The 144,179-nt window shown below is 39.2% G+C and overlaps 1 protein-coding gene across 3 annotated transcripts; it reads left to right on the plus strand.

The window, feature by feature from the left end:
• The first annotated feature begins 39,407 nt into the window (after positions 1–39,407).
• Positions 39,408–97,034, plus strand: pcdh19 (protocadherin 19). Of its 3 annotated transcripts, none has more exons than XM_081382683.1 (5): positions 39,408–42,563; positions 45,774–46,119; positions 71,279–71,337; positions 73,871–74,043; positions 95,726–97,034. In XM_081382683.1, exons 1-5 carry the CDS (start codon positions 40,417–40,419, stop codon positions 96,283–96,285), a joined length of 3,285 nt encoding a protein of 1,094 aa, XP_081238809.1. In that variant the 5' UTR covers positions 39,408–40,416; the 3' UTR covers positions 96,286–97,034. The 3 variants fall into 3 exon arrangements, with proteins under 3 accessions (XP_081238809.1, XP_081238811.1, XP_081238810.1); XM_081382685.1 differs by having other exon boundaries at positions 45,774–45,906; XM_081382684.1 differs by having other exon boundaries at positions 45,792–46,119.
• The last annotated feature ends 47,145 nt before the right edge of the window (positions 97,035–144,179 follow it).

Genomic DNA, 144,179 nt, shown 5'->3' on the forward strand with positions numbered 1-144,179 from the left:
AACCCTGTTTCACAGCGGAGCAAGTCTCATTTAGAGCGCATTTCAATAAGCCAGCTTTAAAAAGACGTGACACCCCTGCTTTTCAATTCACATCTGTGGACAACGCTGTTTGGTATTTTGGTGTATTTCATTATCACCCTTGGAAAACAAAGGCACTATTTCAGCAAATACAAGCATTTTCACATTGAAAATTGGGAGTACATTATTGCAGAAATGTGTCAAAACCAAATATGGTTAAACTGGAACATTTACATGTTCTCATCCAGGACACAAGCAGATGGTCGATAATTTGAGTGGGTAAAAATATACTGACCCTTCGGAAAGTGTTGTACGCCTTTTCTGACCACCACTGATTCTAATGATGTTAAAATGCTGTCTAAAAGCACTGATCTTAAAGCAATTGCATATTTTGAATTATTTGATTATAGATTTATTTATGCACTATTACGTCGTAGTTTTTCTGTTCAACACATATAATTTCTGTCTGAGTCATGATGTGTTATTAAACTTTAAAGGAGACGAGAGTAACTTTTAGCACAAACACAAAACTTGACATCTAGCATCCTACGGTTTACTCCGTTGTGCCAAATCAACAGCATGCTGAGGGATTTCTGCTGCACTCTGTGTGCTGTTCCTGTGTTACTTTAATAACTCTTTCATAAATCCACAGGGTATATAGCTTTCTTTAACAGGAGTTGATCAAATAATGTCTTCCTTTGACTTTGTATCTCTGGTATGAAGCTACTTCCATGTTAACACTAACCATTGCCGCAACAAATGTGAATACTGAACAGAGCAAGATTTCAAACCAAGATGTATCATCTAGATTTGTGAGATTTACTTATTTTTCAAATTTTCAAAAATGTACTTATTTTATGATTACATTTTGTATGTTGTCAAGGGCTCAGGTATATTGACAGACTATTAATGTTGTTTATCTCAAGTGGATTTAATCTAAAATAGATGTGGAGTTGGAGTCATTGCCTAAGGGTTAACACATGTGAAAATTTTTTGAATTAAAATTCCATATGTGATTTGCTAAATAACCAAACTGCCAGTCTTGCCAACTCTCGCAAGACAAATAAGCAACCGCAGCTTCAAAAACACGCCCAGAACAAGCCCATTATTTATTATCATCAATATTATTTATCAATAAATGAGCCAGCAACATAAACTAAAAGGAAAAGCAGAAGTTATTTGACAAAAATCATCAAATTGCAACAAAGAAGGAGGGCACACATCCTCCAGTCACATTTGAGCAGAATAGGTTTGGCCGGTAATGCTTAAATACATTATAAGATATATAAAAAAATTAATTAGGTCCCTCTCCTCCCAGCACCGTCCATCATCTCCCATGTTTCCTCTCCAACTCTGTACATCTCTGTTGGTAGCATTATATGTGGAAAATGTACACGTCTATTACAAACTATCATTGCTTGCATTTACAATGTCACATTCCAGCACACTGAATGTGATTTTTCTCCACTGAGGGGGAGGAGGGTCTACACCACTTGTATTATTGCACTGATTGGCTATTAGCTGTGAGCAGAGTGTCAATCAATTTGTTGGAGAAAACAGCGACCATAAATGTAAAGAAATTAAGTTGCTTGTCAGATTTTCCTAAAAAGCGGCCATATATTTTTTTTAAGTAAGCCCAAAAAAACACAACCCGCGACTGGTGATTTTTTAATGCGACTTACCAAAAAAAGAAGCCCAAAGTCGCATATTATAAGTAGATTTGGCAACTCTGCAAGCTGTGTGTACAGAACAAGGTTAAGTACTCAAAGGAGGTGTGACAACCATAATTAGATGACTGTGGCCTTACCATCCTGGTAGAGGAAAAAGATTGGTTGCTTTCTCTTTCCAATCTATTATTTTCCTGTGACTACATTGTGACTGCAAATGGACTCGGTGAATTAGGAAGACCAGAATTAACTGCATACATACAGTATACATCAATGTTCTTCTGATCGTGCAGTGGAGACAGTAATGAGTTGTATGCCATACAGTAGGTCTATTCAAATATATATATAATGATTTCTTGATTACTGAACTCATGGGGACAAACATTAAGAGAAAATGCTTTTTAAACTTTCTCTGTAACTGACATCCTTTAGACCAGACATATAGGCTATATTGGAATGACATTTAATAAATCCACAAATAAACAATGTGCATGATATTTTCATCATTTCCAGTAAGAGGCTACCTTCTGTGTTTACCTTCTGTCATACTATTTTTATTACACCACATTCATTATTTGTTAGGTGTAAATCAGCCTCTTACGAGCGCAAGAGAAATACCAAAAAATGTTCAGCCAAATGTTATTTAAATTCAATCTTTTAAACAACCCATTGGGTCCTCTTGAGAGGGCATAAACATGTTTTCATGATTGTCATGTTTGTATTCAACAAATTCATCAGCTAAAACTATTATACTGTCTGAAAACAAGTATAAACATATTTGTCTAAACACAAGTTCCAGATGACACTAATGGTTTGCAATAACATTTGTGTCTATTTAACGTTGAGTGTCTTTGTTTGCAACATCGTATGACACATCATTTAGCCATGCTCAAGTGCAAGTCATTTCTGTCAAATGCATAAAATGATTTGTTCATAACATTGCATAACATTCCTGGTCAAAAGACCAGCATTGCTGTTTTGGATACTGGTGCACTGGAATTCAACAAGATGTGTACTATCTTAAGCATCTTCATTAGAATGACTGCTGGTCGAAGATATTTTGGCAACGATGTTTCTTCACTAGCTAGACAGTGCAAACAACTCATAATTCATACAAGATAGTGAAATTGTATGATACTGTATAACATTTTAAAGTCTTTCTTCCCTATTACAGTCATGAATTGGTGTAGGTTTGGGTTGAATGATCATATCATACTGTACAAATTATTACAAATGTACACTACTGTTCAAAAGTTTGAGATAGGTCAGTTTGTTTTTGAAAGAAGTCTCTTGTTCTCACCAATGCTGTGTTTATTTGAATTAAATACAGTAAAAAGTAATATTGTGAAATATCATCACAATTTTAAATAATCATTTTCTATTTTAACATATTTTAAAAGTATAATATAGAACTCTAGCGATTAAAAAACAAAACTATGCATTTTGCGGAAGAACATTGTTTTGGTTGTGCTTCGACTCTGCATGACTGCGGATGAATATGGTTCTTTCTCATAAGGGGATACTGTTTTCAACTAAAAATGGAAAACTTTTTATGCATTTTGGCCGCTCATTTACACAACAACAGCGTTTTGGGGGCATAAAAACACAAACTTTTGAAAACGGGTTCTCTTACGAGAGATCCTCTCGTATTGCGTAAGTAGCTTACGCATCGGGAAAGTCTTCTTTCTTCGAGATCTGAAGCCAAAAAATTATCCTTAATTTTGTATTCATTGTCAACGCAGTGCAGCAGCCGACAGACCTAGGCAGGCTGTATAAGCGTGCTCATTGGCTGCTCGGCTGCAACTGCTTAAGCCTATCGGTGAGCGCTCTGAACGCGGCAACCAATGAGGGCGCTTCGCGCCCTCCACACCCTTCTAACCGTCAGAATGGGTGTGGCCAGCGTGTATATATTCAGCGCTCACAGGCTAAAATTCTGGTTTTCGCAGTCTGAAGCGCAAAAGCTCGTGGCGCAACACGGCAGGTTACGCAATACTCGTTTCCTCTTCTAGAGAGAACCGAGGTTACATTAGTAACCGAGTACGTTCTCTTACGAGAGGTTCTCTCATATTGCGTAAGTAGCTTACGCATCGGGAACCCTTTGTCAACGCCGTGTGCGCTTCGCGCCCTCCACACCCTTCTAACCGTCAGAATGGGTGTGGCCAGCGTGTATATATTCAGCGCTCACAGGCTAAAATTCTGATTTTCTTGTCTTCAGCGAAGCACTTCGCATCGCTGGATCTGGAGAAGCCGCCGCCGTTGAAACCGGCGACCAGCAAGCCTAGGACAGCGCCTGAAGAAGCCGGCCGCCTTCGCCGCCTTCAGCCTTCCGTGCCTGCTACGCTATCCGGCGTCATATCCTTTTCACTGCTGTGTGTTCGCCTACTGCAACACACCCTCTCCTCTAAAAGAGCACGGGGCGTTTTTCTAAAAATGCCCCGTTTTTCTTGCGGCTCGTGCCACGCCCCGCTCAGCAACGGAGACAGCCATCCCATCTGCGCTCTCTGCCTGGGCCGCGATCACGCCGCCACCGCACTCTCCACGGGCGGCTGCCCCGAGTGCGAGGAACTTTCAATGTCGACCCTGCGGGCTCGGCTTGAAATTTTCGACCAACATGTCTCCCCGCCCGTCCCTGCTGGGCCGCGCAAGAAGAAGCGCCGCTCGCAGCGACCGCCGGAGACCAACCAGGCGCACAGAAGCTCGCCGGAGTCTCTCCCTCGAGCTTCTCCCTCGCCTTCCCCGCCCCCCCTCACGGACGCGCAGCCGCCGGCCCTCGCCCGCGCCTCCGCCGCTTCAGGGGATGAGGCGGATGAGTTTGGTGAACGCGCCGCGGACAGCTGTTCTCTCCTGGCCTCTGACAGCGAGGAATGGTCCACTCCCTCCTCGTCAGTCCAGGATTCAGGCCGATCTCGAGCGGGCGAGGACGCGGAACTTTTACGCCTCCTCACGCGAGCTGTCGAACAGCTGGGCCTTGACTGGTCTTCCCCGGAAGAGCCAGCCCTGAACAGACTCGACGGCTGCTTCCTTCACCAACGCCGCCGACAGCCGGCGTCCAGAAAAGCACCCTTCCTGCCTGAGCTTCACAGCGAGCTCTCTAAATCGTGGAATGCTCCATTCTCCGCGAGAGTGTCTTCACACGCCTCATCGACGCTCTCACAGGTTGACGGCGCCGCTGAGAAGGGGTATAATTCCATCCCCCCTGTGGAGGAGGCGGTCGCAGCGCACCTTTGCCCGCCCTCTCGTTGGCGCTCAAAGGCTGCCCTCCCGTCCAAAGCATGCAGGACCACTTCAGCCCTCGTCGGCCGCGCTTTCGCCGCCGCGGGGCAGGCCGCATCAGCACTCCACTCTATGGCAGTACTGCAGATCCTCCAGGCTAACCTCCTCCGTGATCTGGACGAGAAGCGCTCGGAGCCTGCTTCCCTCACGGATTTGAGGAGCGCTACGGACCTTTCCCTTGCGAATTTTGAACTACTTGGACGATTGGCTGATCCTAGCACAGTCAGAGGCCGAACTCATCGCCCACAGAACAGTGCTTTTAAGCCATCTGGACAGCCTGGGGCTTACGGTCAACTGGTCCAAGAGCTCGCTCGTGCCCAGTCAATCAACCTCTTTTCTGGGTTTGGATCTGGACACTGTAGCGATGACGGCCCGCCTGTCGACACAGCGCGCGCGCTGCATTCGACGCCTGGCCGCGTCTCTCCGGCCGGGCAGCACCGTACCTCTCAAAACATTTCAGAGGCTACTGGGTTGTATGGCCTCAGCCGCAGCAGTGCTTCGGCTGGGTCTTTTACGAATGCGCCCGCTACAACGCTGGCTGAATGCCCGAGTGCCTCACAGAGCATGGGCTTCCGGCGGTATTCGCATCAGAGTGACTCAGAGCTGCGTTTCAGCTCTGAAGCCCTGGTTAGCGGCCGACTGGTACCAGCGGGAAGTGACAATGGGAGCTATCTCACACCGCAAAATTATCTCGACGGACGCTTCCACCTCAGGCTGAGACGCTCTGTTCGAGGGCAAACCGGCTTTTGGCCTATGGTCAGACCGGGAAAAATGCCTCCACATAAACTGTTTGGAGATGATAGCGGTCGAGAACGCGCTCAGGCGCTTCCTCCCATTCATACGGGATCACCATGTGCTAGTCCGCTCGGACAACATGTCCGTGGTATCCTATGTGAACCGACAGGGCGGTGTCAGATCCAGGAATCTGTGCAGGCTGACAGAACGCCTTCTCGTGTGGGCTTACCGCTCGCTGCGCTCGCTGAGAGCCGCGCACGTACCGGGCCACCTGAATGTCGGTCCGGACAGACTGTCCAGGGACAACATTCCCCCGGGAGAATGGTCTCTGCACTCCCAGACAGTCCAGTTTCTCTGGCGCCTGTTCGGCAGAGCGGAAATCGACCTCTTTGCGTCGAAAGACAATGCTCAATGCCCGAAGTTTTATTCGAAGAGCGAGGACGCGCTGTCCCAGACATGGCCCAGCCTCCCGCTGTATGCTTTTCCTCCGATCTCCCTGTTGCCACAGGTCATTTCGAGGATCAGAGAAACGCACCACTCAGTGCTGCTTATTGCCCCGCGATGGGAAAACCAAACTTGGTACCCAGAGCTAGTGAGGCTGTCGCACTCACCCCCGTGGCCGATCCCGGTGAGAAAGGATCTCCTCTCCCAAGCCGCTGGATCGATCTGGCATCCCCATCCAGAGCGCTGGTCGCTGCATGCATGGGTGATCAACGGATACCCGTTGACCTGTCAGAAGGGGTCGTGAACACGATCACACAGTCGAGAGGGCTCTACGCGTCTAAATGGTCGGTGTTTTCTAAATGGTGCGCTACTCAAAACCTGGATCCGCGCGCATGCGGGGTCCCGCGGGTGCTCTCCTTCTTACAAGAGCTGTTGGAAAAGGGCAGATCCCCTTCCACGCTCAAAGTATATGTGGCCGCTATTACAGCGTTCGCTGAGACGACGCGCGGCCGGGCAATGGGAAGGAATGAGCTCATTATCCGCTTCCTCAGAGGAGCTAGACAGATGAATCCCCCGCGGCCCCCCTCGGTTCCCTCGTGGGATCTGTCCTTGGTCCTGGCGGCCCTAAAGGCTTTTCCCTTTGAACCGCTTGAATCCGCGGATCTAAAGTATCTGTTGCTTAAAACCGTTTTTCTGATAGCTCTGTCTTCAGTCAAACGAGTGGGTGATTTGCACGCGCTATCTGTTAGCCCTGCATGTCTCGAGTTCGGGCCGAATGACTCGAAAGTCATTCTCAGACCGAGGCACGGTTACATCCCCAAAGCGATTGGAACCCCGTTTAGGGCACAAGTTATTTCCCTCTCGGCTCTGCCAGCATCCGATAGTGGGGACAGTGATAACCTCCTATGCCCTGTCCGGGCGCTGAGAGTTTACATCACGTGCTCCGCCGCTTTCAGGCGTTCAGAGCAGCTCTTTGTTTCCTTCGGCGGACGCACCAAAGGGCTTGCCGCCTCGAAGCAGAGCTTGTCCAGGTGGATAGTGGACGCGATAGCAGCAGCTTATGCCTCCAAACACCTGCAGTGCCCTCTGGGCATCAGAGCCCATTCCACTAGAGGCATGGCCTCGTCGTGGGCCTGGTCCAGCGGAATTTCTATCCACGACATTTGTATGGCGGCGGGCTGGGCCTCCCCGTCAACATTCGTGAGGTTTTATAACCTGGAAGTTCCTGCCCTACAGGCAAAAATATTGTCAGTATAAGTGACATGTATGCTCTGCCCAGCTCCCGTGTGCAGACTACGTTCATATGCTGGCGCTATTCTGGTAACTACTCAGGGTGAAGTGTTTGACTCAGACCGGCTCATCCGTTCTGTTTCCTATTTCCCGTTACGCGCTGTTATCGGTGCTGGCCCGCGCTGCTGGCCGCCCGTATTATTCTCTGCCGCGCGGGAATTTTTCTCTTCATGTGAGACCGACCATGTCGTTTTCTCCTACCCTTATGAGTGCTTATGTACTGTATGGGCTCGCTCCGCCGGCCCTACTGTTTGTACTGTTATGTTTATAGACCGGCCGCGCCGCTCTATTTCATATGCTGCATGAAGTGCATGTACTACGCTGGCCCGTCTCTCCGACCGGCCACATTTCCCAGCAGAGTGTTTTCCCCGGTTCCCCTGGGATTCATGGGCTGGATGCTCGGCGCACACGGCGTTGACAAAGGGTTCCCGATGCGTAAGCTACTTACGCAATATGAGAGAACCTCTCGTAAGAGAACGTACTCGGTTACTAATGTAACCTCGGTTCTCTCTAGAAGAGGAAACGAGTATTGCGTAACCTGCCGTGTTGCGCCACGAGCTTTTGCGCTTCAGACTGCGAAAACCAGAATTTTAGCCTGTGAGCGCTGAATATATACACGCTGGCCACACCCATTCTGACGGTTAGAAGGGTGTGGAGGGCGCGAAGCGCCCTCATTGGTTGCCGCGTTCAGAGCGCTCACCGATAGGCTTAAGCAGTTGCAGCCGAGCAGCCAATGAGCACGCTTATACAGCCTGCCTAGGTCTGTCGGCTGCTGCACTGCGTTGACAATGAATACAAAATTAAGGATAATTTTTTGGCTTCAGATCTCGAAGAAAGAAGACTTTCCCGATGCGTAAGCTACTTACGCAATACTCGTTCCCTCTTCTAGAGAGAACCGAGGTTACATTAGTAACCGAGTACGTTTTCAAGTGCAAGTTAAAAAAAAAATATATATATATGATACTGTTATCGTCTCAGGGTAAACTACAAACTCTAATCAGTGAAAACAGTGACAGCATGCACATGCGTATTACGTGTTTAGTCTACAGGCGCGTAGTGTATCTTTACAAAGTGACATCACCAACTACTAGCCTGGCATGAATAATACAGTGTTTTAGTCATTTTCACAGATCCATGTGGATGGGGATTGTTTTGACAACATTGTCATCTGTACAAATAAATCTCGTAGTCGTGTAAATGTACCCTAAACAAGTGAGGGAGATTATTCTACTGTTCATAAAACATTCACAGATCGCTACTAGGCTTTAGATATATAACCAGTTTAGGTGGAAAGTATCTCAAGCTGACTAGCAGAAAACAAGACTGTAGCTATACCCATTAATAGACAAGGTACTTCTTTGAAAATCAATTCCAGCACAGTGCTAGGACAACAACTATGGAAGTAATATAATGACGAATGCTTTTGAAACAAAAAAGCTTGTTAATATGCATTGCATTAACCCTGCTTGCATTTTAATGCATTGTATTTTTAGGGCTTGCATTTTTATGGGCTGAAATTCAACATGGTTGTATATTTAAGCTGTGAATATTTAAATTCAAAACATTTCACACACGTTTTCATTTTTAAAAATTCAATAATCCATATTCACCTTTCAGATTTCACTTCCAAAATATTCATTCTGTTTAAAAATACAACCTATAATATTTGACAGGCAATTTTTGGTCCATTTTATTTCGCTTTACAAATTCGCTTCCACAAATTCAGTGGTTCAAATTCGACAGAAAATTCAACATTTGACATCCGGGAACAGCCAGTAGCACCTCACTGCAGTACACGAGATCCAGGGGGCAGAGTTGGATCCAGATCTAAGGGGTGGAGATTGGTAGGTTTAGGGGTGGGTTAAGGGATCAGGGGGTGGAGATGGGTAGGTTTAGGTATATGTAAGGTGGGAGAAAACAACCGAGAGAAATATATGTCTACTACTACCTCAGATTTAACGTTTTATCCGTACATCAGCATTGGGGAATAACATTATAATCTCGTTCACGGTAGAGAAAGCTGCTTACATGTGCAAAACTAACTGTTAAGACTTAAATGTAAACACAGCTTTTGTGTCTTTATCAGCTTTTCCATAGCTATACTGGCCCTGATAATCATCACAAATACTTACCGCTTGCTCCATTTCTGTAAATCCCTTTTTATGAATGAATGACTCTCTCACCCGTTGCTCTATAGTTTTCTTCATCAAGAGCCGCTTGCATCTCCTGCTGGTGATGTCGACTAACAGCTATGGAGATTATCAATCGGCAATCCACTGATATTCCTGCCGTTCCCAGATGTCAAATGTTGAATTTTGTGTCGAATTTGAACCACTGAATTTGCGGAAGTGAATTTGTAAAGCGAAATAAAATTGACCAACAGAATTAATATTTTGGAAGTGAAATCTGAAGGGTGAATATGGATTCTTGAATTTTTAAAAATGAAAACGTGTGTGAAATGTTTTGAATTTAAATATTCACAGCTTACATATACAACCATGTTGAATTTCAGCCCATAAAAATGCAAGCCCTAAAAATACAATGAATTAAAATGCAAGCAGGGTTAAAGCTCCAATATGTAATATTTTTTCACCACAAGAGGGCGCAGTTTCCAACAATAACAAAGGCGAAGCTTAATGACGCTATGAAGGAGGTGACGATGGGAGATGCCGTTTTTAATGCGTTTTCACCATCTAGCGATGTATCTATATGGAATTAATGAATCATGATCACGGATGAGGTAATTTATTCGTTTTTGTATTACCTGTATGTCTGATCGTATTATTTTATGTCATCATAATTAATGAACTGCAAGGAACGTAGTGTGACAGAACATTCAGTGACAGAATGTACAGGCATGTGGTGTAATTCATATCTATCAAAATCATCTTTTCTGTAACTATTACGTTACTTGTACGATAAAAAAAAAAAATGATTTGCTTACCTGTCTATCAATACACTCGCGAGAGCAGAGTCTCTGTCAAGTCCAAGATTGTCGCGCAGCTCTCTCCATCTCGAAAACGCCTGGCCGAAATTTATCCGGGTTTTATTCCTCCGTTTGTCACATAGTCTGCGTGTATCCGAATAAGGACGCTTTCGTTTTGTTGGCACTTCAATACTCGCCAAAGAGTAATTGTGATCCATAACAGCTATAACCATACAGTCTATGGCTATAACGCTATAACCACCACCTCCGCATTTGACCATGTGATATTCCGGTGTGGTGGAATATCACATGGTCCACACCGGAAAAAAAGGATAGTGCGGACATTGCGTCACTAAGAGGCGACATTTCTTTTCCGGGATGGACAGTTATTTAAAATCGGAATTCCTCTGAAATAAAAAATCTTTGGAGACTTTTGAGATATTGTAAGTACACAACTGGAGGAAATATATCACACTGTGCAAGTTATTTTTCAAGTTTTTTTCAAGTAGTGCAATTCAACAAGCTTTTTTGTTTCAAAAACATTTTTCATTATTTAACTTCCATAAACAACCCAAAATGAAATGACCCTTCATGGTAGATAATGATTTACAATGAACTCTGTAATAGGGCTACATGGCAATTTATGTGTTCAATAAAATAGCTTAGTCACCTGTTGAGTAATAAAACAGCCATCTTCGCTTTGGCTTTAATATTCCTCATTTTAACATTTGAAATCCCTCAGTTCTAGCTATTTCCGAAAAGCCTTGTTTCTCGCTTCTTGCTTTATTACGACCTCTGTCGCAACTTTTCTCTATTTACGAATATGAGGAGACATGCATGTGACATATCTACGTTTTTCTATGAAAAGTCTAAAATATAATCACTTAGAATAGGCTTACCATAGTGAATCAGGGTCAGACAAAAAAATCATTTTGGAAGAAGCATTGATGATGTATTGATTCATTATTTAGATTTTGTTCATTTTTAACAAAAAAGTTACATAGTGCACCTTTAAAATGTACTTTATTCTATTAAGCTGAATTTTGGCCAGCCATTCTTTCAGTCATATGATCCTTCATAAATTATTCTAATATACCGATTCTTTTTACAGGATTCTTTGATTGATAGACAGTTTAACAGCAGAATTAACCAGCCTGGGCTGCGTTTCTCAAAAGCATCGTGAGCTAATTGATCATAGAGACCATTCTGGTGGTAAAGGTTCTATAATAGGCTTACAATGCTTTTGGGAAACGCAGCCCTGGAAATTTGTGCTTATTTTTTTAGGTACTATACAAATATAACATTTGGGCTTTGTAGTACATATATGTGTAGGTGGAACAAGTGGAAAACATTAATTATGAAATAGCGAAAAGGGACGTGCTTTCCAAAAAAAAAAAAAGAAAAAAAAAAGGTCTGTGCCCTTCTTTTGAATGCTAATCAGATGTGCAAGTGTGACAGAAATGTTCAAGCCCCATGTAAAATTAGGGCAGGCTTAAATTATTCCACTTGAGCATATTTAAGAATAAAAGCTTGTATTAGCTTAGATGTGAGCTGGAAAGACATGTTTGGAAACCAGCACACCACCTGATACCTACAAAAGGGCTCCAAGCCAACACAGCTCATCCCCTCCGCATGAGGAATATAAAGACATCATTACAGAGTCAGAGAGATAGAGAGACAGATGCAGCCTTCATCCATTCCCTTTCGAATCAAAGCCAATTTCTATTCCTCCTTCACAGTGGCTTGTTGCAGAGTGGGCCATTACTCCAGGAAAAGATGTGCAACACCTCCATATCGCACTGTCACTCTCTCTCCCCGCATAAAAACTCCTAGGCCTGACAACTGCCTTTCTACTAAGTTACAACAGCGTGTTTATACAGTGTTTCGGGTTGCAGCTGTCACTTGAAATGCAATATCCAATTTGATTCAATCTATTTGAGTCCTTGACAACTGTCTGCCTTCACTTTAACTTAAAGCTCTATTTAGCTATTGATTTATCGTCCTTTTAATGGGCCCCAGTTGGGCCCTTTAGCATTGATTAATGATGCAAACACCGCAGGTGAAAATCTGAACTTTGTGCAGTGTAAAATAGGATCTTTGATGTACGCTTTGGGACAAATTAATTCTGTCAAACGAACAAAAATGTTATCTGCTGAAATATATTTTTAAGGTTGTAATTTACTCCTACGCGCACCTACAGACAGAGGGAGAAACGTGCTTGCGCCACTCCAGACAGAACGTGAGTTTGACTGATGACTATGTGTGATTCAGTGGAGGGGGGAAAAGTGACAGCAAGGCTTCGCAGTAACTGGGTAAGAAGTAACCCTGCAGATAATACATTATCAGATTCATCACAGCACTGACTGGCAGAGGAAGTCTCTCTCTTTTTCTCTCTCTCTCTAGTGGAAGATTCTGGAGGGGAAGGATGCAGTGATACAGCATTACTAAGTGAGCTCTCTGAGGCAGGCAGTGATTGGATCTTTAAGTGACTCTGTGGTTGAGAGTCTGCTCGCAGTCAAACATTCCCCGCTATCCTATTTGAAATGCCATGGAGGATATTGTGAGAGGGTGCATGTCTGCCAAGATTTGAGAGAGAAAGGTGATGATGCTTAATTATCGTTTTGTTCCCATGCAACAACGCTGACTAAAATACACACGTTTTTGCACATGCATTTACAGGCTTTTCAGCTAAACTGTGACAGTAATGCAATGCTTCATGCCGCCAAATATTCTTAAGTATTTCATGACTAATCATGAACTCCTCTTTGATCATCTGAGAGCAAAATACAACTTCCTACGTGAATTACTTTCCAGCCATGGAAATGAATCACAAGAAGGCTATATTTTGAATGAACATCATCTTGGTTTTTTAGCAGGAGGCAGTCGGCTCTGAGCTGATATTCTCGGTTTGGATTTTGATGTGGGTGAGTGTGCTTTCGAACACAGTCAGGGAGAGGAAAGGAATACTCCATTACAAAGGGGTTGATTAAGTGCCCTCTGCAGAGCGGCATAAGTGGCCTTGTGCTAATACAGATCCTAAAGCTCCATCTCTCTCCCTCCGCTACCCATTCTGTGAATGCTCCCAAAGACATTTGTCTCTACTCTAATTTTCAGAGAAATTATTTCTTTCTCTCACTCCCTCCGTCCTTTATTCGTATCTCGGGCTGTTAAGTAGTGAAGCTGCCGGAATTTAGCGAAGCCATTTTGTATTCACTCTGGCTGGCTTATGTTCAGCTGAATGCAGATCCTTGCCTTCACTTCTCAAAGTCGGATACATTCATATTCTTAATAGAAATGATTACGGATTCAGCGGGAATCAGGGCTGTTTGAATAGGCCGAGCTGTAGGCCGATTCTGCCGTCAAAGAGAACAGAGGAGATCAGGCTTCATTGTCAAGACTGACAAGATTAAGCCGTCTCAAAAAGCTGATGAAGCCCAGACTGGCTCAGCGGGCTGCAGGCTGCATGGAGAATCAAAACCGTAAACAAGAGGCTGATATTGATGAGGACCGACTGTTGTGGCGGGAAAGATGGGTTACAATTAGGGATGTCAACGATTAATCGACGATCGATTAATTGTCGATAATACATTTAATCGATAGAACTTATCGATCATCGATTAAGCAGGTCTTCATGCGCGTGCGCGGCGCGCTGCTCAACCGCGAAACATGTAAAAGCGAGCGCGCCGGAGTTATGTTTGGGACCATTTTACACCTCCATCATCAATTCATCATGTAAGTTTGCGTGTGCATTCGCAGCCTTTTGTTTTGTTCAAATGTAAGTTGTAATACTGTTTATTTTGTGTATGCCTATCTATATCTGATTTATCTCATATTGGATGGATTTGGTTAAGAACTCTGTAGTAAAGCGTCAGCTTCAGCGCGCGCAGCTCAAACGGCAGTGCACGACTAATAATGACTATTGGGACTGTAATATTACATAACATTATAAAGAGAACAATATTGTAATAAAACATTGTGAATTATTTGGGTTTAGTTGCCGTGTCGAGTTGCTCCAGGAAGAGCGCGTCCACAACATGAGTAGTTCTGAATGAATGGCACGTAACTTAGTTCAAGTTCACTTGTGCATGAATTTGCGTCATTTTGTGCAGATATAATTTGTAATATTATGTTTATTTTAAATATATCTGATTAATCTCATATAGGATGCGTTTCTTTTAGATAAATAACGTGCTAGCAAAGTGCTCCAGTTTAACGATAGCAGATTCATTCAGCGCGTGCAGTTGTTCCAGGAAGAGCGCGTCCACAACAGTCACACATTCTAGCGCATATGAGGCGGCGTTGGTGACGCGTTGTGTTAGTAGTTATATTTGATTATTAAATAATGAATTTAATTATCAATCACATCGAAACATTTTACAATCCTAGCCCTTTATTTATATTTAAAACCATTCTAATTGATTTGGTGAGGAACATTAGCATTTGCAGACCCTGTCATGCTGTTGGCCATAGCCACTGCAGTAGACGCATATCGCAGTATTAAGGCTAACGATTAATCGATTAATTCAGGGGTAGGCAACCTAAGGCACGCGTGCCAACACTGGCACGCGGAGGGTTAATCGCTGGCACGCGCGCAAATGCGAGAGAAGTGTATTGTATTTGATTAAGATAAAGTAGTCTACCTGCACACAGATCTACATTTTGATGTAATAATTCCTCATAGTAAAAAACACGGAACGCACATGTAGGAAACCTCGTGAATTACGGCCGTTTCACGCATATTTTTGTCGGCGTGCATGTTAATCAATAAGTGCATTCACGCGGGAGCAGAGCAGCGCATGAGTGCCCAACAGGAGCGTCGCGTGTGCAGCAGTGAAGCGCGGGTTTCGCCGCCGAGTCTATTTTGTCTGCGCTGCTCACGCTCAATGAAAGTGAAAGCCCACTTTTGATGGACAAAATAAATATGATTTCAAACAAAAGTGCCCAAAATGCACAGAATGTGCATGTCTAGTGTGTTTTAACATGAACTGGATTAGGTTACGTCAGAAAAGAAAATGAAGACTCAAAAATATTTATAAAAAATTTACCCATTTAAACTTGTTTTTATTATTCAGTTTGGGTAAAAGGATATGGTATTTTAATAAAAAAAAAAAATATATATATATATAGAAAATAAATATTTGTGTGTGCTGTAAAGTGTAAAATGAAATAGGAATCGGCTAAAATTGGTATCGGCAACTCAATGAAAAATCGGAAATCGGAATCGGCCTAGAAAATTGTAATCGGTGCATCTCTAGTTAGGAGTTATAAATACTATAATTTGTCTATCTAAATCTAAAACAAATTTCAAATTTTTTGTACTATATCTGTGTTAGCTATTATGAAAATGTAAAATGTGTATATATAGCCTATATATATATGTGTGTGTGTGTGTGTGTGTGTGTGTGTATATGTACATATATATATATATATATATATATATATATATATATATATATAGGCTAAAAGTGTGTTGTGGCACAGTGATGAACTCGGAAACTTAAAAATGGCACTTTATGACAAAAAGGTTGCCGACCCCTGGATTAATTGATCGTTAATTTAAACGACGATCGATCATGGGAATTTGTGAAAATTGACATCCCTAGTTACAATAAATGCGTCAAAAATAATCATTATTGCAATCATAAACATATAAGGAAGGGCTATTCATTTAGTTCCAGGAGGTCTGGTTTGTCCAGCAAAACAGCAAAAAGCTGTTTTCTATTTCATTACATTTTAAAATATATTTTATTCCAGTGATGATAAAGCTGAATTTTCAACATCATTACTCCAGCCTTCAGTGTCACATGATCCTTCAGAAATAATTATTATATGCTGATTTGGTGCTCAAGAAACATTTCTTATTACTCAATGATAAAAAAGAGGTTGTGCTGCAAAATATTTTTGGGAATCCAGCATTTTTTCAGGATTCTCTTAAATGAATGTAACGGAACTTCTATCGCCCTAATCCATCGCGCTCTTTAAGATCACTAAATTCGAGGCTTCTGGTCATTCCTAGGATATCTAAGTCCACTAAAGGAGGGAGGGCGTTTTCACATTTAGCCCCTAAACTCTGGAATGGCCTTCCTGATATTGTTGAACCTCAGACTCGCTGTGTCAGTTTAAAACTAGATTAAAGACGCATCTCTTTAGCCAAGCATTCACATAATACTTATACCTTTTATACTACAGTTCAATCGGATCGAATGCATTAATATTATGAACAGCAGCTATGCTAATTATTTCCCATCTGCTTCTCTGTTGTTATCTCGGGACGCTAGTCCCGAGGTAAATAAAGTTCGTCAGCTCCAGTTTGTATCCAGCCTCTCATGGAAACTTCAGATGCCCCAACACCCGTGAAGAGACGACTCAACGCTGGCGATATGTTATGCCCTAAATTAATACATGATTAACTAACTGTATTTTTCTATGTACATTTCTGAAATGCACTTTCTGTAAAGCTGCTTTGAAACAATATGTATTGTGAAAAGCGCTATACAAATAAATTTGAATTGAATTGAATTTAAAGGGGGGGTGAAATGCTATTTCATGCATACTGAGTTTTTTACACTGTTAAAGAGTTGGATTCCCATGCTAAACATGGACAAAGTTTCACAAATTAAATTGTACGTTTGAAGGAGTATTTCTGTGCCAAAAATTTTCCTTCCGGTTTGTCACAAGTTTCGGAAAGTTTTTTTCGAGTATGGGTCTTCGTGACGTCAGCTGGGGCGGAATTTCCTTATATGGGTCCTAAGGGCACTTCTTAGCGCGGGCGCGCGCGCACTCGTAGACCAGAGCAAGAGAGCGAAAGCAGTACGCCATCAAAGCGCTCTGCTCGGCTTTAGGGAAGTCAATGTCACCAAAGAAGTGTGTTTTTGGTTGCCAGGGCAAGACAACCCTGCACAGATTCCCAAAGAACCCAGCGTTAAGGGACCAGTGGATGGAGTTTGTTTTTCCTGAGCATCAACGGACTGTTTGTTCCCTGCATTTCGACGATGATTGTTTTACAAACAAAGCCCAGATCGACGGATTTGCAGATCGTCTAATGCTAAAGGATCGAGCAGTCGCAATGATAAAGGTTCGCGGTCATGGTTGGAACCGGGCGGTGAGTAAAACTGCTTTAAATGTCTCTGTGTTGTTAGCTCGGCGCGTTAGCACAGCTTTAGCTTCGCCCACACGGCTCGCCTCCAGAGCCGCTCGTTTTTTTCCGGAAAGACTCGGTACAGCCTATCTTTCTTTTATAAATATAATAAAACTAAAGACTTTTTGGAGATATGAAGGATGCAATACTACTCTATAGGTACTCAAGATTAACATGAGATTGAGTGAAAATGAGCATTTCACCCCCCCTTTAATGAATAGAAAGTTCAAAATATATATATATATAAAAAAAAAAACTAAATATGAATTTAGTCATTAAAAACATCATGTGGCTAGCAGGACGGGGCCAAGAGCCGTGGGAAGGGAGCGAGGCCAGTGGAGCGATTGCTTTTTTTATGTTTGTGCGGCAGTCTTCTGTGAGGGGCTGCCGCTTTACTTTCATTTTGTGTTTGTTTATTTTATAATTGAAGTTTATCTTAAACGTTCGCCAGTTCTCGCCTCCTTCTTCTCTGAAACTTTAACATTGCTACACATTACAAGCTGGCTTGTGATGAGTTATTTGAAGATAAAATTAATACAGTTCTTAGCAATCAACTCACACATGATTTTTGTAAATAAAATGTTATTTCAGTTAGACAGGGAAAATTAAGTTCCTGAGTTACCTGGCGAAAAACAGAAACACGGTGCCTATCTGCAGGTACATACTAGAGATGTGCGGTTGGCGGTTACAGCCGCGGACTCCGCGGATAAACCGCGGATCGGACGGATGACGTGATGAAAAATAATATTTTAATTAAATTCGAGCGGGTGGCGGGCGGTTGAACCAATCAAATGAAAAATATATGCAGTGCCTTGCATCGGCCAATCAGCGGATGGCGGGCGGGTGCGGTTTTGAAAATTGGTCAAAAACGTTGGTGCGGGTGGATGGCGGACGGATAATGAGTTTTGTGATGTGGTTGCGGATGAAATAACAGCCCATCCGCGCATCTCTAATGCATACTGACAGCTCTGTTGATTATAATACAGATCTAGTTTTGTAGCACCACACCAGGCTCTCAGTTGTCATCACAATTAGTGGGCCTCTTGTTTTCTGTCCACTGTATGCAATATGTTTGTTTGTAATTATATTAATTTATGAGAAATGATTCACAATCCAGAGTGAACCAATCAGTGATCTAGACTACGGTAAGCTCATTCAGATAAATTGGGTCAGTTTTTTTATGCTGGCCCAATTTACCTGAATTCACGCTATAGTCTTTGATATGTGCTAGTTAAACAAGCCCCCTTTTCCCAAATGTCATCAGGTCTCACTAATGAAACATGAGCAGAATGAATTTCTGTGTAAATTGTCCTTTAAAAAAAAAAAACCCCTCCAAATGTCAAATTGTCAGAATAAGGTCCATTATTTTTTGACCATTTTGAAATAGAAATCATTCAGAAATCTCTGAAATGAGTTGTCAATCAAGTTGGAGTACATCCTTATGTTAAATTATGAGTGAGTACATGTGCATTTAACATTCGTCTCTGCCTTAACTAGTAAATACAATATTTAAACGATAGGATAGTTTGTAAGTATATTACGATATTTGTAAGTATATTAATTTAAGAGAGCAGATATTTACCGGCTGCAGTTGTTTCAGAACCCTCACTTAATTTCAGCACAGCACTGTGAGATTTCCACCAAAAAGAAAAACTCTCATTTCAGTCCTAGAGCTTAGTTGCTCTGTTAATAGCTGTCACTTTTAAATTAATGTGGATATTAGTGCAACAGCTGTGAGGCTGCAGCAGAATGGAAGTTGGAATTACAACAGAGCCAGACAATGACCTAATAAAAACACAGCATCACCAAAAAGTCCCCAATAAAATCCCCTCCAATCCCAAAGTGTTTACATCTCCAGGCTTCAACGGTCTCCCTCCCCCTTGTGTTTGTGCGTTCTTTCGACGAAAGCCAAGCCATAGATTATGACATTAGTCGAGAATCTCTTGTGCAGTCACATATATTACGTTTCAACGATGCAGTCATGAATCTTGTTCAACATTTTCATCTCCAATGCAAATACAGCCCTGTGATCGTTCATCAGGCGAGCGTCTCCAAATGCTTACTGCTCCCGTCCGCAAGCATTAATATTTCATCTTGTGAACAAGTCTCGCTTATGAGGCAACACATTTTCATTCTGCTGGTTATCTCACACTGTGCTGGAATCAGGACAAACTCTTCCTGCGTCACATACACAGCTCTTTAAACTAGACCTGAATTGTGTTCTTTATTCATTTGGTGAGTCAAAATTTTGCAATAATCCACACTTCGTTTTTTAATGGTGGTTGGATGTCTTCACTCGGCATGTCTTCATATTCCTGCATTTAAAATGTTTCAAAAATTTTTTTTTTAATCTGATAGATAGAGACAATGTAAATGTCAAATACCCACTCTTTATTGTTGGTGTATTTTGTTATACAGCCAGGTCCAAAATTATGATACCACAATGAAAGACTACATCAAAGACTAATTTAATCCTTGAAATAAATAGAACATTTCAGAATTTTGATTTGTAAAGTTAGTCAGTCATTAACTCGAAATAAACCCCACCAGTGTGATCAGAACTCAGATCATAAATAAAGATGTGGAAATATCGATTTGAGTTCAAATATTTTATAATGCTGTCTGTATGTTATCTTAAAGCTTCCGCTAAGAGTGAAATAGTCCACTAAAATGTACAAAATGCGACAAGACAAACACTGCAACAATATTACAGTAATATTAATGCTGAAGTCCTTTGTGGTCATTGTACAGCAATCAGTAACTGAGACACGAAATGACGTTATGAATCAAGAGAATGAGTCTGCAGTTAGATATTGAGACATGAAAGTCACACTAGTTTCAATTACCCAGGTGAGCGGAATGATATAAAGTAGAGTGTTGCCATGGACGATGGCAAATTTTTAAAAAAAATATCTGACCGCTGAATGCCACAATTGACCAATCAGAATCAAGTATCAGAAATGTAACTTAAAGTTGTCACATAAAGGTCACTAACCAAATAAATAAATTTGTGACATTGATCACGTGAACTGCTGTACAAAAAGGTCAAATATTCTTGCTTCCATTGAAGCTCAAGATGCTCTTTGGGTCATTCTCAAATCATGCTGGAGAATATGATCAAAATGTTTTACACAAACCTGTGGAGTTCATGTAAGATAGCTTGAATAATTTAAATACCAAATACTTACAAATTCATATAATTTTTTTATTTCAAATTCAAAAAATATCATCTGAAGCATTCATTAGTGATTTCAGACTTTTTAAATGGCGCTCTATATTTACACTTTTTTTCCTCATGGTTGAAATATTTTATACTTAAAGGGATGTGCCCGAAGCCCAAATCTGAATTCGGAAAGAATGAATGATGCATGCTACGGAACATGCTAGGCTTGCTGCTGTAGCAGGTTACATATTAGTACACCAGATTTCACTTATGTAGTAAGGTGATGACTGACAGGATGATGTCGGAGGATTTGGTACACAACATATCCTGAGCGTCATTGAGCAAATATCTTATCTTGTAAAATGTGTGGTCAGTACCTATTGCACATTTGCATTGTGCAGTCTCGGACAAACGCCTCAGTATAATGAATGAAGTGTAATTAAATTCCTGCTCTTAATCTTGAAGTGCCAAACGCTCTTTGGAGGGTTTAGCATTGCTTGTAAAGAACCAGGAGTAATTGAATGCACCTGCATTTATTGACAGAATACACCATTACCATCTGATCATCTTAAAGTGATGGAGCTTCATCTACAATACTGCTCACAACTTCTCACAGTGTTTACATGAGTCCTGACCTGAGAGACATCTCTGTCTCTGAAGCAGGTGTTTGGTTGTTGAGTTATTTAGCGTGTTACACGCAGACACGGTTTTTGCGGGCCGTCATCGCACCGATCGGTGCGGCATTACCGGCATTGCAGTGACACAGGGTAGAAACTGCCAATGGCACACTTTGTCGAGCCCCCCTTAGGGCCCATAACTCACTTAGCAAGTTGGCTGACAATTCGCTAAGAAGCAGAGCACCGTGGAGACGGGATAGCCTGTGAATGAAAGTGAATTAAAACATCAAAAGCACACCTTATCAATGGAAATGACAGGGCATTTTGTGTGAAATCAATGTAGGCTGAATTTTCACAGCACTTGAGTGCATACAGATTAATATTACTGCTTCTTTTTTTTAATACATTGATTGCCAGCCGAAAGCCAACTGTAGAAGTACAAGCCTTACAATACATTCCTGTATATAGAGTAAAGAGAATCTGAAAATGAATGGTACTGCCTAACTCTCTTTCTAGGGAACCCAGAGTCAATGAGCTCCCTTCAGAATGCAGACACCTGGCCCAGTAATGAACCGCAGCCCAGAAGGGATGAGCTTAACTGGAGCAGAGACTTACAGTGGAGCCGAACGAGGAACTGTGTCATCCATTGTGTTACTATAGTGAGGAAGCACTGTTATATCTGTGTCTGTTTCTGTATTTCAAGTGTTGCTCAGTGGGAAGCCGTTTTCCATCACTTGATTATTCTACATCTATTCTCTGAGAGAATAATCTCTAATCAACCGGTAAAAACGGTCAGAGCGATTTTGCATTTCAGCAATGCATGAAGTTTGAGGGTCAACTAAATATTCAAATGACAAGTCTTTTAATTCACCACATCTAATCTGATAGTGGAACTTCAATTGTGATTTCACAGCACCGCTACATTACATCTCTTTGCCAGAGTCTATTAACGAAGCAGAATAAACCACATTATTTCACACATATCATGCATACGCATACGAATTTGCACAGATTTAAACTCATTACAATTCACTGGCACTTATGCATCATCTCACGTACATATTCTGTACCGTTCAACAGAGGTTTGTTTAATGTACCGGAACCTCACGTTACACTCCGGCTAATTACGGAACAGTCCAAGGTGACATAGAGGATTTGATAGGAAGGGAGGTGTCAGTCCCTCATTCTAGCGGCAATTAATTAGGATGTCACATACTACAAGTGTCCTCAGTCTCATTCCTCTTAATTGATGATTGATAAGGAATTTTGAAAGGAAGCAGATCCTATTTAATGAAGACTGGCAGCTGTTATTTCAGACCCGTAACTGATCCCCACGGCTTTCCTGAAGGTCATGCAGCTCTAATATGTGGTTATTAGGGGAGGTGTCTAAGGTCAGTGCCTCAAACCTGGTTCTTTAACTTCTGAAGAATGCCCCGCAGGGGTAAAACGACTATCACCTCTATGTAATTTCTCAAGTCTTAAGCTTTACAGCCGCTGCTATAATGACGGATATGTCAAGCAACAGGCTTTGAACTGTGGGTTAAGCCAATCTGTGCTGCAGTAGCTTGTTTGAAAGCATCTGATCCCCAGTCATGGTATAAAAAGACTAAGGTGAAGACAAAGATTAAGTGTGCAATCCAGTACCAATCAGAGTTTGGAACAATTGCTATGGAGCGCACACATGCGCAAATCAGCGTTAATTCAAAACACACACGTTTGCCCCACTGCAAATATTCCAGCAGCCAGACGTAAAACCCTACTAAACTCCTAATGACAGTCTCCAAGCAGATTAAAGCTTGCACACCCAAACGCAGCACGGTGCTGTCAGCAGACAGAGGGTGTTAATCAAGGCCAGGCTGGGGCTCGCTCTTATCAGCTTTTATTCCAGAGAGGGTGGTCGAGTCGGCATCGGCCTAAACCTTAAGCGGGATCAACTGAAGAAACAAAGAATAATAATTTGCTTGCGTTGGATTGGCTAGCTTGCAAGGGTTAAACATGAGTGGATTAGACAGCCAGCACACATCCGTTTCCATACTGTAATCCTCTTAGTGCCCACTCCTAATGTGTTTTTATATCATTCCTATCTCTCACCGAGGTGAAATATCAGATTAGTTACCCAGCTTTGAGTATATCACATTACGGTCTTATCTAACAGCGAATGCACGTGAGGGAGACGAGCGAAAAGAAAAAAGACCAACGAGACCACACCGCCTTCGAGAACTACTGCAAACGAGCCCCTCCCACTCCCATCTCCCTCTTTTTTTTTTTTTTTTTTTTACAGATGGTTATGGGAGTTAATCTCTAAAATAGGTGATTTACTTATGATCCTCAGATTTACTGGCGGATTAGGCTCCCCTGCTCCTTTGTTTACCAGCGCTGGCAAAGATCACCCCTGCCTTCAGAGAAGTGGCAGTGTGCAACAGCCATGGATTGTTTTTGTATCTGTCTGTACGTGTGTATGTGCAGACATTTCTCTGCACATACACACGTACAGTGTATATGTGCAATTTCTCTCTGATGTTCTCCATAGGCAGAGCTGTGCAGATGCAATACGGCCCTCCTCTCTTGTCCTGGGAGCCCACCCCGAGGGCAGAGAAAATCAACCAGCCTGGAATATGCGCATGCAGCAAGAGGAGATTAGTTAAAGCGTTTACTGCAGCTCAAAGCCAGATTTAAAATGTTACGGTATCTTTTTCAGTCACATCTATCACAAGCACCACCATTTCAGTAAACAATGGCGAACGATGTTGGCCTTTCGCACCCACAATTTATCTCTTGTGATAGGGAAACACTACTGTTCTGGCCTTTTTGATCAAAAAAATGAAATCTCTTTGGTCTCAGTGAGGGAGTATGACTGAAAAGAAACAGCCGCAGTTGGTGTTAAAACAAAAACCCTGGCACATGCTACTTACAATGCTAACACTAAAACGATGTGTCCCTGAGCGCTCTTGTGTGACATTTTAGCTTTGAAAAGGAACATGTATACAGCGTGCGTGAATGTGTGTGACATTCTATTGCCCTGAAATTCAAGGTTTCTAGAAACTGAATTCATCTTCTCTGCATATTTGTGCACACGCCCACACGTGCTTTCAGGAGAGGTCACCTGTTCAACAGTCGCTCCCCTTCCTACTCAAACTATAAGCTTTGAGATCTGATCCTGTTGACTCTTAAATTAATAGTTTAATGCACATATACAAAAACCTATTACTACTACTCACTACTAAAACTACTACTCACATTGTGAACCCTGATAAAAAACCCAGCACACTCTCAGAAAAAAAAGGTACAAAAGCTGTCACTAGGGTGGTACCTTTTCAAAATGTACACTTTTGGGTGCATATTGGTACCTTAACAGTACCTAATATATTTGTACCTAAAAGGAACAAAAGTTTACCTTTTGAAAAGGTACCATCCCAGTGACAGCTTTTGTAACTTTTTTCTGAGAGTTCATAAACCAGCACCATTTCATGTCATTACAGGTAGCTTTATGCTGGTTAGCTGATATAGTGCTGGTTTAGCTGGTGGACCTAAATGATTAAATGGAATGTACCCTTAACAAATGCATTTCATTATTAAAACGTTTTGAACATTCAGAGAACTTTCAGAAACATGTTCATAACCTAATGACAGTGTTATAAAAAATTTCTTAGAACATATATTTGTTAGCTGGGATGTTGGGGACCAGCAAGCCAGCAACCAGTATCCCAAGCTAGTCCCAGTGTGCAAAACATACCTTATGCTGGTGACCAGCAATGCAGGATTTTTCAGCAGAGAATGCATGTCATAAATTGACATTTTATACATGTGGACATCAAGATCTCATCACACCTGCTGTTTGAAAAATAGGCAGTTTTAACTAGCATTAATAATTGCTATAAGGAGGAGAGGGAGGCAGCGCTTAGCTTGTTTTTATTCAAAATGGGTTTTGGTGTTACTGTTTTATATTGAAAAGGCTTAAAAGGAGTTATCGGTGCCTGGGAGTTCTTAGAAAGTATTATGTAGTAGAAGATCATACCGACACAGACATCAACCTTACAAAGTGTCACTACAATAATTATAACAAATCAAGGATTCCTGGGGTGTTCTGTCTCTAGAAGGATATAAAAACAGCAGGGGAATGTCTTTGTAACCTCCAGTGATGCCGAGTTTGACAAAATATCTTGTATATTTCGAGTATATTCTAGGACGAAACAGTTGACAAAAAACACATAAAAAATGTAGAGCTGTCTTTTTTACAGCATCCATTCACAATGGGCTGTAAATAACGTTTTTATTGGGCGATGTGTTCTGAACAATTCTGTTGCTGTCAAATAAGCACGCTGTTTGAAAAGACCGACAAAATTTCTCTCCTTTTTATATTGTGTCTGTGTATGTGTGCATGTGTGTTCTGTTAGACATCTAGCTTTGGGAAAATTACAAATGAAAAAAGCAAATGTTGGGACTGAGGGACACTGAGGGAATTCTATTTGTCTGCACAGCCCACACGTTGAGACCCGAGGGTCCCGAAACCCTGTGATCCTCCCTTGTCCCTGAGGGATGAGTAAACATTGGCTGCCACTGATAGTGAAGGAATTCCCATAACCCGAGGCCATCCCATCCTCCCGTACGTGCTAATGCCTGTTACCTGCAAAGCCAGATAATGAAGCCAGCAGCCATCTTCACCACAATTACCTTGCGAGAGCCAATGTTTACGAATGCACTTCGCCCCAAAGCATATGCCTGGGTGGGGTGGACCACCACAGATAAAAAAAAAAAAAAAACAGGGATAAAAATAGACGGATCAATCTAGTAAAAGCCCACCCACAACCATACTTTGACCCATTCTCGGTGAACACACACACAATGGGACTTCCTACCCTCTTAAGGAGCAAATATATTCATGCATGCTGTATCTGCTTGCATTATCAGGTTAAGAAATAAGCTATTCTTGCTTGTATACCTCTACTACTGGTCAAAGCTCAACAAAAATCTCATCCAGAGAGTTTGCAGAGAGGAAAAGAAAGAAAAAGAGAGGGGTAGAGAGAAAATGGAAAATACGTACAAATGCCACAATCTGCTCAGAACAGACTTTTCAATACTGGATGTGCAATTAGCACACACTAAACAGCATGCGATGCCTCTCAGAAGCTATTTCCTTAATCCGTACAGCGGGGAGGAGAATGATCCTCCCAAGAAATGAAATCTCTATATCCCTGCGTTTGCAGTACAGCAGCTATCTGCAATGGAAACTGCCACCTTCTCATTGGCCCTTAAAGCACCTTAATCGTCTGAGGCATTATACGGGCTAATTTCCATATTAATTTCTTTCTTCTCTGCCGTCCCCTTTAATTCTTGCACCAATGTGAGCCTCATCCAATAGCAGAAGGGCAAATTGCATTGCAGGGTACATGTGTGGAATCTAAAAAGTCGTCCGAGACACCTCTGAGAACAATGCACACGTAAACAACAGAGAAGCCATTTATAACTCTCCTTTGGGAGAAGGGAATTGGATTGACAGTAGTCCCGACAGACAGCTACCTTTATTGATATCACCATTCAGATAGAAAAAAACTGCAATTCCCTGTCACATCGTCTGGACAGGGGAGTCTGGCGGGGCCTGGTTGGCAAAACCGTTTCAGCACACTACAGAGCTGCTTTCTGGCAATGTTTGTCTGAGCTCTCTCAAGGGTTTGTTATATCACTTGTCCAATATTCTGCAACATCAATATTTGCTGCTGTGACAGGGGTCTGCCCTGATTTTTGCATTTAATACATTTTTAATGGCCTCTTTCCTGAAATGTAGGTTTTCACTAAATTTGCCAACGTTTGCTAGCTTAGTGGCAATAAATCTTTCAAAATATGTACAAAAAGTTGTGTTTGAAGCAATAAGTAAAAAATAAACTAGATAAAACAGAACTGCATACTTCACATTGTTTATGTTTGCTGGCAGACTAACAGTCATCACAGTCTATTATTGCATTCTTATCGCAGTTTATTTTTGTGTTATGTTACGTAATATATCGGATTGTAGCTTAACCTTGTAAAGCCTGACATATGAAATAAGTCAGAAAAAACTATTAAAAAAAAGGAACAGTTTATTGTGCCTATATACAAATATATATATTTAAAAACAAACAAACATGATCTAGTGAAAAATGCCTGAATTTTCTGCCTAAAACTGAGCAGAAATATGCAATATGCAGTTTTATCTACATGGCCAAAAAGTAATATGAAATTCTGATGGTTTGTAATGTAAATCAAGACTTTATAAAAGACTACTTACATAAGATGCATACTAATATCAGTTGCCACTCCACAACTCCAAATAAAATGTATTAGTAAGATAGATTATATTTAAATGCTTATAGTTTTATAATCAAAGATCTGCGGTTTTAACATTGCGAGGCAAAATGTTTAATGCAGTAAAATGATTGAGAGATGCAAACCTTCAACCCTTTCCTCCAAACCCTGTTGTGTCATATTTGATATAGACTACAAACATTTTAACATTATTATTTAGAAAATATGATGAATCCTTTTAAAAAAAACAAAAGTTTCACAGAAAAAATATATACGTGTACCACAACCTGAAGGTGGACAGTTTTTTTTTAAATGATTGAAAGGCATTTTACTTTCTAAAAAGTATAAAATATCAGTGCAGAAGGAATGTGGTAGATTTTGTGCAACAGGTTTTTCAGTAAAACAAATTGCTCATAGAAAAATTTCTCATTGCCTAAGAAATGAATAGGCTTTAGCTGCCTAATTTTTAACTTTAGAGCGGACATGGCCATTTGTAACCTGTACATCTACTTCCAGTTATATTTAGCTGTAAAAACAACTTCTTATGGCTAAGGCTAATGAAAGTTTTGCACATTCACAGGTAATAGCTTACTTCTGTGTTGTAAAATAAGAAGGATTGGGTTAAAATGTGTCTTTACAAGATGTAATAAGATGTACGAATGTGATGCATTGCAAAATGCAACATAATCAGTCACAAAACATGACAAGTTAGAGCAGTTTCTCTCTGTTTGCGTGCTTGTAATCTCATGATGCATGCTTTTTTGTGTTGTTCCTATAAGGATTGGTCAAATAATATCCTATTAAACTTGCACAATAAGTCTCACCCCATCCCAGTTTGAAAATTATTATACATTATGAGTGGGCCAGTGTCCAATTTCAGTGTGAGCTACCTGATCGACTTCGGCTCTGGTCGAACCACAACTGGATTTTCCACTTGCAGTTGGGGGAAGAGTTTAAAATGGAGGCGTGAAGTTTGACACTTTCTTCTTCCCATAGTGACGCTCTCGCAGTGGTGTTTGTGTACTTTATCTGGATGAAGTTGATAAGATGCAACATTTGTCAAATACACAAACAGAAACACTTCATTCAATAGGCCAAATTTTTACTTACTCTCAAAAGTTGACATAACTGTTGTTGTTTTGGTCCATTCAAATAGGCTAACCAGCCCACATCTCCCACATTCTTCTGAGAACTGAGCCATATTAGCCATAGTTGGCACAGATATGCATGCTATCTGGGATACATTGGATGAATCAATTGCATAAACACAGTAAATCAAGTTTAGTTTACTAAAATAAAAAAAGATTGTTTTACAATGTTAGTCTAAATAGTAAATAATAGCCTAGTTAATATAGAACAAAAAGAAAGGTCTATATTTTTTTTAGCAGTTAATTTTTAATAAAACATGACACATTATAACATTATTACATGATTACATGAAAAGAGTTTTTACTCTTAAAAAAAATGGATTTGTGAGCATTAGTGGAACTGTCAAAATAAACATGAAACACACACCATCTTTGACATCTGTGAATCAGGCCAATCTTGATGAACAGCTGTGTCGTCATCCGAGCTTGTGCAGCCGCTCTGAAGATCCTGCATAGAACGAGCCAGCCGACTGCTATTTAATTGCTCTCGCAGTACTTTGATGATGACGTAAAATTTCTAACCAGCATGCACTGCTTCAAGTCAAACGCTGATTGATCTGTGCAGCGCCACATGAAGTCACCTGAAATGTAGTGCCACATGGTTAGGGCAAATATATTACTTAACATGAAAGAGATCGCTTGTTGCTTTACAGTGCACGACTTAAAATGCATGCAGAAACAACACAGAAAGTGCTTTCAAAAATATTCGGATGGTCTTGTTTAAGTGGGTGGTTCTTGGCCAGAATAAATTGCAAAGTAGAACATAGGCTTTAAGATGATAGTAAGACTAGGTTTATATAACATGTGCTGTATTGACCCTGGTGTAAAGAACTTATCAACATGCATTCAAAAAGATCTTTGTGTGATTAAATAGGCTGATTATATAAAACACTCAAAACTGCCACCATTCCTGAGCATAGTGTTTTAATTTAACTATTGATGAAAGCTGATTCCTCCTGACCTGTAAGTGCACATAAACACGCTTAGTTTCATTCAGAACGATGACTTGCACTCTACTCAATACATGTTTACTTTCTGTGGATTAAGCTAACAATTGACTGGAGAGACTGAAGGAGATTTGCAGTAATATGAGGGATAAAGCTGGCCCAGCTACTCAAAAATATATGTTTAGATATTAGATTAGACAGACAGATTTAGAAGGAAAATAAACAACCGCAATATGTCATTCCATGTTAAGCCCTTGTGAATAAATACACTTGATGTCACATATGTTCTCTTACCATACTGTCAAGCAGTGCCCAAGACGAATCCAAGTCTGTGCACTGTTTTCGATTATGCTTTCACCACCCACTGGCTTTCATTTACCTGAAATGATCTGATCTAAACAGAACACAAAGACACATAGGCAAAGAACACACAAAAAAGCGTCTGAAGTGGCCTAATGGCTGATAGTCTACTAATTTGTCTTGACTAGAGAACAGCTGTAAACACACACCCAGGGGGACGAGGGCTGATAAGCTCCCCATCCTGCTGATGCTATCACACAAAGGCCTGCCCCGCCCAGGGCTGCACATTTCCAGGTGTTTTAGCCTACATGTTCTGACATCAATCAGACCCTGGGCTTAAAAAAAGGAATGAAAAATAATCATAAAATCATACCATAGATAGTACAGGTAATTCAGAAGGCAACGAGAATGGACCATGCCATGCTATTGTACGTTTTAGTGGTTATGATTGTGCGAGGTGGTCTTTGCACTTGAGCTGACTGCTAAACAAAGGCCACTGATTTCTGCATATAGGGGTAATCATGACTGGAATTCCAGTCTCTCATGGTGTATTGAACACATGATTATGCACATTGTCTGGGTAGTGTGAGGTGAGGAAATGAATGCTAAACATTAGCGCTCAAATGGAAACTGTAGAAACTGGGCATTGGTGTCTATTCTGGGCTGTGTTTCCCAAAAGCATCGTATGCCTAAGTTTTGCCAAGTCAATTGCCACCAATGGTCTCTACGGTCAACTTAGGCTTAGCTTACTATGCTTTTGGGAAACGCAGCCCTGGAGAAGAACTTGCGTTTAACATCAAAATGTGATTTTCATGGCTTTTATGCTGTGTACCATTCAAAGTCGGATGGCAGATATTTCTGTGCAGAAGACTGCACTTAAATTATTTTATGGACCCTTAAAGGGATAGGTCACCCAAAAATAAAAATGATGTCATCATTTACTGACCCTTGTAATTCCAAACCAAAACCTTTTAAATTCTCATTTTCAGAACTATCCCTTTAAGATAAATCAAGTCTGCATTATTATTAAAGTATTTCAGCTCTCAAAACTCACCATCAAGAGGTATGTATTAAAAGCCATTACGGCAATTAGAGAAAAATGAGCCTTAAAGGGATTACATTTTCCATAAAGATGGTGGAACTACATGTATTAATTGCTATCTAAATGCTGAAATATTCAAACTAATCTTGCATAAATAGAGCACAGTGCTCTTAAACATGTCATAGTGAAGGCAAATGGGATGTTGGGTTACTAATTATTAGTCTCACTTGCAGCCATCATAAGTTCCACAATGAAGTGTGAATACAGCTCAATCTTGTTTGGGCCTAGAGTGGAGTAAAATCTAATTGGTTGCAGCTGTGCCGAGTGCCAGTTACAGTGATGAATCCTACGACGTGACTGGCACCACTGTGTACATTTCATCCCTTGAGTATTCCCTCTCCAGCTCTTGCTGATAGCAAGTCTTTGACATTACAAGGCCAAGCTGGCAATATTATTTCAATAATTTAAACGGACTAATTGCTCATCATTTAGAGTTAATCTAATAGCATAGTACATGTTGTCCATCTAAATACATGCAAACACATTTATGACTTTTCATTTTAAATAATCATTCGTTTTTGCACATGATTGCAATTTAACTCACTATAGAAATGAAATATCTTCAAAGTAAACCATCTTTAAAAACATGACACAATATGCTCTGTTGAAAAATGATGACTTGAAGCAAATGGTTTCTGGTATTGTGCCAGTCTTTACTCAGGCTGTGTAAACAGTTGCCAACAACAGTTAACAGCAGTTTCATTTCACACTACAAACATTTTTTTTTCTTCCTAATGAAATCTTAAATACAGCCATCCAGCCTAAAACCTCTCAGAGCCTTATAATAGCTTTTAGAGGTTCCAGTGGAAACAGTTGTTGTGTTTAAAGTAACATGTTAATATCACATATCAATTGTTAAACAGTTCTCCATCAGCCAGGCAATGGAAAAAGGAGACATGACAACGCTAAGCGGGAGAATTATTCCTGTATACTTTCTACTGTCAATAAAACATTTAAGGATGTGCTTCAAGGTCCTCATCAGCAATGCAGGGTAGCTCGGCTCAATAGACCAAATATTTTAGCATGACCTCTGCTTAGCAGTTTCTGCCAGACACAGCAAAGGGCAGAAGATGGTAATAGCGCTCAGTAATAGCTGAAAACGACACTCAGTCTCCTAACAAATACATGCATATGAAACATATTTAGATACAAACACAAACAATGTGCTAAAACTGAATCGTCTGTAACTCAAATAAAAAGACTGCCCTTTGTAACTCCATTTTAAGAAGTGACAAACAACAAGCATTTTAATATATTGAGAGCTCAATCACTGATGCAAAGGTGCCCCCCTCCAGCTTAGCAGGGGTGCTCAGATTGAGAGAGGATGTTTTAAAGCAATGTATCAAGGCACCGATAGGAAGACAAGGCTACACTGAGGATGGGCCTGTCAGTCATCTTGCTGTCTGCTTCCAGCCACGATCATAGGAGGAAATACCCTAAGATGAAGACCATAATGGAGTAGTCCACTTTGTAGCTACATCCAGCCAAAGAAAGAGCCTCCATCTCACCATAAATCATGCCCCCCCCCCCCCCTCTCTCTCTCTCTCTCTTTTCCAAAGGACACTTGTAGATTTGAGTCTCAGTGATGAGTCTTCATGCTATTCAGCAGAAGATTGGCTGCTGCACACTAAGGGTAATAAGGCAGCAACATATCAGCCTAGCTCAGATTTTTTTTTCAAAGTGAGCAGAAGGGACTGGCTACAGAAGTGTGCCATGCTTTAGCAGCAAAATATAGCATCAAATCAGTTATTCTCTATGTACTGTGGAAAGTGTTGGCTCAAGTCTGGGAACAAAAAAAAGTGTCTTAAAAAAGTTCAAAACCACTGCATGATTGAGTGGCTCCCGCTGCAGAAAGTAGCTTGGACTTCAGACTGTGTGCACCTTTGAGCTACTTTACTTAGCAATTCACACAGAGGGTTACTGAAAAAAAAAAAAAAAAGAGCAGTTAGAGGGGTACTGGGCCGAAAACACTGCAGCAACAGCGCTAAGAAAGTTGTATCTCCCTCCAAGCATACGCAGACACAAGTGGTTCTTTGCTACTGGTTTATTTGAAGACTTTTCTCCAAATCCACTGTGAAAACTAAATACAGTATAACAACATAATGCAGAAATCACATTAGCTTGACACAAAGCGAAAACATGCACAAAAGCTTGCGCAACAGATGTAATGGCATTTTACTGACACAAAATACAGAAAAATAAAACAAAATAACTCATTGGCTGCATGCTGCGAGAAAGAGAATTAGTCTTTGAATCTTCCTTATGAGCGTTCAAGTCGAGAATAAGCGTTTATCAAGGCATTATGCCCGTGCTTGCCGCTTGCTTGCAGGAACTAAAGGCCCTGATATACTCAGGTGAAGTTATTCTTTCGTTATTCGTTTAGGGGTAAAATGAAGGTCGAAATACTGGTATCAAACATATGACACCGAGAGCAATGGTTAAATGAATATCTAAATATGTGCCATAGGCTACGCTTTCATCTCAATAATAAAATAAACACAACACAACTGAGAAAACAGCAAGCATTTTAATAAAGAATTAGAAAAGCATATGATCATAGCAACGTGGCTTGCACGTGGCACTCTAATAAAGTCACACTTATTTATATTTCACTTTAAACAACAGATAGCTTAAAGGTCCCGTATTATGCCCCTTTTCACAAGATGTAAATATGAGTGTGTATGTGAAGTTTTGGATCAAAATACCCAAAAGATCATTTATTACAGCATGTTTAAATGGTCATTTTTGGGGGCTCAGAAAAACACGCTGTTTTAGTGTGTGCCCTTTAAATGCAAATAAGCTGCTGCTGGACTACACAGGGGGCGGAGCTTCATGAGCACGCGCTCAGTCTCTCAGGACAATTTCATCTCATGGAATGATGATAATATCAGAAACTCTCAGCAACGGTGTTCATTTCGAGTCCATTTTGAAAAATAACCCCTGAAATGATGACTTCTGGTGAATATTGTGGAAACTAATTGATATTTAGATAAATATATTTCACACATTAAATCATATTATAATAGGCCTACAACTTATTAGACCTATATATTTATAGCAAAGTAGGCCTAATCAATATACAAGACTGAACCACATAGATGTGAAATATAAAGTATATCAAGGTCATTTTGCCAACAATGAACCATGGGTTTGTTTAGTTTATAATACGTTTTATTTTTAACTTAAACAAATACAAAATATATCATTCAAAGCTCATCGGCTTAGACTGCATTTGAAGAAAAATAAACAACAGTTTTCTGTAGCCTTGTGCGAACTTTTGCAATAGAATTAGACTTCTAGAATGTTCTTTCCTGTGCAAAAAATAATATTTTGAATTTAATTAGACAACATTTTAAGGAAGTGTAGTGCAAATATCTTTATATAATTATACTTCCATTATAGTTAACTTTCTTTCCAGTGCAAAACAATAATACATTAAAAAAAACAGCTAATAAAGAAAATATAAAATATTGCACTCAAATACTGAATTCAAGCAACACAACACCTGTATGTATATTTTTGTGCTCTTTTCTTTTTCGCCGGCTGCTCGGAGGTAGTCATTTTTACATTTCCCGCTGTTGTCACTTGTCGTCATCGTTGCTACAATACGTGACTCAAAATGACTGAAACGACCAATTAAAAGGGCATTCTCTGATGATGTTCCAAGATGTTAAAAACGCTACGCTGATCATAGACAAACAGGGGGACAAATTAATATCTACCGCACCGTCTGGTTTTTTTTTTTTCTTCTTTTTTTCTTATCATAGCCTACAATTGTCTTCGTTCATAGTCTGATGTGTCTGTCATGGATTTGCACTGAATCGATTCTCAAAAATACGGAACAAAGTGCGTTCCGTATCAGTTCAATACGGGACAAGACTTTTATGTGTCAAATATGGGACGATTCCATATTATACGGAACGGTTGGCAACCCTATAGTTTAATTACGGTTATAACGTATTTGTCATATATACGTACAGTACAGTAAATAGAGAGAGCTATGTGGATTAATACATCCAGCCACACAACCCCTACAACGCTTGGGAGACATTCTCGTCACTGCAGCAGCTGTGAACGCAATCAGGGCGGGTCTATGTTAGAACGGCAGTGTCTGTCAACACTCTTGGGCGGGGCCTGTGCTTAGTGACGTCAGTCACTAAAACAACATCTGAAAACAGGTCGTTGGGAGACAGTGCTGATGATTTATGGGGATTAATAAAAAAGGAGTGAGTGGATTTTTATCACTATTGGCTTGTTGTGTACACACACTGCCAACACACATTTATGTCCAAACAGGATGCAAAAGTGAATTTTGCATAATACGGGACCTTTAAAATCAATCAGCTCTTCATGTCTAGTTTCGTCAGAAGTACCGTCATTTTCAACAATAAAGCAGCTCTCCAGTAGCCTGGTTAAAACCAGACCCTTCTCAGTTGAAACTGAGTATAGGGTCTGGGGAAGCTATGTATACAAATCATATCCAAGGGGCGTCACCAACTGACGTAGCTCAAATTCATCTGGGCGCAGTTGTATAGTCTTAAAACCAATTAGATCGATGAAGGGGATGACGTATGCTTCAAGTGTTGTTCTTTGCTCCGGTTTTAACGAAAACGGTAAGTTTAAATCGCTCAAAACAGACGCGATAATTTATTCGTTTATATACTGTCTATGATTTAAACGAGTGATGTTTCACGGCGGCAGCCGGCGTCACATGTTGACGCTAAAGGGTGCCCTTTGCGTCGGATATTAAAGAAATTTCAAAAGCGTCAGTATTATGACGCCCTAGGATGAGAATGCGTTGCATGTAAATCCCTCCCCAAACGTTTCTGATTGGTGCCGCGATTTCAGCGGCACAGTAATGAGTTTGAATGGGCTCTTCTCCAGACTATCCTGAAGAGAGAATTAAAATTCGCCGGAAGTAGTCTGGGTTTTCCCAGGCTAGCTCTCCAGTGTGTTCATGACATGTTTTACTCACAGACGTCTTATCGCGACCGACTCCATAGTGAACAGGCCAAATGAAAAAGAAGGCGGAGCCTATGTGCACACAGCACACCTACCTGTTACGTAGAGTTTTCCGTAAATTTCACTTTGGCAAAGCTGTTTTGAAGAGTTCAAACTCCCAAAACGAACTCCGAACAAACTTCGTTTCGGCTTGATTTTTTTCTCTCGAAATGACGTCATATCAGTTGCCTACGTTCTTCGATTTAATTTGCGCATAAACTTGAACCAAGCTTTCAAAATAAAAGTACTGCAATTTATAATTAATAAAATAATGCATAAATGCATAAATAACAAACACAACTTGAATTCTCCATTATGAAAGTGATTTTAGAAAACGTAAACAAATTATATATAAATTATATAAACAATATTCTAGCATCATTTACAAAAGCATTTTTCATACGAAAATATATTTGAACAGCCTGGTAGATAGAAAGACAGATCCCCCATTCTTCTTGCTCTTTTTCTATCCTAACCCTTACTGAAAAGGATTTGTTTTTCTATGCAGTGTTGTTATTTATTTGAGAGCCATCACGGCTTTTTGATGCAGGATCCATTTTAGGCTCTCTCCCCCCACTGGGCTAAAATCACTCTGTCTTTGATGGTCATTTCTCTTCCATTACAATGAATGGAACACAGCAAGATTAAAACCCCATACCTATGCATTACTTATTCCAGAATCAAAATCTCCACATGCTGTTGTATTATCAAAGACAATTCTAAGAATGTTGCACAACAATAATCAACAAATATCTTTATTTGAGCAAGCAATTTGTATAGCGTAACGCATTCTGTGTGTGTTGACATTGACAAACCAGCTAAATCTATTAACCTTGATGTCAAAGTGAAGGTGCATGTCAAAACACGTGAGCTTGTATTGTGTGAGGAAAGTGAGATAAACAACTTGTCAAGGCAGGAGTCCATTGCACACACACACCATTTCCTTCATAGTTTTATTGATGGAATATAGCACTGCTAAATTTTAAAAGGCTCGAGGAAAAATAACAGTCACCCTCATAATTCAATCTTTCCACACCAAGATGATAAAACTAGCTGTGAAATACACCTTCAGTATCTTGTTTTTGCTTTGGAAGCAAGGCAGGTTTCAACAGTCAGCAGAGCAACAGGTTGACAGCTGTCCCTAAAGCATTTCAAGCTGGAAACAAACTGGAATATTTAAAGATGATGACATCTGTGCTTGCTGGTTAATATGACTGTTTGAGAACTTTCATGGCTGTATGGCAAACAAAGAAGCGATGTTTCTGGTCAGTCAAGTCAAATCTTTTGGAATATACACAAGTATACCCCAGGAATATACAGATTAATTGCATCAAGTGGCAGCAAGAATGTTTCCTTCACTTACTAACTAACTAACTAACTAACTCGTTCTTTATTTCAGACCCTTAGGCCCATATCGCAAAGTAAAAGAAAAAGAAAGAAAAGAATAACATACAAACATAGACCTACATACAACAAACATTATTTAAGGACATACAAACTTGAATTCCAGTGCTTCCAGAACCAGGAGGAATAACTTGTATCACTTAATGTTGGATCATTTAAGACCATTATGACCATTTTAGGAACATCACTAGATACGAACATTTGGCTTGCACTTGTCCACCTTGAGAGTTTAAGCAAAATTCTTAATGCATTATTAAATGCCATCTGAAGCGTTTTCATTTTAACATTATATATCTACATCATAGATGTATGCGTAACTAACTAACTAACTAACTAGATACATAGATAAATAAATAAGATAAAATGCATTGTTAATGTGTAATCTTATAAGTTTAAATACTATATACTAAATCGGGGTTTTGCATAAATATAAATTTGTACATTTGTATTTGTAGTTATCCAACATTTATATCTGAGCATAACAAACATACAAACAAACAAAAAATAGTTTCTTCAAATATGAGGAGAAAGTGGTGTCTGCCGCTAGGTGTCAGCCTTGTGACTTTAAACACGATTTACCCTCAACATGCTGTCATGTGTGCACATGACTCCTGACTCTTCTTGTGCGTGTACATGAGCCAGATTGTGAGGAATTAAAAAAAGGCGCAGTATAACCTATGTAATATTGACAAGAAATAAGTAATGACAAAAATACGCGCATTTATAATAATGCAATTAATACCTAATAATAATTAATATTATTTGTCCCTTAGTCTCGCATTTCATATCATGTTACGCCCGAGCGCGCCTCTATTTCTTTCTTTCTGTCTGTGTGTGTCACAAGAGAGAGAGAGAGAGAGAGAGAGAGAGAGAGAGAGAGAGAGAGAGAGAGAGAGAGAGAGAGAGAGAGTCAGTCATTGATATGCTGTGGCCTCATCAGTGATGGGAATGAAAGGCAGCTCCCTGAAAGATTCGTAATTAGCGAAAACGCTATAATTCCAAGCCCTATAGTATTGATATTGTGCAGTGATCCCTTTCATATGCATGTATGCCATTAATATTTCTTAACACAGTTACCCCAAGTGCAACACGTGCATCTCACCTTTACTGAATCTCGTAGACAAGTGAGTAAAAAACGTAGGCATTGTCAGGCGTAGGCTAATATGACGTGGGTACTCTGCCTGATCTAAAATTAGGCAGACTATTCATATTTCTACTAATGAAGCTGATATAGCATGGGTCCTTTCTGCCAGCGGATGAAATAGATGCACACCTGCTTTAGGGCAAGAAAATACCACTATAAAATTGTTTAATTTTGAATATATTGATTAGGTAGCCTGTCAAGAGTCGTCCAGTTAGCCTACTTTCGCTTGAGATTATCGTCAACGTTTGATTTGGATAGATAGGCATAAATCGTATCGTTATTATAGGTCTAATAGCATACATTACCTTATCTACATTAGGGTAAACTTAAATGTATAGCCTACAAAACTCAGTTTAATAAAACGGAATTCGCGAAAAATATTTTTTGGGAGGAATAGCAACACGAAAAATCGGACGAATCATTAGACAAAATTTATATATAATATATACCATTTATTATTTCTTTATAAGACGTTATCTACCTCAACTAATTGCACTTTGAAAATTGCTTACGGCAATTCCTTATAAAAAGTTGCCCCTCCGGAAAATCAACAATTGTACGCTACAATTGAGACACTGTATGTCCAGACATAACTGGCACGCGTAACATAGGCTACTGTGTGTTGCATGAACTAGAGCTAGTTGGCCGAGTTCATATCTGTAGTTTTGCCCCACCCACCAGCAAATCCAGCTCTCCAGTGTAACCTCTGATTGGCTGTGGGGATTGCGGGTCCTGAGACTGAGCGCGAGACACTGAGCTGTGCATTCGACAGTATGCGCTGAAGATGAGCGCCGTGCGTTTACCTCAGTGATACACATTTAAGAACTATATCAAGAACTATTTCGTTTCATCCAGAGGCTGGATATTTCTGACCGGGCGCTTTTATCACGGCGAGACGAGCCCAGCTGCACTTACAAATGCTTGCTTTTTTCACCACTGATCTTTCCTCATTGTTTTATTCGGATTTAGTTTCATTCTTTCTGGACTAAGGCCAGCTGAAATACCTTCATACAAGAAATTTACGCTTGTCGAGAGAAATCTTCACTGGACAAGGCACCCACCTCTTGCTCGAATGGGAATATCACTGAATTGTGAACTGGACTGATATTTTATTAATATTGGTTTTCCATCATTGTTCCAGTTTCAGAGATTGTACTGATTTTTTTCCTTCTGTTTCAGTTGGATATGTGCATGGACATAAATTCGGATCAAGGAGGAGACATCCCAACTTAACATCTTTAAATGGATTGAGGCACGAGCGATGATTTAACTCAATGTCAAGTGTTCATCGCGAATCATGATACCGAGAGCAAACATTTTTGAATTGGATCCTTCTTTTCATTCATTCACAAGTTGAGGACCTTCCAGCGGACATTTAGCCTACATTTGTATTGCATATTTCTTTCACTGACTCAAAATGGTCGGTTTACATCTCGGTTATCCTGAACTACACAAATGTTCATGATGAAGCCATGTTTTTCGTTCACAATGTTTTTACATTCATTATGAAGAATTATTCACCAGTTTTCTTCATATGCTTTTCAAAAATAATGCAAGAGATGGGCGGCCTGATAAAATTTCGATAAAGTAAATGGAAGTTATTAACTGCGTAATCAGTAGCCAAGTCAGATGAATTTCATCGCCGATATAAACATTTTCGTTCATTCTAAAGGATATCTACCATACTGTGATTTTGTTCGTTTGACTTATTGGAGCTTTTTTATTTATTTTTACCTCGTACCTAATGTTCATAGGTTTAAATGTTAATAAAAGTTCATGCAAATGAGCGTGTGAAGACATACATCAACAGGTAGGCTATAATGCATTCCAAGGACATGGATATCGTACAAATGTTTTTGTGCTTTCTCTTGTGCTGGGCTGGAGTCAATGCCGTTTTCAATTTGAAATACACCGTGGAAGAAGAGTTGCGTCCAGGCACAAAGATAGCCAACGTGACGGCGGACGCAAAAGTTGCGGGTTTTGCACTGGGAAACCGACAGCCTTATTTACGGGTGATCTCCAATTCCGAGCCGCGATGGGTTAATCTGAGCCCCGCCGGACTGCTCATCACAAAACAAAAAATTGATCGGGATGCTGTTTGCCGACAGACACCGAAGTGTTTCATTTCGTTGGAGGTGATGTCGAACTCGATGGAGATCTGCGTGATTAAAATTGAGATTATCGACGTAAACGACAACGCGCCCCGCTTCCCCACCAACCACATTGACATAGAAATCTCGGAAAATGCCGCTCCCGGTACTCGATTTCCCCTAGAGGGGGCAAGCGATCCGGACTCGGGGAGCAACGGCATTCAGACGTACACAATTACCCCTAATGATATTTTCGGTCTCGAGATTAAGACGAGGGGAGACGGGTCCAAAATCGCAGAACTTGTGGTGGAAAAGACTTTAGACAGAGAGACGCAGTCGCGTTACACGTTTGAACTCACAGCGGAGGATGGTGGAGACCCCCCAAAGTCTGGGACTGTGCAACTTAACATCAAAGTCATAGACTCCAACGATAACAACCCAGTTTTCGATGAGCCAGTATACACTGTAAACGTGCTGGAGAATTCCCCCATAAGTACAATAGTCATAGACTTGAACGCCACGGACCCGGACGAAGGAACCAATGGCGAGGTGGTCTACTCATTCATAAACTTTGTCTCCAACCTGACCAAACAAATGTTTAAAATCGACCCTAAAACAGGCGTGATCACCGTGAATGGCGTTTTGGACCACGAGGAATTGCACGTCCACGAAATTGATGTCCAAGCCAAAGATCTGGGTCCAAATTCAATCCCTGCCCACTGCAAAGTGATTGTTAATGTAATCGACATAAACGACAACGCGCCAGAGATCAAACTGTTGTCAGAAAACAGTGAGATTGTAGAGGTGAGCGAAAACGCTCCTCTAGGATATGTAATAGCTCTGGTGAGAGTCTCAGACAACGATTCGGGACCGAATGGAAAAGTGCAGTGCAGACTGCAGGGCAATGTGCCTTTTAGACTCAACGAGTTCGAGAGCTTCTCCACCTTACTTGTTGATGGCCGCCTGGATAGGGAGCAGAGAGACATGTACAATTTGACCATTCTAGCCGAGGACAGCGGATATCCCCCGTTAAGAAGCTCGAAATCTTTTGCAGTGAAAGTCACGGATGAAAACGACAACCCCCCGTACTTCACTAAGCCACATTATCAAGCCATGGTCCTCGAAAATAACGTCCCAGGTGCGTTTCTGCTGGCGGTGTCCGCCAGGGACCCTGACCTGGGCATGAACGGCACTGTGTCATATGAAATCATCAAATCGGAGGTGCGGGGCATGTCTGTGGAATCTTACGTTACTGTGAACTCAAACGGCGAAATATACGGCGTTAGGGCTTTTAATCACGAAGATACGCGCACTTTTGAGTTTAAAGTCTCTGCGAAGGATGGGGGAGATCCACCTTTGACCAGCAATGCCACCGTGCGCATTGTTGTACTGGATGTAAATGACAACACACCAGTGATGACCACCCCGCCCCTGGTCAATGGCACCGCGGAGGTGTCAATTCCGAAAAATGCTGGAGTTGGTTATTTAGTTACGCAAATAAAAGCTGATGATTACGATGAGGGGGAAAACGGAAGGTTAACGTATTCAATTTCAGAAGGAGACATGGCATACTTTGAAATAGACCAGATAAACGGAGAGGTGCGAACCACAAAGACGTTTGGGGAGAACGCGAAACCATCCTATCAAATAACGGTGGTGGCGCACGACCACGGCCAAACTTCTTTATCTGCCTCTGCCTATATTGTCATTTATCTCTCCCCTGATCTCAATGCACAGGAGCAAATCGGACCCGTCAACCTGTCTCTCATTTTCATCATTGCCCTGGGTTCTATCGCAGTCATCCTGTTTGTCACAATGATCTTTGTGGCAGTCAAGTGCAAAAGGGATAACAAGGAAATCCGAACATACAACTGCAGGTACCCAAACAATCTTTGATACATTATTTTTTAAGTTAAAAACAACCTAGTTCAGTGTGCGAATTATTAACTGGTCTAAAACAGAGTTAATAAAAGGCCTAACCCCAAAAGCCACACACAAGCTCACCGACGGAAACTGTTCACCTGAGGTGGTAACCATAGCAACAGTACGTTGCTCAAGGTCTTTCTGTTAGGACGGAATGGAATATAAGTAGTAGGCCTACTGTTTGTATGACCACATTATACATTTATCATTATTTACATAAGTAAATAACAAAAAAGTTTGTATATTTCAAACATCTTTGGGTAGTTGGCGGTAAGTTGTGCTGCTTGGGGCGCCAAAGAACATTTTGGTTGCGCGAGACTGACTTAATTGGCTTTGAAAATTACTGGCAGAAACTCCGCCAGAGTTGTTTTAAAATGAAAAACTAAGAATTAAATGTGTACACATAAAATATGGAAAGGCCAACAAATAATTTTAGTTCAGGCCTTACTTAGGGGGTCAGACCCCACCAACCATCCCATAATTCGCACTCTGGTCTAGTGTACTATCCTGCATATTTGTACTACAAATGAATCAGCATACAATGATTAATGAATGAGACAGCATATAATGATTAAGACATAGGAGAGCATGTTTGATGTGTATATTGGCTGTGCACGCGCGCTGTGTCGTCAACTGTGCATGCGCTTCAGGCCTTGCTCTGCTGCTGCCATTACTGATGACATAAATAAGCGTAACATGATATAATTTTAGTAATCATCATCGTTTATCAATTATATTTACACCATCATAAATATTACTTATTACAATGCAGCATCATTTTCTTTTAATTCCAGTTATATTAGGAGAACCTTACATAAGCTTAAAATACATTTATTAAAAATATGTAGCAAACAAATAGCAGATACAATAGCAATACCAAAATAAATATTTACGTATTTTTTTCCAACCATTCCAACTTATCACTTAATGATATAAATACTTAAACTTACTGTAAGTAAATCTCTGATTTTTCATCTCTGAAATAAGTAAACAATAGAACAGTACAAGCTAAATGATAGGGTGCTCTAAAATAAGCAAAAACAACTTTATATGTGTACCCTTACTTGGTGACTGATGTATTCTAAGTAAGGAAGGTTAAGCAAGCACAGGCCTTTCCTCATACACACCATCTGCACTGAGACTGGTGCCTGAATACATTATTGGTGTAATTTTATGACCTCTCAGTCTTCTCTCAAATTTGCTCTAATCAAAATATTGAGAGATTTTGTGGTTTATGGGTTGAATGACAACATATTATGGTTTTGATCATAGAGGTGGACTATATCAAAAAACAATAGCAATGACATAGTAACCAAATGTTGCTGTGACAACATTCACACTTTCATAATAACAATTATGCTCATAAAAAGTAAATCAAGCAAATGTATAGACCTGTAATAGTCTTTGACACAAAGTGTGTAGGGGAGAATATTATTTTGTTAATCTACTGTAATATGAATACTTATCAATCTGTAACATTGGCCACTGTGTTGATTTCCCTCTGCTACATTACCACTCAACATTTCCATATAAATTGCTTTTGCAAATTTAACCTGAAACCATTAGCATATTTTTACCTCAAATTGTTGTTGATGTTTCTGTCTTATAATGCAGCAGCATACAGTAAATGATCCATCTTAACAGAGATGAATGCAATCAAACATTTTGAAGAAGGCTAGATCGTGATTTCGATGTTTAGTCCCGCAAAGTATCTACCATGCCGTGATCGCAAGATGGTTAGAGATGGCCTGTGTTTAGATTGCTGCTGTTAACATTTATTTTCCTCTCCTGATAGAAACCTGATGGAGGCTTTCAGCTCTCCCAACAGGGGGTTAGTGAGAGTGCTTTATACGGTTTTCTTCTGCAGTGCTCACAGACTCTCCTTTCTGGCTCATCTGAGATTCTTTGGATTGTGTTCACTGCGACGAGAGCCAAAACACATATGACCAAACAGACCATTGAGACAGCTTCATTAACACAGTTAAATAAAATACACTGATGCTGTTGCAGTTTACAGAACAAAAACAAATAGTTTTTATTAAAACAACACAGACAACGCCATTACCTTATAATATTCATAATAATAATTCACATCATCATATTAAATATGAAGAGCCTCCAGAAAGTAACCACTCTAAATCTCTTCTTACATATTTGCAATTTAATCTCTTTAACAAAAGGAACAAATTCACTATTCCATCGACAACACAATAGTAATTTTTTCCAACCAGTTATTAAGCATGCTTTGGGCTGCCTAATTTTTTTAAAAAAAGGTGTGTGCTTTAACTCTCACAGAGGAAAAAATGCTTTTAGATGCCTCCTAAAAAGATAAGGTCCTGCACCGTTATCATTTTTCAGAGACAGAAAAAAAGTAAAGAGCAGGGAGGCACAGGCTGAATCCAAATGAAAAGCACAGAAAGAGGAGCTTTGTGTTTTGCAGGCAGAGCCAGCGTACCATTAAGCTAAAGCAGTAAGTTCCGATGAATGTGTGCCCTTCTAAGGACACAGAAAGAAATAAGTGTAAGATTGTTTCAGGATATAAGATGTAATGATCCTCATGGGAAAAAAAGAGAGAGGAGTCAGGGGGGGGGGGGGGGGTAGCTCAGGCATAACTACACTAACTTTCTTTATGAGCTCATAAGTTTATGTTTAGATTGCAACTTAAGCATCCTTCGGGGTAAGATCTCAAAGTTTCTCATTTACTGTGATTAGAATCAAAACCCTCAAATCAAGTTAACAGTAGCCACAGAGTGTAGCTCAGAGAATTGAAATTCACAACCCACCTGCCAGCGGGCTGGTTTGTAACACGAGCAAAAAAAAAAAAAAAAAAAAAAGAAGCTGACAAATGCGGGCTTTGCTTTGAATATTATTGCTTACACTTGCTATGACGCTTAGTATCATTTGTCGCTGTGTGTGCTTCTGTGGTTTAGCATGTTTGCATTGTGTATGTGTGTTTGTGACAAGTCGAGTCGCCGAGCATGGAAATGCAAACAAATGAGGGATGTCGGCTCCATTGGCGGCCGGAGGTCGCTTGAATGTGGCCGATCTCTCTTGCGCCGCCAATGAATATGGGTCTGGCACCTTAGCCCGAGCCAGGCGAGGACCTGGTGCTGGCTGTGTGTGCAGTGAGGAAGGCAGAGCACTGCTTTATTGAGTCTGTTCAGTTTCTTGTACCTGCGCAGGGTGGCGGAGTACTCCTACGGCAACCAGAAGAAGACCAGCAAGAAGAAGAAGCTGAGCAAGAACGACATCCGGCTGGTGCCGCGGGACGTGGAGGAGACGGACAAGATGAATGTGGTGAGTTGTTCGTCTCTCACCTCTTCGCTCAACTACTTCGACTACCACCAGCAGACTCTGCCGCTGGGCTGCAGGCGCTCCGAGAGCACCTTCCTCAACGTGGAGAACCAGAACTCCAGGAATGCTGCACCCAACCATGGCTTCCACCATACCTTCACAGGGCAGGGCCCTCAGCAGCCTGACCTCATCATCAACGGCATGCCGCTGCCTGAGGTGAGATTTGCTCCAGTCTGCTCCATCCTTCAGCCTGCCACGGCTACCAGCGGCAAGGGAGGGGTCAAGGGAGGGTCGAGGGAGATCCGTCGCAGGGCTGCTAATCCAACCTAGTCAAAAAGGCAAAATTAGCTTACTGATAGCTAGCGGTTTCTTTTACTCGGTTCCTTTGTTCTTGTTTGTTTGTTCACTGCAGTACTGGAAAATTGAAATATGGTTTCTTTTAAAGGGATAGTTGACCCAAAAATGAAAATTCCTTTATTAATTACTCACCCTAATGTCGTTTCAAAACCGTAAGACTTTCGTTCATCTTCCGAACACAAATGAGGATCTTTTGATGAAATCTAAGAGCTTTCTGTCCCTAAATAGACAGCTACGGGACACTTCAAAAAGTTCATAAAGAGGTCATAAAACTAAACCATATGAATTCAGAGGTTTAGTCGAAAATGTTCTGAAGAGATGGTTGACGTGCAAGAACCAATGAGCTTCTACAAGAGGTTTGTTCTCGCGCGTTCAAGGAGCTTAGGTTAAGCTTCTGTTTATGTTCGCTGATCAATGCTTATATGTGAATAAAAACCTAAATTCAATCTGTTCATTATGAAGCGATCGAGTCTCTGCAGAAAATTTGGACTAAACTGCTCAATTTATGTACTTTTTGAAGCATCAAAGTGTCAGTTGCGTAGCTGTCTATGAAAAAGATCTTCATTTGTGTTCCGAAGATGAACAAAAGTCTTAAGGGTTTGGAACGACATGAGGGTGAGTAATTAATGACAGAATTTTCATTTTTTGTGAACTATCCCTTTAACTAAGCCTGCATACCTATACTAATCCATGCTTGCATTATTTGTCGGTGTTGGAAACCTAAGTATAGATAAAATAAAAAAGTGAGCCAGCCAACATTGGACAGTTGCCAAAGTGGATTATTTGGCCACCTCTGTTTCTGCTCTCTCTTTTTCGTGCTGAACAAAAGAGCTGTAGCCTGAACATCTGCCAAATGCACTGACCTGGCTAATCGGCAGCACTGCATGTAATTTCAGGTGCAACCATTAAGAACAATCATTGCCAAAACAACGATTCACACCCAAGTTCTCTTTCTTCATGGGTGGCACGCAGTGGTTTATGGTGGACATCTGAAATGAAAAGGCAAAATTAAATCTGTTTGCAGCAGAGTTACACAGTGATAAGCAGGATTAATCGCGATGACAGGGGTAATCAACAGTGACGTAATCAACCAATCAGGTTGCTTTAAGACCTCAATGGCAATGAAAAGATAAGTTAGACACTATATAAACGTTTTATGATGCATCTTGATTCTTATGATGGTACATAGGTTCCGCAGTGATCAACAACTGTTTGCATGTTTGTGACAACTGTGGTTAAGTCCCTGATTTTTCCCGAGTAATGCTGCCCACTGAAAAATTAAAAAACCCTCCAGCTACTGCATGTTTTTTGACTTTCCAGAATCATTTAAGCTGTTCCCAACAGTGACTGAGGATAACTAAAGGCGAGCATGCACTGTGTGATTTTCGCCTGCGTGAAAACAGAAGTTTAACCATTTGATCTTTAAAGCAGCAAGAAAGAAAACGAAAAGAGGGAGATCTTTAAGTTCTGTAGATATCAAACTAACTACAAATAAACTACAATTAAACCATATTACCCACGTCTTGCGGTGTAGCTTCCGTGCCTCTTTCATTCATTTGTTAAATGCTCATGTTAAACAAGCTGTTTTTTAAATAAAGCTGTTTTTAATTTTCATTGATGACTGATTATTGCAGTGTTCGGACATAGACTGTTAATAATTTTAATTATAGGCCTATAATTCATTGTAATCGACCTAAATGTTTTTGGACAATTTTCAATGAGGAGTAAGCTTCTATCTAATCTTTGCAGCATGTCGGTTATGCAGGGATGCGCTATAAAATTATTGCGTGGCAAATTAATTATAATAGCCTATAAATTTAATAATAAAAGTAGGCCTTCCCTAATAATAATACTATAATACTAATAAAAATTTAATACATTGGAAATGCTAAATACTCTTGATATTGATAGCTGATGCTTGTTTTGACAATATCTCTGGATACATGATATCATGGTCTATTGGCGCAACCCGGCACGGGGGTTTAATCGCACATATTTCACACGTATAGTGTGAGCAGTCAAGTCGCAGTCGTGAGGACATAAAACTTGAGCTTTGGCTTTACATCGCATGCGATCTACTCGTTCAGTGTGAGTAGGTAACCATTACTAAAGGCGCAAACATTCATTAATGCTCAATAAGGAAAAATGATGCATTAAGAAATAATGAGATGTACACTGTTGAAAAGGATGATCGGTTTCACTATCACTTTGACTTTTGGGAAATATCGAAGGGCAGTACTAAATAAAAAATACCTGATATCTTATTTGTATACATTTCACAAGGGACATGCAAACGTATGCACTCAATTGTATATTGTAGCTTCAATTACAGTGGAATGGCTGTTTGAGTTGTCAGGCAGTACACAAAAAGACTTAGCACACATGAGAAGTTTCATTGCTGGAAAAATGAGAGCGGTTAAATTTGTACCTATTCATTGATTGGCTGATTCAGCCCTCTTGGTCGTTTGTAAAGCCGGAAATCAATAGCACGCAGTTATAGCACTACTATATTGAAGCTGTCACCAGATGATCAAGTAAAACATTGAGGATATTTAAAATCCAACTTTTGAATGAAGGAATATACAGACAGAGCCCTACTTACCATCATCCAGTATGTCAGACTACACAGAGGTTAACGCAAGACTTAAAGCTGCACGCTGGCTGGACAAAGGAATTACAGAGTGTAACAGCAAATGTAGTTGCTAGGTAGGCATGGTAGCTTAATCCTTTAATAAAACTTCCTAAGCAGCAGGATTAACGAACATCTATTTTTCTCAACTGATGAAAAGACAAAGAATTAAGGAAGGGGGGTGGTGTGGGCTGAATAAGCCTGTAGATTGAGTGTGATAGTACAGTAAACTGTAATGCAAAGCTTTGTTGTTTCACTGCAGCATAGAAGAGAGAGAGAAAGAGAGAGAGAGGGCCGGTGTGTATCAGGGCCTATAGCACATTTTCCAATTTTCATATGGGCCAGTGATTGGCCTGCTAAAGCTGTGGGCTTATTTGTATGCTGGTTTCATCATGCACGGCGCTCCACCTGACATTAACAAACATCTCTTTGACCACATTTCTGCATATTTCCCCACCAGTCCCCAAAGATGGGCTGACTACAGTCGCCCATATCCTTTTCCCCTTCTGTGTGACATTTGCAAAATACAGTGACTCCCCATTCAACATGCTGTATATGAAAAATGTTCTCAATGTAATTACGCATCCATTTATGTGGGGCACAATCAAACATTGCAGCTGTGAAATGACTGATAATAGCTCTGTCACGCATTATGAGCCTGGGCTTGGAAGCTTTTGACTCTACAAGTCAGGGTTTCCCGGAGGTCTGCTGAGGACACACTGGTTGGTACACAGTTGTGATTAACCGTGCATCTCCTTGTCATGCAGTATCAAGGCCTGAGGGCTGTTTTCCAGCGTTTCGCGATTTAAGCATGATTTGGAGACGTGGTTTGTTTGTTTACTTTACAGTTCCAGTTGGAGCTTATATTCTGAAAATGGATGTTTGGAAGAGTGCTATGCCAATTTTCTTTTTTCTGCAAGTGAAGAAATATTGCATAGTTTTAATTAAAATTACACACTGCCGGCTTATTGATAATGAAGCTAATCTGATAATCTAGATAGTATATGCAAACTGATGCTACTGATAGCGTGCTTTTGCAGAGCACACATTGTGTTTTTTTGTGAACATGCAGAGCACAACACAACAGCAGTGGCAGATATACTTGTGGTAAAAGACCACCATTGAACGAGGGCACATAACTGGGCTGAAAACTTGCCAAGATTTATATTTATTCATTTAGCAGACGTGATTATCCAAAGTGACTTACAAATGAGGAATACAATGACTCCTAAGGAGGCAGTAACATGAGGGTAGAACAGGGTAGAAGATAGAAGATATATAGCGATAGCAGCAATCTGTATCTCAAGTCTACAGGAAAGCTCTGTGTTTACTATACTGACTCTCTGGAGATGATTCTGTGGTCCCAGTCTCTGAGGAGTCACATTGTTTGTACAAAGCCACGTGGTTAACCTGTCTGTGGTTGTCTCCAAAATAAGGTTCAAGCCACAGCAGAGATGTGGCTCTCTAGCCGATTATACAAGATCAGTAGCGAATCTTGCAGCATAAGCACACGTGACAATCTGCTTAAACTAAAACGAGGCTTCTTTCCATCTATGACACTGATAAAAAGCTAAAATTCATCAAGTATTGATCTGCCTTGCGTTGGTGCTTGGAGAAAGCATCCTGCTAATTTGTAGTTCCGTAGTTCCCTTAAAAAAGATGAATGTTTTAAGAAGAGTGTGAAAACCCACTGTCTCTGGTTTTGGAGCAGTAATTGAAGTACTGTTCGTCCAGATGCTAGCATTCTGTTACCGAAAAAAATAGCTCATAAATCCCACTGCTAGCATATGGTACTTGTTTATTTTAATATTTGAGATCAGCCTGTCAATAAGGATCTGTACATTTGATTAGATTATTGACATATAGTACTATAGTGATACAGACATATCATTTTGAGAGTTGTCTTTTCATTATAATGAAGCAAAGCTACGAATGTATTCACTTTGTGTTAATGTTATGTTAGCCCTATTCTCCTGGGTGCCAAACTAATCAGTCGCATATCCAGAATGCACTTACAGCTTCACAATAATGTTTCTCCGCACAAGACTCGTTGTCATGTAATTTTGAATATACAAAGCAATGTAATACACATTCTTTTCATCTGCTGCCAGTCATTTCAGCCACTTAGGACTAGCCTATGGCTCATGCTCAGACTCTATCTACTGAAAGAGTGGTTGTTGAATACATTAGCCCCTATTAATGAAGTTAAACCTTTGTTGGAGAACTTTTGGTTTGACAAACCCTCAAAGATTATTCCAGAGCTACATGATCTGTTGTTTGCATACTACTAGTTGCAATTAGGCTACCATATTTATTATTTTTTTCACGTTTGTCTGTTTAAAATAAATGTATTCTCCATCATTCAGTTGTTTTTCAACACAAAATTGCTTTTGAAAAATAATTTGTTTCACCTTTTAGGTCAGGGTTTTGAAAATGTTTTGACTTAACTGAACCGCTGGGGTTTTGTGTTTCTCTGACTTTCGTCAGACTAAGCCAATTAATCATTCTAAATCCCATACACGATAAGGTAAAGGCCACAGCATGCTGCCTCCCTGAAGGGCTTTCAGAAAGGCTTCACTGAACTGGGCTGCTCTGAAGAAGAACTCGGATTTTGCCACTTTCAATTAGGTAAGGAATTAGTAAACAAAGAAAGAAAGCAAGAAAGCAAGAAAGAAAGAAAGAAAGAAAGAAAGAAAGAAAAAAGGAAAGAAAAGAAAGACATGTCGAAAAACAACACAGACTGCCTAAACTTGACATATTTTTATCAACTTGAGCTCTCCTGTTCTTTATTTTATGTTATGTGCCAAAGAGAAAAATAGACAGTACGAGAGACAGAGCAGGAAGAAAAAGGATAAGGAAGTGAGAGATATGCCTTATCTCAAGTACCTTGCGATGCGTTCTGATTGGATTCTGGCAGATGAAGATGGGAGTTTTCAAAGGTTATATTTGTAAGCCACAGACTCGGCTGGCATTCTGCCTTCAAGAGTCGCCTACTAACAGGAACATTTCTGGATCTAATAAAAGGGCCACAGTTCCATTATAGCACGGATGTTCAACCATTCGCTGAACTCTGACGTTCAAGTGAGACATTATTAGAGAAATATAGTCAAGCAAACTCATTCTCTTTAAATTGTCTTACTGTAGCCTGCAGATGAGGCATTCATAGCCTCATCTGGAATAAGAAAAACCCCTAATGCTATCTTTGTGACTCCAGTCATGAGCTGACATAAGCACTATAATTTGATGTCCGCTCTCAAACGTTTATGACAAAAAGCTGACAATGTAATGTCTTAAGCCAGTCAGTACAAAAAGGAGAGAGTGAGAGAATGGAGAGAAAAAAAGCACCCTAATATGTAAACATTTGCAAAGTGACACATGCTAAAAACAGAAATGGGAGACAAATAGCTTTTTCCCCCCTATTAAGTGCTACCAACTTCTTGTATTGTGGTGCAGCACTAAACAAATTTTTAGGCATCTCTGAAATATTTTACTGTGCCTGAAAAAAGTTATTCCTTGAAGTTTAGATCAGTTATCATGAAACAACCTGTAGATCAGAGGATTTATCTGTTAAAAAATATTGCATCCAAAATATAGTAGTAATTTTAATATAAATATACCCTTATTTTTACTAGAACTAGAATTGACTGTTATGTAAGCTTTACTTGGATTGCATATTTGGAATGGTCATGAAAGCATTTTTTATAGTTTTATGGTTCTATAGTCTTTTATGGTCATGAAAGAATTTTTTTAGTTTTTCTCAATGTTTCTTAACAGTCCCATTTAGTATTTTTGCATTATACATACTGTGTATGTACATACTGTACTGTGTATGTTCATATACAGTATATTAAAATCAGCAGCCATTCATGTTTAATTTTTTTATTATTCTCTTTGCATGTTTACTTTCATAAAAAAACAACAACAATTTTTTTCACACTTTTGCAAAGTAACACTTAATGTGTGATATCGCTTAGATCAGGGCGACAAGATAGAACCTGTGAAAAAGGACTTCTGATGGAAAAGTAGCTGGCCAGATACAGATACAGATACATTTGAGACCCACAAGAGAGGAAAATAACTATATAAATGATTTCTCTCTCTCTTAGCCTCATCTCTCATTAACACAGATTTAGCTGCCAGCGCTGAAAATGCCTGTGGTTAAATTAATAGGATGGGAAAGGTCGGCCTACATTTTCTAACACAAGGCATTGCCACAGGGAATGACGAACAGACAACTTTTTACATGGTTTATCAGAATATTAGTTGATTCGTTAAATTATATAGAGAGGATAATGGACAAGGTACACCATTGTTCGCTTATTTTACCTAGCAGATTATGTGCAATATTCACAGTTACATGTGTAGTGCCCTGACATGAACAACAACAAAAAAAGAACCCAAAATTCAGGAGAATTCTAGCATTTGCAATTCAAACTGGTGGGTTGTATGTATATGTGCAAACTATCAGATTTGGGAGAGCAGATGTCCTTCCAAATATTTTTACACCTACTTGCCAATTAAACTACCAGGGGATCTGCACATGGATAGACCTTTTAGGGAAATTAAATATCTATTTAACTCTCTGTTTTTTCACAGTCAGTCATTTGCATTACAGTATAAACTATGTTGTCTGAATCATTTGAAAGTGGGATGCTATAAATATGCCCAAGTACAGAGGTGGTTTTGTAAAACATTCTTTTGTTAAGCTCGTTATAAGCTTGTTATTCATTTGCAGTTTACAATCAATTGATGGCCAGTACTCTGGATGTTAACAGGATGTTCCCTCACCCCATAGTAAAGGATCCAAAAGCATTTGGAGGTATAGGAAGTTCATGTGGCATTATAAAAAAAAAAAAAAAAGAAAAGAACAGCCATTATGAATATTGTTTTTAAAGCTAAAATCTCATACAAACACACCTTTTGAAGTGGCCAAACTGAATTTGTTTTTGTACTTTAAATTTTTCTCTCCGTGCCAGGGATTACATTCATAATCATAAATTGGATATATGAAAGATAGATAGATAGAAAGAAAGTTCAACATAACAGTGCCTAGCACTTTTATCTCCAGTGTTGTACGTTATAAAAGCCTTGTGCAGTTTGTTAGAATGTGTGATATTGCATTTTTGGTTGTTTTTTGTGCATTTATTTTCACAGATTAATATCTGAACATGTAATTTGTTTATGTATTGATCTGTGCTTGCCTCACTTTTCTGCGTCTAATACAATCTTCTGATGTATCGAGTCAATTACATATCAAGAACTCACCCTTATTACTCGCCTCTATATTTATGAAAAGAAAAAAAAAGTCTTTCTTGAGAGAATGTGTACAAAATATTGCACCATATATCTGCTGAGATTAATTTCTGCATTCACTGGGTTTACAAGAGTAAGAATAACCAGCCCCTTTGTGGGTCTATTGGCAACCGGGGTTATTTGTCTAGTAGGCAGGGTGTGCTGAGTGTGTGTTGGGGTGGTTTAATGAACAGCAAGATTGTTGGCAGGAAGACCGCTGTATAGCTGTAGCGCTGAGAAAACAGCAGGCCAACATAATTGTGCATTGTTCAGCCATAGAACAGGAGGCAGAGCATGTAATGAGCTGTAGCACTCGCTCACGTCTTTCCTAATGGGCTATGACCAGGTTCATCCTTCCAGGGGCCTTAGCCACTCCAATCATTGCTATTGCCCATTCCCCCTTGACTTTCTTTCAAAGAACCCAATAACCCACCCTTCTTCCCTACCGCTTCTGGCTGTTCTTTGTTTTGTCTTTTATTATATACTTTTATATTTCATCCAAAGAGGAAAATTCGATCATAATTTACTCACCCTCATGTTGTTTCAAACCTGCATGACTTCTTCTGAAGAAAGGGAAGCCATGAGGGTGAGTAAATATAAGCCTTGACACGGGCCACCAAGAATCTTGTGTAGAAGTTTAAGAAGTTTAGTGAGAAATATGTTGATGTTATCGGCAAGATGCTGTGAGAATTTTCTACTGGCTTGTTTTTTCATGGGGTTTGGACAGGTTTGATCCTGTTTTGCATTTTGATTGCTCAAACCTCCTGCATAAATGGGATTCCAGTAGCCCTACTTCACCGACACGATTTGTTGTTTCTTGAGTGTGTTTTTTTTTTTTTTTTTTTTTTTTTACCTGAAAGCCTGAGACATGCAGAGTCAAATGCGTTTGAAAGCCCAACAGACCAAAATAAACATCAGCGAGTGAAAAGCTCCTGAAATTGAATGTCTATGATGCAACAGAAAATGCAAAAACGATTATAAGCTGCCTTTTTTTCCGGAGACCACTTTTTTTTCGCAAGACACAATGGAGGTTTGCTTTGACTCTCTCGTCACGTCCAGCGTTTGATGTCCTGCAGCCAGGGAGCCAAAGTTAATGAATGAGATCGGTGTGTTCTGATTTGCTGCTCTGTTTCTGGGCACTGCGCTCTCAGCCTGGGCTGCAGCCTCTCTAACCACATTCTGACAAGACAGCTGCTTTGAAAGAGAGAACGATGAAGAATGTGAGTGAACGAGAGACTGGAATCGCACAGGGTTGATGAGTCTTGCTTCTCAGCTGTAATGATAAGGGTTTCATTTGTCCTTAGGGGTGCAGGTCACTCTAAAGACGTGTGTTCGGCGGGCCAAAATTCTGAGACGTCGTTAGCCTAAAGCGAACCGACAGAGCCCGTTATAGCGACAAAAGCCCAAGAAGACGCCCCCGAACACGCAAGTTGATCCGTCATAAATATAACCGGAGGGGGTGGTGTGTGGTGCGGAGGGGTGTTATTCTCTGTTGGTCTCTTGTTTATTATGTCTTGGGTGTTTCATATAACAAATGGAGAGAGACAGTTTTCTCTCAGGGGTTCTTAGCTTCTCCCCACAGAGCGTGATTAATTGTTATTGTGGTCTATTTTTATGTCGTGTCCTGAAATACGAAGGTACAGGAGAGGTAGCTTGACAATGTAGCTCTGGGCTCTCGCTGACAGTGTTTGCTTTATGGTATTTTCATATTTTATGGCCTTGGCTGATTTAGTTACTTCAAAACATTGCTCGCCATTAGATAGAACACAGGTGCTAGCAAGCCCTCGCTGCCATCTATAGCCCTGCGGTCCTGGGCAATGCTTTATAGACGTGCTAATGCACCGCAGACAAGCATGTCTGACAGATTAGGGGACGTCGGAGAGACTCTCAGGACTCTCTTTCATCTGTTCGTGTCTTAATAATGATTACTCCGCAGGCTTAAGACCAGATTTGTTGTGCCTGAGACAACTCACCCTGGTTAAGAGGAACGCCTCAGGTTTAGCCACTAGAAGGACCAGGCTGCCAGGATGGAGAATTTGAGTGGGCAGAGATAGTGGAGAGATGCTACCTGGGTGCTGCTTACTGGACTGGATAGGGAAAGAAAGAGAGACAGGGAGTGATTCTAATTATAATGCTCCAGCCACAGTGCTGTGGTGGGCTGTAGCTTGCATGAGCAACCACAAAAAGCTGACTTTTGGTTTAATTTGGAAGACTAGCAATAATCCAGACTAAATCTCTTAAAGCTGCAGCTTTCCCTCTGTCGGATTAAGGGGCAGTCTTAAAAGGATAAGAGCTGCTTATCAGAGCTTCCCTCAACACTTCCCAGTGACTTCCAAAAAAGTGTATATATGACACTAGTTACAGTCAGATAATGTGGCCATATATTAGCGATTATGTATCACCTACTGTATAGAATACACCTATTGTATAAGCGAGCAGAAAATACTGAGATCATGCAATATTGGAGTAAATGAGTAAAACAAGCAGTAGGAAGCTATTAATTCCTAAGGCAGGAAAACAGTATGTTAGGAAGCTTACATCTGTTTTCAGTTTAATAACATTTTCTTCATTTTCTAGAAATATAAACCCATCTTCCATTGGTCACATATAATCTAGCCTCTTGAAAATCACTAGGACTGTGTTATTATTTAGACATTCATATTTTACTCTATTTCTAACTCCTAAAGGGATAGTTCTCCTAAAAATAATTTACTCACCCTCATGTCATTCCAAACCTGCATGACTTTCTTTTTTCACAAAAAAAACAAAAAAAACACAAAAAAACGGTCACACATATATAGCACATTTAAAAACAAAATCAACCAAAGTGCTAAACAAATATACAATAATAGTATAGTATAATAGTATAAAAGTCAATAATAGTATTAATACTACACTAGCATAGTTTCAAATGTTACATAAAACAACTAAGCTGTAAGAAGTGATTTAAAAACCTCTGAAACTAAAGATGGTATTTTAAAAAAGTGTTTTCACTGCAGGGTTCCAAAGGGTCCTTGAAATCCTTGAAAGTTTGTGAATCTGATTTTTTTTTCAAGGCCCTGAAAAGTTCATGAAAATAGGTCCTTGAAAGTGCTTGAATTAATTTTGTGCAATAAGTTTTCTGGAACAAAATCCATATTATTCTCTCCGGTCCGCTAATAATGTGTTATTTCGCCAACACTTCGTGGACTATGCATAGGCTACTAGCTTGCTTGATTTACGTTAGTTACGCGTTTCCCGCGTGAGGTACTTTGTGTTGTACGTTGCCATGCACGAAATTCTACGACGATACCTCAACGTTTCACAGACACACCGTGAAACATTTCAAAAATAGGCTGAAACCGCTGAAATGTGATGCCTGGAAAAATGCAAGTTTCAATATATTTGGCTCACCAAAGAAGATTACAAAGAATTATTTCTTTTGTCCCGTATTTAAAGACAAAATGATGCGTTCCGTATCAAATCAATGCGGGACGTGATTTGTCCCGTATTTCACATAGACCCACACATTCATTTGCGGGTGGTTGCATTAGTAAACGGGCGTAATGCGCGTTTATTTTTAAAACCATGTCGAGCTTACGTCCTCTCCAGATATGAAAATAGGTAGGCCTATCAATGGGTCCAGTAACTAATGATGAATGTAAGGTGAACTGCACAGTTTAATTTGCTCACGGTGGACTTCTAAGTTAAAGCGCCGTGACAGACGAATCTGTGCTTTTAAAGATGTAATGTTAGGCCTATTGTTTTTTTGTTTCTGTTTTTATATTTGGATAATCTCTTAATATAACATATATTGTCAGAGCTTGGTAGACAGTATGTTATTTATTAATTTATCGTTTATAAATATTAAACATAGCAAATTATGATCCTATCTGTCATACACAATTTATGGCATTTAAAAATGGTTTTAAAAAGTGCTAAATTATTCAAATAAAAATTATACATAATAATGTAGTCATAATTTAAGTAGTAAATTAATGGTTAAGGCACACCAACATATGAAAAGTTATATAGAAATAAATAAAATGTAAAAAAATGTCAAATAATAGCCTAATATGTGTTCTCTTGCAAGTTCACTCTCATGTTTTCTCATGGTTTATTGTTGAGCTGTCAAGTTGTCATGTTGAAATAATCAGTTCCAAGAGCTTGACACATTTTTATTTTATTTAATATTTTATTTTATTATTTTTTAGTTTTTATAGGATGTACAGAATATTCTTCACTTTTATGCAAAACATAAATACAACAAATAGAATATCAGATCTCTGTCAAATGGCCAAAAATAAATGCAAAAAATAGCTTTTTTTGCATAGTTGTTTGAGACATGAAAACTGTAACAATGTATCTTACGAGGTCACTTTGCTCTCACTTGAAATGTGTCCCCACATTAAGTCCTTGAATCTGAGGGTATTGGACCTGGAAAGTCCTTTATCGGAGGGGCTGTCCTTGAACTTGAAGGGACCTTTCAAGGTGTGGGAACCCTGTAACTGTTTTTGTTCATACAAAGAAACCACACTGACTTCCACTGTATGGGCCAAAAAAACACTTGAGACATTTTTTTTTTGCAAAATATCTTCTTACATACATGAGGGTGAGTAAATTATGGCAAAACATTTTTTTTTTTGATGAACTATCCCTTTAACTAACTCTTAAGAATGTCATATTCATAAGAGTAGATACATTTATGAAAATAAAAATGAAGAAATATGAATGTCGGTTAATTTTGCTATACACATTCATACATCTATTTTTTTAATAATTAAACCTTCATATTCATTTCTAAATAGTTAGGCAGTAAAACATAACCATGAAAGCTGAATTTATTGGTTTTGTGAATTGATCCTTTTCATAATCCGAGACACAGCTGTTTAGCTATGCCTATATTTGTTTATTTATTTATCTAAAGGAAGTGGATTGACAGGATTGCATACAGTATGTACACCTTTTCAGTTTTCACTTTGAATACAATTCGTATTCGGAACATGGCAAGACAGCTGGAAGTTTTATTTACTCGCTTGATACAACACCGCAAAACAAGCATTTGTAAAGTGGATAACTCTTAGATCTAGAAACAAGTTGGTGAACAAAGCCTGTGGTTGTCATTACTTGAATTATTTATCTACTTTTTTCTTTTTTTTTTCGCAGCAGCAGCGAGGCACAGAGCAAAATGCGAATGCATCCAAAATGAGCCTGTTTGTTTAAAGCTCCATTAATGAAGTGTTACTTTTTTCTCTTTTGTTTTTGGCTGTCTCACTGTCAGGGCTGCTAGGGGAACAAGCACTAATCCAGCACGTCATGATATGTGTTGTTTGAAATTGCATGAAAGCGAGAGGCTGCCATGTGTCTCACGGGGGCGAAGAGCGAGAGAAATAGGACTCCGCAGGGGCAGAGGCACAGAGAGCACAACCTTTTTTGGTCTAGAAAAGCGAGTATCCAGTGGGGAGACGATCACTAAGGGAGCAATGCAAAAATAGAGGTGTGTGTGTGTGTAATTCTTGTTTACAAGGTGACACCTTTTTAACCTCCTATTAACTGCATGCTCCTGAGAGCATCTGTTCTCCACCGGGAGAGGGACGTCACTTGATTCTTTCCCTCTGAATTCACCTTAAAGTTACTTTCTGGGTGTTAATTAACAAAGAATCCAATCCCACCGATCTGTTCAGGTTTTAATTAGCAAATCTAACAATATGCAAGAAACCCATATTATCAGAAATCACTACATATTGGTTTTGAAAGAACAAAAGGAGAGATAAATGCTCTCTCTCTCCTAGAACCGATACCCCTGTATTGTTTAGGCTGACCTCGTCTCTAGTCTAACAAATGATCTCTATTAAAGCAGACCTGTTAACCAGGACAATAATTATGCCACATTTATCGGAGGGGCTGTTTGCCAGGTATGTTCGTCCAACTACACTCTCAGTGTGGGCATCTATGAAGGTAGATGGTTGATTGTTATAGTTATAATGAGAAAAATAGAGAGAATAACAAGGAGTCTAGTCATTAAATGTAAAAATCAGCTTCACTTAGTATATTAGTAGTTTGTTGGCAATGGCATATCTGGATAAAACTGGGATAACACAAGGATTTCGAAGACAAATACAGTCAAAGAATGAAACAGCATATTTTGTGTCAATAATTACCTGAGCACAAGCTACTAAAACTCCCATCAAATTCCCCCCGTAGATGTTAGAACCCCATTTTAAAGACTCATTTTCCAAAAAAATATCTTAAATTGCTTATTAACCTACAGCACAGGACCCCAGGTGTCAGATCTTCTCTGTTTCTGCTAATCAGAGGAAGTGCTATTTTTCAAAGCTCGAACTGAACAAAATTGGAGCTGTTGAAGATCTCTTAGGTTGGCATTATTCTCGTGTAATGAGAGTAAGAGAGACCAATTATTCCACTTGTCATCAAAACAGAGGAAGATTAACTCTTCTCCACTTTGACACTCTCCAGCAGTACTATCTTTTTATAGATGTTCGCACTCTTGATCCGTCTGTGTTGCACTGATGTTATTTCATTTTTTTTGCATGTTCGCATCTGTGTGCCGTTGCTATGCTTTTTTTAGTGCACGATAGCTTCATCAACAAGCCTGCCACCTGAACAAAAACACAGAGAATCCTGTGGCTCATCATGCAAAATGGCCACGACTTTCTCTGAAGAGCAGCATTAAAATGCTAAATGAGAGATACAGCTACGCTGTGCATACGGAGGCGGAACCATTTTCGCCCAAGCTTAGCTTGAATCCCAGTTAAGTATTGGGTTTTGAAGCTTAAATTGTCCAACTGCAGAGGGATTTCACCACTTTGCTTTTGAAAAACATAATGTAGATTAAATGGAAAGGCCGCAGTTGGAGCCCTCTGAATAAATGAAAAGAGTCCAGCTCTATAGGATATCACATTTTTTATTAGCCTGCAAGGAATAAAATTGGCCGCTAATCAGGAGGAGCCGAATGACAAAAGATGAATGAAATGGTTCGCCACTGCTCTTGACACAAAGACAAACTAACACATCTGAATCTGTACAGACACACAGTGAGCCTTAAGATATGTCAAGCTTTGAAAACTGCTGCGCAAAAGCAAAAATACACAAGCACACCCACGTGTGCATGCACATGAATGCACCCTGACGTCTTTGATAAGAGACAATTACCACACATTGTTTACGGTGCAAGCCAAATTATTTCAGCTCTTTATTTCAAGGAAGTCTTGGTGACAATAATGTGACACGAGGTGTGCTATTACTCTCATTATACCGGCACAATGCCAAATACAAATCTGATCTTTAACAGCGCAAATGCAGATGTTTGAACCACAGAGGGGGTGATGTGCCGTCCGTATGCTGTTGTTTTTTGTTGTTGCCCACAACTCCCTTGCCATGCTCTCCTCCCCCCAAACCTGTTTGGCCCTAAAGATGGTCTAATACAAATTAAATTAAAGAAAGTCAGCACAGATAATCCTGGTGTGTTTCAGCTGCTGCGACGGCGTGGGGTCAAGCCCGCAGCATCTGGCCCTCCTCGCCACAGCAAGCCCACAAGCTGCTCCGCTCTCTCTGGGAGCTGGAGCAGAGCAGCACCCCTACTGGCCCACTTAGGAGAGTGTGTGCGCGTGCACATGTGGCCGGGCCCAGGATGTGGGAATGTAAAACAAGGGTGTGAGCCTGTCAGCACGCATGTAAAGTGTGTTGCTGCTTATGTGGGTTTATCTGTTTGTACAGTGTTAAAGGAGTAAAGGGAAGGGTGTTAAATAAGTGTTGTGGTGTAGTTGGGGGAATGTTTTGAAGCAAATCGCTAACTGAAAGACAGTCCCTCGTGTAACGCACAACGCAATGGTGTGAGGGGACGATGTTGTTGAGTGGTGATGGCAGACTGTCAGCACCCTGATGAACATCTGCTCATTGGTCTACAGATGAGCCACTGATGTGTGGCAAGGTAAAGTGTCGCTCTCAATCCCAATGCTGACAGCTGCTAAAAAAGGCCATTTCCAATATTAGGAGCAGATGTGTTCGTATGTGTACTCTTATAGTATTGCATCATGAATTGTGCTGATTGGGTCAAGCTTGTTATGATTACAGTTGAGTTTTTATCCTCCCATCTGTCCATTAGGGCATTAGCGCCCAGCCACTACTACGTCTGCCATCCAGCAACGCTTAGTAAGGTGGTAAAGTGCATAAGGGCATAAACTGCAACAAGAGCTTGGAGAAAAGGCGGGGGTTGGTTTTTGCATCTTCGCAGTCTTTAATTGCAATGGATCTGCTTTTTTTGCTAGAATGTAGAATGTAGCCACTAAATAATGTTGAGTAATAATAAAAAATACAAATACATTATTTAGTAGATACTTTTGTCCAAAAATGGATTAAAATCCAAAAAAGTTAAGAAATAAAGGAGCCAACAGTATTAAAATGTCAGGTACGTTTCAAGTCTTTAATTTTCTTTTTTCTTTTTAAACATTTTGAATATTAGCCTAACTTAGCATTTTCAATTGGCTTTTTCGCATTGAAAGAAAGATGAGGATGAGGAATAAAACCCTCAGCAACATACAGTATAAAGAGAAAGAAAGTATTGTTAAAGCGACTGATTTAAATGTGAAGAAGTGAATGATTTTTAGAACCCCTTGAGAACCACAGTTAGATTGTTACATAGAGGAAGGAGAGAGAGGTGATTACATATCACCTTAAAATGTCTAGACCGTGTGCTAACTGCTACACTGTCTCTCTGGAGCCCAGGATCCGAAGCCAAGTATGCAGTAAACATTGTTTGTTTGAATAAGTGGGGAAGGTTGGAGGGATTAGTGAAAGATGATGAAGTTCGCACCGCTTCCTGTTTGCACATTGCATCTCCCCGCATCTCATCTGTAAGGGATGTCAATAAGGAGATGTCAATAAGGAGGCAGGCTCAATCCATCTTAGAAAGGGGGAAAAGAGAGAAATGAAAAGACGAGTGAGGAAAGAGAAAGTGCACTTGAGGCAGAGACAGATAGGGAGTATATCCGGGGAGACTAAGAGTCTGTAATGAGTTGCTGCAAATTTCCATCCACAGGGGAAAAAAAAAAGAATCCTGGAAAGATGCTTTTGTGCCTTGTCATTGTGAAAAGGTGCCATGCTTTCGGCGGGGGAGGCAAATGGGCTGAAAGTGTGTGTGGGGGATGGGGGGTCTGTTAGACATCTCAGTACGTTGACAGATATTTGGGAGAACATACCCCTAGATACTATGTCATTATTTTGGATCAAAGTGTCAAGCGGATATATGATTTACACTCATAACAAAAGCAGCATCCAGAATGGATGAGTCGGCACTCCCTGCTGGAGCCCAGTGCTGGATATTACACTGATGTAAAGGTGTTCACATCGCTCATGTCCGCTCACGCCTGTCGAATGAGTCTCTGTGTGTATTAGCGAGTGTGTCTGTGAGGGAGAGAGAAACAGAAAGATGCATGACTGGTGTAAAATATCTATCTATCTATCTATCTATCTATCTATCTATCTATCTATCTATCTATCTATCTATCTATCTATCTATCTATCTATCTATCTATCTATCTATCTATCATGAGCAAACCTCTAATTTTAAGCAAATTAACAAGAACCACTAAAAATGCTAGATGATACAAACAGAGCTGTTTAAGTATTTAGATTAAAAGAATTGTTTGAAAATTAATGTATATGGTTATCATATATTTATACTTTAAAATATTCATGATTAATTTGTACTGTTGAAAAGTTTGTCAGTAAGATTTTTAAAAGAAATTAATCATTTTATTAAGCTAGGATGCATCAAACTGATCAAAAATGACAGTAAAGACTTTTACATTTTTACAAAATATACATTTTTCAAACAAATGCTATTCTGTTGAATTCTGTTGGTTGAAAGAATACTTAACTGTTTTCAACAATTATAATAATAGGATACATGTTTTTGTCATATACCGATCATTCTGGAGCACCAAATCAGCATATTAGATCATTTCTGAAGGATCATGTGGCTCTGAAGACTGGAGTAATGATGCTGAAAATTCAGCTTTGCCATCACAGGAATGAATTGCATTTTAAAATAATGAAATAGAAAACAGTTATTTTAAATGGTTATAATATTTCACTCAAATTATCAAATAACTACAGCCTTTGTGAGTATGTACACAAAAAATTACTAAACACAATCTTTAGAATAGTAGTGTAGTCATGATAGATTTCAATTAAAAGAAAATTCTACTAATTCAGTAGGAAAATAAAGACTGTACCTTAATAACCTGTGCGTGTCACATCCTTTTATCTGAAGGCAAGTGAACTGACACAGGTTTGTACATCCTGCTATTATCTATCGTCCAGGTGACTCTCCTTTTGAATAAAAGGAGTAAATGCCTTTTAGTCTAAGCATTTGAAATAGAATAACATTCCATAGGAGTGACTTCTGCAAGTTCTGCGAGTTTAATTAGTGTCTATGGCTAAATTATCCATTGAAAATGCAATATGATAGCCAAGGCCCCCCACCCACACACCACCACAATTACACACACACTTTTCTTCTATTATGACCAGTATGCTTCCTGTAAAGCATCCAAGCAGATTGTGAATTCTTCGAAACACACACAGACACAGACTACGGGTTGAGAAGGATATTGTAACATCCAAAGAGCTATTTATAGTAGACAGAGTATCTGATCAATTCCCAAACACCACAGGCCAACAACAAACCCAAGTGTTCTTGTAAAAGAGAAATATCAAAGTACGCACACACACTCTCACATGTACAGTAGATCAGAAAGGAGTGTCACAGTAGGAATGTGGCCTAACGTTAGCAAACGACTCAACAGAATGACCCTCCTTGCAGGAATGCAGATATGCATGATAGGAAAGGTTATTTAAATCTTTTCATCACACAAAAAGGCAGAGTTCTGACATATGATGACCTTATGAATTATTAACATAGCTGCTATTAATGTATGCATAATTAATCACACACAAACTGAATGGAGCCTATAGCCCTTAGCATATGTAGATTGAGTCTTTTACAGGATCAAACAGAAGGGCATTTTCTTTTTCCCTTCTCTGTTAATGGTGCAGCTGTTGAGCTAGGAAATAGCCATTTCTGCTTTGGTTGTTTATAAGAGCTTTGTGATTGTTTTCTTGAAGGAAATATATCTACTACACTTCATAGGAAAAGCAACGCTGAATGAATGAGGTAGGGAAGTGTATTGTGTTTACTCATTTGTAACACACTGTTTTGTCCCCATGGAGAAATGCTTTAGTTAGTGGAATAATGCGATGTCGAATGTGCGAAGGTTACTGCAGGATACGGGCTTAAAAATGATTCCTTTACGTATTTTTTTGTGAAGTTTTTTGAAAATACAAATCAATTTGAACCCACTAGGTGTTTTTTTTTTTAAACAAGTGAACACCATACAGCCAGTTTAAAGCTCCAAAAGCGTTTATTCTCGAAAATGGCTCCCTTTCATAATAAGATGGATTTGCAACGGGCCAAACTGAGTTGAGTGTGAATTGACAGGTGATGAAGTGGAATGATCTCAGGGATATGGCAGCTTATTTGTCACATGGGCTCCCGTAGTGATTGATTCGTTATAATTTGTGTTTGTAGGTAGCCGGCTGCTATTAAACATCAACAAGTCCTCATATTCATCACGGTTCCTGCCGAAGAGGCAGAAATAGAAAACGTAATCTCATCCCGATGCCAGGGTGAGCCTGAGGCGCTCCTTCACCTCCCTTTATACTGTCGAGCCTCCCCTAGGGCTCACACAGTCTGGAAGAGAATCTGGGAGGGGGGGATCTATAATCTAGCAGATGGCAGAGGATCTATGGGAAATTCTATAATCAGGGGTTGGCAACCTAACACCGGGCTGAGGAGCGCTGTGTTTCTCTGAGCTGGGGAAGGAAGGATAAATCCACTCCTACCAGGTGCGAAGATGAAGCTGCTGTGGTCCGTTCCTGTCGTCACGGGTGCCGCGTGGAAGGAGACGAGTGGCTTAGAGATGCTGCAGACCCACCAAAAAAGATGGTGGGGTGAAAACAGAAGGCTTCAAGAGAGTAGGAGGCAAGAAAACAATGAAAATAAAAGTAAAGGAAGGCCTGCATGTCATAGAAGGAAAAAGGAAGAGTGTGTGATGTCTGTGCAGAGCGACTCCTTGAGATTGGCTTTCAATATGCCGGTGGGTGAGAGACTCCCCTGTTCCATTCACACAGTCAAACGGCTCACACGTAATTTCTCTGCAGCCTCACTGCAGCAATACATTTGTAGACATATAGACATCTCCTAAGCCTCCGTGGAAAATGCCACCATTGCTACAGGCTCATTTCTGCTCCTATCACTAAGCCCTGCTCAACAAAGTCTGTCTCCAGTTTTGCCATTTTTAATGCACTATGCACTACCTGCCTTTGCCTCATGATAACCTCTCCTCCGTAAGCTCGTTGTGGATGGAGGTAAATAAACAACAGTACTCATTATGAGTGCCGATTTCCTCCCAGCACTCTTGGGACTGTGTAAATAAGCTTTAAGATGACTGAAGAGTCAGCTTCCAAATAACTGCGAGCACCAAACTGCTATTAAAATGAGTTAATGGAATGGTTTTTAATTGAGGTCCTTCATATTGTTTTTTTTTAGTTCATGTAATACATAATGTTTTTTTTTTAAATAAAAAAAAAATTATCTTAACTAGCCACAGCATTGGTATTCAGAGGAGAATATGCTTTTCCACCTCTGACTATGACATATTAGGAGCATCTGAACTTTAGTGGAGTTAGAAAGAAGAAAAGGGGACTCACTTGATCTTTAAGACATGTTTTATTATTTATTTATTTTTTTAATCCCCAACCACTACCTAAAAAAAATAAAAAAAATAAAAAAAAAATAATACTTTGAGCTTTTATTTAACTAGTTTTGTGTCCTGGAATTAATTTAACGGGCATTTTATCTACGGTGGTGAAAACAAGGGTACAGTTTGATAATTATTAATTGCTGTTCTGGCGTGCAGTTTGAATTAGTGCATAATTTGCATGTGTAAATGCAAGTACGGGCTGATGTATCAGTCTCAGAAGAGATAATACATAAATTGCGGCAGAGGAGTGACAAGTATGTTATTTTCCCATTTTTTTGCCACCTGAAGAACTCTTGCTCCGCTCGCTCGTTGCATCTGGCCTCTGTACAATGAACGCTCTCGCATCCGGACTATGGAACCAATTGTCACGCTGGGAAGAAGGCAAATCAAATCTCACAGCGGCAACTAAGCGAGGAGATTGCTTTTCCTCTCCACTAGCTGAAGTTGGAAGAGTTCGGTTGGGGTTAGAGGCTGCAGGTTGGAGAGAAAGAGAGAGAGAGAGAAAAATTAGGTTAGGGTGTCGCCTAGCTCTCTGAAGGTCTCGTTTACCGCCCCCTTTCCATTACTTTCCTCTCTGGCCTTTCCGCCTTCGCTCACAGAGCTCTTAAGGTGCGATTTGCCCCACCAGACCCTTAAGTATGTGGGAAGAAACACAACAATAATTACAGGGATAGGGTGACACTGGCCGCCAAACTGGGGCCGCTCGGATCATAACAACACATTGTAGAACCTGATTAAGTAGCCATTTGTGGCAGCTCGTCTGTAGTTTAAACAACCCTCATCTCCGAGCCTGAAACCCAACCTCTGTGAAAGAAATATTGATAGTCCTTATGATTTGATGGCGGTCAGTGGTGTAGGCATACAGTACATTACTTTACAGGAAGATTGCCGCTAATGCATGGAAGCTCTCTGGCATAAAGACCTCTAAGGGCCAAGGGCGCCTCTTAAATGCCCTCTGGCCATCAACCTGAATTAATGAAAAACACAAGAACATTGCGGAATACAATTGATATCACTTTTTGGGGGAAGCTTACTAATTATCATGATCCATTAGTGAATCATCACCACACATCAATAGATGCTTTTGTTGTGGAATAATGGCACTTATCTATCACGTTCTTCAAAGAACGTGTTGATATCTGCTTGAATACAGTACTGAAGTGCATTTCGTAATCTCCAGCAGTGAGATGCCTCTATGGAACAGCAGCTGCATTTGCATAACTGAAGCTATTACTCCAATTAGCCCATTCTGATATAAGCGGAGGGATCAAAATGTCAACAGAAGGAAATCTGCTGAGATGACGGAGCCTGCATCATCGACAGTGACTCTTCTCGTAAAAGGGTTAGTGATCCGTGCAGTGTAACTGCGTTTCAACAGTGCTCTCATTTGTTTTAAGTGCCGTGGCCGAGGAGAGTGAGAGCATAGCTTCGTATGTGTAGATACACAAGTAGGACGGACTCTCGCTCTCCCAGCAGAGATCTGGATAACGCCGCTCAGAACCAATTATGGGCCGGCCACATAGAGGCACATCATTTGGAAATTTGTATACTGTCTTTTTTAATGAAGCTTTCCCCTTGTTACTTAGTCCATTGCTATTCATTAGTCCTTTTGTGGACGACTGTAGAGATGGAAAGGTTCTGTAATGAGTTCTCACAGGGACTAAAGTAGAGCACAGGTGGCATAAAACACACACACACACACACACACACACACACACACACACACACACACACACACACACACACACACACACACACACACACACACACACACACACACACACACATATCTATCTATCTATGTATCTATCTATATAGTGTGTGTATATGTATAGATTTAGATATACCTCAGTTCTGAAATATTTGCTCATGCCTGTTACTTTGATATTAATGGAGTCAGCCCTGACAAGAACAAAGAGGCAAATAACTAACTTGTGAGCTACAACGAGAACAAACAAGAGTATGTTCCAAATTGAAGTCTGCTAATATAATGTTAATTAAAATGGCTTTTTACAAATTATCTCTGTGATTACAATGACTTAAGGTTTAATTAGAAACATAGCAAACACCCACACAGGCAACAACCCCCCACCCCACCCCTACTCTCACCCTCACAAACACACACATAAAAGAGAACGTTAACCTTCAGTGGGTACAGATTTCACCAGCCCAAACATCTCAATTAGACGCCTGGTCACCCGTCACTTGTAATTAAAACATTATCATGCGTGGAGGTAATTAAGATGTGTGGAGGTGAGGCAGTAAGCAGCAGCTTATTGACTGGAGATGGAAGAAGATCTGAGGTGGACAGTGATGAGCATTACTACACTAGAAAAACAAGATTCTTTTTATTTTATTTTATTTTATTTTATTTGAATATATATAACAGGCCTCTAAAGATATGACATATTTCATTTAAAAATCTATATTGTTAAAATGAATTAAATCATGACAATCACGTTAATGTATTTGGTCTTGGCAGGCTAAATCTGCTACGCATGCTGCTGTTGCTAAATATAATATAATATAAAAAATATTAAAAACCAGTAAAAGTATGTTTCCAGAAGTAGGATCCAATAAATCCATTGTGAAATTAATCCTGCATAACATGTCACTTATGTAGTTGTTGACATGCACTACTTGCGCTGTAGGGATCTCCTAGTCACTGGTGATATACACAGATGAAGGAAATGGGCATATTTTTGGGATCATAGATCTTTATGCAGAGTTATTCCGTCTGTGATTATGATAGCTTGTATCTGTCTCCCAGCAGCTAGTGTGGAGGTCCCTGGCTGGCGGCATAATCATTGGTCTTGTTGCACTGTCTGCATTAACCTTCTTATCGTCTGGGTGACTGCTGTTGTCAGAGGGGCTGATGGCTAGACATACCCCTGGAAGGAAGCCATTGAATTATTCTCTATCTCAGTTTAGAATGAGCTGAAGTTGAATCTGAGAGGCAGGTTTCTCCCCATGGAAAATACATGCATCAATAGTAGCCAGTTAGATTCAAAATGTTTAATCCAAACAGGAAAACAGCCAGTTTTTCCACTAAATTAACATAATATTTGTATGCACCAATTAAGCAACAGCCATTTACAGTGACATTAACCATTTTAAATATGAAAAATGCCATGTGGACACTTTTTGACCAAGCAAATGAATCGTTGAATCTAGGCCTGGTTTCACAAATTAGGCCTTAGTTCAATTAGGACATTTAAGTAGCTTTTATAAACAATGTCTTAGAAACATATTTTAAGATATGTCAGTGCAAGTTGGTTTCAGTTAAAACAGCTCAAGATTCAAACTGGCACACTAGGCTTAAGCCTCTTCTGTGAAACCGGGGGCTAGAGTCCCGATTCACTGAAATGAACAGTTTAAAGTGATTCATTAGTCAATTAATTGAACTTCCCAACAAGACTTAGGAACAGGTCTTTCTCAACACTCTAATTCCTGCAAGTCACAAGTCAAAGAGGATTGTGAAATTAGTCATGCTGTTTACAAAATTTAATGATCAAATATGAAGTGCATTGAAGTCTTTGCATTATTCATGATGTTAATTTAATTTCACAACACTAGCAATACGGCCACAAATATACTGCGAATACTCAATAAATATATCACCCAGTTCTACTGTGTACTTTTAGTCATTTATTTAGAAAGTGCTGCCTTCCAGAAGACTCTGAAGTCTCTTTCTCAATGTGGGTCAAAGAGTCATCAAATGCAGATCATTGAGGCCTTTTCATCTGCAATTGCAAAGTTAAAAAAATCCCCTGGCACGCTCTTAATTTCTTCCCTCTGTATATTTATTTCTTTGATATTTCCACATTAGCATCCTCAAAAGTGTTGTGAGGAAAAGCAGCACTCGAAGAGAGGAAACTTTCTTCTCTAACCCCCAACACCACTCCTCTATTCCCCAGTCTGGCTTAATGACATTTTGAAGAGTGTGGTCTGACTAAGGATGTTTTTTGGGTGGGGGAGGCTGGAGGAGTGACGACAGGAGCAGACTCACTGCAGCAGAACAGGCCACATGTGCTTAGAAAGAGAATGGGGGAGTTTGCCTTTGAAAGCCCAGGCAGCTAACTAGAGTCTTTGTGTAAAATAACATTTATATTGAAAGGCAATTACTGGTGACATTATTTTGGTTGCTGCATAATTAAATTCATTTTTGTTCCCTCTCTCTCTCTCTCTCTCTCTCTCTCTCTCTCTCTCTCTCTCTCTCTCTCTTTCTTTCTTTCTCTCTCTCTCCCTCTTTAATTCTGTCTCTTTCCCCCAGACGGAGAATTATTCCATTGACTCCAGTTATGTAAACAGCAGAGCACACCTAATTAAAAGGTATGTCTTTATAAAGCAATCAGATTAACTTATCTAACTTATTTTGATGTGTTCTTAAAGCGGTCAGATCATAGCTTGTTTTGTTTTTCATATTTTCTTTTGTATTATGCTAAACATCCTATTTGCCTGTGCAAAGAGCAAAACAAGTATTATAGTACATATTCTGCTTTTTATCACGTCAACTGGGTGTACCAAGTGTCAGATATTTCGAAATGAGATGTTTTTGCATATTAGTTTCATTGGGTGGACATACAATTACAGTACAGTACAAAATTACAACAATCTTTATCTAACAACAACAAAAACGTACGATATGGCCCGTTTAAGATGCCATTTTTCATTAAAGATAACCAACAAATAAAGTCTAGGCAAGATATGAATGCTCAGAATGTTTATAAATGGCCAGTGTTAAGCTTTAATAATTCAGTGTTGTAAGAGATTTAGCACATCCTCATAAAAATTTTTTCTATGAATAATTCCATCAAATCCCTGCAAACGTGTATACATATTACATGTTAGAGAATAGTAAAACTGTAGCCCAGAGCGGAGGAGGCTTGGGCGGTTAAGCTACATCTGTGTAGATGTTAATCTGATAGCTAAATCTACATGAATTTTAATCCCGGAATTCCAAAGGATTCTTCCTCAGTGCACACAAGGAGGGCTTTGTAATGCCACGGAGATAAGGAAAAGGTAACGTTATTTCGTACTGTGGAAGAAAAGAGCAAGGACAATGGACCCTTTGTACTGGCAGGACTTGGCTAGCATTCCTCAGTCCACCTAAAAGGAGGCTATTGACTGGCATGGAGCAATGGCATGCAGACGTCCCTAATGAAGGTCCTTGGCCGCCTGGGGCCCTGGCTGTTGTGGATGTGCACAGGGACTGTAATGCCTCTTTTACCTGGAGCAAAAAAAACATTCCGGTGTACCTCAGTACCGCATTTTTCAAACCAATTACAGCAATTTTATCTTCTAAAAAAGCACTGCCTATGTTTACATAAACAAAGAGTATTCAAGTGTCGACTGTTTGGCTCAACGACACTACAAAGAAATCCCCTCTGGAGCCTGTGGGCGCACAGACTGGGACAGGTGCAATTAGACTGATAAAATCAGAGGCTGCACTACCACCATTGCGGTGACATTGCTAGAATTTCTCTCTCCCTCCTCTCTTTCTCCTTAGAAGAGGCTGCAGAGATGCTTTTGTCTATGTATGTCAGTGTGTGTATGTGTATGCTTGCGTTTCTGATCCTCTGTTGCTTCAGAGGCTGAATGTGTTCCACTGGGCTAACTATCAAATTAAGGGAAATCAGGCTTGTTCACTGCAGCTGTCTCTTGGCAGCTTTTTATTTTTTATTTTTACCCCTCTCGCTTTATCAAGTCATATAATGTGGGTAAAGAGGGAAAGCACAGTTTGCTCAAACTATTAAACCTCTTTCTTTAAACATCCAGGGGTTTATGTGACCAACATAAGTTTTCCATAATAAAAGGAAGTGGCCTGATTTTGTTTACGTAAAAAACAACAACTATGCAATAAAAGAATCGTAGCTTTTGTCAAATTTCTCTTCCAGGAAAATTAACCATAAATATTGATGGCTCATCTGTATGCAGGGGTGTTATACAAGATATCTATGTCTGTGCAGTTTTATTTAACGATTCACATGAATTTAAATATACATTTTTAGAGAGATAGTTATTTTTACACACCCTCAGGTTCCATTAGTTAACACTGGTTAATGCCTTAACTAAATAAAAATGAACAGTACCTTTGTTACAGTTTTTTTCATCATTATTAATGCCAGATTATAAAAATAAAACTGTTCATTGTTAGTACTTGTTCAGGTCTGTTAGATAATGTTATACTTTTGATTTAAATTTGTAAAGTGTTACTGTGACTTTTAAGAAAACTGTGTCAATACAATGAAAGTAAAAGAGGGAAGTAATTTTGGACATTGTGCTGAAGAAAAAATATTAACCTCTCAAGAAGACATATATGGCACCACTTTTATTAACTTGCATTATCATTACTATATAATATGCCTTAATTTTGGTCTGTTCCTCACATCAAGTCATATGCACCACTTTTATAATGTTTTTTTTAAGTGGAAGTTTGGATTTTGACAACCCTAGTCCTCATTTACTTTCATTAGAGAGAATGTTACATAGACGAGAGAAAGCCAGAGCTTGAGAGTCTGACATGAGGGTGAGTAAATGATGACAGAGTTTTCATTTTTGGTTCAACTACCCCATAAATGCCATTGCAATCAACAGACGTATTTCTGAAACAGTCTATAGAAAGCCGAAGCAACACAAAAGAGCTCTGCACAGCCACAGTGAGTGCAGGCCATTGACCCCCGATCCTTTAACCCACCATATAAGAATTTGAGAAAAAAACACCTATTTTCAGCTACACTTTCTGTGTGGCTGGAAGATAAATAAAGGTAGCAAGGGGTGAAGAGAGAGTGAATAATGAAACCAAAGTTGACAGTTAAATAACACTATCCTTCTTTCTTGTCTTTTCTCCTTCACCTGGCTGTAGCACGTCAACATTCAAGGACATGGAAGGAAACAGTCTAAAGGACAGCGGGCACGAGGAGAGCGACCAAACCGACAGCGAACATGATGTTCAGAGAGGACACTACGCTGACACGGCTGTCAACGACGTACTGAATATGACCGTACCCCCCAACAACTCGCAGCTACATGACCAAGGTAAGACAGAAAGATCTTGACTAGCTGAATGCATATAGGAAGAAAAAAAATCAAGACTTAGCTTCGCAGGCAGAGTTGGCCCAGAGGCGCCTCGCTAATGCACAGGCAGCACTTCTCTTCCTGGAGTCTTTGATACGAGCCCGAGAACATTATTGACGGATGTGAGCAACGTCTGCAGTCGACTGCTACACTTCAGATCCAGACCTAAATGGCAGCAATTAGGCTGACAAAGGTTGAAGGTGGAAATCTACATATCACGCAGTCTCCTCATACATAATTCACGTGGATCATTTAGCAGGGAATTAATGTTGATGTTTCTTTTTTTTCCGACTGCCGTTAAAGACATCCGGTATGATGGCAGGAGTCGGTATGATGGCAGGAGTCAGTAAGAGGTCATGTTCACTCTCAGCTACTGCCACTCAACGCTACAAAGTTATAGAGCGACGAATGGCAGCGCTACTGAGAATCAAAGCGCGGAGAAGACCAAAGGAGGGCTCCGAATGGTTTTATTGCACCGATTGTTTTGTGTTGTCATGCTCAATCAGCCTTTGATCTATGTAATTTAGAACAATTGAACACCTCTAGCAGTCGCTAATAGTCAATAGCAAAAATCTCTATTCTTGTCAGATGGAAATTAGTCCACCAATTTTCTGAATTACAATGAGAGCTTGACATTTGCTGAATGCTGAATAGAAAATGGAGCATTTCTGGGGGAGATGAATCATTAAAATCGTTATTAAAATAAAAAATGGTCATTAAAATCGGCAGGACGGTCGCTCAGATAGGAGTTTAAGGAACGTGAGGCATTGTGGCTCGCCTGTAATGCGCTAAATCAAGCCTGGCTGCGTCTGAGTCTTGCTGGTGTCTTGCTTAGAGAAGAAGAGCCTAATAAGAGAGCTAGGGATGAGAAAAGACAGAGTTGACGGCTATAAAATAATTTAGCTTGTTCTTCCTCATTGTGTTTTTTCACCTCTGTAAAGCAGGAGCCTGAATTATGTAGAATTGGCAGGTGAACCAATTAAGATCTCATTTGGTCCAGATCGTGTGCTCCATGGCTAATTCCAGCAGGCTAATTAACCGGTTTGTTCTCCAGATGAATCACACGACGTATGGCTACTTGACAACCGGAGGGAGGAAACATTCTCCCATTTAAATTTTTATATGTAAATTTGTTTGAGCATTGTTAGGCTCGCCGTGGCGTCCATGTTATGTCTGCACTATGGAAACCGCTGAGAGGAATTACAAGCCTCTGGGTTTCCATGATGGAGATCTTTCTGCATTTCTTTCACCGCCAACTTCCTGTCAACGTGTAATGAACAATTAGTATGTCTCATGACTACAGTTTAAGCTGTTGTAGACGTCTCTCTGTAAGAGAAATTAATATACAGTATAGGACTCATAAAATGCACTCTGACATACCCTCGAGCTCAGCACTTACATAATTGGACACAAGTAGAAAAATGTACAGAGAATGTTACAACTAGATGAAGCTTTTCCAGGTCAGCCATTTTATCATTAGCAAAGCTCTTATCAGCTCATGAGCAAGCAAACATTGAAAATAAAGGATAGCAGATAAGCAAAATGAGCAAGCACTTCAACGTCGCTGTCAACGGTTTTAACCAAAGCCATTAGACGGTGACAAATATCAGATACTACTGTCATTTTGAGGCATGGGTTCTATCATATTATTCTGCTGCAGTTACTGGCCCCTTTACCCATGGACATTGCATATGCAGAAATATAATGGAATTAATCCCCCATTACAATCTCTGTAATTTTAATTGCAACTGTTGGGTTCTGGAAATAAAAACCCATGTCACTTTCGGTTTTTGTTGAAACCATCAACTCACATTATTTAAACATATATTTTTTTAAATAACCATGTTTAACAGCAAAATACCTAGTGAAAAACTACATTCCCCACTATTCTGCAAAAATAAATGAATAAAATCAATCAAAATTAGGATGAATAGTTTTACATTTCTTTTAACGAATAGTTTTACATTTCTGCATATTTTTATTTTATTTTATTGTCATTCGCGATGCTTCATGGGATTGTAGTTTCTTCTCCTCATTCAATTTTTCCCTCAAAGTTTGCCGTTTTGTGATTCACCTCGTTGCTTGTTGGTTTGGTTCATGGCTTATAACTCTTTACAATCCGTATGGGAAACTACATCTGGAGCCAAGGCTACTTAAAATGTGGGCAGGAACTGTTGCACTTTATTATATTGCTAAAGCTGACTTGCTGACTAAATTGGCTCGAAACATTTAAATCTCTCAAACCCAGGATGAGACGGCTTCAGAAATCTCAGGTGGACTGTTTGCCGAAAGTTCTGACAGATTCTCACGTTTAGTGGCTCTTTTACCTTATTTTGTATCCTAAAAGGTGCTACACCAGAGTTTGGTGTTAGTGTAAAATATTTTGACAATCATAGATTCCCCAAAAAACAACCTAAGGCTGAATTTCCAGCTAGGAAAAAGACACACTCATTCACCAAGACACTAAGGCATATATAGCAGTTGTAGTGGGAATACCTCTGATCTACCCTTTAACTGTTCTAGCACAGTGAAACAAGTTTAAACTGCAATTGCCAAAGGACATAAACAGAGAGTCTGGATATAAAGACTCTCCTATGTTTCCCCTTTTTGCTTTTGTTTTTATGTTGTTTTTTTTTACCCTCATTCTTCCTGGAAACAAACAGAGGCAGGAAGTTGAGGGATAGTAAGCTCCCTCCTGTCTCGTTCCCCAGGCTCCCTAGCAGTGTAAATGTTTATGATTCACGCAGCTCTTTGAAAAGTTAACGTTTGCACCAGGGACACAGTGTTACCTCCGATTTAAAATGGCTCCTCCCCAACTCCTCTTCCATTGAGATCTAGTGTGAGAACGGAAAAAAGACTACAGTCTCTTAATACACAATACACAATCTTCCTCTGGGGTGCTTCCTTCATAGCCTTTTTATTCTATTACCAGGATCTATGTCTATTTCCTGCAGTTTGCACTCCTTTTCTTTCAAGAATACGGCAATTTATAGAGGCTTCTATGGCACAAAACATTGCACTTATCGGGAGATGGTGTGTTCTTGACAGGAAAGCGTAGGAGATGGTGCTAATGCTACTGTAGCAGGGCTGTGGTGGTCAAGAGCCAAGACTAATGATTGAATTAGGGCAGAATTACCTACAGTGCTCAGTCGCCGACTGAACCCTTCCCTCTGTGTTTAAAGCCTCCCTGCATTGAATTATACAATAGTATACAAGCAAAAGACTCTTGAGAATGATGGTACCTGATAGAAATAGCATATAAACATGAAAAATACTTCTGCATTTACTTTCCACATCCCTTCAAGAGCATTTACGGCTCTGTATGGGCCCAAACAAATCTGTGAATCTCAAGGATTGACTGCTGATTTCACTTGTTCTAGGCCAGAGGTTTGGTTGAAGGCTATTTGTAGAGTTCCCAGTCCCACCAGACAAAATGACAGTCACCATTAAGCTATTCTTCTCCTCGCTCTTTTTTTTTTCCGACCCCCAGAGGAGATTGAGGAGCTTTGGCAGCTCAATTTGCAGCTGCTGAGTTCCAGCATGTTCCACTCAGAGTGTCCCCGACCCCGGGAGTCTTTTATTCATCAATTCCTCTGTCCCCACGGGCTTGTATCTCCTCCCATGCCCCAGGATTTCACACTCCCTCCACCACCCAGTGCCCCATCAGTAGACTCTGGCTTCTAATTGATTTTGATGAAATTGATAAAAGAGTTTCCTTTTTTGTCTCCATCACCCCCCCATGGACCCCTCACCCATCACAAACTCCTCCTCCTCGGTCACCCTCTCATTCTCTTCAACACGTTACTGGCAAGATCTGTATACGCACTGTACTGCTCAGATTTCCTGCCAGTTTTCCTCATATTAAAATAATTGACAACTATAAATAACAGGTTTTGCACTCCAGTTTCACCCAAAACCTTTAGGTGGGATTTGTTGTTTTTTTGGTTGTGTTTTTTTTTTTTTTGCGTGGGGGGGTCTCTGATCACCTAATGCAAATGCTGACAGATGTCGAAATGAAGACAGGAACAGAGAAAGACAGAGAGAGGACTCCAAGTCAGGTAAGCAGGGAGCAGAGAGCAGGAGAAATGATGTCTTTGACAGTCTAGTGCGGTTTTCTCTCGACTCTGAACTAAACTGCAGCCTCAAGGGTGCATCATGACAGCCGACCTCTCTTAAAAACTAATATTAACATTTGAATGAATCACTGAGTTTCTGCCTGATATGAGACACAGGTATATAAATAAATAAATAAATGGTTATATCATTTGGACTTATTGCATTTAATTACATTTGCATGGCATGTAATTAATGAAAATGTCATGAAAAACATTTTTGCCTTAAAGTGGCTAAGTGCAATGTTAAATTAGTCAATGAAATTACTGATGAAAATGGTCGTTAATGAAGGGTTTAAATTTTGTCAACAATAATGAAGATGAAATGACAAATGCACATCATGACAATAATTAAAAAAATTCAAGGAAAACGAACTGTTGACAAAAATATGACAAGAAAAAACAGCATTAACAATTCAATAAAGATTTTGTAGACAAATCTAGAGAGAATATTATTGTTCAAATATTCCAATCATAAATTTAAATGTAAATGAATAACATTTTTAATTATTTGGTTTAATTTTGCTTACTAAAATTATAGTCCGAGTAAAACGGACTAAAATAATGAATGTCATGATGAAATATTGACAAAATTTAAAGGATTCTGTATATCCATCAAAAGTCAAAAACTATAAAGACTCAAATATTTTTGTACGATTTTTAAAAAAAGAACATCGGCTGTGTGTGATGTCATGTCTTAAAAACACAAGCTAGGCAGATTTGAACAGAACGTGATTTTTGGCCTGGTCCATCTATGTGTAAAATAGACTAGTGATTAAAAAAATAGCACAGATAGAGTGCCTGTGTGAACGTCCTCTTAAGCGTGCTGTTTACTTTCCTGCATTAAAGCATTTTTCTTTCAATAAGGTGTCAGAGTATTACTGCAAGGTGTTATAGCTTAGCTCTCCAGCGGTTACCTTCACCGCATTGTGTACAAATGAGGAAATGAATCGTGTTTTTATTCAGTGCTTTCGCGCAATACTCTGGCAGGTAGGCCTTGAGGTCGTTCTCTTTGAAGGTGTGCCTTCCTCTCAAAAACATGAAAACATCTCAGACAATCACATAACTCTTGATAGCACTGCTCTGCCTTGAACCCCCAATCTCCAAAACCCTTCTTCTGAATACTCGCAACGGGGTTTAATCAGCTCAAGAGGGGGCTTCTTATCTTTCTGCACTTGTTATGGGAAGCTTATTGAACAAATCAGAGGGGGAAAAAAAAGGAGCGGTTCATTATTTCCAGGGTTGGCAATGAGGTTGATGTATCTCATTGTGAACCCTCAGTTGACAGCTCATTTTCCAGACATTCCTAGCTTTGATTCACAGAAGGCGAGAAAGAGAGCGGGACGGTGAGGAAAAGAAGGCTCAGGATTCCATTGCCTATTCAGGACCAATGCTTGCGGCTGTGTGTTAATAATCTCCTCAGAAAACAGGCTGAATCCCAATTGTTTGTTGAACACGTATGTAACTGGGTACAATTCTGCGCAGATAGGAATGCTGAGAGATTGGCCTTGTGCACAACAGAGGAGAAGATTAAGGCAAGGTAATGTGCTGTTTGATAGTCACGGTGAGCAAGAACCGCTGCTCTTCAATCTCAAGTCAATTTGGGAGACTAAAAGGAAGGAGAAATGAAAAAGTGTGCATCTAAGGGTTAATGAGAGAGGGACTGCAAAAGGAAAAGCAATGACTGAGGGTTTTAGCCTGATAGATGGATAGGTCAGCTGAAACGCGGCGCCATGCTGTCTGCAGTGTGCCAAATTGTGCTATCCTGATTGATCTGTTTTTGGAGAGTTGTCTTTAACGACGTTGGATTTCTTTGCCACACACCTTTCATCCTCATGTCCATCTGCTCCGTACACTCCTGGTCCTTCCTGACTTGTGGCCCTTATCCAAACCCACATTGCGCTCTCTCTCTCTCTCTCTCTCTCTCTCTCTGTCATGAAAATCCACAAGTAACAAAGCCCAGGGGCAAAGCATCCTCTAGGGTGCACAAGGGAAAATGAAGCTAACCACATTGCATCCCCAGCTGTGCTTTAACCGGAATGTAACTAATAGTGAGGTGAGACAAAGTCCATCCCTGTAGAAGGCTCTTGGACTGTAATGGGCTCATCGTAACAACTGTTACTGGGGTGCCCGGATCTTAAAGTAAGCATTGCTTGCATCCCGTCCCAAATTCTTTTACCCGGGAGGGATAGAGCAGGGCTCAGTAATAAGGATGGCACTGGCCAGCGTCAGAGATTTTTGGGTCAGTTGATGGGATCGTCACTTGTCCTTTCAGGCCAGTGCTGCGCTGTCACCGAAAAGTTTGCATTCACTGATCTTTTACATTCATTTTTATGCCTTGCGGATTTAAACTTTTTTTATGGAGATATATTACATTGTATACATTTCCAGTTTGTTGCAAATTTTAAATTTTGTCAAAGGAAAAATATAAAATATAATATAACAAATATAAAAAAAAGTTTTAAAACATAAAAAGATGTGTAAACACTCCCATTAATCTAATAAAGAAACATTACACAAAAAAATATACATTACTAAATAAAAATAAACAATTCTTTTGTGTTGGGGTCAGTGAACATATGAGCAGGACCAGCATAAAAAATAAAAATCCTTATTGTTGAATCCTGTAGGGGTCGCGTACATTGCAGATCACATACCGAGAACTAGGAAATGTATCCAATCAGCAGAATCCCATCAGCACCGATCCCAAGCTGAACCAGGCCCTCATCCTCACAGCCGCTCTGTTTGACAGTGATTGGATAGGACTGTGTGGCGAGTGCTGCCAAAAAGTGAGCCTTGATCTGTAGGCAGTTGGTTTAATAGATGGCAGGATGAGATCCTTGCTGGCATGAAGCCCACAGCACCCACAGCAAGTCCGACTCAACTCCATTAACTCCCATTAGAATTGCTCAACTAGCTTCACTAAAACTCGACATTCCTGATTCACGCTAACGGACAAAACTACACACGCGTACACCGAAATGCACGCTGATTAAAAGAACGTACTGCCCTCACAAAACACACCCGCGCTTATACAAACAGGATAATCTGTTGCACACATTATTTACTCGAGCAAATGTCAATTTTGTATTGCATTTTTTTCTAGAACCGCCGGGGTTCGCTCACTCAAGGAAAGATTACGAATAAACTCTGCAGCGGTAAAGGGGAAAAAAATCGGCTGTCTTCTGACAAGTACATTGTACCCGGCAGTTTTCTGTCCAGAATACAAAGAGACATTTATCACTGCAGCTGGGTAGAAAAGAGAGAGGGGAGTGTGAGCGAGAAAAGAGAGTGGAGAAAAATATACAAGGGAGAACTGGCTGCTCTGTCACTGCGGCAGTGCGAGAATTTCTCTTTTAACACCCTTCCTATTAATGCAGCATGCATTTGAGTGAATAGAAGCCATCCTCTATTCCCTTTCCATGCTATATTTCCTGTTTTATTGCATTGCATTTCTCCCGTATTATGACTTCTGAATTGTAACACTAAAATGACGCCTTCTGCTCATCTGAGGTAATTACAGCCATTACGAAAAGGTTAAAACCCTGGGCAGCTGCCCTTTCTGTATCCTGTCACTCTGATGTATATTCATATGCCCTGGTGTAAACATAAATGATCGGCTGAAATGCATACGCAGACCTACCATCAAAGCAATGACTGTGCTGTTGAGTTCACAGGGATGCCTTCATCTTGTCACTGCTTCATCCCTCTGTCCTCACTGCATCCTCACTCACTCCATTGCAGATGATCTCAGTGGGTTAAAATTTAGTTCAGTTTCCTCCTGCATAAAAATGACAGATTATCAGCTATTGATGAAAGATTAAAGACAGGAACTGGTGAGTGAGATCAGTTACGGCCACAAACCCAGGGAGTCTCCCCACTTTGCCCAAAGGCGTTATCTCTGTATAATGTCAGCTTCACAAAGCAGAAAACCTCAGCAACCCTTTTACGTGCAAATACCCTCTTTTCTTTCCCTCAAAGCGGTCAGCTCTCCCCAGAGCTTAAGCAATCGTTTTCCTCAGAGGAAAAAAAAGGCAGTGTGGCTTGCATTCTGAGCGTGCTACTGCAACAGACTTTGTTTTCCTACATGCCGCTCCTACGGTCTGTTTTCAAGGCTTCCAAAAAGAGGAGCTTGAACTCAATCACTCCATCCTCTGGGTAGCCAATTAACCTTCATGGTTTTAGGGCCCTTGCCCCCAACCCCTTAAAAAAGAGTATAAAAACTAATGGGGGAGGCAGGCTGTTAAGTTTAATGGGAGACAGGGAGGCCTCAAAATGGGTTTTTTTAATGATGCTCCCCTACTCTCATGCACTATCCATTAAAGAGTAGGCTGGAATGGGCCGCTGCACTGCAAGACTAGAGATCAACACAATCAAATGGGCCAAACATCACAGCGGGGGCTCAGGCCCTTTGTTAAAGGATAATGTGCAATCTTGCTCATAATTTTTGTCACATTAACATCACAAAAGTTCTAAAAAGGCAGCCTAATATGTCTCCATCCAAATCTACGCTGTCACTTAACACAATTTTGCATTGGTGATAGATGTCTAATTTAATCTCTGGCCTTTATGGGATCATTAGCTCCCATGTAGAGCTCCTCTCGTGGCCTTTGCTTCTGATCCTCAAGCAAGACCAGGGGCTATTTTGCTTGAACACCTGTGTTGAACTTCAGTAAGAGTCAGTAAGATTTTGAATGTTTTTGAAAGATGCATCTTATGCTCGCCAAAACAGCATTGCAAATGTCTTTACTGTCACTTTTGATCAATTTAATAAGTCCCTCCTGGATAAAAATATTGATTTCTTTAAAAAAAAATCTTAAAAACTGACCCCAAACTTCTGAATGGTAGAGCACATCCACGGAAATAAATAAAAAGAAAAGGAAAAGTAAAATTAGTTCTGCTAGCATATTAGCAGATGCCACTTGGATTAATATTCTTGAATGAAATTCATACCTTTTTAAGTGTGACTAAGTGTCCTACTACTTTCTGGGGTCACTCTTCATGCCAAACTCACGCTGCTCACCCCTGCAGTCCAGTTCTGCCCCAGTTGAGCTGGAATTGTGAAAGAGCACAAGAGGTGACTGGGGACTGCCAGTAAGGCTTCTTAAGACTAGTGGCTTTCTCTGTACTTGGTTTTATTCTTCTGTCATAGATAAGGGCATTTAATGTCACGGCCCCGCATGTGGCCAAGAGTGGGCACCAAGGAAATCCAATTAACTTCAGCCACAGCAACACTGCCCACATTGTGCCTTTCGCAATCCCACCCACCCCTCTGGCACAACCGGGTGCCTTCCATCGCCAGTGACACACTAACTTCCTTTGACTCAACTCGAGTCGAACATTAGTCTGTGCTGTTTTTCTTCTTGTTTGTGATCTCAGGGTTTTCACTGAGGAATACGCCCCACTGCTGAATCTCAGTGCGTGACTCATGCTTTCTTTAAGGTAAGCTTTTGCAGCATGTAGATGAGCAATCACAAATGTCCCCTCCCCACCGTCTGGTTGCGATTCAAGGCGAGGTCTGCTGCCATTTCAGACGCAGTGTCGCTCTGCCTGTCAATTTTACTCAGTGTTACACCATGTTTTGCAATGGTTGGCCAGAGCTGCTGTTTTGGGCATGTGGGGAGTGAAAACTCTTGAAATACTAATAAAAAGGCAGACTATAAGTGTCCATAGGGATGTGAGAACAAAACAGGGTGTGGCGTCACTGGTGCGAGGCCAGATGGTTACCGACTTAGAGGTGGCGCGGCTATACTGCACCTGGACCTGGATTTTAATGCTGTATATATATCTTCTGCGGTACAATAAGCATCAGGTGAGCCAGCAGGGCTCCTCCTCTTGGCTGCTGACTCTTGTCATGCCGGCCAATGGTCACTTGATGGAATGCAGTTCTTACATTACAGGTAGCACTTTCCCAACCGCCTTTATATGCGTAGGAAAATCAACTCTGAAAAATAAAGACGAATGGAACGTTAACAAGCAGTCAGACTGTGTACAGTCTCTCTGCATTATCTGAAAAGAAAGAATGTGAAAGAAGGAGAGAGGCAGAAGGGGCATGTGGGAAATAATGAGGGAGTCGGTTAAAAGAAAGTAGGAGAAAGAGGCAGACATGGGCATGAAGAAGAGAGTGAGAGACAGAAGAAGAGAAAGACAAAAGAATGAAAGAAAGCGAATGAGATAGGCCAGATTGAAAAACAAGATAAAACGGAATATAAAACGCATAGCCAAGGTTGACACAGTGAACATGCCTGAATGAGAAGACACACTGCATTAATTATGTAACACAGTCTATGCAAGCAGGCCGCTCACACACGTCTCACAGGGGATGACAGTCTGCAGATATTAGTATTCGGTTGACACAGTTGGGCCCAGCTGTTGAAGAGAAGACACACTGATTTTATGCACTCGGGTTGCATTGTGTCCAGGTACGTTTCTGTCAGTCTTTGCTTGACAGGAACAGGGCATCGGCTTTATTCCCACTGAATAAAAAATAGCTCAATAGGAGGAAAATGAAACAATAGCAGCTTGTGGGATAGGATGTTAAGATTTTTAAGTTGACTCTCCTTTTTGGATTTAAATAGCCACTTCTGCTTTAGTCAATTCATGAATCATTTGGCTTTTGATTAACATATATATTTATATACACTACCTTTAAAGGGGTGGTTGATTGCTATTTCACTTTTTTCATTTTAAATACTGTGTAATGTTGCTGTTGGTGCATGAACAGTATCTGCAAAGTTGCTGCACTTAAAGTTCAACGTAAGCGGAGATATTGTCTTTTAAAAATCAGGAAGTTTAATGCCTACAAAAACGTCTCGAATGGGACTACAACGAGATACTTCCCGGGTTTTATACGTAACTAACCCATACATTTACATCCACCCTCCCTCCGGAACATGTTCTGCTGTCGAAGAGGAGGAGTTATAGTGGAGAGCTGTAGCTGTCAGGTCTTCTGTGTTCAGGCTTCCTACAGACGCTGTAGTTCGTCAACAATGGTTAAAATTTAAGTTTGGTTATGTTCCTGACAATTACAATCGTAGTTTAGCTCTCTGTGCTGCACATTTTACGGAAGACAGCTTCCAGAATCTACACGAGTTCAATGCCGGATTCAACAAGAAACTATTACTCCAACATGAAACAGTTACAGCTTTAAAACCAGAGGCCACAACCTGCAAGTAAGGTTTAATCATTTTAAATGTATTTGCCTGTATAATTTAAGACGTAATGTTTTAGTTTTATCAAGGATGTAAAAAAATGCCAGCGCTGGCTTTAGTATATGACAAACGCGTACAAACATTTTGGACCCGAATTTGTAATATGTACAAATTTTGTAAACGTATTTTCCATGTATACTTTATGACGTATTTTTTTGATTTGATCAAGAACGCAAACCAATGCCAAAGCTGTTTGTTTATAGTAGCTAGTTAGTTCGATGCTATTTTGTGTGTATAAGACAAACGTGTACAAACTTCAAAAAATTATCGCAACGGCAAACTTCAGCTGCTATCACATGTACACCTAAAGAAAACGACAAACTGAGTAAACTAAGCTTTGTGAATAGTTAAACGGTTGTTCATTCTATCAATAAAACAATATCTTTAAAAAACGGTATTACTCAGTCATGTATTCAGTTATATTAAATGTTTAATCAGGGGGAAAGCGTATCTCAAAAGCTAACAAACAGCAGTAGCATTTTCAAGTAACAGCGTATGGAAATTCTTTGAGAGAATAATAATAAAATAAAATAAATTACCATTCAGAAACGTTTAGTAAGAGCCGTGTTTGCGGAGGTTCTGCTTGACTCTCTTCATCACCGCTCTCTGGGTCTGATTCTGGCTCAAACTGATGAGGCAATATTGACACCATTACATTTGACCGGAGCACATGCAACTGTCGCCCGTAAAGGTAATGGGCGTGAAGATTCCGGACGCAGTTTAGCCAATTACAACACACCGGCCGAACTAACCAATCTGAGCTCATTGCCTCTTTCTGAGGGAGTGGTTTCATAGAATCAGGAAGTCAACCGGTCGTTCAAATGACAGAGGAGGAAGCGGCTTACAATAAAGGTGAAATTTATGAAAAATAAGGCGTTTTTTAACAAACGAAACACGAAGACATGTTATATTGCAGCCCATAAACACAATCAAGCAAAGAAAAAAGGCAGTGAACCACCCCTTTAAAAAGTTTGAGGTTCACTTGAATCCTTTATTCAGCAACGATGCATTGAATTGATCAAAAGTTACAGTGGAGACATTACAAATGATTTCTATTGAAATAAATGTTATTTCATCATCAAAGAGTTCGCAAAAAATATATTTCAATATTATAAGAAATATTTCTTGAGCACCGAATCAGCATATTAGAATGACTTCTGAATGATCATGTGACACTAAAGACTAATACTAAAGAGTAATGGCTGAAAATACACATTTGTCACAGGAATAAATTACATTTTAAAACATATCAATATAGAAAAGTTATTTTAAATTGTAATAATAACAATTTGAATTTTTTTTTACTGTTTTTACTGTATTTCTAAATCAAACAAATGTAACCGTGGTGAGCACAATAGACTCCCCCCTCCTCAAACATTTGAAAAGTAAGATAATATATATTGTATATATTGCAATGAATTATTCTTTTTATATTTCTCAGCTCAAATGCAAGCAGTAATTGAATGAAGAACTTAAAAGAATGAAGGTCAAGACACAGATAAATAGAAGGAAAACTGTACATTCATCCACCCACAAATCTATTTTTGCCAGCCCTGCCCTGAAGCAAGTTACATTCTCTAGGCTGGATGCTTTATGAATAGCAAATAAAGCCCTAATAGAAGAATATCTTATAGGCTTGCTTCAAGAAAAGAGGCTGGCCTGCAGATTTCAGAGGAGTTCACCGACTTTGGCAATGTGCTTCTCACAGATGATTTAATTTGCTGCAGCCAATGAGTTTGCGTCCTCCGTTACCCCCCCCCCCCCTCCCCACCCACCCAAACCCTTAACCCCCAAAGCCCAGCCCGTCCCCTCACAGATGTAATTTACTGTCTGCTTTGTCCCTCTCGCTCTTCTCAGACTCAAGGGTTTCTGAGTAAATTAGCTACATTGCTCGGTCAAGCTTAAACACAGAATACAGCATTTGTAACAGAGTATTTAAAGATGTCCTCCACAAACCAATCCTTTTGGAAAAGAAGAGCCGGCTCATGTGACTGTCTGCCTTAGGGTGCGTGCCTTGGTGGTTGCCAGATCTATGAGTCAGGTTAATTTGGGACTCTGGGGTCAAGACCACTACAATGGCCTTCTCTGTGATTTTCCAGAACTAATAAGCGAATCTGTCATTCCCAAACCCAGAGACATAATATCCTGTTTTCTGTCAGATATCCCCCATTTTTTATAATAGTGGGCTCTAAGAAGTCGCTTCACCCTATATTAGCATGCTATCTACTTCTCAGGCTGTGACACCATCCAGTGGAGAGCTATACGGGTGCAGTGGCACGGCAACAGGGAGATGACATCGGTCTCTGGTCATCCTCGGGGGATTCTAACCCATTAGTTCAGTTCAACTCCTCATAGTGGCTCTGAAGCGTTCTATAAAATAAAGAGCAGAAAGACAGTAACTGCATCCTTCATAATCAACCTTTTAATTTCAATGGTTAAATTAATTCAGATATACTGTTGACAATTATGACTAAACTATTCTTAGGCGGCGCTCACATATCGCGCATAAAAACGCGTCGAAAACGCTAGGCGCGCCGCGTTCTCCTTTTTCCAAAGCGATCGGGTGGTTGCGTTTCGGAGGCGTCTGTCGTTGCTAAGCTTGGTTCTTGTCACGTGACCTGCGGTGCGCTTGCGGCATTCTGAAAAGTTGAGATGTTTTTATCTCGATGCGGCGCGGACGCGCTTGGAAATAACGAGCGCGTCGCACCGCGACCGCGTCGCTTCCATTATGAGCGCGCATACCGCGCGGCTACATTTGAAATAACGAACTTGCGCGCGCAAAAGACGCGATATGTGAGCAGGCCCTTAAGATCCCTTGCCCACAAAATGGCTCCAAGACGTCACGTGTTGATACTTTCAGCTAAGGATTTAGTTTTGAGTAGCTTGAAAACTGTGGGCAAGCAGAAAAGCCCAGAGAGAAAAATAAAAAGAAGAAAACAATAAAATAGCAATAGCATTAATAATAATTTAGTAACAAATAAATGTAGAGAATTTGACATTTTGACATTATAATTGTTGCATTCTGCTTTCTAAAGACTTAAGATCATAAAATTAATCAAATTATTTTATGGTTTCTCATTTATACATCTAAAAGTACTCTAATAGTGAATAGAAAAGGAAACACTGTCAGCTTATTAGAAAGTAAATATGTATGTAAATATTTAATATTCATTCATTTGTCACTGTATTAATGGGTGTTTATACATAAACATATATAGCTACCTTCATATTTTAAGGAGGGAGTCTCTTGAAAGCAGGTCATATATTTGGTGGCCCACAAACTTTTAAAACCCCTGACCTAATTAATTGTAAATGTTAGCGAGCAATGGATCACAACAGGAGAATATAGCATTATATAAACTGGATTTGTAACAATTATATCGTAGTGCTATTGCAAACAAATAATGCTACAAAACCGTCCCTCAACATGAAGTAAAGAAATATTCTACCTGTGTGAGGCACATGCTCAGCTCATTACCACAGCATCAAGCAGTCCATTTGCTAACCTCCACCCTCCTCTTCTCCCACATAAAGCTTCAAAATGATTCATAATACAGCATCACAGTGTCTTTTTCCCTCATGTAGTTACACAGCTGCTAAGCAGATACTGTTTGTACCAATCTATATAATGCATTGTTTGTCAGCACCAGTGTAGAAAGTAATTCTTTAACTAGGACCAGCCACAGAGGGTCTGATGGGGCGGGAAGAGAGGTGGAAAGACATATTTTCGAGCTGTGCTACTAATTCTCACAAAGGCAGCGGTCAAAAAAAGAACCATGCAGCAGTAAACCACAGATATAAGTTAAGCTGTCAGTGTGTGTTTGAGATTATAGGAGTGCAGGTGGCTTCACTGAGGAGACTGGCTGTCAGACACACTTACCAGAGCGGGATAGAACAGACCCTGATTTACTTCCTGATAAATTGACTGGTACTAATGTTAAGACACAGAAGCGGGCACAGGGAACCCTTGATTTGCCATCCGTGTGACAGTCCTTAACAAGGCTAAGCAGCAGGTATAATATCCTCAATAATTAATATCCGAGCCAAAGGAAGACGGAGGATGTCAAGGTCACTTTCCTGAAGGAGTCACAGAAATTGAAGGTACAAGACAGAGAAAAGCAGATGTACAGGTGTAATAGAGAAACTGTTTTTCCAATGGTGTGAACGAGGGAGGAAAAAAAAAAGAGAAAGACAGGGAGCAAGCAGATGGAGTGAGAATCTTGGAGAGCTGCTCTAGATGGCAAGGTCTCTGCATGGAGTGCCTTCTTCGTGGCTCAGTGACGCATCCTCCTCCACTGTTTGTAAAAACAAGACCATCACACTCCATCTTGTGGTCCCGCAGGGCTGAGGGCTCGCGGCTGATTTATGGTGCACAGACTGAATTGCCTGGCTGGGATGACAGCAGCACTTGGACTCTCCCTCGTGGGAAGCCCCCAGTGTCTGCCTGGCTTGTTGTAGCCTGTGCATGGCAGCTTGCGATAGTGTTAGAGTGGAGACAACATGACCCCCATCCTGGACGGACGTGCTGCAATGTCACCCAGGACCTCCCGGTCACTTCCTGTGCCTCCAACGAATGACGCGAATGAGATGAACCATAGTTGCATGACATTTATTTAAGTCTCTCATATAGCCAAATTAACATGAACGCACAGTTTAATGTGCCACCTATTGCAAAGTGTGGGTCAGCAGAAAGGTCCAGCAATAATAAATAAATAATAAGAGAGATAAGTAAAATAACAAAATCTAATAATAATAATGTAAAAAAAAAAAAAAACATTATTACGGTTTCATTCTGCTTTCTAACGACTTGCAGGAAATCATTAAATTAATCACAAATGTATTATTTATTATTAAATAATAAATAATGTGCCATTGCCAAGTGCTTGTCCCACAAAGGTCCAGAGGTAATACATAAAATATAAATAAATGAGAGAAATAATAAATAAAAATAAGACAGGGACAAAAATAAGACAATAAAATAGCCATAATTATAATAATGACTAATAATAGTAGCCTGTTAAATAATAATAATAATAATAGTAAACAAGATACATAATTTAACATTACTGTTTCGTTTAGCTTTCTAAACACTAGTGGGAAATCATGAAATTAAACACAAATGTATTATTATAAGAATAATAAAAAAGAATGTGCAAAAGTGAGCGCCACAACCAATGTCTGGCCTCTCACTCCAGTATATTATTTCTCACAGGAGTCGGCTGCAGCTGAATCGTTTCATCAGTCTACACGGAACAACAGCAGAGAAAGACAAACAAGAGGAAAAATGAGTTTTTGAGGCAGAATGCATCTAAATATGATTTATATGATCATTATGCTCAAAACCGCAGCAAAACATGCTCAGGTTTAATATAGTTAATCTTTAAACCGATGCATCATGTTGCTCAGAATAGTTTGATTTATTAGGAACGTCTTGCTTGTTTCTTTGGCTGTTTCACCTTGTTCCTCAAAGAAATGACATTCTTTCCCCAAGCCTGTAAATCCAAAGAGACTGAATAGTGTCACTGTGAAAACTGCAGAGCCCCGTGGTTGCAATTTCTTCCCCAGTCGAGTGTTTGAGAGTGTATGAGCATGCCCACTTTCCCCTTACATACTCCCTGAGCCCGAGCCTATTTAAACAGGTACATTAGCTGCATTTTCTCTGGCCCTCTCTCGCATTACATCAACAATGCAGACCTCCAGCGCTCGTACACGGATTTTTGGAGAGAAAAGAAAGTGTGTTTTCCAAGAAGGAGCATAATAGCTTCCAAACAAGATGAAAGTCTGGCAGTGACACAAAAGATGTTCAGAATTTTTTTCCAGATTAAAAGCCATTCCTTTTGTTTTGGGTATGCGAAACTCAGCCCACCCACAAATTTAGCTCATTTAGCCATGTTTAAGATAACAGACATTTTAAATGGATTAAAATCCCTTTTTAGGTAGCAGTGTTGTCCAAAGTTCTGATTTCAGAATCTATCTATCCATCCATCCATCCATCCATCATCCATCCATCCATCCATCCATCCATCCATCCATCCATCCATCCATCCATCCATCTTGTCTTTCTGTATTTATGCATTGTGTTTGCTACATTAATTCAAAATCATGAACCGAATTGTTATTTAGAAGATATACCAGATTCAATTCTGAATGGAGTACAACCTGTTTATTGGTAGAGAGCAAAGCAAAATCTTTTTCAAATTCGCTGTGACCTCTGACCTGCCGGAGCTGGGGCTTAAGGAACGAGTTAAGGTTCTCTCTAGCCTCATCATGGGACAGAGTTCTTCTCTCATGAAGTAAACTGATGCCGTTCTACTACAAGCTGACAGCAGTGGTGGGTTCTTAGCACAAGAGCCTTTGCATTACAAGTGGACTATTTATTATTCTTCAGCTTTGCAGAATGCAGATAGTGGTACACATATTTAAAACAGTCCCAAATACCTTGTGCATTCTTTCATCCTCTCAGTGCAAAAATTAAATCCTAATATTTCCGATACTCAGCACTGCTGTGGGACTTTTTTTTTATATAAACTCTGTGCTTTACTTACAAATGTGGAAGAGTAAGAAAATATAGATGCTTCCGCCTCCAGCAAGAGCCAAGCCCATAATTAGGCTTTAAATCCTAGACAGCAAATGTTCCTTCTGACATAGTGCTCTGGACTGTATTTTAAGTCTTTTCCCGGAACTGATTGGCAAGCGTATTTTCCTGATGACTTTCAATAGACATTCTCTGTAGGAGGGCCGTCTCCCTTTTACTGCTCTCTTCTGCATAACTCAAAGATCAGCTGCATTGAAGCTTTAATTGCTTCACTTGTTGGCATTATATTTCTATCTCTCGTAGGGCAAAAAAAAGATAGGAAGAGATTCTTGTTTTGTCAGGGGTTGACAGGCTGTCATGTCTTACTGCAATTTGTTTTGTGGTTAGCGCAGATCTTTGAGAGAAACATCTGTGAGTTTTGTGGATAAACCACTGACAGGATGTGAGAGAGCTGTTAATGGCGTTCTGCTTTCACAGTGATGAAATTTACAAGAGAATCGCTCCATGGGGGTCCCCTTAAAGGACAGAGGCTGAAAAAGATGACAACATTCAATGAATGGATGTGTCCCTACTGTCATAAGGAAGGGGAATTGGAAAATGCACTCTATTTTTGTGTGTTGCCCATTCAAGAGGTGAACACGATTTGAATCTTGTTAGAGTGCCTCCTATTGATCCACAGGATGCAGATAAATCCATGCTTCTGTAGAAAAGCAGATTCCTATGAAATGAAAGGAGGAATTCTGGGTAGGCAGATTGCAACGTGGCAGGTGTGGTGTCCTCGGCACTCGCTCGCTCTGTATATGTGGATAATGGTGAGACTCACCCTTGTTGCTATGGTGATAACATTGACTTTTGGTGATGAAAAGCCCTTTCAAGATGTGGACTTGTGTGTGTGTTCACAGGGCTTGGTAATTATGGGCTAAATTTGAGCCACTTGAGATACCGTAGTCGATCCAGAGCTTTACTTTCCAATTTATTTTTTACTTTTTCAATTTAATTTCTCCATTCTCCCTGCTGCTCTGCTGAGTTTTAGTATGAGGAAGCATGCGTGTGTGACGGTCTGTGTGTGAATGGTGCGACTATATATGTGGGTCAAATCTAATAATGCACCGAGATACAGATACACAAGCACACAGGAGCTTTTATCTTCTCACATGTGTTGCAGGGTATCTGAAGTGTCTCCAGACTTAAGTTAGTAATCTGTCAATCTCATTAGATCACATTTTAAGGGTGACAGTTTTGGCTGTGGAGATCTTGGAAAGTAACGCTCCAATCTTTAAATATTGATTCAGGCCCCAAAGCTGCGTTGTCCCTCAGAGTCCTGAAAGAGCAGGAAAAGCAGATAATTAGTGATTTTAATTGGATGATCCGTCAAGCTCAGAGTTTCAGATGTAAATGTGTGAATCCTTCCCACAATCTCTCGCTGTCACCGAGGGCAACAAGTATGTAGCAAGGTCTCAACCCTTGGGCTGATTTACCAATAAGAAAGCTGACCAAACGTGTCACCAAACATCTGGTTGGAATATTATCTGTCTATTTTGGTTGATGGGATGTGAACTTGTCATTCAGTGAATTATTTGGTGACATTTAATCAACCTCTATATCAACATTCATCAATTTGACTTTGGAATGTAATGCTTAAGGCAAACTCATATATTGGTACCATATCAGTTATTTATTGATAGCAGAGATTTTTAAAACATTTATCAGTTTTGTTCTACACACACACACACACACACACACACACACACACACACACACACACACACACACGAATATTATAAATTATAATGCTATTATTTAATTTATTTTTTTTATGTATAAATATTGTGGTGCAATCAGAGTAAAGATTCAAATAAGAATTTGGATGCCTAAATAAACTAGTTTTAATATCAGTAATTTAGTGGTGATCAGCGATCTAAAAATAATGAGTATTATATTGGCCAGAATTAACAGTGCAACCCTAATTATGCTCTTTATTATTATTATTATTATTTGTGAGCGGTGCATGTGGAAACAGCAATCTGAGAATGTGATTTTGTTATGCAAATACCATTTGTGTGTATTAGCAAACATTTAAGCAGAGAGAGTGCCCTTGTCGTGCTTGTCTATCCAGATGGCCAATAATGAAATATGTATGGAGTCAAAAGGACTCACGCAGAAAGCTGTTTTGGGCTGACTGCTAATAAAAAGAGAGCTGCCTTGATTATCACAGATGCATCTCTTTTAAATAAAAGGGAATTGAAAGAGGCAGACAGCTCCTCAACTTGAGCGAGAGAGAGCTTGGCTTTTTTGTAGTTATAATGATACAAAAAGCAGCTTGAAAGCACTTCCCTCCAACACAACAAAGGACAGATCTGTAGTAATACGGACTCAGACAAATCCTTTTTTTTTAGTTCTTTTTTTTTTATTCCACAACAGCTTTAAAACATCATTACATATTAATAACTGCCAGCTAGATGACAGAGACAGAGCAAAATGTTCAGCATTTAACAATGAGGCTACTTTGCCAGTGTCCCTCACTGTGAAATCTGTGATTGCACTGTCTAAACCCTCCTTTCATCAAGCCTGGCAACAGAGTGAAACAATTACTCACAAGATGGGGATCCACTTTTGATTTAACAATGCACCCTTTAATTGGTTTATTAAAAGGCCCTCAAAAGTTCTAGCATTAAAACTTGTTGAAGAAATAGTGCCAGCTTACATTAAAATGGAGCGGGGCTCTTCAGCATGCCAGAGTCTTTTTTTTCCCCCCTTTTCCAGCTCTGACATGTGCTGGAAAGATGAAAGCCCCAAAACAAACCATGCCTGAAATCCATGAAAGAAACCCCAAATAAGCAGAATCTGTGCAAATGGCACAGTTTAGACCAGGGGTTCCCAAACATTTCCATTCCAGGACGCCGCCTAAACAAGCATCTTTCTCAAGATGCACGAACATATTTTTAAGTGAACTATGGGGGGAGGGGGGGTTTAAAAAATAAACCCATGACAACAAAGTACTGTTTACATGAATAATCCATCATACACACCACTGGTTCTCGTTTGGAGCATTAGATTAGATGAAATATGTCCATAGCATTTTGAAACGCGCTCGCTCTGGTCTGCGCTGCGAGTGTTAAACTCGTTGTGGTGTTTAGCCCAGAAAACGCTCTCATGTTCGTTCTGTGTGTACATGTAAAATGCTTTTTACAGACATATTTTTCTTGTGTTGGTAGGTAGCCAAATGCACATAGGGGAACGCAAAGAACGCACTCTTACACTCATGTGCACTCATGTCTCTGAAAGATAACAGCGCTAAGTTGAACAGATAAACAGACCTGAAACAGCTTTTTGTGACATTTGAATTCTCTGGTGTAATGCGAACGAGTTTCGTTAATAATGTGCACCAAGCAGCTTAATAATGAAATGAGCCCCTCTGAGACACAGAAAACGTTGCTTTTACAAGTTGCACGCCAACGCTTCACTATATAACATGCAGCTAGCACAAATACTTATACAATTAAATCACAGCATTTAGGACTTGTAAATCATAAGCAATATCGCGCTATTTCTATTTAATGTTGGTATATCGTGCAGCCCTAGTCTAAACTGCTTTGTGTGTGTGTGTGTGTGTGTGTGTGTGTGTGTGTGTGTGTGTGTGTGTGTGTGTGTGTGTGTGTGTGTGTGTGTGTCATTTACTGAAACACAAATTTAGCTGCAGCCAAGTGATTGCATGCACAGTTTTAAAAGCCCTGGTTTAGACAACAAAACTAACTCCTCCTCTCTTTCTCTCTCATTTTGTGCAGATCAGTCAGAGGGGTTCCACTGCCAAGACGAATGTCGTATCCTTGGCCACTCGGATCGCTGTTGGATGCCCCGGGTGCCGATGCCAGCGAAAGTGAAGTCTCCCGAACACGGCCGCAATGTCATCGCTCTGTCCATCGAGGCCACAACCGTGGACGTACCTCATTACGAGGACTGTGGCACCACCAAAAGGACTTTTGCCACCTTTGGCAAAGATGGGCCGGACGAGGAGCGGGCTGAACAGAGGGGCAGGCGGCAAACGGCAGAGCCGGCCGTCTGCAGCCCCAAGACCAACGGCACAGTTCGCGAGGCCGGAAATGGCCGAGAGGCCGTTAGCCCCATCACCTCCCCAGTGCACCTGAAGAGCCCCCAGTCCAAACCACCCTCCGCTTACAACACACTGAAATGCCGGGACGTAGAGCGCATAGCCAACCACAGCCTGCTGCGGCAGCCGGAGGGGAAGGACAGTGAGCCGGCTATGCGGGAGATCAACACGCTCTTGCAGGACGGCCGTGAGAAGGAGTCCCCCGGCAGCAAGCGGCTGAAGGACATCGTGCTTTAAACGGCTCCCACGTGTACACAGAACGCATACGCTACTACGAGTGTGTGCCGACGTGTGCGTGTGTGTATATTTGTGTGCTTTTGCGAGCGTTGAGCCGAACGGGCCTGGGGAAAGAAGGGTGAGACACATGTGCAGCACAATGTATTCTCCAGAGACCGAACAAACTAAGTTGAAAATGTGTCTGCGAGCTCAGACTGTCATCGTGGCTTGGTAGTAACAACAACGCTTGTACGTTCGTCGCAATCGTCTATCTGCAGTGGACAGGCTGGTTCCTCTGTGCTGCGTGACACGCTCCACCCTGCCCTCACGTCTTGCCCTTAGAGGAGAAAGACCTTCCAGGGCACCGCCAGTGACACCTGAGTAAAGTCATGCCTTGTAGACTCGAAAGAGACTTCTAACTTTCTTCTAATGCCTTCTTTGGTATGCAGTTTTTGCTTCAGCTGCCAAACCGCTCACTGTTCCCGAAGAGGACGTGGGTCTCTCTGACGCTACAGATTAGCGAGACTCTTCCCATATGACATAAGCCGTCCAATTGCGGGAGAGCGCACAGGAACACTCCCTCAGATTTCATTTCATTTCAGTGGCTTCTCACTGGTCTGATAAGACAACCCCTCTCTGTTTCCCTCAAGATATTCCAATGTCAGCAAACCATGAGGTCATTACACTGCTTATTTTTTATCTCTGATGGAGCTAAATGAACTTGCGCTATCAGCTCAAGCTCGCCGAAAAACTGGAATAGGGAGAGACCGATCCCCCAGACTTACAGCCATATATATATATATATATATATATATATATATATATATATCTATATATATATATATATATATATATATATATATATATATATGGACAAAAACAAGGAAAAAAAAAACATAAGACTTGTTGCTTTTGAAATCTCCTGTGCCCTTTCCTGATTGTAGCCAGTGGAGCGCAGTTTACTAGAACTTCGTGCTCTGGTCTTGTACTTTTTTGGATTTTGACTATGGGGCTAGGATAGAAGGGGTCGTCACTTACGTCTTGCTATGTGAAACTCTGTTTAGGGTTTAATACTATCATTTTTAATAATCTGTTGTTATGTGACAATCCCTTTAATGTTTTGTTGCGAAAGTAAAAAAATAAAAAAATAAACATTGGTGTTCAACTAAAGCTACAGTAGCGTTTGTACACAAAGACAAAAAGGAAAAAAAAAAAACATATATGCCAAAATATATTTTATAAATAATTTAAAATGTATAATGAGAATATTTAATGCTGTGTAGTTATTTTATCAGTAAGTTATACTTGAAATTAACTGGCTTTTTTCTTTATTTGTCCCCTTTTTATTGACTTTGTTATTTCTTCTTTTATCCTTTTTTTTTACATTTTCAATTGATCTTGAATTTTTGTTGACTGTGTTACCCCTGGCAACTGTTGATTGCAGTCTACCTTGTTGTAAAAGAGTTTCTTATTGGTCAGTTTTCGTGCCATCAAGTTTCTGTGTGGGCAAAAAAAAAAAAAAGACAAAAAGACAAAAAAAAAAAAAAAATCAACACCAACAGTTGTGTGTCAGTACAATGAGCTTAGAGTGAGATAGCAAAAGAAACCAAAAAATTGCAACAAACATTAAACTTTCAAGATAACAGGTTGTTGTTTAATCTTAATACTCAAGTAAGGGTAAGAGTAAAACTACCATTTCGAGTCACTGGAAGTGATTTCACTCATTTCTGAAGTGTTTGAGAGGCGCTAAATGGAAGTAAGTTCCATGTAAAGCAAACCCAGATGCCTCTGAGACAGACTTGCTTTGCTATCTATCATTGAGTACAGCCCTCCATTTTTCCAGATCATTTAAGAACGCTGTACCAAGCCCAACCAAACAAGTTTGTTTTACTGCAGGAGGAAAAAAAACTGATTTGGTGGAATTACCATAGCGGCGGATGGAGAGATATTGCAAAATCAGTTTCTTTGCAATATTCATTTTATAATGTGGAAAGTACAAACAGCAGCAATGTGTGAAAAAGATATAGATCTAGTAGCTGAATGTTTTTGCTGGTCTCACCAAACAGCTTCTGGCAACATGAAAAACAGAATTATCACTGAATGTATACTGCAGCTTATTATTAAACTATTAAATGTTCTCCACTTTGTCTCCTTGTCTAAATTCATCAGTTCTGCATGTTTCCATCACACTCTTTTTAATTTGCCATCAAATGGCTCATAATGGAATAGATCCGTCTCGACTGGAGAGGAAAAGAGTGAGACGGCATTGTTGAAAAGTAATGAGCGCAACCCGAGTTCAGCATACAGCAATTATCCTTTCTTAAGCGATCCTTTGTCTTGCCCTAATTCATTAAAATCTATAATGTGATATGAATATCTACTGTTAATTTTCCCCGAAAGTAAAATGCTAATGTGTGTGGCAATGGCGGCTGCTGTGATGACAATCAAATGAAAATTAGTTTTCGCTGAGGTCCAATCTGAATGCTTCCCTGCAAAATCATTCTGCAACATCCTTTTTAGATATCCTGATTCTGACTAATTGCAAAAATTACAAACGACAGCAGAAAATACACCTAATGCTGCCAAACAAAGCAGCCGTTTGAGAATCATCCAACTGAGGAGTGTCAATTTCAAATCGGTGGTCGTTCTAATTTCCTGAAGTGGATGATGCACGCAATTCTGGCCAAGTACATCACTACTTGGATTCATACCCAGTGCAATGCTATGCTACTTATCTGTCAAAATAACATCTGACAAAAGACAAAATGAAAGAGAAAAGGGCTTATTGTTACAAATTTTAAGCAGGACCTGGACCACAAAATTCAAACGTGCATTGGACTGACTGCACTGCACTATGTTATGTTGTTTTAATGGTGTTTAGAAGTAGGGTCGCTAATAGGACACTACACTTCTACACATCTAATTCAAAAAGGCTTGTAGTCCCCATCATTAGTACTGCAAACAAACTCGGTGTAATGACCAACAAATGAGTTCTTCCTCTGACTACTAAATCTGTTCCAATCGCAGCGCACACTGCTCTGAGCTACAAATGAATTATAAGACATGCCCAAATGAGCCTCGTCACCTCATGTTTAATTACTCTAGATTCCTGTTGGTCAGGGTGAATTCATCCTATTATACAGAGATTTATCTCAAAGGTTACCGGGACACACATCCTATTAATGTCCTATTAATGTTTCAATTATCATTTTGCCAAATGGTAGGAGGGGGAATCAGAGAACAATTTAAATGATTTATTCCTGACACCGACAAGCAAAGCAATAAAAGTGGGAGGGGGGGAAGGGAAAGGGGGGAGGGGGTGTGCCACTCTTTTTTCACCAATACAAAACAGTTTGTACCTTATTTCTTTGAATAGGCCCCTCAATCAGTTCCAGCCATCTCCATTCTCGAATTGACCTCATTCTATCAAAGGACTGCAGCTGCTCCAGCAGCGGGGAAAGGACTCATTGTGACCCACTGTTCATTCAGGCCAACCTCTGGGACCAGGTCTGTATCCCGTGCCCACCGAGCAATGGCTGGAGGGCAAACTGAAATGTTTTATTTTTTTTTTTTGCAAATATTTGTCTTTAACATTTAAATTTACAATACTAAAAGTTTTTTTTTTTTTTTTTTTTTTTTTCATTATTTATGTGTTAAAAAGTATATCAAAAACCAACTGCTGTGCTTAATAATTTAGACATACCCTTTATTGGAGACAAAAAGCGCTTGGGCTGTCAGTACTGGGCTAAAACCCAGTCACCCTGCTGTGTCCTTTGTGGGAGTGCATTTTGGGACAGGGCAATAAATCTCAGGGCCAATGTTCCTTCTTTATACTCTTAATTTGGATGCTAATTGTGGAACACATCATGGCATAGAGTTGCAAATAAGGACTGGGCCACAGCGGGTGTACTAGCAGCACAGTAAGACAAGTCTTAAAGGAACATTAACCCAAAAAAATAAATTCGGCCATCATTTACTCACCCTCATGTCATTCCAAATTGTGAAACAAGAGGAGGATTAAAAAAAAGAACATTTTTTTTCCATGCATTGATAAATTAATAAATAAACATTCTTGAATAAAATAAATCAATTAAAATGTTACCAGCTTTTTTTAAGACTGTAAACACCTTTTTTTTTTAGCTTAACATCATTGATTTAACCTTAATAAGGTTAGACCAACAAAACACAATTTAAGAGTTACATGAGGTAGAAATATCTCCTTATGGCAACAATTGCAGATTACCAATTATACAGTTTACCATTAAAGGGTTAGTTCACCCAAAAATGAAAATTCTGTCAGTAATTACTCACCCTCATGTTGTTCCAACCGCGTAAGACTTTCGTTCATCTTCGGAACATAAATTAAGATATTTTTGATGAAATCTGAGCCTTGTCTCACTCCTCCATAGGCTGCTAGGTGACCGAAACTTGCTGGCCCAGAAAAGTTATTAAAGCGATCGTTAATATAGTCCAAGTAACTCCAGTGGCTCAATCTTAAGTATATCAAGCGACGAGAATACTTTTTGTGCGCAAAAACAAACAAAAATAACGACTTTATTCCACTATTCATTTCCTTCTCTCTGGGCCTCTAGTTGGTTCACGTAGTGTTTTTGCGTAGCGCGTCTGTGTTACACGTCACCACGTAGGCTCACAATTGGCCGAAGCGGGTCATGTGTGTGATGCGTGATGACGTGCAACACAGACGCGCAGCGCAAAAACACTACGAGGCCCAGAGAGAAGGAAATGAATAGTGGAATAAAGTCGTTATTTTTGTTTGTTTTTGCGCACAAAAAGTATTCTCGTCGCTTGATATACTTAAGATTGAGCCACTGGAGTCACTTGGACTATATTAACGATCGCTTTAATAACTTTTCTGGGCCAGCAAGTTTCGGTCCCTCTGAAAGCCTATGGAGGAGTGAGACAACTCTCAGATTTAATCAAAAATATCTTAATTTGTGTTCCGAAGATGAACGAAGGTCTTACGCGGTTGGAACAACATGAGGGTGAGTAATTACTGACAGAATTTTTATTTTTGGGTGAACTAACCTTTTAAAAGTGAATGAAAACCGAAGCTGTCAAGTATCTAAATGTATAAAAAGTACTGTAAGCACCATAAAAGTGATCTAAGTGAATTATGCACAGTTCTGAAGCAAATCGTCTGAATATAGCTTTGTGTGGGAAAGATACTGAAATAAAATAATAAAAAAATAATAATAATACATTGAAATATTTGTTGAAAGGGAGATTTTAATACTTATATCCTGGCCCATTCTTTTAATATTTATTCACTGTACCTCTTCACAAGACTTAAATTATATGGATGACTTTTCTGATGTATTTGTTATCTTTTAAGCTCGACCACCACAGTCCCTTATTACTTGCATGGACAAGAACAGCCATGTGTGTTCCAACTAAAAAAAGACTAAATGCCTTATAGGCATTATAAATACTAAAAGGGTTTAAAATGAGAGTAAACAATGACAGAACTTTTTTTATTTTTAGGTGAACTACCCCTTTAAGACTGGCTAGAGAAGGACATACTATATTACAATCAATGGCTGGCTCTCTCTCTCTCTGCAACACTTTATGCTCCATTAAAACAATGTCACATTATTTACCATCAGCATTATAGGATGTTGTCATTTTGTCAAGTCCTTGTGATATACTGATGTGCTACTGCGACTGGCTACCTTTCTGGCCCAGACACTATAGCCTTGTGCAGAAGACCAAGGAGGACTTGTCGGGCAGATAATGGCCTCTCCTAAAGATCCACACCTTCAGGCAAGGCCATTATCCTCACCACAGGAGTGTAATCGGATCGACCTGAAGCCAACACAGAGCCTGTCTGCATGCAGCCATACAGCCCATCTGCATGAGGTGCAGGGATGCCTGGGGTGCACAGTAGGCTAGAGGAGGACTGCCTCTGTGCTGGAAGGTCAGACTCATTTGAAAGTGAAGAACACTGGGAATTGTGGTATTAACAAAGAACTGAGAAGCCCATGTGTGATGTCAATGAGGATACAAATCAAAGGCCTAGAAGCAGAGGTGACCCTTTGTGTGATGTGATCTATTGTCTGACTCACAGAGGTATGTGCTGGCTTGGCCTTGCAGAGCGTCTCGACAAGGAAAGAACCTGCACCTGCACAAAGCGGGAACCTAAACTTAACCACAATAAGGAATCGGATTTCTTGGCTCTACTCATCTAATAACTCTGACATTCTTCAAAGGATGGATCCGGGAGTGTGAATTGTAGGAAGTCAGAGTTCATTACAATAGAGAATAGGGTTATGGATTTACAAGTTGCAAAACAATGAGTTCAAAGTGTATGGAGGGAAAAGATGGTCTGCCAGGAGATGTACCCATATAATGTGGCCAGTACTAATTCAATCAATTGCTAAATTGTAGCTAGGCTTGAAAATCCAGTGCCAAAAAAAATATCTACACACTGTACTGAAATACACTGTATTGAGTTTTTTTGGCAAGACTGAATTTATAACTTGTCTTTCCACAACCAACATAATATACCAGAATTTCGCAAAATGGTGTCCGTAGACCCCTGTAGGTCCATCTTAAAATGGTCCACTGAAAGTCATAGAGCAACATAGAGCCAACTCAGCACAAATACTGACTTTTCTGAATATTCAGAACTAAGGAACTAGCTCACTTTCAATTCATGAGATAGAATTTGAATTGAATTGGCCACAACACACTAGAATGACAGGACGATGAATTCAACACATTCTGGAAAATTAAGTGTTCTTCTAATTTGGTCTAAAAATGTTTAATCAATAAATATAGTGAAATACGTAAAGTAAATTAAACACAAAAAATAAACCAAAGATAACCACATTTTAATAGGTGGCAAATTTAAAACTTAAACTCAAGTCCATTCTTCCATCTATTAAAACTTTCTAATGTCAGGCTTTGGATTTTTTTTTTTTTTTTACTTTCTAAGGCTTTGGCAAGTGAACAGTCAAAGTTTGTCTTGGAAAAACTTGCTTTTTAGTTAAAAATACAGTTACATAAATGTATTTGAATTTCTATTAATTTTAATTCTACAAATTTAAAATAACAATTCTTCCCACGAATGCCCCCCAAATGCCCCCCACCCTTGGCGCAGGGATATGTACTAAATTGTAGCAATGCAAAGAAGTGAGAAGTTATTCTAGCGAGGATAAATGCTCAGGCACATCATTAAGAGAAGCATCACAGAAGAATTTGCACCAGGCACATCATTAAGAGAAGCATCACAGAAGAATTTGCACTTTGTTTATACACGAACAGGACCTGAGGTCGATCATTACAGTCAGTCACAAGGTTGATTAGACCTTCCATTTCTCACCCACCATTACAAATCTGACAAACACTGCCTCATCTGTATGTAGTCCCCACAATATAACCCTAATCAGCCCTGCAAATGAGAAATGACACAGTGTTTTGTGTTTACTGCCGGCTGCCCAGATTCATAGTGGCACCGGGAGGAAGCCACCACACAGTAATTGGGCTAAAGGCAGACAGATGATATCATAACCACGCCTGATTCCCTGATAGCTGTGACTCCCTCTGGCTTGACTGTCTGAGGAAAGTGGCCTTTAGAGAACCCAGTCTTGAGCTGACGCACTCGCTGTCTGACCCGAGCCACCCCTCTCAGTCCAGGGCATGTCGGACATGGGCCAAAGATCCAAGGAAACAGCTGTCAATGCCCCCTCTCGAGAGGACAAAAGAGCCGATAGAAGAGTTTGAAATTAAAGTCTGGCCTTTTGCAGTCTGCATTATCCACCACACCAATCGGGGTGAAGGATCTCTTGTGCTAGTAAGGCAGGCGTACAGTATGGAGAGGTTGATTAGTTGACCTAAACTTTCTGCATGTCAGGGAAATAGTCGGGCAGCATATGTCAGACGCTTGGTATAATCTGAAAGGAATATGAGAGAATGAGAGGTGACTACATCCTCCCCGCAGCAAAAGACTAGATGGCAGATATGCCAGACTGTCTTATGCACAGAAGAAGAAACACACACTTAAAGAACAAGAGCACCTGAGGCTTTTGTATTGACGGGGATCGAATGATCCTGTGAGATCTTTCCATCTTAGCCAGTTTAAAGCAAAGTTCTTATGTTCATTTCTTCCTCTGTCAACCTCCTTTTATACAAACCCAAAAGTGACAATGGAAAGGGCTGAAAAATGATTGGGACTTTTCTTCCAACATTACAGTAATTCGACAAGATGGATTGCACTCTCAAGCAAGATCAGAAATGTGCAAGGGCTAGCAAGAAAAAAATCACATAGGCTTGTCATTTAACTTGTCTCCATACATATCACGCTGCTGTGTGCTAACAGAGAGGACATATTCAATGAGTATCTGCAATATAACTTTCTTTTGCTTTTATTCTTTAACTGTAATTCTTACTTCCAAAATATCCTATAATTTGTTTCACATTGTACCCCTCAAAAATGTTTAAAAATATTTAATAAAGATCCCAAATCAATTCACAAATCTAACAAAAAAGTAATATAATATAATATAATATAATATAATATAATATAATATAATATAATATAATATAATATAATATAATATAATATAATATAATATAATATAATATAATATAATATAATATAATATAATATAATATATTATTACATGGCTTGGCTGAATTCCAATGTAGAATGCGGTCTGTTATTTCTTGATAACAGACCGCTGCGAAGTATAACAGACCGTTGCCATGAAAAACAGCGCGTTGCTATGGACGCGGAACGGACTATTTTCTTTAGCGGAAGCAATACAATCGTTTTTAAATCAATAAACTCCTTTTTGAATAAATAGTTTGTGTCAAATTATTTATTTATTTTGTAGGTAGCCATGCTTCGCTTCGCGTCGGGATCCCGTTCAGCCTGTCGGGGTTGTTATTCACTATAACAACCGGCTCACTATACATTATTACATATAATATAATTTTCGAAATAGTTTTAACCCTTTTGCAAGACTATGTATCCCGTTTATTCTAAAAATGTGATATCTTGAGGGTTTTCTTTGCCTATATTTATCCAAGATAAAGTATTTAAAAATTAAAAGATTATTATATAAGAGTTGTCTTGGGAGGCACCATTCACCCCAAAAACAAGAGTACTAAACATTCAGTTCATTGTCAGCTTCAACTCTTAGGGCCCTATCTTGCACCCAGCGCAATTGACTTTGTACACCGACGCATGTATCATTCCTATTTTGCACCCGCAAAGCGCGCTTTTCCCTCCACAGAAGCACGTCGCTAAACTAGGGAATGAACTTGCGCTCCCTGGGCGGTTCAGCGCAAAAAAGGAGGCGTGTTCCAGCGCAAACGCTCCTTCATACTATTTTGCAGGTTTAGAAAACAATTGCGCCACTAACCAGGAAAAAATAGTTTAAAGTCAGTGGCGCGTTGCGCATGTTATTCATATGCTATTTTAAGGGCGCATGCTTGGCCATAATCAATGTAGCGTGTGCACAACGCGAATGCACTTTGATTCTCTCATCTACACAGAAGCAGCAGTTTTCATTTTTGCAAATCATACATTATTACGATAGATAGATAGATAGATAGATAGATAGATAGATAGATAGATAGATAGATAGATAGATAGATAGATAGATAGATAGATAGATAGATAGATAGATAGATAGATAGATAGATAGATAGATAGATAGATAGATAGATAGATAGATAGATAGATAGATAGATAGATAGATAGACAATTTATTATAAAAGCATACATCTAGCTTACACATTTACCCAAATTATCATACGCCTTTTTAACCGAAGTTAATTTGGGTGTGTTTCTCCATCCCCAATGTCACTTCTCTCTCTTTTACGGCCGTGACGAGAGCGTTGCTCTCCTCGGCTGTGATCCGCTCCTGGCGCGCCCCTGGCAAATCCGCCGTTACAATAGGAATCCGCTTTAGGAAAAGCGCGTCTGCTCTTAAAGGGAATGTGAGATGACGCTCTGATTGGTTTATTTCACATTACGCCCAAACCACACCTATGAATAATGAAGCTACTTCAGACCAACCCATTTTAGATTTGCGCCTGGCGCAAGAGTCATTTATCCCGCCGGGAAAATAGCAACAGCGCCAAGACCCGCCCACAAAGTTACTTGCGCTTTGCGCTTTGACACTTGCGTTTCAGATCGTTAAAATAGGGCCCTTAGTGTGTTTAGATTACCATTCTTCCTCTTTTGTGCAAATGAGTCATTACAGTCGTGATGACTTATATTAATAGCTTTTCGCTCTATGTTCGTGGAAGAGGTCTTATTTTAGGCAAGGTTTATTACACATCTGTGTGCCATAGAACTGGTACCAAAGCCAACATAATTCACACTGCTTGGTTATGCTTCTCATTAATTACCACATTCATGCAAGGGGACCGGGGTTTTGAGTTGGCCCAAGGTTAGGACGAGCCCAGGGTGTACGTAATACAATACGGAGGTGAACAGCACTGGGTTGGGGAGATTTGGATGGCAGGCAAGGTTTTTTGGCAGGGTGTTGGAGCATGTGTTAATGGCTGAACTCCAGGGATAGCTTATCTAAGGAATGATTAATATTCATTCTGAGACTAGATCAAATCATCATCATCATCATACTAGCATCTGAAAAAACTACATTTATTTTGCATTGCAACACCGCAGTGCACACTCTCTTTGGTTGAATAAACAATATGCATAACAGATTATTCATACAAAATGATGTATGAATTAATTTATAAATAAATATAATTTAGTTCCAAAATTATGGTCATATAAAATTTTGCCATTCCAAATGCGAGCAGGAGATCAATCAAGTTTCGAGAACAATCACATTTGAAGTTAGCCTGTTGCTATGCTAACGCCGTGATTCTCTAAGCATAAACATATAAAACAAACAAATACTGGGTAGTCAATTTTAGTTCAACTTAAATATGTTCACAAAGAATATTTTTTCTCAAATCATCCACATAAATATTTTTTATGTAATTCAATGCAATGCATTTTGGGACTGCCTAATTCAAAGGATAAAAAGAGGCATCTTATAAATACTTCTCATTAGCCTACTGAATGACATAAGAATATTTAAAATGACTATTTCTCTCAACTTGTCCACCATCTTGAATGTTTTTTTAATGGAGCTCATTGTATTGCACTCTGTAATTTCACAATTCACAAAGTACATGTCACTAGGTTTTAGAACACAGACATTGATTACATTTATTCATTAAAACAGACAATGCTGTGAATGTTCTCTCCACACTACAATGACTTTTAAAAACCTCATGATGAGAGAGCTCAAAGCACTCATCTGGTCATTTTGATCAAGATTACAATGGTTATGCATGATATAATGAAAAATGATTTTCTCCCAGGGCATTCATTTTGTGGAAGGCAAAAAGAAAACACACAACGCACTGAGCAAATATTTCAATATTTTGGAAAAATCTCCCTGTGGTGACCCTGTTGCCCTGAGGAGAGTGAACTCACTGTGTTCTTCCTCAACATCTTGGAGTCTCACACCAGAGGGAAAAGCTTTCTGCTCTGTGCAGCCAAAGTTTTTATCATAATGTTGAACTGTTACAGATAAGGCAGGAAGCTCAAAGAGAAAAATCCATCTGTAGGAGAGCTGAATGAAGCTACAGGGAGACAGAATATTTTGACATTGTCAAACAAACAGCTTCTCCGATTTAAACAGTAAACAGATGATACACTAGCTTGCCCACTAACATTTTTATGTTCTGTCCAGTTAGTTTTCTAATTATTTTTCTGGATCCATCCTCAAATGTGGGATTTTTTTCCCTTTTAGCCGTGCTTAAGCTTTGTTTCACATCCAAAGAACATGTTCAGTATCAATAGGAAGCAGTTTGCTTTGAAGCCCAGCTCATGTTGGCATGTTGGTTTTGGATTAAATAAAACAAATGCAGATTACGTTGCTAAGTAATGTGATGTGACATCACCGTGTACTGATCATGGCACAGAAAAATGACCAAGTAAAGCTATATAGTGGGAAACTTTTGGCCAGTTTGTAAAGACAAGAAACATTTAACTATATGGGAATACGTGTTGACATCTAATCTTTACCTACAAGACAGCTCACCAAACTCATTCATGTTACTGAGCAAAACGACTGAAAGAAAAGACCAGAATGAAAGGAAATTTGCCATCTCATCTCAGATTGCATGTTTTCCCCATCCTCACAATTTCCCTGTGTCATAGAGGAGACTGAACAATATCATACATGTGTCCAAATCTATATTAAGATGTCTTTGATTATTATCTACAGATTATGCATTTCAATGAAATACCATTGTGAAATACCATTCACCCTGAATCGCAAGCCCTTTATCACAAACTGAATCTCTAAACACCATTCATGTGGATATGGAGAACTCGTTCTCTAATCAACACCCAATCAGACATTCCTCAAGTGCGAAAACCAAAACCAAGTGCATGCAATTAAAGGACACAAATTGTGGATGCCAAAGAACACGAGACAATAACATGCACCTGTTAACAAGCACTTAATGCCCCCAGTAGCAAATCACACGACTAAAGTAATATGGTATGCCTTTTGTTGGCACAAAATATCTGCCGTTGAAATCAACATGCATTAAAAGCAACTGTAAACACAAAATCACTGACAATTAACAAAAGGAATATATTTCCATGGTAACCCACATGAATAAATGAATAATATAACACAGCGTATTAGTGTACTTTGCAAGCGAGTGAGCCAGAATGGGATTAATTCCATTCAAGAGTAATATTGTGGTCGACGGAAGTCTCCGCTGAACTGTGTGACATTGCACTATTTAGTGGTGCATGTTACCATTGTTTTCTCAGTTGTTAATTAAAGGTGGAAACAAAAAGCTGAAAATGAGCCCAGAGCTCAGAGGACAGGTGTACGGAGTACAGCGGGAGGACTAAATTGGATTTTGTGTCTCTTGAGCCTGACTTGGGAAGATCATCAGAGGTAGAGCTGTATTAAAAAGAAAGGAGATAGTTGCAAATTATACAGTAGATCACATTTATAGCTGTACTGTTGTTGACTTGTACATGGAAAATATAGTCTCCCATTAGACTGATGTTTATTTGCGCTATGCCTAATATTTCAGCACTGGCTGTCTAGCAGAACAACCACAAAGGTCTATAATCCGTAAACAACTTCACCACCGGGACATTTCCATAACCTTGTAGGGTATGGAGTCTGCCTTTGGTTCACAATGACTGAGAGCCCACTCTACGGTGTTTATTTAATCACGGTGGCCAAATCATATGCTAAATTCAAAACATCTCAACCGCCAACACAAAGGTCGCAGGTTCAATCTACAGTTTGTGGGAAGTGGGAACTGTAGAGCTACAGAAATCACAATAAAGCTCTGCTGCTAACGCGCCTTTATTCAGACCACTTAACTTGGAGATATACTGTATAAGGTCCCTAAAATTGCCTTCATGACAATGGTAAATAACTACAGTGGAGAGGCTCGAGAAGAGGTTGCCCTATGCCTGCTGAATGTCTTTCCAAACCTTATCCAACTAATTTGAAATGAACAGGAAGACATACCTATATTCTGATGACGTAACCAATGAGTGAGTGAGTTTCAGTGCAATGCTGCAGTGCCATTACAGTGGAGCCTGAGGGGATTATGTGTTTCAGTTTGCTCAGACAGAGGAGCACTGGGCTACTACAGCAACCGATTGAGAGGAGCAATTTCCTTGCTTGGCTGAAAGAGAAAAGATAAGTGAAGGGAAAGGAAAGGAAAAGCAAAAAGCCATGAAGTCACAGAGATCTAAATGCAAAAGCATTGGATTCAGCTCAGCCAAAGCCAACAGTTTATTTCATCTTTCTGCACTCTGAAATCTAGATTTAAGATGCTGTCATGTCTAAGAAAATGGAGCACTGGCCTGAGTAAAAGCTTTGTGCAAGTGAACACGTACGCAGCGCTGGCAAACATAATCATGATTTAACAGACAGAAGGTGAGCTAAATCAAACTTCATGTTGTATATTCGCCGCCAAATGTCTTACACAATAACATAATCAAACATAATTATAATGTACTGTGGTCATATTAATGGGAAAAGAGATCAAACAAAGCCAGCCAGATGCAGTGAAAAGGACAAACTTAATTTCTGTGAGATGCTTTTTCAAAAGGATGTCATACATTTTCATTTATGCAATTGTTGGATATATTTACACTACCGTTTAAAATAGTCAGAAAGAAATAACCTATTCAGCAAGAATGCATTAAACTGAGCAAAAGACTTTTATGTTGTGAATAAATGCTTTTTAAAACTTTTTATTCAATGTTTATTCATAATTCAGTTTTCAAATAATTATTAAGCAGCATAACTGTTTTCAAAATTGATAATAATAAGAAATGTTTTGAATGTTCTGAAGGATCATGTGACACTGATACTTGGAGTGATGGCAGCTGAAAATTTGTAATGTCATTGTATTTTTAAAAAATATACAAATAAAATTGAACTTTTGAACAGCATGTAAACATACAGCATGATTTATGGACTGTCTCTATTCCAACAGGATCCCAATAAAGAGGTAATGGAAGAACTCACTAGTAGTAAGGTTAGACTGAAACTCACTAGACTAGTAAGGTTAACAAATAAATAAATATATCAAAATAAGAACATACAGTAAATACAGTAAGAGTACTAATTGTACCTGGACACAATGAACTGTTCAGGCCTCCCTAGATTAAGGACAAAAGCCAAACGCAGGCATAGACACCCATCTGAGCATATGCTCTCTGAGCCAAACCCATTCCATCTGTTTTTATGTGCCACCAACCACAGGCCAGCAACAGGGAACGAGGTGCCCTGCTGACGTTGCCATGGCAATCCAATCTTTCCACCATTCTAAGACCAGAGTTAGAAAATACTGTACTTGGGCACTGGCTTCAGCATTATAATCTCCTCTGACACACATTCAGGTATAATGCGGTGGTAGGCTATGGCATCTCAAAACAAGTCTGAATACCTCCACTGCCGTGTTTTCAGTCGCGCTGGCATTCAAACATAATTGCATTCGCCCCGAAAGAAGCAGAGCCAAATTTGTCATGAGGATAATACCTACAATAATAATGATTATTATGGAGACATCAATCTACAAAATTATACCACAGTCTTTCCTTGGAGCAGCACACTTTGTTTTGGAAACAAAGGGTGCAGTGCGAGGCTGATGAAGGCCTTCATTATAATTGGTATTTGGAATGATTAATGTATACCTCAATTAGGAAAGTGTATGGGTCCCACTATAGAAAGCTGTACACAGAGGGTGCTGGAAGGAACGGGTGGCCTCGGCTCTCTATAAAACTCATTCTGTCACATCCCATTGTGCAGCGAGAGAACGGCTTGCCGCCTGCTCCCTCTGATTAGTTATTTATTTCATTTGCGCAAGTCTGCATTTATTTATTTATTTTAGTCGGATCATTATTTTTTCCATTCTGCAACCATTTCATCAAAAAGATAATTTATCTCTACCCGCTTTAATGAAGTGATAATTTGGCGATAATTAACATAATCTTGCACCAAAGCAAATTTGCCTAATGACTGTTGTTTTGATAGTCGGAGTCAGAGAAGGAGGGTCCAAAGCAGTGAGGCAGCATGCCAAAATTTGGGGAAAAGCACCAGGAGAATCAGAGTGTGACAAAGCTAGAAGCATCAGGGACATCTAACTTTATGACATTAACTCTCAGGAGTGGATTGCAGACAATTGACTGGATTTGTGTGAGCGATGAAGGATTTATAGGTCACCCATTTCCTCTTGCACTTGAAGTTTCAAATAGCTGAAGTAAGAACTTTCAAGTGCATGACGATAAAAAAAAAAAAGTTAGAAAGCGTACACATGACAAGTGATGGTTTGATGAATCATCAGGTGAGGACATCTGAATGAAGCACTGTCGGTGACATTTCATTTGGTCTTTCTATTGAGTGATATTTGGCCGTTTCATTTCCCTTTCTATTATATCAGGTCAGATTCATTTTCTTCAACTCTGCATCTAAGCTCTGTCATTACCTCTGTGCCTATCATTGAGCTTATTTCATCCACTGCAAGAGCTTTATTGACCTGATCAAGGTTGAGGGGACAGACAAATGCATGCTCCTTTTTCTAAATGCCTTCAAATTTACAAGCAAAGCTGAACCACCAGTTGCATTGTCTATATATTTTCCACAAAGCGGACATGGTGAGGGGCATTAATGATGCCATTCAAACAGATGGAGAATACAACATTTTTTTTTCTTGTTTGTTAAAATTGCTTTTTCTTGTGATATAAGTTTATAATAAAGTCACAATGTGAGATAAAAAGTTGCAATTGTGAGAAAAAAAATCCAATTGCAAGATTTAAAGTCATTTAAAGTAATTGGGAGTTACACAGTCACAATTTGGAGATAGAAAGTTGCACCAGATAAAGTAACTTCTTATGAAAAAAAATTGCAATTTGTGAAATTTAGTCACTGTGAGATATAAAAGTAAGAATTGGATCTATAAAATCACAATTGGGAGATACATTTTTTTTATTTTAATTCACTTTGTGAGACATAAAGCAAAAAATCTGAGATATAGAGTTGCAACATTTTTTCTCTCTATTTTTTAATATATTTACAAATAACATTTTTTTTATAAATAATTAAAAAAAACACCTTTAGCACACCATTCTCTCTTCATTTCCCTAATACCAATTTGGTCAGTGTGGTTAAAATGCACTTTGAAACACTGGCAAAATGCTGACCTCCCTACGGAACATTTGTCAAATATGATTTTCAAACATTTTGCCTCTCTCTTTCCCCCAAACCTCACCACCCTCCTATGACTTATTTGATCTCATTTCTATTCACAATGCAGGTGCATATGGAGCTGGCTGAGCAGGGTAATGTGTCTACTGTCCTTGCAACGCTACCCACTCACATTTCATTATCAAGAGCGCTTCCATCATCTACTCATATCGACCCTTCTAGTGAGACTAATACATTCTGCATGGCAGCAATACACTTCTTACGGACAAACTTGACAGCAATACACTTCTTATGGAGAAACTTGACAGCACCAACTACAATGAAACAAAGTAAGCAATACCTGAGAAGAAGACAGGTCAGTGAGCTTCATAGAAAGTAACAAGAAGAGATTATTAGGGATTAGAGAGTTTAGGGATAGGGAAAAACCAGAAAGAGGAGGGTGGTCCTGGGGGAGGGAGAGAACCCCACACCCCCCACCCCAAAGGCAATAAAACAGACAAAGCAAATAAAACCTTATGTTTGAGAACACTGTTGACAAAGGGGCTTTAAACACATTATGGCCTGTTTCACTGTTTCCTTGAACCATATTTAGGGTGGCGTAATCCAGCATGTTGCTAATTGTACTAGAGACAATGGAATAAGACAAGGTGGTCCTCATTAAAGACCACCAATTTGTAAAGAGAACAAAGGCATTCCAGTCCATATCACCTTGCAGTGCCAGGCAGCCATATTGCTTTCAAAAAGTCTTAGTATCAATTAGGAAGCTTGAAAAGTTTCCGTGGTAAAACAGAATGCATATTTAAACAGCTGGGGATCAGCTCCTATTAAACAGGCTGCCATCACCGCAGTCCCATTGTGCTGGTGTTTAGAAGATTTCCAGCCGGCTGGATAAGCAGAGAGGAGGGGATTTAGAGGAGGAAAGTAGCCGTGCTGTAAAATGCCTCACACAAAATAAACTGGTGGAGAATTTCACTGCATCTCATTCAGGTCAATCCTTAAAACCAGTCCAAATGAAAAAGACGACTCAATCAAACATCAAACATGCAGTGGAATGGAAGCCTTGGCTTTGTTATTAAAGCATATTGTACAATAATATGCTTTAACAAGGAGACAGAACCTCAGAGGATTTCAAGCTACCTTGAAAAGTGAAAGGAAATGGGATGAGGCATAACATGAAACCTTAGTTAATCGAAGCTTCATGAACTTTGTTCAAAGTGTGGGAAATATTTTTCCACCGGGAATATAAAGGTCCCTTACAGTTTTATCAATCTATTCTTCTTTTTCTTTAAATAGTCCACAAGGAAACCGTTTTAATTTGACCTCTGATTTGCCTCTGCGATTTAGCTCCTGTGAGAGTAATAATTGTTTTTAATAATTACTTTTTTTATTTAATAACTGAAGGTGAATTGATAGAAGGTGTGATGTAATCTTGAGTCAGATTGACACCAGCTCACAAAGAGGCATTTACATATTAATATTAAAAAAAATAACTATATCAGTTTCTAATAGGGCACAATAAAAACACAAAACATACGGATAAATTCTATAAGGCAACACACAGAGACTTCAATATAATCAGGTTAATAGATAAAAACTTGTAAGACTATAGATGTGATGTTGAATTAGAAAATTGTTCAAGTGCAATAAAGATTTTGATATAATCGAACAACATTTTTATATTCCTGATGTGCAGTAGGCAAAGATGACACCAAGACAACGACTGATCAATTCCATTTTCCCATTTTCTAATAACACAATCATACATTTTCCTTGTATTAATAATTCCACATCAATTCTTCATCATGACTAATTTCAGCATTTCCTTTCACCATTAAAACATTGATTATCATTTAATCCACCCTGTAACCCCTACAGCAAGACAAACAGCTCATTCATATTTAAAGGCTTTTCAAAAGCGATCACTTAGCCAAGGGGATTTCCAAGTTAAACTGGTTAGATAATGGGATCAGAGACTCATCTATATTCACACAGTACAGCTCTAACACCACACACTGTTGCCAGATTCATAAAGGCAAAGCGACAAAACGTTTTCACAGATCTGCGCCTCTTCAATGGATCAGTTAATAGACAAGTTGCTCCTTCAGAATCACCGTCTTGGTCATATAATGTCAATCAGTTTCATCTGAGGCCTGCACTGATGCCTACAGAGTCCATTAAGTATAGAGAGAGGTGAGAAAAATGTCTAGGAAGTGGGGAAAGCTGTGTCACCGCTTGATCTAAAAACTGTGCACAATTTCTGTCATGTAATCATACATAGAAAGTAACAATCATATACAAATGAAATGCCTGTGGTTGATGACATGACACAGCTTACCACTAACATGGTGATGAAAGTCGAATTACCTCTTTGTCTTGGCTAGAGTGCAATTTCAGTAAAATATGTCATAGTTTACTTGCAGAAGTATCATTTCCAGCTACCCCTCCATTCAGTTATGTCTGTGAATGTAAACAGCAGGGAAAGAAATCATATTAGATCTGTGTATTAAAGTGACAGCAGCGTAATACAGCACCTACTGCTATATACTGTATGCTGTTAGTCAAACAACAAAAGAAAATCACTCGCTGCTCTTGGTTGAATAACTTTAGAAGCTTTAATAATACATATCTTACTTGAATGCTGCTGTTAAAGTCTCTGGCAAGGAGATAAACAGGGTGGACTGTGTACAGCTCAGTCAGTAGGGCAGCTAAGCTAATAGGGCAGATTATGTGCTAGTCGTGGGCGGGGCCTGTTCCAATGTGACATCATATTGGAGCACATTCCTGAAAGGCTCATCTTGAGACACTGTTTCAGATTTATGGGGAAAACAACAAATGGAATGGATGGATTTTTACCACAATAGGGTAGTTGTGCACACTGTGGACAAAACAAAAATGTTCACAAACAATATAAAAGCGAAAGTGTAAAGTAAAAAGTAACATTTTGCATAATATGTCCCCTTTAAAAGTAACTTTTTTGCTTTAAAAATAGCAAAAATCACCATATCTTTGTTATATATTTTTTTTAGTTGTGTACTTACATTATCCCGACTGTTTCCAACAACTTTCAAACCAGGAGAAATTTGTAATTTAATTCGAAGACACGTCCCGTTTCTTTATTTCCGTTTTGTCGCCGTCAATGGCGTCATATCCGCGTTGTCCCTGGTTTCCGCTCGTACTGCTATAGCAACCAGAGCTATGACCCAGAGCCCTCTGATAGTAACCAAGGCGAAAGACGTGGACCACTGTGTAGTTCGTCTATCTGCACGCTGTTGTTGTTTCGTTCAAACATTATGGACCATGGCAAGCAGACTTTGGATAAAAAAGGAGAACTAAAACGAGAATCAATATCAGCGCGGTGTTTTCGAGATGCCGAGAACTCCACGTCCGAGACTTCGACCGCTCCTACATGTACTTTATTAAACAGGTGAGCACATTTACATAAAACTAATCAATGTTATATAGTTCAACAACGATAAAATGTTAGAAAATGATCTGCATGTTATTCTAATGTTAGAATATAGCTTACTGCTAGTCTCATATAGACAAACTAACACATTCATTTCAACACATTCAAATGCAGTTTAGTGTGATAGTGTAATGTTAGACCAAGTGAAACAGCGCTGCGTTACCTCACAAGTTTAATTTGTCTAATAAACTGACCTGTGAGTAGTAATTCTGCACTTGCGTGTACAGGTAGTTCGGTAGAATGAAATGTCCATATTCCTTTTATATCCGCTGGGATCGCGTCGCGTGTGGAGCTGCTTCATATCACAGTCATGATAAAAACATCGATGTATTCAGTCATCCATAAACATTATTAGATCGGTCGGCTTGACGTTGACGACAAGATCCATAATTCTTAGCAAATGTTGCGTCATCAAACTACGCCTTTGTTATTGTAAAGAGGTTAGCGACCCCTAGCGGCGAAAAATTCCATACTGTACGTTTAAATTACAACTAGTTATAACATTGAACATCTCACACACACACACACAGTTAATAGTTTTAGATCTGTATGATTTTTTATATTTTATAAGAAGTCTTTTCTGCTCACCAATTAAGGCTGCATTTATTTGATCCAAAATTCAAAGTATAAATAAAATAAAATAAAATAAAAAAGTACAATTTGAAATAACTTTTCTATCTGAATATATTTTAAAATGCTATTTATTCCTGTGTTGGCAAAGCTGAATATTCACCATTATTATTCCAGTATTCAGTGTCACACGATCCTTCAAAAAAACATTCTAATAGGCTTATTTTGCTGCTCAAGAAACATTTATTACTATTATCAAAGTAAAAAAAAAAAACACACACACACACAAAAATCTGAAATAGAAAGCTTTTGTAACATTATACACTATCATTTTTGGAAAGAAATTAAACGCATTAATACTTTTATTCAGCAAGGATGCATTAAATTGATCAAAAGTGACAGTAAAGACATTTATAATGTTACAAAAGCTTTCTGGACTTCTTTAAAAAAAAAAAAACCTAACTAAAACTTTTGAATGGTAGTAGTGTGTGTGTGTTAGTGCATATAGTAAATTAAGAAAAGAGCCTTGCGGCAAGGGCAGTTCTGCTTAGTCTAACACACTGACAAAATTTTACACATCTCTTTCATATCAATTCTTTTGAATTGTAACAATAGAAACTTGTTTGTGTTGGATCGAGCTGAAAAGCCAGCAGCACATAGCAAGCAGGGGTCACAACAGCTTTTAAAGGGAACTGTGAGTGTGTCCCGCTCTAAACACTGCATGATGAAGTCAAAACGAGAGCACTAATGCATCAGCAATCAGCCTGCAGGGGCTTGGCACATCATGACTAAAGGTTACAAAACACGCCCGGCCCGTGCTATAAACCCTATAACCTTTCAAAATAACACAACAGATAGTAGCGACAGGCGAGCTGCTTCAAAATGGCTCTAATTCACAAATTTGTATTGCAATATAATATGCTCTGCTCTCAACTCTTGCTCGCCTACAAATGATGGTCTTCAGGATGAGAGGGCTGGTACATTAACAGTTAGAGCGAAAGCAATCATGCCGTTCCAAACAAACTATTAATTTGCCGTCTAAAACTATGTCTATGAAACGAATTTGACAATCACCAATCTGGACTCTTTGTAGTGCTCAGGTACACAGGACATTAAGTTGACTGGCACATAAAAGGCTGGAATTACAGTGTTTATGAAGAATTGAAGGCCATTACATGACTTTGAGGATTATGCAACATGTATAAAAAAAGAAATAAAAGCTTGCACTACAAGATCTTTTCATATGACAAGCCCGCCAAAGCATCAAGTAATCGGTAGTGGAAATGCATAAAAACACCAACAACATAGCAAAGCTTGAGCACTAAATCATGTATAGCTGATCAAGCCTTGAACATAAACACTCAGCCATTTTCATCTTTGATCTCATTGTCTCAAGCCGCACACATCTCAATATGGAGACGCGCAGGCCTTTTAATCCTAAGATCAGACATGTATTCAAAATGTCTGGCCACCATGTGATGGCTCATTAGTTGTCCATTAGGCCTACCTACCTGACATCAAAGCTGCCATTTTATTGGAGGAGCTGAAATCAAGGGCCTGAATAAGCCGAGCGTCCCTTAGTGCATTGGCTATATTCAGCTTATTTTGAGCAGACCAGCTTTGTTGTCCTGTAGTGACCTGAATAGGTAATGAGGTTCTCAGACTAAGGCCCACGAGCTCTGCAAAGGATGTGGGCCTGATTTGTAATCTACAAGCTGCTCACAGAAGCACAAGCCTTCCCATTTTCATGCAAACACATACAAACACACATGCCAAAGTCTTCTTACACCCTATTGCCATGAGACGCAAATAAAACGAAAAGCCTTACAGACAGCTTTCAAAAGATCGACTTGTGAATTTAAAAAAAACGTTTTTTTTTTCTATAGGGAAAAGACACACAGGGCAAATTAAAAGGGAAGTTGAAAGGTTCCTGGTCTGACAGCTGAGATTGGGTTCAAACCAAGGACTTGCCCAGTTTGGGAGTGGTGTCAGGCATGCAGGCGCCAATAGGAGCCAGGGGAGCAAAGAATCATTTCTTCCTGGCTGGTATTCAGGCTGCATCAGTGCGGGGTACTCTGCTGTATGGACCAATAAGATGAAACTGTGACCTGAATTAATTGGCCCAAAAGAGCCGATCGCCAAGGTTACTGCAGGAAATCAAATAGAGGAATGCCACAGGAAGTGCTTTGTGCAGAACACATTCCCACAGGTCAGTCCTGATGCCATAGTGATATTAATGACAAAGTTCTGAACCAGCATGTGAAATATTTGTCTTTCTTTCACACCAATGCCATTATGGGGGCAATTATTAAAAAATCTGCTCTAGGTGGTCTCAACAGTATCTACCACTACTGAATAATGTATTTTGAATAGTTCATCTTGTCTTTCTGCTTTGATCTTTGCAGTACTTTCTTATATTGACAGTCCTAAATGATAACAAGGGCTCAAAGGAACGGTTCACCTACAAAATTATGTACCCACCCCGAGTGGTTCCGCCCTGTACTTTTTCCCTTTCTTATGTGCAGGCCCGGAGTGGGTAAGCGGGAGAATCGGGAGAATTCCCGGTGGGCCGCTTCACTTTTGGGCCGGTCGAGGATTGTTTTTTTTTTTTTTTTTTTTTTTTTTTCACATTTCAATGTCACGTTAGTTACACAGGCTACACACGTTTCACATTCTGACACCGCAGCGCGCAGCCTCTGCATGGGTTGTACCATGTGAGGGAGTTCTCCCCTCCCCTCCTATAGAGTTGGTTGGGTCCATAGTCCGTCTTTTCCAAAACGTTTTCTCAGGTAGGCTACCGCGGCACCGCCGGCGCCTACCGATAGCTGGGCTGGCCCTACAGTAACGGTACGCGTCAGGGAGGATGGGAGGAAGAGGCCAGGAGGTATGGAAGCTTGTTTCCGCCACAGAATAAAACATTTTAAAAGAAATATTGCGACTTTTTATCTCACAATTGCGAGTTTACATCTCGCAATTCTGACCTTATTTCTCAGAATTGCAAGATATAAAGTCAAAATTGTGTGAAATAAAGTCGCAATTGTGTGTTATAAAGTTAGAATTGCGAGATATAAAGTCAGAATTGCGTGATATAAAGTCGCAATTGTGTGTTATAAAGTCAGAATTGCGAGATATAAATTCAGAATTGTGTGAAATAAAGTCGCAATTGCTTCTTATAAAGTCAGAATTGCAAGATATAAAGTCGCAATTGCTTATAAAGTCAGAACTGCAAGATATATAGTAAGGATTGTGTGAAATAAAGTCGCAATTGCGTGTTATAAAGTCAGAATTGCGAGATATAAAGTCAGAATTGTGTGATAAAGTTGCAGTTGCTTATAAAGTCAGAACTGCAAGATATAGAGTCAGAATTGTGATATAAAGTCACGTTATAAAGTCAGAATTGCGAAATATAAAGTCAGAATTGTGTGAAATCGTAATTGCTTCTCATAAAGTCTAAGTGAATTATGCTAGATATATAGTCAGGATTGTGTGAAATAAAGTCGCAATTGCGTGTTATAAAGTCAGAATTGCGAGATATAAAGTCAGAATTGTGTGATAAAGTTGCAATTGTGTGTTATAAAGTCAGAATTACGAGATATAAAGTCAGAATTGTGTGAAATAAAGTTGCAATTGCTTCTTATAAAGTCAGAATTGCAAGATATAAATTCAGGACTGCGTGAAATAAAGTTGCAGTTGCTTATAAAGTCAGAACTGCAAGATATAGAGTCAGAATTGTGATATAAAGTCACGTTATAAAGTCAGAATTGCGAAATATAAAGTCAGAATTGTGTGAAATCGTAATTGCTTCTCATAAAGTCTAAGTGAATTATGCTAGATATATAGTCAGGATTGTGTGAAATAAAGTCGCAATTGCGTGTTATAAAGTCAGAATTGCGAGATATAAAGTCAGAATTGTGTGATAAAGTTGCAATTGTGTGTTATAAAGTCAGAATTACGAGATATAAAGTCAGAATTGTGTGAAATAAAGTTGCAATTGCTTCTTATAAAGTCAGAATTGCAAGATATAAATTCAGGACTGCGTGAAATAAAGTTGCAGTTGCTTATAAAGTCAGAACTGCAAGATATAGAGTCAGAATTGTGCTATAAAGTCACGTTATAAAGTCAGAATTACGAAATATAAAGTCAGAATTGTGTGAAATCGTAATTGCTTCTCATAAAGTCTAAGTGAATTATTATTTAACTTTTAACCCATGGTATTAATACAAACTACACAATAGTAAGAGCTGAACTGTTGCTTCATTTATCCAATTTAGAAAAAGTGCTCCAAAGGAATTCCACCATGGAAAAAGTGGGCCGGTCTTGGGCCTGAAACTCCCGGGCTGAAAAGGGGCCCCACTCCGGCCCTGCTTATGTGAAACACAAAAGGTATGGCTTTTGAGTTTTAGCACCACGATAAAATAAATCCATAACAGACATTTTACAAGAATAAAGCCACAAAGTTTGTTTGATAAAATGCCAAAATAAAAAAAATAAAAAAAAATAATTAAAGTAGTAATACTTAAAATAAATTCATTACATTTAAAAAATAAAGTAAAATTTATACATTAAAAGTAGCAATAATGTAGAGGACGACTTAAAAATGATGAGAAAAAAGTCGTAACATTAAGTTGTCAATGCTTTGAGAATAATCTCTCATAAGGCTTTTGATGGGAATAAAATGTTTAAGGATAAAATTTTAACATTACATAATTAAAGTATTGATATTGAGAATAAAATATGAGAACACTGAGACAAAATAAAATGATCAAAATGATTTAAATCAATATAAGTCAAAATTATTAGAACAATAAAATAGTAAATTTTTAACAGTTCAAGAATAAAGTTGTAATGTTTTGTGAATAATCTCATATAGGCCTTTTAGGAGAATAAAGTCAATATGAGATATTAAGTCCAGCATTATGAGATTTGTACAGTCCCAATGTTTTGTCAATTTCCATGATTTCCATTTGAACCATTTTAAAAGAATGATCCTTTATTGATGTTACTTGACTTTTTTCCTCATCATATTTTGACCATAATTCTGTAGTGACATATTCAGCTACAGTAACAGGTTTAATTCTACTGTACAAAAAAAGCACAGATTCATTACATTATCACAAATTTTTAATGAAAATCTGTGAAGATGCCGATTTTCATTGGGTGGACATCCCTTTTGGTCACTACTGTACATACAGAAGAAGTGAATATATGCCAATCAGTGAATAACAGCTTAGATTTAAATTTTCTCATACAAAGCTATTGTATAGATTCAGAAGACTTGGAATATAGAATGTGAGTTTAAAGGACTATTTTTTGTGATTCTTCAATAGTGTTTTTTGTCCTTTAGCAGTTTAGTGTTTTGTTCGCACTCATATTTAAAATATTTAAAATATATAAAATATTTATTTTACTCATATTTTGTTGGTTTAATCTAACTTGTAGGGTCATTAAAAATAAATCTCCACTCTGGGCATCACTTTTGGCCACTACTGTATCTCTTAAATTTCATATGTGGTAATTCATTGGCAAACTATTCCTTCAAAACAAAACATTACATTTCATCGTCACACATATTCAGTCATTTGTTTGTTCATTCTTTTTTAGATTTTCATGGACTTTTAGTTTGCTTTTCATTATTTCCTGTTGTCTTTGTTCACTTTTCCTGCTCTAATAAGTTACCATGGCATTTCAATTGACATTCACACCTGTTAGTCTTTTAGTACATTATCATTGTATACTCAGTGTATATGAGGGGTTAAGCTGCGTTCACACCAAACGCGAATAGAGCGGCTGGCGCGAGTGATTTCAATGTTAAGACGTGTTTACGCGCGTCTGGAGGTCTTGCGGCGCGAATGAGGCGTTTAGCGCGGCGCGGTGGACTCGCATTCACCTCATTCGCGCGTCCACTTCGCTTCAAACTTTTGCTTTTTACACGCATCATATTGTTAACGAACTTTAGCGATTTTTTTTTCAACCGTTTCTTTGAAGAACGACTGTAAATATGAACACAAGATTGAATGTGACATAAAGAAAATGATTATTGGCAGCCATGTTGCCTCTGTAGCCGGTGTATGCAGGTACGTTGCAGGTACGTTTTCCCGAAAAATCTTCGTTTCAAGGGCTATCTGGTCCTTCCCCTTACCCCTCCAACCAAAAGAGAATCGAGACAACCCTACCCCTTCAAGGGAACGTGCAAAACAGAGGGGTAGGGCCAAGGGGTAGGGGCAAGGGGTGAATTGGGATTGAGCCTAAAGCTCCTGTGTTTCCTCAGTTCATTGTCGGCTATTGTTTGTGAGTTGAGCACTCTGTTACGCTACATGTATGTTGGATATTCTCAGCTTATTCCTTTAAATACATTTGGATCAGAACTTTTGACTCACATTCATCTTTGGACTCTGAACTGTGACACCACTAATTTATATCAAGTTTTCTCATGATGAGAAACCAACTGATTGTCTTGGTACAAATTGAATCCATACACTATGATTTTCATTCAACTGAAGCTTGCCATCAGGTTGGAAAGATTGCAATTTGTAGTGCGGGAAAAGGATGCTGGAAACATTGATGCCTTCTTTAAAGAAATGAGATTCACCAACCAATCAGAGTATTTCTTGGAGTTAGATCTCTAGAAGGACCTTTCAGGTGCTCACAGACAGCATACCGATTGGTTGTCAAGAACTTTAGCTTATAGTCAATAGACTTATTACTGCAAATCCGTCTCTGAAATGAAGGAGACCTGATATGTGCTTTCAAAAGAACTACTGCCATTCAACATCAGCTTCAGAATCTCAGAGGACATATAACACATGGCGGTTGCTAGCTGTATAGATCATATATATATTTAAATATAATGCACAATCTATGTTGACAATGTTTTTTGCCAGCCTCATTTTACCATTTTGACAATAATGAGATGGATATGGATGATTCATCACTGAATACCTCTACTACACACGACTGCACATCTACCGTCTGCATCTCGTCCTGCAGTTGACTGTCATCAAATATAGAGCTGCAACTTCAATCGTTCGATTTCAACAGCGAAGCTGCTGAAGGCACTCTTCTACAGCCTTTTAGAAGACTAACGTCTTGCAGTTCTGCGAGGAAAAACACAAGCAGCGCCGGCAGGTTAATGAGACATGTGGAGTATCTGAACATGGGATCACACAGAGATTTTTAGCTGACAACGGCAGCAGACGCCGAGACACTCCTATCAACAGAGGTAGCTCTGTAATTAAACCGTTGCTCTCTTCAAAATGAAAGCTGCATTCCACATGCCATAATTATACATTAAGCACTGCCACCTGGGAGTTCCTCGATAAGCAACCACTTTCCCCCTCATTTTATTCCATATTTAGGGCACAATCAGTTTGCCTGATGAGAGATAAATGGCGTGTGAGGTCATGAGTGTGATTGGAATGTTATGTGCTGCCGTCCCTGATTTACCTATATATTTGTCCCAAACTCTGCATTTTGCACTGCGTGAAATTATGGATTGTGGGGCGAGAGGTGGATTAGCTAAAGGCTTGGGTAAGACTTGGGTAAGACTGTACTTCACGATTCAGTTTAAGATCAATGGCAGTGATGGCACCAATCATTGGCCTTTTGAAGAGTTCACAGTTTCTTAAAGGAGAACTCCGGTCAATTTTAACATTGAGCTCATTTTTTTGTAAATTTGGAGTGCTGTCAATACAGAGAACAACGACAAAAATCGGTGTTGCCTACACCGTGTTATCCTCTTTTTAAAATTTGCACCCTGTTGACTTCAATGGGGCAAGTTTTAAAAGATATTATAAAAAATGATGTTATTTCAGCCAGCGCACATACCTGTATTTTCTTCCTGTTTTCGGTCGAAGTCCATAGTAATCGATTGTCGAGTTCACACGCATAGGTTTAGTTACCTATGATCACGCGCGTAAACTCGACAATCGATTACTATGGATTTCGACCGAAAACAGGAAGAAAATACAGGTATGTGCACTGGCTGAAATAACATAATTTTTATTAATATCTTTCACATCTACTGCAGTCAGATTCACCCGTGATCACTCCGAAGGAATCACTCACATTAGCTGTGCACTTGTATTGACACATCAAGGATGTTAAGAGGCTAAAATCTGGTTTAAAACTTGCCCCATTGAAGTCAACAGGGTGCAAATTTTAAAAAGAGGATAACACGGTGTAGGCCACACCGATGTTTGTCGTTGTTCTCTGTATTGACAGCACTCCAAATTTACAAAAAAATTAGCTCAATGTTAAAATTGACCGGAGTTCTCCTTTAACATGCTAGCCTAATTGGTTTAAAGTGAGAAAACACATTTAGCATAACTGAAAGGCAGACCTTGCAAACCTAGCACTACAAAATCTGGCTGAGATGATAGCAGTTCAACAGGTAATGTAATAGAGATAACATATCTCATATAGCAGATTTATTGACGGAAAAACTTCCAGCCTACATGAAATTGTGGAAAAGACATGAAAAATAAAAAACACATAACATAAATAAATGTACATTTATGTAAAAACATTTACATAAATAAATCAATAAATCACTCTTCAGTAATTGTAAGACTTTTTTGGAAATACATTGAGTGTAGTAGACATATAGCGTGGTATTCACTTTCAGTGTAGATTTGACAGCTTATCTGAGAAAACTGTGCTAATTATAATTTAACAACAACAATTCAAAGATTTAGGGTTTGGATTCATGTCGCAAGGCTGAGTGAACACTTATTAAATGAAATAGCACACATTTATAGCTGTTCCCCCTTGCAGGGTCATAGGTCAAACTCTGCTGTCTCTGACTATCTGCTGGTGGATGTGATTTGCTCAAAAGTCTCAATTTTGCCACAAGGCTTGACGCCTGAGTCCTGGGCACTCTAACCTCTGGCTCCATCCTTCAAGGCACACTGACACTCCAGAGTCGGCCAGGACAAACACTTTTCAAGAATATGGCGCATTATCTGACAAGACTATCTTCACCCTTGTGGCCCACTAAGTCCCTAAAAGGTTGGTCTTCAAACTATACCAATTACTGAAAAGTATTCTGCTTTTGTAAGAACTCCGGTGCAACTCAAGTGTATAGAATGTAGCAAGTCGTAAGGGACAGATGCAATTGGTCATATCAACCGAATATGTATGTCAGTGGACAGCAATTGAATGCCAAGAGAAACTAGCTACTAGCTGCCAGTCTAAAACTCTGCTTACCAACTCTGGATACCGTCCATTGAGAAAAGAAACACATTTTTATTATTTTACTTTTGACTTATTTCACAAAAACTCTCAAAATTAAATACAAAGCGTTGGTTTTGTTCATGGCTCAAAGATCATTGTACAGACTGGTGAACAGCACAAGGTTTCAGCATTAAACACAAAAGAAATACATTCAAAAACAAGACAAATATGTGCTAGGTGCAAAATCCTAATGCTAGAATGAGCAATTATTACATTCTTATTCATTTACCCTATTGATGGTTTTGTTAAAGCTGATGCACATGCTGTCCGCCACAATCATGCTAAAGCATTTTTGATTTGTACTGTATTTATATCTTTGTTTATCATTTAATTCATTCATTACATCCAATTGCAGTTTCTTTTTCTTTCTTTCTTTTTTTGTTTGTTTTGTTTTATACAAGAAATAATTTCAAACCTATTATACCTGCTGACTCTTTGTTGAATTAACCTGGGATAAGAGTATTTGTAAAAATACTTTACCTTTAAGAGGGAATATCCATTATAAACAAAAGAGTGAAGCTGACGGTTGAAGTAAAAGGACCTGCAGTAGATAATTATTACATATTCTAGGTCTGGAGAGCGTGACTGAAATCATTGGCTATATCTCTGCACCAGCTGTTGTTCATAACAAAACACATGCTGACTTCCCCCCTAAACACTGGGTTGCGATTCACATTAAACAAAGCTAAAACCCTGCTGGTCCGGCTTCCCTTCACAAAATAGATGATTTAAGCCTTACAATAGTGAAACATAACATGTTTCTGTGCTTAAATCAATTTATTTATTGTATTGATAGTAATACAGTTCGAGTTTAATTTCATATGGGCATGGATATGTCACAAAAGTAGAATGTTAGCCTACATATCAATATTACAAATTCTAGCTGACACTGATAAGCAAGCATATAATTATTTTCACGTTATGGCTGATAATTTATAATGGGACAATATTAAAATTCTATACTATTTGGTGTAAATAAATTATAACCCACTAAAAACAAATTAATCATTTTAAAATGCTTAATTTAAAATAAATGTATGCATATAATTTACAGTATGAAATATACAGCAGTAATATAAAATGTAAACACAGGGAAATTAACATGCACAAATAAATATCGAACATTAGCTGTTATATATATATATATATATATATATATATATATATATATATATATATATATATATATATATATATATATATATATATATATATATATATATATATATATATATATATATATATATATATATATATATACAGTGGTTAAATTGGGCCGGGGCTCTCCGGGGCTCAGCCCCGGCACATAAGCCTGCTCGTTTGTGCCCTGATGTGCCTGTTTGCAATCAGTTGCCTACTGGAAATTATGTCACATAAAATTTGATGAAAGTGATGCCTTTGAAAACATATTTCTGATTATAAATGAAAGATTTTTGAAATGGCATGTCTATTTTGTCTCGGCGGAGCTGAGATGAGAACAATCGGAACACGGCCGTATTCTTGTTCAGCTGCTTAATCTCGTTGTCAGTCGACCATGATCGCGCAGCGTACGCATGCCATGCGCATTTAGGTAGGCTACTACTCTGAACTCCGACCAGGATAAATGTACGCAGCAATATATAATGAATGTCCCTGGGAGATCCGTAGTTGCGCGGGATGTGGAAGCGCGCAAAAGTTCCAGAACCTTCTGCTGCCTTGGAAAAAAAAAAAAAAAAAAAAAAAACGAGCTGCAGTCCGCCGCTGCAGATCAATTTGGTCAAGTTCAGCACAACGTTGGTTGTACAAAAAGTGCCCTGGCCTTGAATGACAAGGTAAGGAAAATATGTTTGGCACATTGTATGAGTCACTATCATAACAAGGTAATACAATGTGTAATCAAGTGATGTCAATTCCAGCGTTATGGCATACCTGTCAACATTTGGGTACCAAAATACGGGAGACCTGGGGGGGTTTCAGTTCAACCACGCGGTTTCATGTCATCTACATACCCCATCGCCAAATCATAGAAAAATTCAGTTAAGACAGTTCTTCATCTTAACAATACACAACAAATCAATGTACAGAAAAACAGATTTCCAAACTAAGGTATAGGCCACAAATCTGTGAGTACAGTTTGCAAAACTGAACAGGTGATGTTGTGTAATATTCAGTTACTGTAAGAAACTGTTCCAGCGGGTGGAGTTTACTGGTACTGAATATTACACATCACCTGTGCATACTCCATTAACTGGAACAGATTTTCACTGGAACTGAATATTACGTCCAAATATTGTATGTAATCAATCACCATATTGTTGTGTAACTTCACCTATGGAACAGTATTTCACAATTTTTCACAGGAACTGAATATTACAAACAACTATTGCGAAGGAACGATTTACAAAACAACGATTGCGAAAGCGTGCACGGATTATGAATTTGTTCACTGTTACCTTGTATGTAGTTTTTTTTTTTTTATAGTTTTTAATTTTTTTAATACATTTTGCATTCTATTTTGGCTTTCTCGTGTGTCCCTATTTTTGTTGTGTCCCTTTTGAGCCACGGGGCGAAACGGGTACGGATTGAAAAACCAAAGCAACTGTACGGTTTACCAATCTGAGCACAGCTGAGACTTTTTCTCTGGTACTTTTGGCGTAGGATATTTATTTCCGTCAAGGTCAGACTGTGATGTCAAATGTGTTCCCAGGAATGAGTGATGTGCTTTCCGCTTTTAAAGTTTTATAAAATAAGTAAGATATGGCTTGAATGGTTTAAAAGCATTAGCAAGAATAAAAGCGCATCATATAATGTAGGCCTATATAATATTTGCAGTAAAAGCTTGAAATATAAATTCTCAGAAAATGCATTTAATATTGAAACTGTTTATATATTCATACTCTCTTAATAAAGGAGTCCAGACATTAGAAAAATACCAGTCTACACATGCGTTTTATATTTAATATGAGGGAAATAGGCTACACGCTGTGGACGTGACACAAAAAAATCTTTAACTTTTAGGTAGCAAAATATTTTTTTGTAATTCTGTGAATTACACTGCGCAAACCAAAGTACTACCCACCGGATGAAGAAGGGTTGGCTCTCCACAGAACATAACATATTCATTTTATTTTATTTTTCATGTTCGCATTTATGAGGAAAAAACAATGTTAAGGACGTGACAGTTCTCCTTTACGGACATGACCTCTGAAAGCGGCACTAAAAGACTGTTTAAAACTTTCACTGAGACCTCAAACAGAAAGCACAAAGCCTTTCTTTAAAATGAATTTCGTTTTGTATTAATGATATCTTAATTTTAATCAATGTTTCACCAACCAATTGCCAGGATTTAATAATTAAGAAGTAAATATAGCAGACAATAGATAAACACGACACTGAGGCGCCGGCGCGTGAACTGGAGCTCATCTCATAGATGAACCGAAACTCAGCGTAAGGTAGCCTACTTGCCTGACAGACCTGAGAAATATCTATAGAAAGCTTGAAATGTCTTCTTTTAAACAGAACAATTCAAAACGAAAGAAAACAGACTGCTGCTTGTGTAATCCGTATGAAATGTGCATTTCTCTCTGGTGCGTTCACTACTGCGAAGATCGCGAGTCAGCATCGTCAACTTCATCTATGCAGGGCACTGACACAGAAAACACTTGTTTATTAATAAACAATAAAAATGTCTCGTTGCTATATTTTACATATTCATAATCATTATTTTGAGGGTTCTTAGTGACAGCTTTTAGGTGCTTTATTGGCAGCGCCACCCTTACATGTTACATGAACGTGTCACCACCGCATCAGCACCCGAAAACAGGAGATTTTTTTCAATCCCTGTTTTGGCAGGGGAAAAACTGATCAGAAAATGTAACGAAAATGTAACGAAACGTTGTAGAAATGTAGTGGAGTAGAAAGTATAATAATTGCTGCAATATGTAACGAAGTAAAAGTCAAAAGTAGCCTAGGCCTATGCACTATTGATTCTACTTAAGTAAAGTACAGATAGGTAAAGCTACAACTACGTGAAAAATGTAGTACTTCAGTAAAGTAAACTCAATTTCTCCATTTCTTTGCACAAAACTCTCCAGAAAATGCCATTTAATGGTTTATTTAAAAAAAAAAATAAAGGGGGGCATACCCCCGGACCCCCTTAGGGAGAGCCCCCCCACATAATAAATCCCAATTTAACCCCTGTATATATATATATATATATACACACACTAAATAAAAATAAACAAAAATCTCTAATATCAGCTGATATTTAATGCAATCCTTACACAGAAGAAAATTCCAGTATTTATTTTTTTAAATGCACCCATGATGATTCTTGCTACCATTCTTATTTGCCTTTAATGACAATGATCAAAATTAAGTTTGAAATGCTTTGGTACTTTTGGTAGCCCAATCAATCAAGGTCTGTCAGTAAAGAGAACCATGAAGTACTTTCAAACAAAAGTGATCTATATTGTATATTAGTATTCTGAAAGATGCTTGTAAAACACATTGATTTGGCACTGTCATTGTGCTCGTAGCCTTTGAAGGATGAGGACTGCAACAACAACAAAAAGTGAAAATATGCTGCACTGCCCCACATTAGATTATTTCACTCTTGGTTGGATTTACACTGGCCATTGGTGACCTTTTTTGGTGCACTCAACCACATGTGACTTTTCTAATGAAAGTCATAGGGACAAGGCCAATCTTTTGCTCAGTTTCCTTTTTATATGTTTCTATTTTCGCCTTACTTGACTTCAGTCATACACCAATCATTTAACTGCTGACACTGATCCAACAAAACCTCTATAGGGATGAAACAAGAACTTTGGATGAAATGGTTTCATCAAAGCCAAAGGTTTGCCTCAAGTCACACTAATGCAATTGGAGCAAAGAGACTGTCCACTGCAGATGAAACATGATGTCATCTCCTGTCAGAGAATGCCCTGCCTGTAATTGAAGAATCATCATGGTGAGCAATGTAGGGCCACCAGAGCTTCAAGGTCAAGCAACACTCGGGTCTTCAAATGTCATTAAAAGGTCATGCTGGACAACTTCAAGAAAAAGTTTGACCTTTGATGACAAAAATACATTTATCATTTTGTTTTTTAATTTAATTTATTTATTTATTTTTAGGTTGCATAGTGTCATTTTTCTTTTTGTTGGAATGAATAAATAAAAAACTAAGGGGAATTCCCTAAAATGTTCACATGCAGACTATTTTGTATTAGCGGCAAATTCACTACAGGAATTATGTGAATCAGGTATTGATGCAAAAAAAAAAAAATGACGTCACAGTTCACTGCAGCAAGCGGATAGCAGGAGGTTAGTGAATAAGCTGAATTACCACACGCAAAAGTACATTGGTTTAGTGAAGTACAACCACTCTTTTGCTTTAGGATTAAAGCTCGATTGTTTCGCATTTCAAGGCCAATATTCTTGCAGTCCATAACTTGAATTTCTTCATCCATCAAAAGGCACAACACTTAAATGATCACACAAATAAAAAGCAATTCTTTGTCATGAGTCATTAGATTTCAGACCATTACAGCCACAATGAAAAATATGCTTTCTTTCCCAGAGTCAATAAATTACATACAATGCCAAAGGGTGAGTTAAAGACTTAAGGGCACTCATAAGCAAAGCAAAAAGTGGTAAGTGGCCAGTATAGTTGACTAAAATCTCATTTTAACTCCCACTACCGTGGTGGCTGTGTCCTCTATGCTCCCCTGAATTTATTTTCAAGGGCAAACTTACTGCAAATTATTAATCTCACAAAACATGCGTCAGTCAGGCTCCAGTTCAAACAACTCAAATCTGTCTTTCGCAAGAAAAAAAGAGAGAGGTAAGAAAAGTGGACTCATGATGACTATAGATTGTGTGATGCAGTCTTTGAAAGTGCCAATTTTCTTATAAATAAGTACTGAGTGGAGATTGCTCCAGAAGATAGAGCTCTAATGCAACCCTCTACTTGCAGGGACAATCAAATCTTCACCAGCATTTATCTAAGAAACTGGCAAGACATCCTGGACAAATGCTATGTGTTTCTGCATGCACCATCTGTGCTCGAGTCATTTGTGATCTTCCTTTATTTGTGCTAATTGTCCTTAGCATTTTGCAATTATTACCTCTTACATGTTGCCTTCTAGCAAAGCGATGACTCTTTTGTCAGTTGTCAAGGCATGAGCTTAGAAACTAAATGAAAATGGCTTCACGGCAAATTTGGTCTAGTCATCAATGTGATTCACCAAACAAGAACCGACATCTTTCGGTAATTGATGCTTTTTGTTTTTCAATCGCTCTTGCAGACTGCGCCAGTATCTATTTTTAATTGATCAGACCCATCCCAAGAGACTTGACCATTAATCATTTGATGGATCCGACAACATGGCAGATATCCAGCTGGAATGGAAAGACAGCTTCAGAACATAGTTATTTTTACTCAAGTTGGTCAGCAGAACAAAAGGACACTGCTCATCAAATCCACCTTCACAGTTTTCTACTTTTTTATCCCTGTTAAGTATAAAAGGATGAAAGGCTGATGGTATATCTACCTTTTCTTTTCACTACCACTGTACTAGAGAGTATAAAACTTTAAATTAAGCTAAATTTAAGCCAAAAATGTTAATTAATCATAAGTGAAATAACTCATTTGAAATGTGAATCAGTTATTATATTATTATATAAGACATTAACTAATAATCAGATGACTGTAATGTACTTCATAGGCAGCAACTGAATGCCACAGAAATGAAGCAAGGCACACAGCAATCAATGGGACATGTAAGAAAGTGAACAAAGAAAGAAAATCATGCACTTTCAGAAGCAACTGAAGTCCTCAGTTGTAAGTTTGTTAGAAGATTATTCACAATTATAACTTAAACCAACCCTAATCATGTACTAATTTACAGACAAAACAGAAAAACAGCTTCTCAGCAAAGAAGGGTCACCAAAACAACACTACAACCAAAAAACTTAACTTAAGAGACAAACATTTCCAAAACTGTAAAAAAAAAAAAAAAAGTAATTTTACAACATTCCTTAAATCTTATACCACCATACTGTCACAGAGGATTAAGATTTGCTTTAAAAACACTGAAGAGCAGGCGAGTGCTCACCTCCTTGCAATATATTTCTATTCAGTTATAATTAAAGTACTGTACATATGAAGTAAATAAATAATGAATGTGTAATTAGTCTTCTGTGTAATTATAAGTAATAGGTCTTATGTTAATTCATATCCTATAGAGAAGTATTTGTGTCAAATTCTTAATGTTACTACTTTTTAACATCTCCACTTAGGAATATTAGCATATTTGTAAATAAAAATGAGAACAGAAAATTTTTTTAAAGAAAAAAAAAATATGTATGAGGTGACAAGGTGGCTGGTGTCGATTAATAGCAAAAAAAACAAACAAAAAGAAAGCGTAATTGACAGATACCACTTGAAAACTTACAAACAGAATCAAACTTGCAAAGTGAATTTGCGGCTTTGAGTTTTAATGCTGCAAAGCTAACAACACAAGTATGCTTTTTTTCTTTCACTTGGTTTGCCAAATTTTCAGTACTGACCAAACTGACATTTCTCGTCTATCATGAGGAACTTTCTACATACAATGCTGCCGTCATTTTGATTAAAACACATATATAAAAATGCTGTCTAGGTAGTCGGCTCACTAGGTGTTGGAACCTTTTACCCATATGTTTTTTCAGACATTTATTTAAACATTTATTTTCCTTTAGAAGGTTGTGAGTAACAAAATATAGTAGCAGCATTATTATTTAGAATGCTTGCAGAACACTTGAAGAACAATACGGGCAAACTTGCATGGTTCTTCTAGGTCATTCAAGGTCATTCATTATTTCCAGAATATAATTAGTTCATTCCAATGCATGCTACTGCCATCTTAAGGGATGCTGCAGGAGATAATAAAAGAATATGCTGATGAGGGGGTGGTTGGGGTTTGTTCACAAGCTTTGGTGACTGGTTGGCGAGCAGGGGGAGTTTCGGCTGTGTTTGTGGGGTCAGAGCAGAGGGCAGAAGGTCAGACTAGTTCCACAGAGGATTAAAATGGATAAACAGAAAGCATTAGCGCTGCTTTGTGGTGTAGTCTCCCAAGAGCCTCCCACCTTTAAGGATCTGTGCTCATTGTTCCTAAGCTTGCGGAAGGTCAGGGCAAAAGAAGGCAAGGGCAGCGGGGTCAAGGGAAAGGTCAGACAACTTTCTAAAGCTTGGCTTCTCAGAAAGCCCCTGCACCGTTCTAAGGGGGGCAAGGCAACTGTTGCTATGCTGTGATGACTCGGAATATTAAAGCTACTTATCTTGACGTCCCACGAACACAATGACAGCTGTGAGGGCTTCTGATGCATGCTTGATACGCTAATCACACCCTCTCCGCAGGACCTCTTTTGCGCACACACAAGTTTACTTTTGAGTAGCAAGCTTTGTGTTTGTGTGTGACCATGTTTATTTTATTACATGGCTGTGAGGGACAGCTCTGCGTCTGAGGCCGTGCTCCCATCACACACCTCCCCGTGTGTGTCCATCTGTGGACTGCTATACGCCGGAGAGTGTGTGTGGAGCAAGAGGGCTTGTAGCTGAGCTTAATGACATCCGTGAGGAGACAGATAATGCCAGAGACCTTGATTTAAGGGTATTCAGAAGCCTAATGAATATTTAATAGCAGAAGACACAATGCAAGAACTTTTCAGGATATAAATTAATACAATACAATTTCCATGATCAGTTATTTTGAATTATTGTTAGACCAAATTAAGCCAACTGAACGCTGCTGACAAAGTGTTGAACATTTATTCCACAGTGCATCTTCAATTGAAGAATCGCGCAAGCTTAAATAAAACATAACTCTTCATACTCAATGCATTGATTCAGTTGAGAACACCGGGGAGTAATTATTTCTTTAGTGTCTCATCTGAAGCTCTCATTCCCTTTCATTTATGTTAACCTTGATATGGAGGAAGAACCACACTGAACTCAACTAATACAGTATTCATGGATATTATATATGTCCTCTGTAATAGTCTAACATCTGACATGTTTTGCAAATTAACCTTCGACACTTCGGTTATGTCCTTAATGTAAAAAAATGTGAGAGCTAGCAAAACAGTCTGTTCATTTGAGGAGAAAATTGCAACACATTAGCAAACTTTGGCAGTTTTGTACAGTTTTTTAATACTCTGTTCCTAAACCTTGTTAACGGCTTATGGAAACGCAAGTTTAAGGCATCATAAGCATGCTCATGTGAAGACTGTTCCAAAAAAGTAGACAACCTATAAATGCTGCCTCTTAAGAAACCTTATTCTGGCCAAAATTCTAAGACAACATCAAATGTATCCTTTAAATAGAAAACAATAGCAGAATGCACTGATAAGCTGAATAACAAAAATAACAAAAATAAATCCAACATAATTCGAGAGAAATGATTAAAACAAAATAATTCAATATGCAAAAACATAGATACAATTTTATTTATTTTATCGAAAAAGGAGTGAGCTATTTACATTTATACAGGTACTGTATATATATATATATATATATATATATATATATATATATATATATATATATATATATTATGGCAGTCAAGCGATTAACGTTTTTTTTTTTAATCTAATTAATTACACGATGTGGAGATTAATTAATCACACATCAAATTTATCTGAAAAATTACCACAAAAAGATGAAGTCATTATTGTGTTAAATGGGAAAAGCATCAAATAGAATTTATTACATAAACTTCTAGGCTACAACAGCCATGAGTGTGAGTAAATGATGAACATTTAAATTATTGGGTGAACTATACCTTTAAAGGTTTTTTTTTTTTGATAATATGGAGTATGAAATTATTTTTAAATGAAATAATACTTTAAATGAGAAACTAAAACTGCATGTAGGTGGTGGTAAATGTTTAAATGAGTAAGTCATCGAGTCATTCATTTGATTCTTTCAAACTGCTAATTCAATCAAGAATGAAGTAAATGGCTCTCTTTAAGAATGGGCCATTGAATCATTGGTTCACCTGATTCGTTCAAAATGCAAAATCGTTCAGAAAAACTGTGTCTGCTGTGGCTTCATGTTATATTTTCGTGGACAAAAACAGACAATATTGTGTCTAAAATATATGACAATATTAACTTTTTATTTATTGAACTGTTGTCTAAAATCAGTATGCATTTGTGCTATTCTAAAAAAACAAGACTCCTCTGTCAATATTTTGCCTCGTTACTTGTGTGATATTGCTTAACTAGCCTATATCATATGATATAGATATCGGACAAAAACGTGAATTTTAGTTGCACTGCCTAATGTGAGTCACCAATCAGCTGTATGAAATGTAAGATGACCTACATAGGTTTTTTTTTTCTTCATAACTAATTAATTAAATAACGTGTTAAACTGACAGCCCTCATATTTTTCCATACCACTGTCATCTCATGTACTTGTTATCAGTCTGTAAAGAGTCCTATCAATAGCAGCACTTTCCAGCTTCAACTGACCTTTAAGTGACTCTGTGTGGTGCAAACTTACACTGGCTTACGGGCTTCATCAAACACATTGTTTGCTGGTGTTCAGTAATTTCAGCCTACAAGAAGCCCAAGCACAAGCCATTTTGATGCTTACTGTGCAACCAATGATTGATTGATGGATCAATTTGGAGCTCATTCTCATTTAAACTGAGGAGGAAAGCAAGGCTCTTATGAATCAATACGCTTTAATGATTAATAGAGGAGGAATGGAGCCGCCTGGTTATTAATGTGTGCCCCCTTTTCAGCCAGTGGCTGTTATATGCCATTACACTGCAGCCAGTTCCAATACGCTGGGTGATTATAGTGGCTGACTTCTATTTTTTCTCTAAAATAAGAGGAAAATTGTTGAACTTTAAGAGCCAGATTCACCTTTGGAACTCGTCTAATGTCTAATTTGTAATGTTTTCCAGTTAAAAACAAGAGCATTGAATTGTGTCATCAAGACATGGCAGTGGTCCTAAAGGACAGCTGTATCCACCAAATGCACTTTTGCCTTCATTTCCCCAGCACGGAAAACACATCCTCTTGCATCACACTGCATACGCTTGTGTCTGTTCCCATTAAATAAACATGCAAGCAAGATAATACCTCGATTCTGAGTGCTGCTATAACCATGTCTCCACTGTATACCCCTCGATTACAATCTGCATGTCTGTAAGCTCAATATTGCATTGTTCCAGAGTGTCTGTCTTCACTGACATCAAAACGAATAACAGTCATTTGCAGGGCTGGCACTTAATCTTGCAGACAGATTGGAGGAAATGAAATTGTACTCCGTAACAAAAAAAGACCTTTGATCATAGAATTCACTGCCTCTTTCTTATACAAAGCACTTCTGTTTGATTGTATCAAATTCATACAATTGCAGCTCCTCACCTCCCCTCTGACATCCTCATTTGATATGTTATCTCTTGTTTTGAGATGAAGGCATTGCATTGCGTGTCTACATGCACGGTGCATGGTGATACTTCCCCTCATGTAAGTCTAATTTGTTCAGAGAGTCATTACTCATACAGTGTTCGTGTATAAATGTATTTTCCCTCATCTGTATGACGAGTTGGCGTGCATAAGCAGCAGGTATTGCAGAACATCAGGATTTCAGGATAACTGAAACCAGAGTTGATTTATCTCTCTAAATAGTTAGTGGTATAGTCTAGGTATGAGTGTAATCTCATTAGTATTCATAGGAACTCGTATGAAAGATTTTCAAGAAAACGTTTTGTATGCTTTAAAAGACACCGAAACAGACGATTAAGAGCATACTGACAGCAAATAAAAGAGGCACTTTCAACAGATCTTTTTACGAATCAGCTGACTAGGAGGGTAAAACTTTTTGGAAGCCTCTTTGAGGACAGGCTTTTTTTAATGAAATATATAATTGTATATTATTTAAAAATAAAACAAACAAAGAAAAGTAATTTGGCACAATTGTATGGCTGAACTTAATTATCATCAACAAACTTAAAACACCAATATTGCATAACATTGACAATAAAATCGACTTAATATTTCAGGAATTAAAATATATTTGCATGCCTCAAAAGATGTTCATAAATGAAAGTCAAATGGCTTATTTTAGATGCTGCAAAAATGTAGATAGTTCAACAATGAGATCACTTTAGCATAAATGCATAGCACCTAAATTAGGCAAACCAACCAAACCAGTATTATTATAAACATTTCTTCAGTTTGCCCTTTCTGATAATAAACCTGAAAATATCTCAAATCTATTCTACTCAAAGTTTTTTTTTTTTTTTTTTTTTTTTGGTTTGTCACTAAATACAGTTATAATACCTATTAGAACAACTTTGTTACATATTTTGAAGGCCGGATAGAGGTTCACTTCACAGAATTAAACACTGAATCTAAAGTCTAACCCCGTTTAAAACTATTCATCTGAAAATAGAGCAAGTTATGCCCTATGGTATCATTACATACATTGCTATCTGCCTTGTTACCTTTCCTCTTTAGGGAGCATTGAAACACTGTGCCTATAAGTGCATCTCTCAGCCATTATTTTTTCATTGAGTACCTGCTGCACAGTTGGTAATGACATTTGTATGGCTCCACTGCTTTTCAACCTCATTGCCCTGATGATGATTCTCATTATAACTCCATCTTCCTCTGTGTGCTTCCGAATCAAAACATAATGCAAATAAATCAGACAAAGCCATCAATAACAGCTTAATATGCACATCTTTATCTAATGAGTGTTTGACAGCTGAAAGGCCGGGGGCTCACGCAGCCAATTATGAGGCAAGCACCTTCAAACTCTCAGCTGAAGAGGTGAATCCTTAAACAGAATGAGGCGAGTGTCTGTCTGCCTTAACTATTCACTTTGTATCAAGCTAAGAGCATTAATCGTCAAAATAACTATTCGTTCCCACATGCATTTAATCTTCTGCAAATGAGTCTTGTTCTCTTTATACAGAATTTTAGTCACATCTTTAAACACTGACAACCTTTCATCACAACACTGTTAATGATATGTTAGTGACCTGACCTGACCTGATCGGACCTGTTGTGGGACAAATGACCTGATTTTCCATCAGATTTTCTCAATATTTTAATCAAAATCATGGCATTATCACTTATTCCCAAGCAATCACCTGCCCTCAGACTTCATAGAGAGAATTAAATGATATAGTGAAATAAATATATAAAATGTATAAAATATAATATGTATCTTTTAAAGAAACAATACTGTGTCCTGAAAAAAAGGATCATTTTAAAACTCAACTTTTTTCCCAACACTGTCAAATATTTCATTATAATAATAATGCCACGATGATGATGATAATTAAGCAAAGTTAAACCAACAAAATGATCTGATCACATGTGGAACAGATTATTCCACCATGTTCAAAAACATTTATCAAGAATCAGTAAAAAAATCAAAATGTTCTTTTATAATAAATTCTGCTGCTTCCACTTTATATAAAAATAGCCACTCTGCTTCACAACACTAGTTTGCCTTGAAATACTGTGCTGTGCTGTATTGCTAATCTGTACTGCAGTCCATTGAACAATCCATTACACTGTATTTTATTGTGTAATGTTTGATGCTGAATGGTATACATAAACATCAACTTGAGAGCCTTTCACTAAGAAACTCCTGGCAAGTAAAGTTTTATTTTGGCAAATTTCTAACACTAATGGGAGACTAGCAACGGTGGACATATTCATTTACAGCAAGCATATAATCTGATCACATTTAATATAATGGGTCTAACATGGCTACCTTCATTGCCAAGAACATGAGACCTTGTAATAATCTGATGCCTTGCATCTTTTCAAAAACATACAGAAAGTATCAAATTCATTGAAACATAGTTGAATGTGCTACCACAGCACACTGAAGCAGGTAGAGTAATTAGGGGATTCACCATGAGTCTGCACTGAGGGAGGAATGACTGTCATTTGTTGTGATATTCATGCTTCAAGTAAATTATATAGTCTCCTTTATTATCAAGCTTCTTAGCCGGTGAAAAGGAGCACACCATAATGAAAGCCTGCTGATTGCACCGTATTTATTGATGAGCGTAAATCTGACTATAAGGCCACAAAGTAATTACGCTGTCATTCTTAATGAGCTTCCAATTTACACTGCTTGATTACTAGCGAGTCAAATTTTATTGTTTTTCTATAGCATTCCATAGACTGCTGAAATTAAATATCTAAATGCGGATGATCAAAAGACAATCTACTATATTTATTACAGTTAACTAATGATGCCTTGTGAATAAACACTGTTTATGAAAGTAAATTGTTTAAAGAGAATGCTTGTGGGAATGCTGCACATTTAAGGAAGCATCGTATCATTTAGCTATTATTTCTTGCACAGAAGCTACAATCTGTAATCTGATTTTAGACTAATGAAAAAACAGGGTAAAAGAATGAGCGCGGGAGAAAAGTTCTGCTGCGTTGCTGATTTGTTGTGATAAAATTTAGTCTATGAGTCATTGCCACATAAATGATTTAGTAAGCACCGCTGGCTCTCACGCTTTGACACATTTTATTAATTTTTATAATTATTATTGCAGCGACAGAGCCAGGAGCTCTCCCTCGCTCAGAGTGGTTGGGCGAGGCTTCGTTATTTGAGTCTGAACCCCAGAGACAGAGGAGACGTATCGGGAAACAGCCTCTAAACGCGAGCGCAGCCCACCTCGCCCCCACCTGTACACACACCCGCTCATTGACACCCACAAATCTCTAAAGAGACAATCATAGCCACTAGCCCTGAACGGACACGTACGGCCATTTGTCTTTCTGTCTTGGTCTGCTCCAGTGCACCACAGACGCAGGCATGCCAATACTTCACCTTACTCTGACCTTCCCTTCCACACAACACAACAGCCAGAGCGGCGGCCAGTCGTGGAGTACGCTCATGAATAAAGAATGACTGAGCTCTATTTGATTTGCATTAAACTATCATCCGCAAAATATCTCTTCTCGTTCACTCAAGAGGACTCACAGGCACATGGACACTTGGTGCGGAGGGAATCTGAATAATGGATATATCAGATATATCAGGTTTACGTTATCTCATTTGAAAGTCAAATTCCTTGCATTGCAGAGCTCACCATTTCAGAAGGTTTTAATGTAACAATTAATGCAAATAAACACATATAACTATATCTACACACACTTGATGTGTTTATTTCTCTCCAGCAGACAGCTTCATGGCAGCTGTCCCCTCACAGCTGTGTCAAACATTCTCCAGAATCATCACCAAATGTCCACTTTTACACACACGGCCCAGCCTCGCTTACTGCCAAACTCCAGCTCCAAGTGTGGTATTTAAAGGTCACATATTGTAAGGGTCTCGGGGATGTGCGATCGGCCTCACTGCAACCGCATTAATTACCGCGCCGCTGATCACCACGGGCTTGGACGGGAAACAACACGGCTCCTTCCGAAATCAGTTTCATTACGATGTCTGAAAAATCAGACCAGGCTTCTTCTTCTTCTTTTTAAAGAAAAGTATTGCTTCCCGAGAATTATATGACAAGCCTTTGCTAAATTTAAAAATGCTCTGTTACTCTAAACCCCATCAAAAAGCAATCAAGTGACAGTTCAGTAAATGAAGGTCTAATTAACTCAATGCAAGGCCTTTCTGGACTGGCTATTTCCTGCGGGCTGCAGTGCATTGCGCTGACCTGATTTGATTGTGCAGGACTAAAATGAGCGTCTTAATGTCCCACATACATGCTACTTCCCTCCCCAGCTGCAACAGGGCAGCCCGGCACAGAGCGCTGCAGCATTTTCGTGCTTCTGCCAGCAGGCTGACAGAACATGGTTGATGAGGGTACGACTAACAACCTTCCTCTTGCTGATATTCAAAGGTTAATTTGTTTCCATTAATGATTAAAGGGGTGTCCCATTACCTTAACACGGCTACTAGATGTTTGGTAAATGTTAATTAAGAGGGCTAATTCAGAGTCCTGTCGGGGATGCGAAGAAGGGAGACGTGCGGGTTTCGGGGAGCCCCCCTCAGTCAAAAAGAACAAAAGCGAATGTCTCTCCAGTCCCCGTCTAGTGAAACGGTATTGTCTGATATCAATCTGTGATTCTCACCCTGAGATCTGAATGACAATAGCTAAGTGTATTGTGTATGACTCTTTAAGCCCACTAGCTGGCATTGTGCTCATTCACATTTATTTTGCTAATGAGGCAGTGAAATGGCCTGTGTCTCTGACTGGTGTGGCCTTGTTTCACCAAAGTGCAGTGAACCCAGAGATCCACAGAGTTTTGATGACAGAGGCATGTACGCTGAACATCAACAGGCAGACTGCTATTCAGAAGCACTGCAGACTGTAGTAATGCTGCAAACTGTGTGCCATGCACAACACCTGGAGAGCACAGTAACTTTAAAGTGCAGAATTTAAGTTCTTGTCTGCATCACAATCCAGTAGCTTTTTCCTGTTGCTACCAATTAATCAGATGGGCAAAAAGCAGGAAAAAGCAGGAAAAAAAAAAGACTATTTTAAAAAGACATTTACTAAAGTGTTTTTCTGCGGCTCTTTTGACAATTCGATTCAAATACCTCAATCTAAAGATCCCTGGGGCTAATGGGAACAGTGTTGCAAATATTTAATGGATCGGGCTGTCAATCAGTTAATTTTTTTAAAGAAATCTCAAAAATATTTTTTGGATCTTACATTTTGCTGCTATGGGACTGCAGTGGCAAAATGTGAACCACAAAAAACACAAAATTTATTATTATATATATATATATATATATATATATATATATATATATATATATATATATATATATATATATATATACGGTAACAAAGTATGTTTCACTTGTAGGAGGCACTTCATACTTGTTGATGATGCTAATTAAATGTCACACATTTAGCAAATTCAGGTTTGCTGATGTCAAAGTGAGAGATAGCATTTTTTTTTAACATGAATTAACACCATAAAAAACACTAACAACATTAAAACTTTTTTTTAAAAAAACGGCATATTATTAAATTAATTAAATTAATAATTACATTAATTAATTAACTCTTTCCCTGTTAGTGTTTTTTTTTTAAGTTGCCAGCCACTGCCAGTATTTTTGATCATTTTCATAACAATCTCATGCCCCCCCCAGAATATTTTGTTATATGAATAACTGAACATGGAATTGATCAAAAAGGAAGAACAGTCGCTGGCGGCAACAATAACACAGTGAGAGTAAAAGTTATGCCTTCTTTCTTTGCGTATACATTTGGGCGGTGTTATGAAACTCTGCCCCCACAGACTGACATAGATTTGTGGGGGCGTGTTTGAATGAAGCGTTTTAGGAAGGTGTGGCTGAGCCTTAACTTTTACAAAGAATATCTCTTAGGGTTTGAGACTTTGAGCTTTGTAACTCTGCAGATCGTATACATACACAAACAGCTACATAACACACTAAAGAAAAAGGAAAACAAGAAATCACATCATATGACCCCTTTAAAGCTACATGTCTTGAAAAAGGTGGTTGCTGACAAGTGACTAAATGGGACTACAGAGGCTGTCGGGGACATTAAATGTCATCACACTGAACAAGTAAGCTCAGTCCACTTTTACAGCCTCATTATGCTCATAATTGTACTCTTTTAAACTATTCTTACTCAAACTTTCTGGAAATATGTTTTTAGATAAAAACTGAAAGAGTTGTCTAAAGCTTAGTGATGGTGACACTGAGGTTGTGGGACCGTGGTGTAGTTAGTTCATACCCTACATTTAGCTTTTTACTTCTGGCGACTGCATTCAGGCTTCAAATTTCATAAAACTTGTGTTCATCTGTGAAAATGATCTTGATGGACAAAACCAGTGTGATGCTAACTGACGATTGGCCTACAACGGCATCATACCTGCACCACTCTATA

Source organism: Scardinius erythrophthalmus (genome assembly GCF_964197995.2).
Source record: "Scardinius erythrophthalmus genome assembly, chromosome: 13".
Lineage (NCBI taxonomy): Eukaryota > Metazoa > Chordata > Actinopteri > Cypriniformes > Leuciscidae > Scardinius > Scardinius erythrophthalmus.

Excerpts from the sequence above, each read along its gene's own strand:
- pcdh19 (XM_081382683.1), top strand. The coding sequence starts at position 40,417 with ATGCATTCCAAGGACATGGATATCGTACAAATGTTTTTGTGCTTTCTC. Across the intron at positions 42,564-45,773 it reads ATCCGAACATACAACTGCAG|TTTCTTGTACCTGCGCAGGG; the intron begins GTACCCAAACAA and ends GAGTCTGTTCAG. Across the intron at positions 46,120-71,278 it reads ACGGCATGCCGCTGCCTGAG|ACGGAGAATTATTCCATTGA; the intron begins GTGAGATTTGCT and ends TCTTTCCCCCAG.